We start from the raw sequence: 144,179 nt of genomic DNA on the forward strand, positions 1-144,179 counted from the left end.
GAGAGTGTTGTTCCTGTGGCCTTTATTGCCTTGGTGACTGTTTTTGTTCCGTTGCAGCTGTTGGGCACTTGTCAGCCTCTTGGATTGATGGTAGTTCTGTACACAGTACAGCTGATGAGATCCGTTCTCCCCAACTCCCCGATTGCTGTGAAGGAGCTGCTTCACTGGTTAAGCCTATGTGCCTGCAGTTGCGCCTGTATATCTGATTGACCTTTTTTGAACTCCCGCTTTGAGATGTCAACTATGGAGTTGTGGGTCATTCTTTCCTCCTGGTACCTTTCTGTCATAACTGAAATTTGTTTGGTCAGATCTTGCACAGCTTAGTTCATTGAAGACTTAAAATCTTCTAGTTTAGGTCTAGTGTATTCACTTTCTGTGAATAGATCTGTGCCATTTACCTTCAGCTTGTGAATTTCATTGCACTCACTTGTTCGGCAACCACCTTGCAGTTTACTTGAATATTGTCTCCCTTGCTCTGGAGCCTTTGTTTCATTCGCTCTGGGTCTTTGGTTGTCCTTTTTCTGTTAGCACATTCTGGGTTACCAGCCAAACTTTAGACTTGCTCCACCTGAGTGGCCATTCATGGCCTATGGTCTGGAAGTTGAGATCTTCCTTTTTACTATTGCATTGGCTGCCAGAATAATTTGGCCTCTTGGGATGAACCTTGTGCCATTTTTGAAAATTCATTTTTAAAGAGATTTTGGCTTCGCTGGCTAGGCCAGAATTTGTTGCCCATCCCTTATTGCCCTTGAGAAGCCCTAATTGCTCTTGAGAAGCCCAAATGGCCTCCTTGAACCGCTGCAATCCTTTTCCTTTGCTCTTTTCAGCAACCTTTTTGCAGATATTGAACCTTTCTATAATCCTGCATTCTCAGAAAAAAACATCCTTTTCCAGGGTTCAAAAGTTTATTTTTATCCACTTCTATACACCATGTTTCAAGTGTAAGGACTGCAGTATTCTTCAGTGTCTGTTTCTGTGAGAAGTTTTATTGGATAGATGTTAAGATGTCTCCAGAGATAGCCGCATGGCATAGTTACATGACTACAGAAACCAGAGGTATCAATCAGATCGGATACATTTCAAAACCCAAACAGAGAGTTTGGAGTTTGGATACAGGGGTGGGAGCTTCAAGGGAAGAACAGGGTTGGAAAGTCCCACATGAATGATTCAGACTTTGCCCATCACAACATAGTACGTATAAAATTATTTATTTACACTCTGCATTCTCAACACTCTGTTGCTCTGATCACTACTCCCTAATAACTCCATGCAGATCCATAGAGGCGCCATGCTGCACCCGAACACACACTAGCATCTCTCCCCAACCCTACGATTCCGGCACACACTCAGATGCCTCTCTTCGCAACACCTACTTTAAGATTACACAGAACCCCTTTCCACATGAGCCTGTCTCGAAGACCCCTGACCCCTCAGGCCTGCTTGCACCGTTCAACCCCTTGAGCCGGTCCAGACACCTCTTCCGCGGGTTTACCTGGACAGTCCTTCCACCTCGCGTCTGCCTGGACCCATTCCCCTCAGGCCTGGCTGGGCACCTCTCTCCCTCAGGCCTGCTCAGGGAGAGTGCTGGCTGAGTATGGGCTCGAGAATGCACTTGAGCACTGTGCTGGCTTTGGTCTGTGCATGTGCAGCAGCACAGTGTGCATGCCCAAGCCACAAAAGATTAGGAGTGACAAGCGGCTCTGGGCAGCCATCTCAGTTCGGTAACAACCCTGTATATAATCCGAGTCGAAAGTAAATGACTGTGGATGCTGGAATTTGAAACCATTGAGAAAATGCTGGAAAATCTCAGCAGGTCTGGCAGCATCTGTAGGGAGAGAAAAGAGCTAACGCTTCGAGTCCAGGTGACCCTTTGTCAAAGCTCCAGGATGGCCGGTCACCCTGCCCGCCTGTCAGCCATCTCAGAACCTATTGAATCAGAGTGGAAGCAAGTCATCCTCAACCCCACTTTTAGTGGTCACAGGGGTGTCCAAAACGAAGGTGTAAAGACACTTATTTTATTACAAAGGAAACTACATTCACAGTACACTTCAGGTCCCAGCCGGGGCTACTCATAATCGGCTCCCATCCGGGTCGACTTTTATGCTAGAGTCCATTTACTCCGCTGATGGGCCCCCGTCCCTCAGCGGGGAAGCTCGTATTCTCCGAGGCTAATGTGTCCGTCGCTGTCAGTCTCATGCTGGTCATAACACCGAGGGACTGTTTAAGAGGAGGCGGGACAGAGGAGAGAAAAATTCCAGGCAGAGAGTCTGCAAACATGCTTGAAGTTCCCTGTTCCAGAAAAGAGCCTGTCTGCTGGAGTAATATAGCTGTGAGAGAATTACCTTTACATTAATTTGGCTAAATATTGATTCCTTTACTACCACCCATCAATCAAAATGTTTCATTTTGTCTTTGGCTGTGACTTTTTGTTTTTTTTCTTTCCATTTATATTTTTAACATGTATTTCCTCACCAACCTCTTTTTTTTCTCCCTATTTTGAGTGGATCATTGAATTTAATTTGGGATGGTGCTCGCCCCAAAGCAGGAACTATTGATCTGGGGATTAGGGATTAATTCAATAACCCAGCAGTTGTTTGTAAAACGAAGACTGCTTTATTTAAATTACCCACAGAGAAAGGAGGAAGTTCTACGCTCAGTTTCCTGCCTGTTTAATCACAAGCCTCCCATGGGTGGAGGCAGCGAGTGACGTGGTGCCTGTTGAGGTAGCTTGCTTCAAAAAGAAAGTCGGCTGTGTTTTCGTTCTATTGATCCACAAATTGAAGCCTTTCGGAAACTCGGGAGGGCATGCACACTCGCTGTGAGGGGGAGCCCGCCTGAGGTTGGAAGGCTCCTCTTTGCTTGAGGTGTGGTGTTTTGAGGAGGAGGGAGGGTAAGGCTGCTTCTCGCTGGGACGTGTTCAGCTGCTGTGGAGCCTTTACCCCACAGCAGAGCCACCGAGAGAAAGCGGCAGCCACTGAAAAGTAGCCTTGTGTTCGTCTCTGCGTCTGGTGTCTCCAAGGTACACAGGTCGACTTGCGACCAGCAAGGTTGCACGTTAGCTTCAGCACGCAGACTCCAGAAGCTGGACCTCCGAGACCTTCAGAGGTATGTATGAAATGTGAAATTAAAATAAGTGTTCAACATTGATCTTTTTTTTGGGGGGGGTGGGGGGGATTCAAATCTTGTGCCGTATTTGCAAAAAAAAATAGCGGGTCCTCACCTCCTAAAACCTTTGGTTATTTTGTATGTTTATCCATTGTGTCACAGCATTTATGAACGGCAACATATTTATTTGGGAATCTTTTTTTTAAAATCCCTTATGGAAGTCTGCCGTCAACAGATCTTTTGATAACATTCAAATCACGATGCCTTCTCACGGAACCACAGCAAAACAGCTGACGTGATTTTCCACCCCCCCTCCTCTCAAATACCTCATTGTTTTATTGTCTGGTTGGGCTGGTCTGGTCATTTATTTTTTTGCTTGGCCAATACCTAACCGCACTCCTTACTGCTTTCCAAACCAAAGATATTTTGCGGGCGCGGGGTTTCATTGAGGACGATAGTGAGTTGCCGCCACACTCGATCAGAAACTCTCAACTCGTCCTGTCACCCCTTTTCTCTCCCCCCGCACCCCTTTTACGCGGTGTACTGATCTGTGCCTGGGATGAACCATCTCCTTGTGACAGCGGCTTTGCATGCTGTGCACTGAGACTTTACTGAGGTGCGTAGAGTCATTTTGCTCTGACATCTGTTGCTACCAGTACTTTCGGAGGGTCTATTGGTGTTATGTGCGTTGCGTGTGATCTGGGACACAACAGATTAGCCTCAAACTAGGGGCCTGAATCAAATGGAGTTCGTATGGATGATCTGGATAGTTTCCATTGCTGTGAATTTGCTATGGGGTTATCTCAGGCTTGTGAGTGGGGGGAGAAATAGACGGCGCGACCTAACAGAAAAGTTTCTAAGTGTCATTACAGGCGGGTTTGGCTGGGGGATTCTCCCCAGCTCTTGTCAGCGAGTTCCCCAGGCCTTACCACACTCCCCTTTCAGGGCCCCGCCCCCTATCCTTCATACCCCTCTCATCCCTCCTTTCATGGGCATGGCTGCCCTCAGGCTCTGCTGCCCTGGCACCACTCTTGTCACCAGAGCACCTTGGCAGTACCAGGGTGGCAGTGCCAACCTGGCAGTGCCTGGGTGTCAGGGGGAGAGTTGGAATGCCACCCTGCCCTGTCCCTGACCACCCGGGCCTCCAAATGGCCTTGGAGACCCCCCCAGGTGCTGTTCCGTGCAGTACTAATCGGCACTCGGCTGGGGTCTCCCTGGGAGGCTGGTAGGTGCCTGGAACAGGTTAGATACGGCAAACTCACTTAGCCGTGCAGTACTCGGTGAGACCCAGATTGTGACACCTCGCAAGACCTGGTCAGATCTCACGAGGTGTACCAACCATTGGGAAGCCCAAGGGTGGCCTCTCCCAGCATCTACTAGCCACGTTGCGCCCCCTTTTGAGTGGGATGCAGCCTGTGGATTACGCCATGGTCTTCTGGTTCTGCCACTGGTAGATGATGGCACACTGTGCTGGGATAATTTGACTCCCATCTACAAAATGTTACTCTCATGATGGTAAGCACTGTCTCTCAGCTGGCACAATGGTGGCTTGCTGGTGAAAGGCTATGACTGGGTCTCGGGGAAGGACATTCCTCTGTAAAAAAAAAAAAAAAAGGACAGGATGGTTGGAATACCGGGCCCCACTATTGTAAACGTGGCCTGATTTCAATTTTAAAGTCAGGAATAACTTGGCTAATGGCCACACGGGTGCAGTTTCTGGTACTTGAGCCACATCAGAGAAGAGCACAAACAGATCTGTTTAAATGCAATGCTCCGGAGATAACCGTCTTGCATCTGGTCATGTTGTCACAATAAGAGAACAGTTTGGTGAAGCAACAGCTTTACTCCTGTGCTCCTCTCAGCCAGCGCAAGGTTTAGTAGCTCCGCCACCCTGACCCTGTCAGACAGGGCCTTCTCTGTCCAGGATCCCTGGATAAATCTGCCACCAGCAACAAAAGAGGAAGAAAAAAACAGAATGCTGCATAAGATAACCGGAGAAAGACTTGATTTATATAATGCTTTACAACCAACTAAGTAGTTTTGAAATGTAGCTGTTTCTAATGTAAATGGGGAGATAAAGGGACATTTTTACACAGTTAATGGTGAGCTGGAATGTATTGCCTGAAAAAAGGGCGGTGGAAGCAGATTCAGTAAAAACTTCCAAAAGGGAATTGGATAATGCTTGAAAATGATAAGATTTGCAGGGCTGTGTGAAAAGAGCAGATGAGTGCGACTGATGGCGTAACTCTCTTTTTCTAATGGTGAGCCAAATGTTGTCCTTGTGCTGTATGATTCTATATTGCTGGACTAACCCCCCTGTCCATAATAATTCAGAAAATGGGGTATTAAATCGAAACAAAAATCCTAGCCAATGGATAGAAAGTATAGTGCTCTTATTCTCAAAGTGGAGGCCACCAAAATTTTCCATTGTCAGTTAGGTTCAGGGAAAAGTAATTTTATAATTAATTGCTTAAACTAATGTATTATCTCTACTATCAATGTAGAGATAGAGGGCGCAATCCAATAGCCGCGCTGCACCCGAAAGGCGGCGCAGTGTGGCCAAACTGGGAGACCCCGCACCCGGAATCTATCCAGCTTACAATTCCTCGCAAGATCTAACGCAATCTCGCGAGTCATTGCGATGTATATTACGCCCATCACTTTTGGTAAATCTGCATATTTGAGCTAGTCTCACTTTAATGTGCAGAATCCCAAGGTACCCGAGACTTTGGGCTTTATCCCCTTTGCCTCGGAGACATCGGACAAGCACTGTTTGGTACTGGCCGCCACAAATGGGAACCACAAACATGGCATTTGCGAGGGTCTCCCAGGGGATTGGAGGCCCCAGTTGCATGCCCTTTGGGCAGGATGGTGCCCTGGCATTGCTGGTGCCACCTGGGCACCTTGGCTGTACCACCTGGGTGCCAACCTGGCATTGTAAAGGTGCCCAGGTGGCACTGCCAGCTGGCATGGGCACTGCCAGGATGCCAGGTTGACATGGGCACTGCCAGGTTGGCAATGTCAAGGTGCCAAGCTGGCATTTTTTGCACGTGCACGATTGGGTTGCGGGTGCCTTGCGTGGGTGTTTGGGATGGGCGGGGAAGGGCAGGGACCTTCACATAGTGCATTCGGGCTGGGGGGGGGGGGGGGGGGTTGGGGAGGGGGGGTGTTGGGGTTGCTTCGGGAGCCTCCGATCTGGACGGCACACTGGGGAGTTCCGGCGAGCGGAGCTCCTTGGTGTAGTAAACAGGGCTATGTGTGACTTCGACCACGCATTCCCTGCTGAGGCCCCTTAAACAATGCGAGTTGTTTTGTATAAACATGTGTTTTTTGACGCTCGCTATGGGACTTTGTTCCAATTAGTTGAATCGCACCCAGCGAATAACTGAAAGTAGGATAGATTTTCCAGGAGCCAAGTTCAAGGTCTTCCTTCCTTTAATGTAAGACCAATCTGGAAAGGTTTCCGTGCGTTGCCCACAGTGGGTGCAGTATTCCTTTAAGATGGGCAAGGCTGGGTTTCTATTGGTAATATAGATGGTGAGGGTATTCAAACCTCCTTGTATAACCTAAAAGTGCAAAATAGGTAAGTGTCTGTTCACCTGAGAGATTTATCTGTAGATGGGATCAATTTGATTTTTGATGAGATAGAGAAGATGGGGGAAATGTAATTTGACTTGGATCCAGTTACCAAATTAACTCATTAGCTTGAATCTAGCTTTTATTTGACTATGTTGTCAATTGGTTATATCTCTGTCAGATAGAGAAAATTAGCTGGGACCCTAGTGATCCCCAGCTTCCTTTCCTTTGGCACATAAGTGCAATGACATTTTCGAAACCTTGCTGGTAATGATGCATAACCAGGAGTATGCTGGAAATGACGCCACACCCAGTTACTGTTGGTCAGCGAGGGGAAGAACCCATCTGATCTCCTTTTAATCCCTTCTCTTCTCTTGACTGGGATTGGGGCAGAGGTGACCAGCCATCAGCTATCTTCCACCATATAGTCATCCTTTTATATGTAAGCTTAATCAGTAAATGTGGGTGGCATATGTGGCTTTGGGATACCGTAAAGCCTTGCTTTGTCATGTCCTCATCTGAAGTCAAAACCAAGGTCTTCTCGTCAAGTGTGACTGGATCGTGATTAAGCAAGGGAATCCCTGCTGTTTTCGTGATGTCACTATCTTTGCTCCTTCTACTGACTGAACAATGAGTATGAATGACTTTGTTTATTCTTTCATGGGATGCAACATTGATTGCCCATCCCTAATTACCCTTGAGAAGGTGGTTGTGAGTTCCCTTCTTGAATCGCTGTTGTCCATGTGGTGTGGGTATAGGCACAGTGTTAGGTAGGGAGTTCGCAGTTCAGACCTAGTGAGAATATATAGTCATGGTATATTCATATTTGTGGCTTGCATGTTCAGTGTTACGTTTTGGGTTGGCTCAGTTGCTAGTATTCTTGCTAATGAGTCAGAAGGTTGTGATTTAAAGTTCTAGTGCAGATTCAAGCATGTAACCTAGGTTTACAGATCAGTGCAGTACTGAGAGAATGGTGCATTTTTTTTGAGATGTTATCTTTGACTAACCATAGCTGCATATGCCAGCTCAGCTAGATGTAAAAGATGAAAGATCTTCACAGTCTTCAAAGCAGTTCCAATTGGCATTTATTCCTCTACCAGCAAAGCCAAAAAAATTAAATTGGCCGACCATTCATTTGCTTCTTGTGGGATTGTGGTTTGCGCACATTAAATTTGGGGTTTACATACTGAACAATAATGTGAGAAGCAATGAACCAATGATGAATCAAAGTTCTTTATCTCTATGTTCATTCTTGCACAAAAACTCGGGCACGCCGGTTTCCTCCTACAAGTCCCAAAAGACTGCTGTTAGATAATTTGGACATTCTGAATTCTTCCTCGGTGTACCCAAACAGGCGCTGTGGTGTGGCGGCTAGGGGATTTTCACAGTAACTTCATTGCAGTGTTAATGTAAGCCTATTTGTGACAATAAAGATTATTATTATTATTAAATATCAATGGTGACACTGCAGTGCAGTACTGAGGGAGTCTTGCACTATCAGAGGTGCCGTCATTCGGATGAGATATTAAAACCAGGTGCCCTCTCAGTTGAACGCAGAAGAGTCCACTGCATTATTTTGAAGAAGAGCATGGTGTTGTTTCCCTGGTGTTCTGGTCAATATTTATCACTCACTCAACATCACATTGCTGTATGTGGGCACTTGCTGTGCATAAACTGGCTGTGCAGCTCCCACATTACAACAGCTTCAAATTATCTGTGTCTTTTCCCACTTTCCCTTCACCTTTTTAACTTCCTTTGATAAATATCATCCGTAACTGGGATTCCTGTTTGTGTACTATGAACAAATTTGATTATATCATGGTACATGAATAGTATAATTATATGAACAACATCAATTGGCATGTCTTATTAATACTGTACAAGTTGTTTAATGCTGATATGTGTTTTAGAACAGCAAATTAGAAACAAATATAGAAGGAAGCAACTGAGTTATTGGTAGAATAATGTATCTAGGTGGGGAGGTAATGTGTCTGGATCTGGATGGGAAACCTCAAGAGACTGAGGTACCGTTTTGTGTCTTTGCAGTGGAGGATGAATATCTGGATGTAAAATGTGGTGTTTGAGTAAAGTGAAATAACTGCGGATAAATTAGTTGCGTATGTTGCTGTCTAGGGGCAATTGTTGCCTGTAACAGGAGTTGAATGGTGTCTAATTGAAGTAATAACGGTTAGTGTTAAATCTTCATTGTTATGGAGGCCATGTACAGGATCTATACCAAGACCTGTTGCTACATGTTCAATATGTAAATTGGCCAGACACAGTGACTCTCCACACCCTTGTAGTTGAATGTATGTCACAAGTGCATGTGGTAAGAATCTGAGTCAGAAGAAATTTCAGTGCAGGAGGCCATTTGGCCCAACACCCTTTTTGCCTGTTCTTCAACTAGAACCGTCTTCAATGATCCAGTTTGTTTTGTTTTTCTCTATATCTTTGATATTCTTCCATTTCACATTTATCTAGTTCTAAATTACTTCATGGTATTCGCTTGAAAGCGATTTGTAGTAAATCACTGGGGTTCTCTTAACCCTTCTCTATAGGAAAAGAAAGCTTTTGACTCCTTCACTTGTCATTTGTCCCTTGGTGATGTTGAAACTTATGTCCTCCATGTTACTAATTCGCCCTCAAAATCTTTCATTATTATGGAAGTGTGGGAGCATTTATTGGATCCTTCCATTAAATGGATTCAAACCATTTGGTGACGTGTGACACTAGCCACAAATTATTTTCTTGATAGTAGGTTCATTCATACAATGCAACATTGCAGATCTCTGCCTCCTGTCTGCCAATCGAACCCACTGTCCCAGCAGTCGTTTTATTTTTAAGCCTACAGCACCTGGTATTCGCACGCAGTATCCCAGCCAAGTACTGAGTCTGTTTCTCTTCTGAGATAGCAGTTGTTTAAGTTGCTAGGTATGGTCCTAGGCTTATAAAGCTCAAGTGTTTCATTCAGTTGTCAATTGGTACCTGTCTTTGTTTAGATGGTTGGTTGTGGGATTTGAACTCTCCTCAGCTGAGAACATACCCAGACCTTTGTGAGCCCCAATATCATTACCACTATGCTATCATGTCCTGCCGCAGTCCCCACTTATGCTCTTTTGATAACCAATAAAAAAAAAACTAATTAACAAAAACAAGTTAACAGCACCTTAAAGGGTTACACAACTAAAAAACTAAATCTTCAATATAAACTTCAATCAAATTAATAATGTAATAGGGCTGATGATGCGCTCTAGCTCCTGCGGTGGTCACCAGTCGCAGAAGTGTCCTTTTTTATGTGCTGTTTTGAGAGAAAACAATAGTCTGTAAAATAAGTTAACAATGAAGAGGGATGACAACCTTTGATAGGGCACTGCAACAAACCAAAACTTCAAATTAAAATGTTACTCCTGGAGACTGATGGTGCATTCTAGCCCCTTTGTGGTGCCCACTTGTCATGGCAGATTCCCTTTTTATATGCTCTTTTTAAAACCGTAAATCACTGGAATAAACTAGCTAATTGAAAGGATCCCCTATTTAATAAAAAAACAAAATTGGTTTAATGTATTAATGAGAGGGGTGACAGTTCCTGGTGGGGCACTGGAAGAGAAATCAAAATGTCAAAGGAAACTAACTAAATCAAAATATCATTTCCGGGGCTGCTGATGCACCCCAACCCCTGTGGCGCCCACTGGTGGCGGAAAAGCGTACTGACAGTCACTGCATGCTCCTCCCCAGGACCACCTGATCATGAACGTAGCTGCTGTAAAGTGCAGACAGTTGGGAGTCTGCTTTTATGTGCGCTCAAAGACAGTCATTAAATTAATACCCTCCCATCTGTTTAACCTTACAGTGCAGAGGCCATTTGGCCCATCGGGTCTGCACCAACCCTTTGAAAGACCACTCTACCTAGGCCCAATCCCTCGCCCTATTCCCGTAACCCACCTAGGGGCAATTTAACATGCCCAATCCACCTAACCTGCACATCTTTGGACTGTGGGAGGAAACCAGAACACCCTGAGGAAGCCCACACAGACACGGGGAGACAGTGCAAACTCCAAACAGTCACCCAAGGTCGGAATCGAACCCGGATCCCTGTCACTGTGAGGCAGCAGTGCTAACCATTGTGCCGTCATGCTGCCCCACTGATCTTAATACAATTGAAATAACATTACGACTTTAAAAAATTTTGTCGATTCTTGAAAGTAGCCCTAGAATAACCCACAACTGAGGCAACATGGAAATAAAATGTCTTGGCTTATCATCTTCCCTTTTGTTTTCTGAACGTGGTTGTAACATTTGCCTCCTCCCACTTCTTGGGAATTAAATCCATTACCAAAGATTTGGTGAAAAACTTTTGACTAGCCTGTCTGCTTTATCGTATCCACCTCATTCTCATTTTGTGATGTATACCATCTGGATCTCCCCCAATGCATCTGCTGCATTGCTCATCCCTATCAGAGCTTAAAATACAGATCTAGTTGTGTCGTCCATCTATTAAATACTGCTACAAAGACTTTGGTAATCAAGTACCTTGTCTAAGCAGATCTAAACCATCAAGTATTTTGGGAACTAACTTTTTTATTTTGCATGTGCCAAATTTAGGCACTGCTAAATGTAAGTTAACAAGTACGAGATGAACCTGTTCAAATATTCCTCGGGAAATGATTATTTCACAGGTACTATTTCTGGGGAGCGGAAGGAAGGAGATGACATAACGGTGTTAGCTCAATCAGTGAGAACTCTCCTTTTTACTAATGTATGTATTTATTCCTGACACTTAAGAAAATTATTAATTTGCACATTAAAATATAAAGGTGGAGACTTGAGCCCAGGCTTCACTTGAGTGGCACGAGCACAGTTGATACTGGTGTAACAAAAACAGAAAATGTTGGACAATCTCAGCAGGCCTGACCGCATCTGTGGAGAGAGAAGGGAGCTAACGTTACGAGTCTGTTTTGGTTTCGGATTCCAGCATCTGCAGTAGTTTGCTTTTATCTTTGTGCTGGTGCAAGATGTTTTGAGGGGGGAAGGTTGTTTGCTTTCTCTTTCCTCCAGGGGAACGGATCAAAACTGAGATTTTTGCATTCAGAAGTCTTTAACAATTGCATTGAAATATATAAATTTAAACTCGTTGGTTAGGATGCAGCCTGGAATATTTGTGTCAAATTGGGGCACCACACCCTTTGGGGGATATTTAAAGCCTTGGAGAGGATGCAGAGGAGATTTACTGGAATACCAGGGATGAAGGACTTTTTTCAGTTATGTGGAGAGACTCGGTGATATTGGTCTCATTTGAACAGAGAAAGTTAATAGAGGTGTTTAAGATTATGAAGGGTTTTGATGAAATGGGAAGAAACTGTTTCCATTGGTAGGAGGGTTGAAGATCACAAATGTACACTAATTGGCATATAAACCAGGGAGCTAAGATCAGCTGTGCACTGCCTGAAGAGGGTGCTGGAAACAGATAGGAACATTTTATTTTATTTTTATTTTTAAAATGTCTTTATCAGAGTTACAAAGCCAGAGCTCAAGAGTGTGGACAGGGATAAATCCCTAATCCAGCTCCTTGCCTGCTCCAAAAACTAATTCAAATTGAATCCAATTCTTGGTCCCCACAAGAGAGACATACCAGATCTAGGCATTATACCTGACCTCATGCTCATCTTCTACTTGGGAAAGATATATTTGGGGGGGGGGGGACTAATTGGATAGTTCTGTTAACGATCCAACATAAACCAATGGCCAAGGAGCCTCCTATTGTCCTGGAAGATTCTTGATTTGATAAAGTCACTAGTTCACTGAAAAAACAATAGAATTTCAAGCCTATAGCGCATCTGTGAGGTGGTCCTGCGGTAAAGACCTATCTTTTTGGTGTACAATTCCAGGGAGCATGGTGGTTAGCACTGTTGCTTCACAGCACCAGGGTCCCAGGTTCGATTCCTGGCTTGGGTCGCTGTCTGTGTGGAATCTGCACGTTCTCCCTGTGTCTGCGTGGGTTTCTTCCCACAAGTCCCGAAAGATGTGCTTGTTAGGCGAATTGGACATTCTGAATTTTCCCTCGGTGTACCTGAACAGGTGTCGGAGTGTGGCGACTAGGGGCTTTTCACAGTAACGTAGGTAACTTACAGCATGATCTGGACAGGTTGGGCGAGTGGGCAAATCAATGGCAGATGCAGTATAATTTGGATAAGTGTGAGGTTATTCACTTTGGAAGCAAAAACAGGAAGGCAGATTATTATCTGAATGGTTATAAATTGGGAGAGGGGAGTGTGCAGCGGAACCTGGATGTCCTTATGCACCAGCCATTGAAGGTAAGCATGCAGGTGCAGCAGGTGGTAAAGAAGGCTAATGGTATGTTGGCCTTCATTGCGAGAGGTTTCGAGTATAGAAGCAGGCTGCAATTATGGAGGGCTTTGGTGAGGCCACACCTGGAGTATTGTGTGCAGTTTTGGTCTCCTTCTCGGAGGAAGGATAGCGAAGGTTTACCAGACTGATTCCAGGGATGGTGGGACTGTCAAATGAGGAGAGATTGACTAGGTTGGGATTGTTCTCGCCGGAGTTCAGAGGAATGAGGGGGGATCTCATATAGACTTTTAAAATTCTAACAGGACTAGACAGAGTAGATGCAGGGAAGATGTTACCAATGATGGGTGTGTCCAGAACCAGAGGTCACAGCCTGAGGATTCAGGGTAAACCATTTCGGACAGAGATGAGGAGATATTTCTTCACACTAGAGTGGTGAGCCTGGGGAATTCATTACCACAGGAAGTAGTTGATGCTAAAACTTTGAATATATTCAAGAGGCGGCTGGATGTAGCACTTGGGGAGAATGGGATCAAAGGTTATGGGGAGAAAGCAGGATTAGGCTGATTTATTGAGTTGGATGATCAGCCATGATCACGATGAATGGCGGAGCAGGCTCGAAGGGTCAAAAGGGCTCCTCCTGCTCCTATCTTCTATGTATCTATGTATGTAACTTCATTGCAGTGATAATGTAAATCTACTTGTGACAATAATGAGCATATACATTGATCAAAACATTATTCGACCTCTCTGTTCAGCAGTGGGATGAACACTGCTGAGTTCATCCTAATAACTTTTTATTTTTTATAAATAAATTTAGAGTACCCAATTCATTTTTCCAATTGAGGGGCAACTTAGCGTAGCCAATACACCCACCCTGCACATCTTTGGGTTGTGGGGGGCGAAACCCACACAGACACGGGGAGAATGTGCAAACGCCACACGGACAGTGACCCAGAGCCGGGATCGAACCTGGCACCTCAGCGCCAGGAGGCAGCAATGCTAACCACTGCGCCACCGTGCTGCGCTGAGTTCATCCTAATAACTAACTTTAAACAGGGAACAATCAAATTGGCAGTTTGTTACTTTTTTTCTTTTGCCTATATTTCTGTGAAAATGTCAGAGCAGGTCTAATCTTCAAAGTCAGGGCGGTGCTAATCCTGAATAATTACATCAGTCAGCCATTATTTATAACCTACCAAACTAGTTTAAAGCACAAGAGGGAGGCCATTTTGACGCTTTGTGTCTTTGTTGACCGCTTACTTGAGTAACACCGAATGAATCATCCATCCAGGCCCCCACCCTACTTGCTCTCTCCCCATGGCCCTGTATGTTTCTTTGCTTCAAATGTTCACCCCCTTCCTTATTTTAAATGAGGCAGTCGTTTAAGCACTCCTCATTAATGTCTGCTTTTTTTTTTGTTTGGTTAACATTGGAAAATAACTGATTTCTGCTCCTGAGTTGCGCATTGCCACTGTTGCCAACACGGAGACACAAACAAACATTTTCTGTTGACCAGTCTCGCCGTAAACTATTTCATGGTCTTGAAGACTGCATAGCCCAAAACAACCCTCTGCCAAAAATCTATTTTAAAAATATAGATTTTTATTGGCTTTTGCATTTGATTGTGACAACATTGCAAAAAGACAAAAAGAATAAAAATATTTACACAAAAAAATAAAACGACGAAAGGGAAAACCCAAATCAGGTATGAATACATAAGCTACAAGGCCTGCTACCATTGGACCCCCAGTAATTGGTTACCACAGCCGTATTCTTTGACGCTGCCAAAAATATGACCTGACCAGTAATTCCGTTGTGAAGAAAGTTGGCCGATGACAAATCTCTCGCTGGCCAATGAACTGATGTAAACAAGGTCCCTGTGACTTGTGCTTAATTCATTGGCAAAAACTCAACTAACAATCTGACTTGCATAAACCGACTTAAAAGGTTCTAGCCAAACAAGATGAAAGGATCATTGCAACCAGGTAAACAATATATGAGATGATTAAAATAACACAAGTTTGAATCACCAGTAGTCTAGCCTTAACAAGAGTTTCAAAATAAGGAAAGCAATAGAGGACATTCATTCACGGGATTTGGGTGTCACAGGCTGGGCTACATTTATTGCCGATCCCTAATTGCCTTTGAGGTGACATTTAAGAGTCAACCACATTGCTGTGGTTCTGGAGTGACATGTAGGCCTGACCAGGTAAGGACGACAGATTTTCTTCCCTAAAGACCATTCGTGAACCAGATGGGTTTTTACGACAATCGACAATGATTTCATGGTCACTATTAGACTTTTAATTCCAGATTTTTATTGAATTCATATTGCACCATCTGCAGTGGCGGGATTTGAACCGTCAGTCCCCAGAGCATTATTCTGGATCTCTGGTTTACTAGTCCAGTGACAATACCACTATGCTGCCGCCTCCATCCTGGCAGTGCCACCCAGGTGCAAGGCTGATGGTGCCAAGCTGGCATTCTGCCCTCGCCAAGGATGGGGCCCAGGAGGAGCCCTGCCAGTATGGGGTGGGGGGGGGGTCTGGGGAGTCTAGAGATTAGGATGTCATTTAAAAATGGCATCCCGATCTCTTCCTGTACTGAGGAGCTCTGCTCATCAGAGCTCCTGGGTGCAGGAAATGATGCTGAGTGCGGATTCGGGGAAGGCTGTGGCCCACAAAAGCAACAGACTGCCATTAGATAGCGGGGTCGTTCCCGGTGCTAGACGGGCTGGGACTGACCCCACCAATCCCACCCAAAACTGACTCTGATTGGTTTTTTGGTTAGATTGTGCCCATAGTTAAGTTGAGAATTATTTTTAAATATTCATAACAAAATGTTTGGAGCGTATTTTCTCATTAACCAACATCATGCAAATTGCTTCAATGTGTCACTTTTGCAACAACTAGTTCAGCAAAATAGCCCTGGGCGCTTCATGTTAGGAGTTGAAATGGAGCAGGTGTAAGAAGGGCGGGTGCAGAATGCACTGCTCGGAGATTTGCTTTAAACTTATTTTGATGGAAGGGGAGAGATATATCCAGGTGGAGGGATTTGAATAAGAATTCAGGTCAAATGGGATAACATGGCTGAAGACTGTCACTGGTAGAATTGAAGAAGTGAGGAACATGAGACAAACCAGAGAACATGAAGCAAACTGGAATTGCAGAAGCAGACTATATGAGCGGGACATGAATCTGAAAAAGGTTGCAAAAAATAAAGAGGTGAAGGTGACTCAACTGTGTTTAAAAGACTAGGAAATTCCAGCATGTGCATCAAATCTATCCATTTCTAGCATGGCGTATCATGCACATCATTATCCACGCTGGAAAGTTCTGGCAAATTTCTCCCTCCTCGCAGAAGTTAATCAAGCATGCCCCAATATCGCAGAGAGTGCTCGTGGAGGGTTTTGAAGATGTGGGCAATGATATTAAAACAAATGCAATGAAGGATTGCAAATGCAGGGGTTCCTTAGGGTGATGTCCTTGGCTCAACCATCTTGAACTGCTGCATTACAAGGGCAGAAGTGGGAATGTTTGCACAGTGTTCAGTAACAGATGTGCCTTCTCATGAAGCATTCCTGCTCAAATACAGCAAGATCTGGACAACGTATAGGTTTGGGCTAATAAGTGGCAAGCAACATTTGCACCACTCCAGTGCCAAACAGGACCATCTCCAGTAAGAGAGAATCTAACCGTATCCCCTTGATGCTCCCAGCATTATCCTCAATGAATTCCCCCTCCTCGAGATCATGGGTGTTACCATGAGTAGAAAGTTAACTGGAACAGACACACAAATATTGTGGAAGAGCCGGTCAGAAGCTGGGAATTCTGCAGAAAGTATCTTGCCTCTTGACTCAGACTATTGTAAGGGTCCTTCCTGTCCGTTCCCTTATTTCGCCTTTTTATTTGATTTTTGCTGTTGATTTTTGATCCATGGATGATTTATGGACAGGTGTTTGAAGCAGTGGCCTGTGCCTTTCATTCAAGCAGAGGATTTCAGCAGCAGGAGAGATCACTGTTAGTCCGTGCTGGTTCAGACCGGGGCTCTAGACTGTCCGACACCAATGGGAGCTGTAGACTGTCCGACACCAATGATAGCGATTGGCTAGGACTCTTTTGTTTTTGATTGATTTGGCTGGTGGCCAATGAATTGGCCCAAAAGGCTGTACTCTGCCCAATAACAGGTGGTGAGTGGATCTGATCCCACTGAGCTGTTTTTCAGAGTTCCAAGGTTCCAGCTTGATTTCCGTTTTGATTCTGACAACCTGATGGAGGGATCTAACTAACTCTCTCAAAAATACCCAATTAATTCTCTTCAGAAGGCTATTAGTGTGGGCTGACTCTCTCTCTCTCTCTCTCTCTCTCTCTCTCTCTCTCCAGCAAGTCTGGGTGCCGTTCTCTTGAGACTGCAGAGGCCTGAAATCAAATCACAAGCTGGAACCAAGGTTTGATGTGAACTAAAGTGTCTCTCCAAAATGTCTGCTGACTGAGTGCTGCATTTTCTCATGTGCGGGGAATGAATGACTCTGTAAAGGAGACTTTAATTAGCAAGCCTGCTGTGAGGAAAGCATGTTTTTAAATTAAAAAAAAAAAAAAATTTGAAGCAAAGACTCTTATCCTGGACCTTCATCCTTCATTATTTTTACCCCTTACCTCCTCCCCCCCCCACCCCCCCCCAAATGTATGTATGTGTGTGTATAGAGGGTGTGACAGTTCAAAGTGGGTTGTAAGTCATCTTGTTGTTATCCAGTTGTATTACTGCCTATTTCATGACAGTTCTTGGAAAAATAAACCGTAATCATGTTTAAATTTACAAACCTGGGGCGTCATTCTCCGACCCCCCGCCGGGTCGGAGAATGGCCGTTGGCCGCCGTGAATCCCGCCCCCGCCCCCGCCGAAGTCTCCGCTCCCGGAGATTGGGCGGGGGCGGGAATCCGGTTGGCGGGACCCCCCGCTGGATTCTCCGGCCCGGATGGGCCGAAGTCCCGCCCAGGAATTGCCTGTCCCGCCGGCGTAAATCAAACCTGGTATTTACCGGCGGGACCAGGCGGCGTGGGCGGGCTCCGGGGTCCTGGGGGGGGGGGGGCGCGGGGCGATCTGACCCCGGGGGGTGCCCCCACGGTGGCCTGGCCCGCGATCGGGGCCCACCGATCCACGGGCGGGCCTGTGCCGTGGGGGCACTCTTTCCCTTCCGCCTCTGCCACGGTCTCCACCATGGCGGAGGCGGAAGTGACTCTCCCCACTGCGCATGCGCGGGAATCTGACAGCGGCCGCTGACGCTCCCGCGCATGCGCTGGGAAACTGACAGCGGCCGCTGACGCTCCCGTGCATGCGCTGGGAAACTGACAGCGGCCGCTGACGCTCCCGCGCATGCGCCGCATTTCCGCGCCAGCTGGCGGGGCAACAAACGCCATTTCCGCCAGCTGGCGGGGCGGAAATCCCTCCGGCGTCGGCCTAGCCCCTCAATGTTGGGGCTAGGCCGCAAAAGATGCGGAGACTTCCGCACCTTTTTGTCGGCGCGATGCCCGTCTGATTTGCGCCGGCTTTGGCGCCAGTCGGCGGGCATCCCGCCGTTGGGGGAGAATTTCGCCCCTGGTGACTGTAATTATTGGGCAACCAAGGGCCAAAAACGTAGGGAATTTTTATAAGAATTATTGGTTAATTCACTTGTGTTGTGACTCTGGGATGAGTGGGACTGGAACTGACCGCACACTTACCCAGGGTGTTGTAAAACGATCTACAAGCTCCAATCAGGAGTGTGTACCATCTACAAGGTGCTCAGCAGCAACTCCCCAACCCTCCTTTGACTGCACTTTCCAAACCTGTGACCTTTTACAAGAGCAGCAGACTCCAGGGAACACCATCACACGCAAGTTCCCCTCCAAGCAACACGTCACTTTGCCTTGGAAGTAAATCGCCGTACCTTCACTGTCACTTGGTCAAAATCTGGAAGTCCCTTACTGTGTGTGTACCCTACACATCATGGACTGGAGCAGTTCATAAAGGCAGCTGACTACCACCTTTTTTTTTACAAAGGTAATTACACACTGGGCTAGGTGTGTCCACATCCTGTGAAAGAATAACAAAAATAATCACGGTCTGATCAGGATGATTTATTTTTTATTTTGAGCAGGGTTGGATGCAGATGACACATCTCCATACGTAACAAAACTCACCTGAATGTTTGCTACTTTTCCAGTTTCATGGTCATGTGAAAGCACATGTACCCTGGCCACAAGCAAGTATTTGCCAAAGACTGGCGTAACAATTCTCTCTCATTTACCATCATGTGACCGACCCAAATCTTGTCCAAATTGTTACCACAATCAGTTTGACATTGCACAACTTCAAAAGTAAACTTCTACTTCCCTGTTTGCAACTATATGGTTTTTAATATCCTTTTGTAATTTAATTCAATAGCTAACACGCTATACCTGTGTTCCTGGTTCCCTCCCAAATGTATCTTATGACACAGGTCTGTAAATAAGATTGTGCTGGGAAAAAAAACAGCATGTCTGGCAGCATCAGCTGAGAGGCAAACAGAGTTAATTTTTCAAATCCAACACAACTATGTACATATTTAGTGTATCCAATTATTTACACTGGCTGTAATTATGGAATTTTACAATATATAAGCAGGCCACTTTGTCTCATTTCCCTACAGCTCTTCTGCATGTTTCTTTATCAAATATTTGCTATTAAAAGCTTGTGTGGATTCTGCTTCCACTAGCGCAAGATTTCCATGAACTGATTATCCTCCACATGGAAAAAGAACACTCCATATCACATCTTGTTATTTTAACAAATTTATAGCCTTGCGTTGCCAAACAGAGAAATATGAAGTAAGGGAATTAATTTTTGAGAGGGGTTGGTGATAAACAATTGTGTCCATAACAAGAACTTCATCACGCCACCCTCACTATGTCACTAAGACTGGGGTGTGCAGACACCCAGGGGTTCATGAAGGCAGTGTGTGATGGGGTGTTTGGGTGTGTGTGCGCCATGTAGCTGGTGAATATATTTATGATTTTGTGCCTCTTCCTAATTCATAATATATGCATTGATATAGCTAGAAGCTAGTTTACATTTGATTTCTGTGTTCGCACCTGTTTTGCAGCAAAAAAAGGGTGTGGACATTGGGAGTGTTTGGGGGTTCCCGATGATCTTGGGAGGCCACTAGGCGTTTCGTGATTCAAAGATTTGAGAAACTCTGCACGGAGTGATCAGTGTTTCTGAAATTAGTGTTCTATGTTCCCTTTTCAGCTTTGCACACATACTCTTAAATAATTCTGTCGAAGGACATAATGAGAATTGTTATAAAGTGCTCTATTGCTACTTAATGTAATGTACTTAAGGTTATGTGAACCGTATTGCAACTTTTTTCAGAGTTGGAAAGCTTGCCACTATAGAGATTATATTTCAATCCAAAACTGAATATATTAAAGTATTAGAATCCACATCAGACAAAATTTGCCTGTGATTTAAAACAAAAAACAATGGGGGGAGGGGGAAACCAAGATACTGGGCGAAATTCTCCGTTATCGGCGGAAAGTCCGCCGATCGGTGCAAAAAACGGCGCAAATCCCACTTGCGTCACGTCATAAAAATGGGACGATAGTCTCCGGCCCGAAATGGGCTAGCAGCGACGTAACGGGATCCGCGCTTGCGCAGTGGTTCACGCCGTGCAGCGTCATACGCGCTGCACGGTGTGACGGCTCAGAAGGCCGCGCAGCCCCCCCCCCCCCCAACTGACCGGAACACCCGACCGGATGGCTGGCCGTCGCTCAGCCCCGAGGTTCGAGTCACGCGATGTGGAAGCGCTCCTGGACGCGGTGGAGCAGAGGAGGGACGCCCTGTATCCCGGGCACGGCCGCAGAGTTGCCCCACGCCACAGGCGGCGTCTGTGGAGGGAAGTGGCAGAGGCCGTCGCCGCTGTGGCCCTGACACCACGGACAGGCACCCAGTGCCACAAGAAGGTGAACGACCTCGTCAGAGCAGGCAGGGTGAGCCTCCCCATATCCCCCCCTCCCCCATATCCCCCCCTCCCCCATATCCCCCCCTCCCCCATATCCCCCCCTCCCCCATATCCCCCCCTCCCCCATATCCCCCCCTCCCCCATATCCCCCCCTCCCCCATATCCCCCCCTCCCCCATATCCCCCCCTCCCCCATATCCCCCCTCCCCCATATCCCCCCCTCCCCCATATCCCCCCCTCCCCCATATCCCCCCCTCCCCCATATCCCCCCCTCCCCCATATCCCCCCCTCCCCCATATCCCCCCCTCCCCCATATCCCCCCCTCCCCCATATCCCCCCCTCCCCCATATCCCCCCCTCCCCCATATCCCCCCCTCCCCCATATCCCCCCCTCCCCCATATCCCCCCCTCCCCCATATCCCCCCTCCCCCATATCCCCCCTCCCCATATCCCCCCTCCCCCATATCCCCCCTCCCCCATATCCCCCCCTCCCCCATATCCCCCCCCTCCCCCATATCTCCCCCCTCCCCCATCTCCCCCATCTCCCCCCTCCCCCATCTCCCCCCTCCCCCCTCCCCCATCTCCCCCCTCCCCCATCTCCCCCTCCCCCATCTCCCCCTCCCCCATCTCCCCCTCCCCCATCTCCCCCTCCCCCATCTCCCCCTCCCCCATCTCCCCCTCCCCATCTCCCCCTCCCCCATCTCCCCCCTCCCCCATCTCCCCCTCCCCCATCTCCCCCCTCCCCCATCTCCCCCCTCCCCCATCTCCCCCCTCCCCCATCTCCCCCTCCCCCATCTCCCCCTCCCCCATCTCCCCCTCCCCCATCTCCCCCTCCCCCATCTCCCCCTCCCCCATCTCCCCCTCCCCCATCTCCCCCTCCCCATCTCCCCCTCCCCCATCTCCCCCCTCCCCCATCTCCCCCCTCCCCCATCTCCCCCCTCCCCCATCTCCCCCCTCCCCCATCTCCCCCTCCCCCATCTCCCCCCCTCCCCCATATCCCCCCCTCCCCCATATCCCCCCCTCCCCCATATCCCCCCCTCCCCCATATCCCCCCCTCCCCCATATCCCCCCCTCCCCCATATCCCCCCCTCCCCCATATCCCCCCCTCCCCCATATCCCCCCTCCCCCATATCCCCCCTCCCCCATATCCCCCCTCCCCCATATCCCCCCTCCCCCATATCCCCCCTCCCCCATATCCCCCCTCCCCCATATCCCCCCTCCCCCATATCCCCCCCCTCCCCCATATCCTCCCCCCTCCCCCATATCCTCCCCCCTCCCCCATATGTCCCCCCCCTCCCCCATGTCCTCCCCCATGTCCCCCCCCCTCCCCCATGTCCCCTCCCCCATGTCCCCCCCCCCTCCCCCATGTCTCCCCCGTCTCCCCAGTCTCAGCAGGCCATCGCTGAGGGCATCGGCGCCAGTGGCCATGTGCGAGCCGGCGTCGCACTGTCACAGACAGGGTTTGACAACCCCCTGGGCTCCATGGCTGCAAACCTGCAGACCCCTGTCGATACCAGCACGGGCCTCCAGGACTGGCAGCGCCAGATGTCGGGGGGGCGTCGGATGGCCAGTCCGTTCGCATCCCCCACCCATGTAGAGGCCTGGGGGCCATCGGGCACCCCGAGGGAGGAGGAGGTGGTGTGGTCCGTCCCGGCTCCCTCTGTAGGGGAGGTCCCGGTACACCGCGGCACCTCGGACCCCCCCCCCCCACCCCCCTTCCATCCCAGGTGCATCGGGTGGGCAACGGGCAGGACAGGCTGGCAGCTCACCACCCCAGTCGCCCGGGCCGCAGCCTGGCCCATCTAGGCCAGGACGCCCCAGGAAACGGCCGCCAAAGGGATCCAGTGTCAGAGGGCAGGAATCACAGGAGTCCACCTCCAGTTCTGCTGTACCGTCTGGGGAACCACCTAGACGTAGTCAAAGGGCCCGTAAGGCCAAACAATTAGACACTGAGTAAGTTGGCACGGGTGCAGGGCACAGATGAGTTTTAGGGGCTAGGGCACGTGCATTAACTCCTTTGGTTATTAAAGTCAATGTTACACCTACCGAAGCTGCCTTTGTGCTCTGTCCAAAGTGTGCGGGCGTGTCATGTACGTTGAGCGCAAGTGTGTGTGTGAGGGGTGGTCTTACCTCAGCCCCAGGTGAGTCTGCCCCCTTCCCCCTGGGCCGCCATCAACATCCCCCGGGCAGAGGACGGGACCGTGCGCTGCAGTGTCACAGCCGCATGCAGGGATGGTCCGGGTGGATGGTGGTACTGTGGCCATGGGTCAGACATAGTCCAACGATGTAGAGCCAGGAGCTCATCGCAGGGCGGGTTGTCATCATCCTCCATGGCCTGCGATAGACACGCCTCCACCCGCAACTGGGTGAGCCCGGCCCGTTGTGCCGCCGGTGGATCGGCAATAGGGGGGGGGGAGGGGTCGTGTGCATGCGGGTGGGGTGTGTGGGGTTGGGGAGGGGGGTGAGGGTGGGTGGATGGGTGGGGGGTGTGGGTGGTCGGCTGTTGCCATGGTGTGCGGTCTGTGGCCATACTACCCGATTCCCACGCCCATCTAGTCAGTGAAGCGGGCGTCTATCAGTCTGTCCCGTGCCCGCTGGGCCAGCCGGTAACGGTGGACAGCCACCCGCCTGTGTCTACCCCGTCTGCCCTGACCATTGCCCCCATCCCCCTCATCTGGGGAGGACTGGGCCTCTTCCTGCTGCTCCTCCACTCCGCCCTCCTCTGCCTGCGGCACATCGCCCCTCTGCTGGGCTATGTTGTGCAGGACGCAGCACACCACAATGATGCGTCCGACCCTATCTGACCGATACTGGAGGGCGCCCCCAGAGAGGTCCAGGCACCTGAAACGCACCTTCAGCACGCCAAAGCACCTCTCGATCACTCCCCTTGTCGCTACATGGGCATCATTGTAGCGGTTCTCCGCCTCATTGCGTGGCCTCCGTATAGGCGTCATCAGCCACGATCGCAATGGGTAGCTCCAGTCGCCCAGCAACCAGCCCCTCAGCCGGGGATGGCGTCCCTCGTACATGCCGGGGATGGATGACCGCGACAACACGAATGAGTCGTGTACACTGCCTGGGTGACGGGCGCAGACGTGCAGGATCACCATGCGGTGGTTGCAGACCACCTGTACGTTCATCGAATAGGTCCCCTTCCTATTAGTGAACACGGCCCTGTTATCTGCAGGTGGCCGCACGGCGACGTGCATCCAATCGATCGCGCCCTGGACCATGGGGAACCCGGCAACGGCAGAGAAGCCCACGGCCCGGGCATCTTGGCTGGCTCGGTCCACGGGGAAGCGGATGTAGCGGTGCGCCATGGCATAAAGGGCATCTGTCACTGCCCGGATGCACCGATGCACCGATGTCTGCGATATGCCGGACAGGTCCCCACTCGGTGCCTGGAATGACCCCGTTGCATAAAAGTTCAGGGCCACCGTAACCTTGACGGACACGGGGAGAGGGTGTCCCCCGCCAGTGCCACGCGGTGACAGGTGTGCCAGCAGGTGGCAGATGTGTGCCACGGTTTCCCGGCTCATCCGGAGCCTCCTCCTGCATTCCCGGTCTGTGAGGTCCTGGTATGACTGCCGGGGCCGGTACACACGGGGCGCCCTCGGGTGCCTCCGTTGCCGTGGGGCCGCGACGTCCTCCTCCCCCTCCTCGTCCTGTCGGTCAGGTGTCCCTCCAGCCTGGGCGGCTGCCGCCTGCGCCGCCTCTCTGGCACGCTCCTCCTCCTCCTCCTCATCCAGGGCAACATAGACATGAGCGGCTGCCACCACGGCGGCCAACATCGCTGGATGGTCTGAAAACATGATGGCCTGGTGGGGGGGAGGGGAACGACGACATGTCATCATTGCCCATATCCCCTCCTTCCCCCAGCCAGGTGGCATGGACCGCATGGGTCCAACTGTTGGAGGCTGGCACCTGGCCAGGTGGACCAACTCATTTGCCCTCCCATCACCCTCGGCACGGACCCTCTCCCCAACCTCCACCCCAGCAGGGACCCCCTCCCCAACCTCCAACCCAGCACGGACCCCCTCCCCAACCTCCACCCCAGCACGGACCCCCTCCCCAACCTCCACCCCGGCACGGACCCCCTCCCCAACCTCCACCCCGGCACGGATCCCCCCCCAACCCCCAACCTCCACCCCGGCACGGACCCCCCCCCCAACCCCCAACCTCCACCCCGGCACGGACCCCCCCCCAACCTCCACCCCGGCACGGACCCTCTCCCCAACCTCCACCCCGGCACGGACCCCCTCCCCAACCTCCACCCCGGCACGGACCCCCTCCAACCCCCAACCTCCACCCCGGCACGGACCCCCTCCAACCCCCAACCTCCACCCCGGCACGGACCCCCTCCAACCCCCAACCTCCACCCCGGCACGGACCCCCTCCAACCCCCAACCTCCACCCCGGCACGGACCCCCTCCAACCCCCAACCTCCACCCCGGCACGGACCCCCTCCAACCCCCAACCTCCACCCCGGCACGGACCCCCTCCAACCCCCAACCTCCACCCCGGCACGGAACCCCTCCAACCCCCAACCTCCACCCCGGCACGGACCCCCTCCCGGCACTCCCCCGGAGCCCAGCCTACTCTAACCACCCCCCCCCCCCCACCCCGCCGCACACACACACACACAAGCCGAGACACACCTCTCCTCACGCAATCAGTCTGCGGCCACGCCATTGACGGCCTGGTGGGGGGGGAGGGGAACGACGACATGTCATCATTGCCCATATCCCCTCCTTCCCCCAGCCAGGTGGCATGGACCGCATGGGTCCAACTGTTGGAGGCTGGCACCTGGCCAGGTGGACCAACTCATTTGCCCTCCCATCACCCTCGGCACGGACCCTCTCCCCAACCTCCACCCCAGCACGGACCTCCACCCCAGCACGGACCCCCTCCCCAACCTCCACCCCAGCACGGACCCCCTCCCCAACCTCCACCCCAGCACGGACCCCCTCCCCAACCTCCACCCCGGCACGGACCCCCTCCCCAACCTCCACCCCGGCACGGACCCCCCCCAACCTCCACCCCGGCACGGACCCCCTCCCCAACCTCCACCCCGGCACGGACCCCCTCCCCAACCTCCACCCCGGCACGGACCCCCTTCCCAACCTCCACCCCGGCACGGACCCCCTCCCCAACCTCCACCCCGGCACGGACCCCCTCCCCAACCTCCACCCCGGCACGGACCCCCTCCCCAACCTCCACCCCGGCACGGACCCCCTCCCCAACCTCCACCCCGGCACGGACCCCCTCCCCAACCTCCACCCCGGCACGGACCCCCTCCAACCCCCAACCTCCACCCCGGCACGGACCCCCTCCAACCCCCAACCTCCACCCCGGCACGGACCCCCTCCAACCCCCAACCTCCACCCCGGCACGGACCCCCTCCAATCCCCAACCTCCACCCCGGCACGGACCCCCTCCAATCCCCAACCTCCACCCCGGCACGGACCCCCTCCCCAACCTCCACCCCAGCACGGACCCCCCCCCAACCCCCAACCTCCACCCCGGCATGGACCCCCTCCCCAACCTCCACCCCAGCACGGACCCCCTCCCCAACCTCCACCCCGGCACAGACCCCCTCCCCAACCTCCACCCCGGCACGGACCCCCTCCAACCCCCAACCTCCACCCCGGCACGGACCCCCTCCAACCCCCAACCTCCACCCCGGCACGGACCCCCTCCAACCCCCAACCTCCACCCCAGCACGGACCCCCTCCCGGCACTCCCCCGGAGCCCAGCCTACTCTAACCCCCCCCCCCCCCCCCCCCCCCCCCCCCGCCGCACACACACACACACAAGCCGAGACACACCTCTCCTCACGCAATCAGTCTGCGGCCACGCCATTTCCTGCCCAGAGCCTACCCCCCAGGCCGTCACTCACCTCCTCGCTGGTCGGCGTGAGCCTGGAGCACCGGGTCACGCCGATGAAAAGGAGGTTTGATTCACGTCGACGGGACTTCGGCCCATCCGGAAGGGAGAATATCGGCAGGCCGAAAATCGGCTGCCTTGCGCAGACCCGTGACATTCTCCGCGGCAGCGGCGCCATTAACGCCCCGCGACTTTTCTCCCTTCGGAGACTTCGGCGGGGGCGGGGGCGGGATTCACGGCGGCCAACGGCCATTCTCCGACCCGGCGGGGGGTCGGAGAATGACGCCCACTATCTTTCGAACATTTAACCCTAAACCCCATCCTCTCCGGTTGACATTAAATCCTATGGTACTATATTGAAGAAGGCAGAGCGATCCTACTGGTGGCCGGGCAACTATTTATCCTGCAAATATCACTAAAACCTAGGGCGCGATTCTCCACTCCTGTGCCGGTTGGGAGAATCGCCTGGGCCAAAAGTTCCCGGGACGCCGGTCCAACGCCCTCCCGCGATTCTCCCAAGCGGCGGGAACAGCCCCATCGAGTTCCGCAGGCCGGGGCGGTGGGGGGGGGGGGAGGGGGATCCTGCACCGGGGGGTACCTCAAATGTGGCATGGCCCACAATCGGTGCCCACTGATCATCGGGCCGTCCTCTCTGAAGGAGGACCTCCTTCCTTCCGCGGCCCCGCAAGATCCGTCCGCCATCTTCTTGTGGGGCGGACCCGGAGAGGACGGCAACCACGCATGTGCGGGTGACGCCAGTTATGCGGCGCCGGCCGCGTCATCTATGTGGCGCCGCCTTTACGCGGCGACAAGGCCTGGTGCGTGTAGATGACACGGCTCCAATCCTAGCCTATTGTCGGGGCCTGAATCTGTCGGGATCGGGGCCGTTTCGCGCCGTCGTGAACCTCGACGGCGTTCATGACGGCGTGGGCACTTCGGCGCGGGAGTGGAGAATCCCACCCCTAGTATCTGGCCTGTATCTCATTGTGTGTGGTGCTGTGTGCAAATCGGCTCTTTGCATTACAGCACTTCAAAAATACTGCATAACATTTATAGGACATCATAGGGTCTTGGAAAATGGTTTAACAAGAAATGATACTGTTTAATTCATCAACAGGAAAGGGTTGCATTCCACTAAATGTGATGATCATGTGGAGATGCACAAATAAGGATCCTCAGTGTAAATCCAAACAACCGGAAAAGTGCCAATGTCTCATTCGTCCTTGAAGGATGATGCTACAGCAGTGCATGACAACATGAGAGGGGATTACAGGATGGTAATTGGGCGATACAAGATACTCATTGAAGACATGGCTTATGACACCATTCCAGAGAACCAATAATGAAGCACAGGAACGATACAACCATGCACATGTAGCAATACTTCAGGTAGTGGGAGGACAATTGGCGTTTTCACATTACGTTTTCGATGCCTGGACAGGTCAGGTGGGAAGATTCCAGTCTGCACTGGAAACATCCTCCAGGTGCTCCAGTTTCTCCCACCAAAAGTCCCGAAAGACATGCTTGTTAAGTGACATTCTGAATTCTCCCTCTATGTACCCGAACAGGCGCCATGAGTGTGGCGACTAGGGGCTCCAACAGACCTGTTAATAGGCTGCCTTGTAAGATTGTGTAGGTGGGGTGGACCACATACCTTCGAGGTCAAAACACAGAAATGGTCCCTTCCCTCCAAGGTGGTCAGGTTCTTCCCCAAATGAGCCATTTCTCCTTCAGTACATTATCACATATAAATTCCCAATCTAGCACCATAAAGCTAGAGTTTCAAGCAACTATTGTGACTCAGAGGGTGTAATGTTTTATCATGACTAAATCAGGTACATGAATTCAATCCTTTACTCATTGAAAAAAGGTGTTCAAAGTAGGCATGGAATTGGAACCTGGGGGGGTTTAAACTAATGCAGCAGGGGCATGGGAACCTGGATTGTAGTTTTAGGGTAAGGGAGAATGAGAGTATAGAGGTCAGGAGCACAGATTTGACATCGCAGGAGGGGGCCAGCGTTCAGGTAGGTGGTTTGAAGTGTGTCTACTTCAATGCCAGGAGTATACGAAACAAGGTAGGGGAACTGGCAGCGTGGGTTGGTACCTGGGACTTCGATGTTGTGGCCATTTCGGAGACATGGATAGAGCAGGGACAGGAATGGATGTTGCAGGTTCCGGGGTTTAGGTGTTTTAGTAAGCTCAGAGAAGGAGGCAAAAGAGGGGGAGGTGTGGCGCTGCTAGTCAAGAGCAGTATTACGGTGGCGGAGAGGATGCTAGATGGGGACTCTTCCGAGGTAGTATTGGCTGAAGTTAGAAACAGGAAAGGAGAGGTCACCCTGTTGGGAGTTTTTTATAGGCCTCCTAATAGTTCTAGGGATGTAGAGGAAAGGATGGCGAAGATGATTCTGGATATGAGCGAAAGTAACAGGGTAGTTATTATGGGAGACTTTAACTTTCCAAATATTGACTGGAAAATATATAGTTCGAGTACAATAGATGGGTCGTTTTTTGTACAGTGTGTGCAGGAGGGTTTCCTGAAACAATATGTTGACAGGCCAACAAGAGGCGAGGCCACGTTGGATTTGGTTTTGGGTAATGAACCAGGCCAGGTGTTGGATTTGGAGGTAGGAGAGCACTTTGGGGACAGTGACCACAATTCGGTGACGTTTACGTTAATGATGGAAAGGGATAAGTATACACCGCAGGGCAAGAGTTATAGCTGGGGGAAGGGCAATTATGATGCCATTAGACGTGACTTGGGGGGGATAAGGTGGAGAAGTAGGCTGCAAGTGTTGGGCACACTGGATAAGTGGGGCTTGTTCAAGGATCAGCTACTGCGTGTTCTTGATAAGTATGTACCGGTCAGACAGGGAGGAAGGCGTCGAGCGAGGGAACCGTGGTTTACCAAGGAAGTGGAATCTCTTGTTAAGAGGAAGAAGAAGGCCTATGTGAAGATGAAGTGTGAAGTTTCGGTTGGGGCGATGGATAGTTACAAGGTAGCGAGGAAGGATCTAAAGAGAGAGCTAAGACGAGCAAGGAGGGGACATGAGAAGTATTTGGCAGGAAGGATCAAGGAAAACCCAAAAGCTTTCTATAGGTATGTCAGGAATAAGCGAATGACTAGGGAAAGAGTAGGACCAGTCAAGGACAGGGATGGGAAATTGTGTGTGGAGTCTGAAGAGATAGGCGAGATACTAAATGAATATTTTTCGTCAGTATTCACTCAGGAAAAAGATAATGTTGTGGAGGAGAATGCTGAGCCCCAGGCTAATAGAATAGATGGCATTGAGGTACGTAGGGAAGAGGTGTTGGCAATTCTGGACAGGCTGAAAATAGATAAGTCCCCGGGACCTGATGGGATTTATCCTAGGATTCTATGGGAGGCCAGGGAAGAGATTGCTGGACCTTTGGCTTTGATTTTTATATCATCATTGGCTACAGGAATAGTGCCAGAGGACTGGAGGACAGCAAATGTGGTCCCTTTGTTCAAAAAGGGGAGCAGAGACAACCCCGGCAACTATAGACCGGTGAGCCTCACGTCTGTAGTGGGTAAAGTCTTGGAGGGGATTATAAGGGACAAGATTTATAATCATCTAGATAGGAATAATATGATCAGGGATAGTCAGCATGGCTTTGTGAAGGGTAGGTCATGCCTCACAAACCTTATTGAGTTCTTTGAGAAGGTGACTGAACAGGTAGACGAGGGTAGAGCAGTTGATGTGGTGTATATGGATTTCAGCAAAGCGTTTGATAAGGTTCCCCACGGTAGGCTATTGCAAAAAATACGGAGGCTGGGGATTGAGGGTGATTTAGAGATGTGGATCAGAAATTGGCTAGCTGAAAGAAGACAGAGGGTGGTGGTTGATGGGATATGTTCAGAATGGAGTACAGTCACAAGCGGAGTACCACAAGGATCTGTTCTGGGGCCGTTGCTGTTTGTCATTTTTATCAATGACCTAGAGGAAGGCGCAGAAGGGTGGGTGAGTAAATTTGCAGACGATACTAAAGTCGGTGGTGTTGTCGATAGTGTGGAAGGATGTAGCAGGTTACAGAGGGATATAGATAAGCTGCAGAGCTGGGCTGAGAGGTGGCAAATGGAGTTTAATGTAGAGAAGTGTGAGGTGATTCACTTTGGAAGGAATAACAGGAATGCGGAATATTTGGCTAATGGTAAAGTTCTTGAAAGTGTGGATGAGCAGAGGGATCTAGGTGTCCATGTACATAGATCCCTGAAAGTTGCCACCCAGGTTGATAGGGTTGTGAAGAAGGCCTATGGAGTGTTGGCCTTTATTGGTAGAGGGATTGAGTTCCGGAGTCGGGAGGTCATGTTGCAGCTGTACAGAACTCTGGTACGGCCGCATTTGGAGTATTGCGTACAGTTCTGGTCACCGCATTATAGGAAGGACGTGGAGGCTTTGGAGCGGGTGCAGAGGAGATTTACCAGGATGTTGCCTGGTATGGAGGGAAAATCTTATGAGGAAAGGCTGACGGACTTGAGGTTGTTTTCGTTGGAGAGAAGAAGGTTAAGAGGAGACTTAATAGAGGCATACAAAATGATCAGGGGGTTGGATAGGGTGGACAGTGAGAGCCTTCTCCCGCGGATGGAAATGGCTGGCACGAGGGGACATAACTTTAAACTGAGGGGTAATAGATATAGGACAGAGGTCAGAGGTAGGTTCTTTACGCAAAGAGTAGTGAGGCCGTGGAATGCCCTACCTGCTACAGTAGTGAACTCGCCAACATTGAGGGCATTTAAAAGTTTATTGGATAAACATATGGATGATAATGGCATAGTGTAGGTTAGATGGCTTTTGTTTCGGTGCAACATCGTGGGCCGAAGGGCCTGTACTGCGCTGTATTGTTCTATGTTCTATGGAACCGTCTGATGTTGGATGGATTCCAGTAGCCAGATTTTCAATTTAGAATCGTTGTATTACCAGACCCAATCACCAACCTGTGGTGTTGGGTGCTCTGGTGCACAGATGAGCCAACACAGTTGTATGTGGTACAACTCTATTTTATTATAACTCTTATAATACAGTTCGTTCTGGATACTCTGCACGTGCTGTCTCCCTGAGTGTGTTTGGCAATAGATGTGTCCTGGTTCTCCTCTGCAGCTAATACTGACCACCGGGGGTCGTGTCTGTGCTTTTATATCTTTCTGTCATTGGTTGTGGTGTTGTGTGTTCTGATTTGTCTGTTGGTGTGTCTATCATGATGTGTGTGTTTGAATATCATGACATCCCCCCTTTTTACAAAGATATGTGCCTACGTGGTTATAAATATAATTGTGTCGTGAGTGCATCGAAGAGTGTGTGTGTGTGTTATGTACAGCGTGTGTATATGACGTAACTATTTACATGGGGCGATGTCGGGTGCGTCACACTAACAAGGTTGTACCATAACAAAACTTGGATGCGAGAAAAAAAAAACTTGAACATTGGTCTGGTCAGACGATATCTGGAACAATAAACAACAACAGGTTATAATACAGAAGTGTTTGACTTTTTGAACGTATGAACAGCGTTATAAGTCCAGTCTAATGGGTGACCGCCTCAAGAATGGGCTGGTCCTCAAGCCGGTTCAGCTGTGGAGATTTGGTTCTGGTGGCGATGGAAGGGGCATGATCCGTGGCATCTCCACGAAGTCATCCTTGGGAACCAGTGGAGGATCCGGCGTGTGCGTACGGTTCAGTTGCGAGCGTGGAAGGCGGCGCAAAGCTCGCTGATTGCGCCTACGCACCAATCCATCCGCCCTGCATGCCAGGAACAAGGTGGAGTCTTTTTCTTTTTATGTTTGTGGTGGACGGCATCTTGTAGCCGATGGGTCGTTGCCATCGAAGTAGCACCATCACTAATATCATGCAAGGCGATGACTGTGCCAGATGTGGAAGTTGGCCGAGACCGTGTACGCTGGTTCCGGCCACCTGCTGTGCCGGAAGGGCGACTCCGCAGAGAAACGTCGAAGCATGTCGCCTTGGAGAGAGAATTGTTGCTCGCATCAACGTCTGGCGATGGCGCGAATTGGTGTGTCCATCTTGGACCGCCGGTGCTGGTTGCCACTGCCGACCCAGTGGGACTGCCACGCGATCCATTCCCTGTCGCCGTGGCATCCGCCGTCACCCTGAGCGTGCCATCACCGAGGCCGCGACACCGCCCGTCCGGAGCAAGGTCTGGCGTGCGCGAATCAGAGTCGGCGCTTGGCTGCTCCCCATCTGGAGTCCGGTCTGCCTTCCGTCGATGCCCCCCGTCCGGAGTCCCAACAGGTTCACTGGAGGCAGCCGAGATTCCCTGAAGCTGCACTTCTGGAGTCGGAACATGCAGGAATGCACAAACCAGTGGAGAGGGTCGAGCCATCGAGGGTGGAAGCGGTGCGCTGCCACCGCAGTCGTCAGTGGTCCCACCGTGATCGTCGAGTGCCTCGGTACGCACTAGGCGAGGTCTGTCACCTTGCACCTTTTGCATGGGAAGTGGGATGCTGTCGTCACTCGTCTCACATCCCGTGGATAGATCCTCATTAGCAGCTTGCTGTTCACTAGGGTTGGGTAGATTGTCAGAGTTTTCATCTGGTGGTGCACACCATGTCGGTGGACTGTCATTGTCTTGCCGTTGTCCTTCATTTGGGCTTTTCTTCTTTGGAATTTTAAATCTTCCCCCAGACATTGCAGAACCTTGTTTATTACCCCCAAATTCTCCCATAGGTATGGTCTCGAATATAGGATCCAATGTTTCTATCGACATTGTACTATTTTCCAAAGAACATTCCGTTTCACTTTTCTTCTCAGGTGCCTCATGTGTATCTTTGTCTAATGTACATGCCTTCATGGTCTCTGGGTCTGATTTTGCTGGGACTGGCATGGTCACAGTCTCTCTTTTACTGTTCTCAATTGCCCACCTTATACTCCCCATACATAACTGCTTAATCACTGGGGTTAGTGTGGTACAATGGATAATCGGGTCGACCTTATCTGCATCTTCACCATTAGTGGAAAGCACACTTGGTTCACTTGACACTGCTGTGGGTTTTAAATTCGTTATCTGGCTACTCGATGTCGGTGTCCTCAGGATTCTTGCTCCAATGTTCTGCTCAATAATCAGTGGAGCGTGTATAGGTTCAATGCAATTAATGTTCCCCTCAAGGTTTGAAGAGTCATTACTGACTAACTGCTGGTCTCCGAAGTTGGGATTTTGCGGTGTTGTGTTGAAGGGAGACATTTGTCCCTGCTGTAGATATGATTCAGGTTGTGTTATTTCCATTACCTGAGGATCAATGTCTTGTCCATTTTTTCGATCCGTACTAAAACACTGGCAATTCTCAGTCTGCTCCTTGCAAGTTAAACATTCAATTAATTTCGTTAGCAAATCCTCAGCATCCTTCTGTGGCCGTGCAGCATTATTAATCTCTGTTCGGCTATAATGATCCTGAAGGTCAGCGCATAAACCTTTTTTCTTCGGGCTTGGACGAGGCGATTCCTTTGGCTTGTCTTCAGTTGGGCTTGAACAGTCTTCAGCGCTGTGCCCTTCATTGTAGCATGAGAGACCGTCATGTTCATGCTGCTGTGTAGTGGAGCATGGTAGGCTGTTATAGCCTTCTTGCTGATCACGTGAGCATGGCAGACTTGCATCGTCTGCCGCTGGTTGGTCAGGAGAGGTTGCTAGACCCTCATGGTCTTGTTCCTGCAAGGACTGCGCTCTGGAGTCTTGCGTTCCTTCCATCGTGGAGTCCGTCCACGAGCTCTCTGTGGAGGCTTGTGACACTGGAGTCACTTCTTGTTCGTGCAAGGACTGCGCTCTGGAGTCTTGCGTTGCTTCTATCGTGGAGGCTGTCCACGAGCTCTCTGTGGAGGCTTGTGACACTGGAGTCACTTCTTGTTCGTGCAAGGACTGCGCTCTGGAGTCTTGCGTTGCTTCTATCGTGGAGGCTGTCCACGAGCTCTCTGTGGAGGCTTGTGACACTGGAGTCACTTCTTGTTCGTGCAAGGACTGCGCTCTGGAGTCTTGCATTTCTGCAATTGTGGAGTCTGTCCACGAGCTTGCTGTGGAAGCTTGTGACACTGGAGTCACTTCTGGTTCATGCGAGGACTGCACTCTGGAGTCTTGCATGTCTTCTTTCATAGAGTCGGGAACGTTGAGCGGGACGTGGACCACGCTCTGTGTGGCAGCAGGGCACTCTCCGTGTGCTTGCACCGCTCCCTGTCTGTTAATGTCAGGCTGCAGCATCATCCGGTACTGATAAGTTGGAACGTCATATCTGCTGGATTGAAGATCCTCAAATCCGAAAAATGAATCCGCATCTGCGTCGGATTCAATGTGGGGGCCGCCAATGTGCAACACGAAAGGTTCGTCCGAGTCATAGTCATATAGGACCACGGAGCTATCATTGGGCTCGCGAGGTCCGGAAACACTGTAAAGATCGTCATCGAAGTATTCAAGGTCGGAATCATCGGCTTGTGCGTAGGTAACTGCTTGTCGGAGGGTTCTTCGGAGGTCAAATTCATCTCCTGGGTCAGTTTGCGGCACTGTGCTGTCATTCCAGGTGAGGGAAGGTTGTTTTACAGCTTTAACAGATTTTTGTTTTTTTGATTTGGGACGTTTCCCTTTTAAATTGGATTTGGGACATTTCCCTTTTAAATTGGTGCAGTCTGGGGCCTCTGACATCCTGACGCTCGGTATGTAGCACGTAGGAAGCGACTGCGCATGCTCAGATCGCTGTTCCTTTACCGATGGCCGTTTTCTTGACTGCGCATGCGCAGCATCTCGCGCATGCGCAAACGAAACTTCCGGTTCTGCGCACTTCTCGCGCAACTGTGCTAGCGTTATACCTTTAGCAAGATGGCCGCTGACCTCGACCCAGCCTTTTCTCAGGCCCGGGATTTCGGCCTCTGGGAATTCGGGCTCCGGGATCCCAGCCACGAGGTGAGTACTGCAGCTTTTCTTACCTTTATGTGCCGATTGGATTGCGTTTTCTTCACAGTACTTGGAGAATTTGCCCAGGACTGCCTGGTAATCGTACCTTTGCTGCCTCCTGAAGAACCTGAACCTTCTGAATATTTCTCTTGCCCTTGCACCGGCGATGGTGAGGAGAAATTCAATTTTTTCCCTATCATCCAGGTCTTTGAGTTCAGCTGCCACCAGGAACAATTCGAACATTTGCCGGAATCGCCGCCAGTTTTCGCGGAGGTCGCCGTGGCACTGGAGCGCCTGCGGAACCGGGAGCTCGTACATCATGCCTGGGCACTGCTGGTTGTCTGTGTACACTGAGGTATGCCGGCAGGTATCGATCCACTCCTGTACCATGTGGTGTTGGGTGCTCTGGTGCACAGATGAGCCAACACAGTTGTATGTGGTACAACTCTATTTTATTATAACTCTTATAATACAGTTCGTTCTGGATACTCTGCACGTGCTGTCTCCCTGAGTGTGTTTGGCAATAGATGTGTCCTGGTTCTCCTCTGCAGCTAATACTGACCACCGGGGGTCGTGTCTGTGCTTTTATATCTTTCTGTCATTGGTTGTGGTGTTGTGTGTTCTGATTTGTCTGTTGGTGTGTCTATCATGATGTGTGTGTTTGAATATCATGACACAACCCTATTATTAAGGGCATCTTAATACCTTCCAGCCTGCAGATTTAGAGTAATGGAATTGTAAAATTTGTAACTAAACAGCTTGCGCTACTGGGCATGCAATCAAGATCTAAGGATGGTGGATTGACTAATTTTAACTGTTGATCCGATTCCATCTAACATATAAATTACATGTGACAATGGTAAAGCTAATCTCCTTTAATGTTATTTCAAAAATGGAGTCCCTTATTGGATTTCAAAATTCCCAATCAATAAAGATCTTTTGCACGTCTAAATCTCTCTTATATTTGGTGGGAAAAAAGGTCAAAACTTGATTGCTTATGTGGCCATATTCAAGGCTTGATCATCTGTCACATGCAAAGATCTGAAAGCTAACTAAAGTAGTTTGTCGGAACTATACTGGTTAACAAACTTCAATAATTACTCAAGGCCTGTAATCATTGACAGAGGTAGATTTGATTTACTTCTTGACTGTACAAATCATAGAATCCCTACAGTGCAGAAGGAGGCCATTTGGCCCATCAAGTCTGCACCGACCCACTAAACTATTCCACGCAAAGCTCACTTCCCCGTCCTATCCCAATAACCCCTTAACCTAACCTGCACATGTTTTTTTGAACATTAAGGGCAATTTAGCATGGCCTATCCACCTAACCTGCGCATATTTGGACTGTGGGAGGAAACCGGAGCACCCGGGGGAAACCCACGCAGACACTGGGAGAAAATGCAAACTCCACACAGACAGTGACCTAAGCCGGGAATTGAACCTGGGATCCTGGTGCTGTGAAGCAACAGTGCTAACCACTGTGCCACCGTGCCGCTCCTCTTCAGCTCTCCAGTTTCTTTTGCAGCTCTGGGAACTGCCCTTTGCTTAACACAATTTCTTTTTCAAAAATAAATTTAGACTACCTAATTATTTTTTTTTTCCCAATTAAGAGGCAAGTCCACCTTGGGTTTTGGGGGTGAGACCCACGAGGCCACTGGGAGAATGTGCAAACTCCACACGGACAGTGACCCGGGGCCGGGATCGATCCCGGGTCCTCATTGCCATGAGGCAGCAGTGCTAACCACTTCCCCACTGTGCTGCCCTGCTTAACATAATTTCTAATATTCATGAATTAAGGGGAACAGCAAATAGCTTCAGAACTATTTTGGAAAACCCATTTTTGTTGAGGAGGAAGGGGGGTGGGGGCGGTGCGGGGGCGGGGCGGGGGGGGGGGGGTGGGAGTGAGAAAAGGCACAAGAACATTGTCATTTTTACCAAGTTGGCGTCATGAAGGTCAAGCACTTTTCCTGGTCTGAAAAAAACCATGAAATACAACTTCTACAAAAGCAGATCATTGTTCACATGAGGTCTGGAATGGCTTCCTCCAAATTATTATGCTGGTTGTTGGTCTAACACACGGCTGCCCAACTTGGAAAATTAAAATCACAAATAAAACAAAATCAAGGGTGCTTTTCTTGTGCTGGCCTCGGCATTACCCAACATGCTTTGGTGTTAATCATTGTACGATTGTAATGCCTCTTGTGCCATAATGTTGCTTTTCTTACTTTTATGCCAACTATGCTGAACTTTGATTAACAGATCCATTCCAGAAATTCGGTCCGACTGGATTAATGACACTTGGTTTCATCACTACTGGGAAACATAAATGATTTATGACATATTTCCGAAGCAATTGGCATCAGTACTGTCTAGTTTCTGTGAGATTCTGAGTTCATGCTGCAATGCTGCTTGATACGCACGCGTGCACTTTTAGTCAAGTTTTTACAGTATTGCACCCACAGAGGTTTGTGGAAAACAATGACAGAAAGGTCACAGCGGCGGGCACACCCTCGGGGAACTAGTGGCAACTCCGCTGCGGGAATGTCTTGGGGGCCTAATGGGATTAAGCCCCAGTCGGACACGTATTCCCTGCTGCCTTCGAAGGCGTTCCCCCACCCAGAAATCCTGCTGCAGCCCTGCCCCCTGAGTGGTGCTAGCCAATCAGAAGTTGACCGCTCTCCCTTACTGGCAGTGCCATCGGGACTGGTGGCCACCTGAGTGCAGCCTTCACCAGGGGACGATGATGAAGCCCCAGGAGATTTGTGAGGCAGATATGTGGGGACAGGCGGCGAAGCCCTGGTGAAAGGGTTATGGGTCGGGTATGTGGGCATCACTGGCATGACCAGCATTTGTTGCTCATCCCGAATTGAACCGATTGGCTTACTTGGCCATTTCGGATTGCAAGTAAGAGTCAACCATGTTGCTGTGGATTTGGAATCACATATAGACCAGACCAGTTAAGGACTTTTGATTTCCTTCCCTCAAGGGCATTAGCAAACCTGATGGGTTTTAACAACAATCGACATTGGTGCCATAGTCACCATTTCTGAGACTAGCTTTGAATTCTAGACTTTAATTAATTGAATTAAAATTAGCTGCCACGGTGAGCTTTGAACCCGTGTCGCCAGACTATTGTTGCTAACTTTTGGTTGGTTCAATTGGCTCTGTTTTATAACCTTTGCTCTAGAGTCGCCAGGTATCTTTATGATACCGCCACGAGGTTCAAGTAATGATCAATAACGCAACACACCAATTAGTAAGATTCAAATCAATGCACCTTTATTATATACAGTAAATCGCTACTCATGCATAAACTCTACTTTCTAGGCTATTTCTATAACTAACATGCCTATACTTAGCTTCGTACTGGCCCACCAGGTCAGGGGAACAAATGGCCTTTCGTTCAGGTCCAGAGTCTACGGGATTCAAAAGCTGGTATGGACTGGTAGCTAGGAGCGCCTATCTCGTAGCGAGCGTTGACTTGAGATTTACTTTCTTGGAGGCTGCCGGACAGTTCACTCTCGGGGTTGCTTCGCGTTGCTGAGTGACCCTGTCAAGAAGAACGATTTGAACTTGGGGGCTTTGCTTTATAGTCCCCAGGGGCTTCCCGCCCTTCGGGGCGGACCCCGTACCTGGTTTCAAGTGATTGGACTTCGTTCCAATCGCTTGGTTCGATTTCTCCAATACTGGAGCTGTTCCCTGATCGTTGGGCGGTCTTTAAGTGTCCGTTAACCTCTTTTGTGTTGGCTCTCGCTGGCGCCGAGGAGTCTGGCTTGGCTTTGTTTACCTTAAAATGTTTTGATTGTTCCCGGGGATCTCTCATTACTATGTAGATGGGTGCTACATTACTATGCAGATTGCTGCTTGTATTGATGCTGTCTGGGTTTCTGCAGCGTCTAATACACAGTAAACTTGCACCTGCTGGTTTTTGCCTGTGTCGGCTGAATTTCCCTTCAGCCTTTGCGGTTCTCCATTTTAAGTCGGGAAGTGGCCAACTCGGGTGGCTACACTACCTCCTTGTGATCCTAACGCGAAGCGTGAAGGATCACATAACTGCGTTGTCTTCATTCCCTGACCCGGTGAGAACTCTTCTATGGCCTCTACACTGACCATAACTATGCAAGAAAATTTTTTAACTGTTAATTCTAACTCCCGCTATGTCAAAAATCAGGGACATTCATTACAAAATAAGAAAAACGGTACCTCTAACTGTCCTTAATAAACTACACACATTCAATCATACTAACTTCCTTAATGATACAAACAAAATCATAGCAGCATTATTCACATTTTTCCTGGCTTGGCAGTCAAGCTAAGGATTGAACAATCGCTTATGAAACACATTTCTTTATTCACAAAAAGAACGCAAACGAATGTTCTTTATTATAGATCGTGGGGGTCGGGGGTCTTGTCATAACCGAAAATAGGGGATCTTATCCTATATACCGGGGTGCGAGCACGGTAGGCTCTCCTTCTCCATTTCCTCAGACGAGTAGTCTGCACGATGCAGCAGAGTATCGCCAATGCTAGTAGGGATTCTATTAAGTAGGACAGGGAGTACCAGGTTATAAACCTGTCACACCAAGATGGTGTGGTGTCACTTGTGACTGGGCTCTGGGTACTATGGGGAAGTGAATCATTAACGGCTGGGGGTGTTGGGGTCAGGGGGTTCGCGTGCAACCAAATGTTCATTAGGGTGATGAGCAACATGGAGGATGTCCTCATGGTTCTTTTTCTTTCTCTTCTCTTCTCTTCGCTGGAGCTTCTGGAGTTCTGTGGGATCAAGCATAGTGTCTGTTACTATCTTGGTTTAATATCTCGTCTGTTAGTATGTCCTTCAGTGCCAATTCTCCCTTTACAATTTGTTACCATGTGTGACTCCATCATTTTTTTTTTAATAAACCGAATATTCCGGGAAGACACACTTAAAAATACTGAAACAGTGCGAGCCGTCTCGCAGGTTGTGCGATTTACCATCCAACTGTTTGAGGATGTAAATAGCAGAGGGATGGTAACCTAAGGGTCACCTGAAAACAAAACAAAACTTTTTGAACCAAGAGTTCCGAAATGAGGTGCGTATGGGCCGCGACGAGTAAGAAGTGGATGGAATCCCCGGGTAGGACGGCGACCAATGCCGTGTGTGCTCTACCTGAGCGTAGCTGACCAGAGGGGGGGGTCCTCCGGCAGGGCGGAGACCAATGCCGTTTCCCCACTGCCTGAGCAACCGACGAGAATGGGCAAAAATGTAGTCACCGTGGGGGGTTGCCATAAAGGTTCTACCTTCGAACCAGAAGAGCAGTTATGAACAGGGGTCTGGCAAGCTCTCAGTGGTTTCTGCCAATGACTGTGCTGGCAAGTTCTCATAGGTTTCTGCCGACAAATAAGGTGTGGGGCCGTGGAAAAAAAATTCCGATCTTACAAACACATTTAACAGTACCATTACAAACAACATTAAACATGCTGCAGGTTCCATCAGAAAGGACACCGTTTTCTCCCAAGCGGTTCCTTTTTAAAACATCATCTGGACACCTCAGTTATCAGTTGCGAACAGGGTCGCAAAGGGGTTCTTGCTTTGGGAGTCAGACTCAAAGTCGTCATCTTCTCCCGGATGCCATATTCCCGAATGTATCCGGGCTGATAGGGCTGCATGGTGCGATTTGGGGTCCATCTCGTCGTTCCGGACGAGCCTGTATGAGTTTTCTCGGTGCCAAAAGGTGGTGTCTAGTTCTGTGGGGACGGAATCGGGGTCGTAGGGCGGTGGTCTTTGGTGGGGTTTATTGAGGAAAGTGATGAGGAAGGGATCACTCGAATCGTGGTCAGATTCGCTGGGTGTGGGTCCTGTTGCCTGGGGATAGTAGGGAGGCGTGCTGTGGCTGTTATCAGTGTCACAGTCGCTACTGCTGCAGTCTGTGGGCGTTCCGGGGCGGAGTCTGGAGGTCGGGGGTGGAGTCGGGGTTGAGTCCGTGGCTGGGCTGGACGTGTTGGGGGAGGGTAGGGTTACGTTGGCTGTGGGCGGGGCGAGGTCTGCTGCGTCGAGCATGACGTGATGTGCGTGGTTGGACTGTGGGCCATATGCCTTAAGCTGGTTGATATGGAACCACACAGTCTTTCCGTTGGGGTATTTGATTTTGTAGACGGAGGGGCTTACTTTGTCCGCAATGGAGTACGGACCCGAATACTTCGGTGACAAGAATGTGCTGGGGTTATAAATTGAGAGCATGACTTGCTGTCCTACCTCAAACTCAGTCGCATGCACTGTCTTATCGAAACAGACCTTGCTCTGTTTCTTTTGTGTGCCTAATCGTACTGCGGCTGCTAGATGAGCCGTTTTAACATTCTCTACCAGATGTTCTACTGCTGTCTCGTGTGTGAGGGTCGTCACTTCGGGGCTGGTCAAATCTAATCCCAATAAAAATGTTGTGCCTTTCATGGGACGTCCGGTCACGAGGGTGTGTGGGGTGTAACCTGTAGATGTTGTAACTGTATTTCGTAAAAACATCAGTGCAAAGGGGAGTACTGAGTCCCAAGTGGTGTTGTTTGCTGGACCATTTTTCTGAGGGTTGATTTTAGGGTCCGATTCATTCGCTCCACGATACCACTTGACTGGGGGTGGTATGCAATGTGGAATTTTTGGGTAATGCCAAATATCGTGAGGACGTTCTTCATGACACGTCCCGTAAAATGGGAACCTTGGTCGGATTCAATGCTGCGGGGGAGTCCCCATCTCGTAAAGATGTGGTGGGTTAAAATCTTGGCTGTGGTCTTTGCCGTGTTCGTTCTGGGTGGGAATGCCTCTACCCATTTTGTAAACGTGTCTATCACAACGAGTACATACTTATAACCATTCCTGCAAGGGGGCAATGGTCCTATAAAATCAATCTGGAGGTTAGTCCAGGGGCCATTAACGGGGCGGGTGTGACTAAGTTGAGCTTTCTTGGCGTATCTGTCCGGATTGTTCTGGGCACAGATAAGGCAATTCGCAACATAGTGCGTTACGCCTTCTTTTAAACTGGACCACCAACAGAGCTGCCTGAGGTGGGCTGTTGTGGGATCAATTCCCTGATGTCCTTGTCCGTCATGGAACAAACAAATGAGTTGATTCCTGTCCTGTTCAGGAACCACAAAAAGGGTGTCTTTTAACACCACCATCATATGTGGGTAGTGCATTTCTAAACCTATCATAGGGTGCTGGGAATCTTCCTTTTAAAATCTCCCTGAGATTGTTATCCTGCTTCTCGGCCTGCACTAAATCCTCAACATGAGTCTGCGAGACCTCAACTGCATTCACTGGTGCGCTCTCGGGGGGTGTCCAAAAATATCCGTGCCTGGAACCTGCTTTTGCCAGTGCGTCGGCTTTTACGTTTCCAGGGGGGGAGGAACGATGGTGACTACGAACTTTAACTAGTCCAAAAGTCCTGCCCTGTGCTTTTTCTAAAATGTGACGGAGCAATGGGGCTGAGGGGAGGGGTTTTCCGTCTGCGGAAACAAATCCTCTTGCTTTCCACAGGGGTAGGAATTCTGGAAGGCTGTTGCAGACATAAGAGGCTGTCCGAGTATATGTCTGCTGGGCTGGGGAAGGAATCTGGGTGATCTACAATGTACGCCACGGCTGCTAGTTCTGCCGTATGTGCGCTTAAGTGTCCTGGAAGTTTTATTGCGATTTCTTCTAGGGCGCGTCCCTGCGCGTCCTCGACATAAATGCCGCATCCTGTTATGCGCTTCCCTTCTAATATTGTGGAAGATCCATCCACATATATTCTTGTGGGTTCGCACGTGTCTGTGTGCTGGGGGCTCTGTGTTGGACTACCTATCTTTCTGGGGGGTGTCTTTGCAATAAAGGGGCCTGTGTTGTGGTGCGGTGAGATGATTTCACATTCGTGGGGGGTGCCTGGATACTGTAGGTTATCTGCTAAGAAAGTGTGGGTCTTGGTCCTTTTAACAGTGATGCCCCGTCCCTGCAAAAGAAGGGTCATTCTGGCTGCTCTTATTTGACTGACTGTACCATCCTTAAGTCGTCCGTCCAGTAAAAGTTAGGTGGGGGTGTGTTCCGTCAGGATTGTGATGGGGTTCAGTCGGGTTATGTATGAAAAATACTGTACTGCCCAAAAAACTGCGAGCAGGTGCCTTTCACAGGCTGAAAATCCCTGCTCCACAGCATCTAAAACTCTGGAGGCGTAAGCCACGGGCCTTAATTGTTCGTTCCGTTCCTGGAGGAGCATGGCCGAAAGGGTGCGGTCTGTGCTTGCTACCTCTATCGCATAGGGGAAAAGCGGGTCTGGAACTTATAGTGCAGGGGCTGCAATGAGTGCTCTTTTCAACGAGTCCACAGCATCCGTATGCTGCGGAAGCCATTCCCAGGGGGCTCCTTTCTTTAGGAGGTCTGAGAGAGGTGCTACCTTGCTGACAAAACCGTCAATATGGTTTCGGCAGTAGCCAACCAGTCCTAAAAACGAACGGAGGGCTGAAACGTTCTGGGGAAGGGGCAATTTGGCAATCGAGTCACTCCTTTTATGCTCGATCTCGCATTTACCATGTGTGATAATGGTACCCAAATATATCACCTTGTTTTCCAAAATCTGGGCCTTTTTGGGGTTAACTTTACAACCAATTAAGTGAAGGAGTTCCAGGAGTTCGGCCAGAAGCTCGATGTGCTCTGCCTTGGTGTCTGTCTGCAGTAATAGGTCGTCCACATACTGGACCAGACATTCGGGGTGAGAAAATTTGGCTAAACCATTTGCCAGCTGTCGGTGGAAAATGAAGGTGAGTTGTGGAATCCTTGTGGAAGGCATGTCCACGTGTACTGCTGATTTTTAAAAGTGAAGGCAAATTTGTATTGGCACGCTTTTGCCAATGGAATGGACTAGAATCCATTACTGACGTCCAATACCGTAAAGTATTGTGAGTTGAGTCCCTGTTTGAGCATAGTCTCGGGACTTGTGGCTACGGTGGGGGCTGCTGCGGGGGTGACTTTGTTGAGTTCTCGGTAATCGATGGTCAGTCGCCATGATCCATCGGGCTTTCTCACTGGCCAAATTGGGGCATTATTAATAGAGGCTACTGATCTAAGTATACCCTGCTCTAATAAGCTGTCGATAACTTTTGCGATTTCTCCCTCTGCCTCTTGGGGAAATCCATATTGCTTTTGGTGTCTAGGGTCAGGTCCTGTGATTTGAACGGAACCAGTCACCCGGCCACAGTCGTGTTTGTGGGTCGCGAATGCTGTCCTGTTCTTTTGTAAAACAGCCCCAACCTGCTTGCCCGTGCTAATCGTAGTTGGGTCAAACCAAAATTCGCCTGCTGCGCTAATTTTGTTTGCATATTCTCCTATGGTGAGCGTTGCGGGGGCTCTTGCGGATTTTGCCATTTTCCAGATACATTGGTTGACTGGATCAAAGGATAGGTTGTGGGGATTCATAAAATCTATGCCTAAAATGTGTTGTGCTGTGTGGGGTAGATCGACTAAAACTATGGGGTGCTTGGTGGTGATGTTGCCGATTTGAATGGGTACAGGGGCTGTGATGTGTCCCTGCTGTGAGTGGCCTGTAAAGCCGCTGAGGGTGATGGTGGCTGTAGTGGGCCACATGTCCTTTTGAAACATGGTGGAGGAATTGTTTGTGGTGCGGGACCCTCCTGTGTTCCAGAGAAACTCGATGGGCTGTCCCCGTATCTTTGCTGCAACTACTGGTCGGCCGGACCTATCCCAAAGGGGGTCGCAGACCCAACTGGGGGAGCCCGAACACCGTCAGTCCGTTCCGTTCAGTTCCGTCTGATCTGAACGGGTGCTAACGCTATGTATTGGCTTTGTCCTGTTCTTATTTAGAGTGCCTGTTTGCTGGGCTCTCTGTTGCTTTTGTGGGGCATTGCATTCTCTTGCAAATTGTCCCAACTGTCCACAGTTGTAACACTTCTGTGACTTTTGTGGGGGGCTGTTCTTGCCTTCATTTACCCATGCGGGGTTCTGGTGTGCCTTAACTGTGTCTTTGTCTGCTTATGTCTGCTTCTGCCTGCTGTTCTTCGGGATTTTTGTTCGTGGGTTTGTTTTGAACAGATTGCTCCCAGGGGCGGGACAGTCTTTTTACAACCCATTTCTCATTATGAGCCTTCTCTGAGGGATCATAATTGGCACAAGCCTTTTGTCCTGTTTCTGTGGCATGGGAGATAAGGTCCATTTGGCCATGTTGTCTGGGTACAAATGGGCGCGGTCTAAGTCTCCGAAAACTGATGTGAAATGGACCCACAAGCGTCCAGCAAACGCTGTGGGGTTCATAGATTATCATAGAATTTACAGTGCAGAAGGAGGCCATTCGGCCCATCGAGTGGTGCTCCGTTTTCTTTTGCCTGCACTTATTGAGTAAGACCTTCTACGGGGTCACCCCAGTTATACCCTATCGCGTCTAGGATCGCTGTATGCATTTCTGCAAGGGTGCCTCCTCCTACATTCTGTGGGTCGGGAAGGGCTGCTACGACCGAAGGGTCTAAACTCAAAACTGTGAGCTTCACGTGCTCTCGTTCATCCAGGCCGTACATGGTAGCCTGCTGTTTTACTCTGGCAAAGAAGTGGTGGGGGCCTGAGGTGGGGAGGAACGGTTTGATTTTATCGCACGCGTCCCGTAATTGGGTCACTGTTAAGGGGCTGGTGTACAGCAATTCCGTGTCGTCCGATGTGGCTGTGCGGTGGGTTCATTGGAGCCTGAACTATTTGCTCTGTGGGGGGTTGGGGCGCTTTTCTCTTTTGGGACTTTCCCTGCGCACATGTTCCCTGAACATATCTCTGCGCTGTCTCATTTAATTCTTCCCAATCAGGGCCGTCTTCCTCATCTAATTTTGCTCCAAAGGTTCCCTGGAATCCTTTTTGAACTGAAAGTAGAGATTGCAGCTCTGCAATCTGCTTGCGGCACTTTGCGTGTTCTAATGAGCTTTGTCTTTGCTCCGTGGTGGCAGCATGGAGTGCTCTTAACGCTGCCTTCAGGTCACTACACTGCCTCTGCAATGCCTCTACCTGCTTCTCGGTTTCCTCTCGTACCAGGACTGCACGTTGCGTGTCCTGATAGGCCTTTTTGTACTGGGATTGGAAGCTGCTTAAGTGCGCCAGACAAGACTGGTGTGCCCACTTGGCATCATCCACCTCTCCGTCCTTTGCTGCTAACTTCCTCCTTAATTCTACATTCTTTTTCTCTACCTCACTTACATCGACCTTGCTCATTCGATGTATGCCTTCTATCCCTTTTTGGAGCGTCCTAACGACCTCCTCTGTGCCTCGCAATTGTGCCAAACAGGACACGATTGACATCGGCTTGCGAGCTTTTCCTAAGCTCTTCTTGTGAATCTTGCTCAGGTTCTCCCACCAAGTATGTCCTATACTCCCGGGACCTGTTTCCTCATTTTCACAGAATTCGTTCCAAAGGGGCCATCCTTTCCCTTTGATGTACTTTCTCATTTCCTCTTCCCAAACGGGACACTGTCCTACTCTACTGCTGGTCACTGCGACCATGAATTCTTCGGGGTTCATGAGGCGTTGCATTGCCTGCATTGCCATCTTTCTTATCTGAATGCATCTCTTGAAATTTGGAACAAGGGGTATTAAGGCGGTGCTGTAATTACGGGTACGGCTTTCGCTATTTTCCAGAATACAAACTCCCGACAGTTTTGTTCCAACAAAAAATCTATCCGTATTACCTTATCGCCCTGTTAGTTACCCATGCATTAACACACTTCCGAATTATGAGGATTGATCAGAACTGCTTGAACACTTGTGGTTTTTCTGCTCCCAATTGGATTTCAAATTCAAATTTTGGGTTCTCCCGGAGTGGTTAAGCCACTTCTAGATCCCGTCCCGTCAGGATGTCGCCAGTAATATGTTGCTAACTTTTGGTTGGTTCAATTGGCTCTGTTTTATAACCTTTGCTCTAGAGTCGCCAGGTATCTTTATGATACCGCCACGAGGTTCAAGTTCAAGTAATGATCAATAACTCAACACACCAATTAGTAAGATTCAAATCAATGCACATTTATTATATACAGTAAATCACTACTCATGCATAAACTCTACTTTCTAGGCTATTTCTATAATTAACATGCTTATACTTAGTTTCGGACTGGCCCACCAGGTCAGGGGAACAAATGGCCTTTTGTTTAGGTCCTGAGTCTACGGGATTCAAAAGCTGGTATGGACTGGTAGCTAGGAGCGCCTATCTCGTAGCGAACGTTGACTTGAGACTTACTTTCTTGGAGGCTGCCGGACAGTTCACTCTCGGGGTTGCTTCGCGTTGCTGAGTGACCCTGTCAAGAAGAACGATTTGAACTTGGGGGCTTTGCTTTATAGTCCCCAGGGGCATCCCGCCCTTCGGGACAGACCCCGTACCTGGTTTCAAGTGATTGGACTTCGTTCCAATCGCTTGGTTCGATTTCTCCAATACTGGAGCGGTTCCCTGATCGTTGGGCGGTCTTTAAGTGTCCGTTAACCTCTTTTGTGTTGGCTCCTGCTGGCGCCGAGGAGTCTGGCTTGGCTTTGTTTACCTTAAAATGTTTTGATTGTTCCCGGGGATCGCTCATTACTATGTAGATGGCTGCTACATTACTATGCAGATGGCTGCTTGTATCAATGCTGTCTGGGTTTCTGCAGAGTCTAATACACAGTAAACTTGCACCTGCTGGTTTTTGCCTGTGTTGGCTGAATTTCCCTTCAGCCTTTGCGGTTCTCCATTTTAAGTCGGGAAGTGGCCAACTCAGGTGGCTACACTATTAATCTGTCTCTCTGGGTTACTAGATCAGTGACATTACCACTACACCACCATCTCCCTAGATACCAGTTAATAGGTACGGCCACTTAAAGGACACCAGTTGACCTCCGGGTGGGAAAACCTTCTTTGAGCCACCTAATCAGGGGGAGGTGGCAAAATCTCCATCAGCCCCTTCCCGCGCGTTCATTAACCCTCTCCCCACCCCCTTTTCCTAACATCTCTGAACCCGCCTCCGATGGGGAAAGTGGTAGTGATTGCAGTTCTCTTCAAAGCAGGTTTCTGTTCAGGTTAATTTTCCACAGATGTCACAGCAATTGTTACCATTTGGGCCTCATCTGAATTCCAGGGTGGGAAGAGGACTCCTAGTGGCCTTTGACAATGGAAGGACTTGCAGCTGTTGGCTGGCCACAAGATTTGAAATAAAACATTTGGAAGGAGTTTTGATGGGGTCATAGTGCGGGGAAGAGAGAGTGAGACCTCGGCAGGGACTGCCTCACTGTTGCATTCTTCCTCCTGGTTCCAAACACCGAAAGATCATCCATTTACCTGAGGGGTCTCCTTGTCCTTCCCACTGGTTTCTGACTTGCTGACATCATTGGACAATAATTGGTATTTATAATAGAGGCTCCCTCCTCTGTTATGTGAATATAAGTGTTGCCAATTGTCTGGAGTCTCCAGCAGTTAAAGATTAATCTCCAGGACAGTGATGTAAGCAGCTTGGGAGGAAATCATTGGGACAGTGAAAATAGTTGTATTTTTTATGTGTTTTACTAGTTACAAAAGTATTGGAGATGTGGGGCTGTGTGGGGAGACGAGTGGAAAAGGTTCTTTGCCCATACAGATCAATTGGGGTAGGAGGTCATGTGATTAAAATCTCCAGGGTTGTATCTAGTCACAATTGGCACCCTTGAATATGCAATCAGAAGCCAAAATCTCTGACCTTTGATTGGGATTGAGCTGGAAATGAAACTGCTCCATTTGGTTGCCCTGTTCCTCAGAGTGAGAGATAAAGTTCTGTTCAGACTGCATCAAACAATGGGGCTCTTATTACTGATGTACAGCTTTCCATTAAATTCAAATACTCAACACATTTGCTCCAAAGTGTACGTGCAGCATTAAGTTTTGGCCTTCCCATATCTTTTTTCCTTACCAAGCGTTGTGAATGCTGGAAAAATATGTTCCTTTCCAATTATGCAATATTGTGTGAAGCCCCACCCACTCAAGAACAGATGGAGAAATTGTGTTTGTATAAATTTTCCAACCCATTATTTGGAACATCATAGGCTGCATGTTGTTGGAATAAAGGGATCTTTTTCCGATTGGCAGGCAGTGACTAGTGGGGCACCACAGGGGTCTGTGCTAGGACCCAGCTGTTCATATTATATGTTAATGATTTGTTCAAGGGAACTAATATAGTATTTCCAAATTTGCAGAGGATACAAGTTGGGTTAGCGGGTGAACTGCGAGGAGAATGTAGAGATTCTTCAGCGGGATCTGGACTGGCTGAGGGAGTGAGCATATGCATGGAAGATGCAGTATAATGTGGTAGCAAAAATTGGAAGGCAGATCATTATTTGAATGGGTGTAAATTGAGAGAGGTGGATACTCAGAGAGCCCTTGTTGTCCTTGTGCGTCAGTCGCTGATAAGTGTGCAGGTATAGCAGGAGGTAAAGAAGGCAAATGGTATGTTGACCTTCATAGCGGGAGGATTTTGAGTATGGGAATAGGGATGTTTTACTACAATTGTATCGGGCATTGGTGAAGCCACACCTGGAGTATTGTGTGCAGTTTTTGGTGGCCTTATCTGAGGGAAGGATATTCTTGCTGTGGAGGGAGTGCAGCAAAGATTTACCAGGCTGATTCCTGGGATGGCAGGACTGTCCTATGAGGAGAGACTAAATCGATTGGATTATATTCATTGGAGTTTAGAAGAGTGAGGGGGGGGCACATAGGATTAGACAGGTTGAAATCAGAAAGAATGTTCCCGATGGTGGGGGAGTCCAAAACTTGGGTCATAGTTTGAGGATAAGGGGTACATCTTTCAAGACGGAGATGAGGAGAATTTCTTCACCCAGAGAGTGGTGAATCTGTGGAATTCACTACCACAAAAAGTAGTTGAGGTGAAATTTGTGTAATTTAAAGAAGGAATTAAATATAGCTCTTGGGGCGAAGAGATATGGGGGCGGGGGGAAGATGGGATCAGGGCATTGAACTCTTATGATCAGTCATTTTTTAAATATAAATTCAGAGTACCCAGTTATTTTTTTCCCATTAAGAGGCAATTTAGCGTGGCCAATCCACCAACCCTGCACATCTCTGGTTGTGGGGGTGAGACCCATGAGACACTGGGAGAATGTGTAAACTCCACACGGACAGTGACCCGGGGCCGGGATCGAACCCACATGCTCAACACCGTGAACCAGAAGTGCTAACCACTGTGCCGCCCCTGATCATATGGTGGAGCAGGTTAGAAGGGCTGAATGGCTTCCTGTTTTCTATGTCTTCCTAATTTGGATTTTGACGAGTGAGGCTCTGGCAGGGACTCAGCTTAGCAAATGTTTACCTATCCAGGTGAGCTTTCCACTGATTGGACGCATTCCCGAAACCTCGATATTCTGACACCCCTTTGTCATTTATTCCAAAAGGTTTTTTGAGAGGGGTCAGGCTTTTTGGGTGTGCGATGGTTACAATCTGTGAATCAAACCATATTTACAGATGTTCAAAACGTTGTAATGATTACAAGAGACCATTTAAAAAGGGAGCAAATGGTCTTCTCTGCCAGAGAGGATTTCTGAAGAAGTGTCCAAACATTTTATTTTTGAAAGGGCCTCAAATAGTGCCTTGGAAAAGAGGAATATTAAAGAATGCGGAGGAGAGTTATCAGTTGGTAGCTGCTGGAGCAAATCACCTGATTTGATCCATTGTTTTAAGATAGCCGTAAGAAATTCAGATTGAATTTCTCATAGGCATCCAATTTACTTTGCTCGATCTTCCCCTCACTTAGCTCCAGTCTCCCCTCACTTAGCTCCAGTCTCAAGTGCAGAGAAATGACTGTTTTCTTGGGCGAATCGTCTCTGTAAGCCAGTGTTTTTCAATCTTCTTTGCCAAGCGCCGCGACCCTCCAGAAACCAGCCTGCGATCCACCTCGGAGTTGCGACCCTGAATTTGAACACCCCAGCTCTAAGCTTCCAGCTCATGTTATGCTGCTGAAGAGTGCTAGTATAAAGGTATTTAGTGGCACTAGTGCCAAAGGTATTTAAATTCTAATGGCATGTCGCATTCTTTTTCTTGGTATATTGGTGACAGTGGTAGGCCAGTATTTAATGCCCATCCTTTGCTGAATTAAGGACAATAAGCGGAATCCACCATACGTGAGGTGAAGATTTTATGAAGGTCAGATCAAATAGAGTAGCAATTTCCATTCCATTGAAATCAATAGTGAAATCAGTTGGTATTTTATGGCAATCTAGATGCATCTATTGTCATTTTCTTCTGGTGTCAACCCATAAATTACTAGATTTATTTATCAATTTCACAATTCTAGACCTTTGTACCATGTCTCATTCAGTACCTTAATAATAGTGTTACCTATAGACAATTGCTGGCCCTCCTCTCTTTAAAAACCCTGTTGGAATCCATTATGAAGGGTATTGTAATTTCTAAGGATCCGCACGTGGGTCTATCCACTCACTGGAAGGCGCACCTATGCAGGTAAATATTTGCTAAACTGAATCTATGCCAGCGGCCCACCCATCAAAACCATGTCAGGCATTTTCACTCCAAACGGTGTTTACTTTCCTAATCTTTGGCCGATGCATTTTGTGTAACCTTAGCTCTTGATGTGAGTTCTATTAATGTGCTTCAAATTCCTTTCTTGCTTTTTGTTGTTGTTGCTGACTTCTTGGGCTGATTGGGAAAGTTGCAAATGGAAAGTCAAGAGAACGGAGTAATTAACACAGACAAAAACAGTGACATTATGAAGAAATAGATGTGGACAGCCATATCTGTTTGCTCAGTGAGAATCTTGCACTTTTAATGTCTGAGTGGTGCCAGTTGCTACCATGGAGGACAAGTAGCTCCAGTGCAGGCATGCGGTTCAGGCATCGCCGGTTTAAAACCTATCGAGTCTAAAATAATTGCTGTCAGACAGGGACCTCTTTCTCGGAAGCCCTACTGAGTGGAAAAATATCCACTGTAGAAAAAATGAGGTCCGACAGGATACCTGCTCTAAAGAGGAAGCACTTCAGACTTGATGGACCGTGAAGTACTATGAAAATAAGCAAAGCTAACCTGTCCTTTGAGTTAGCCTTCAAATGGCAATCTAATAGAGGCTTGTGCAAGTCAATGGGGTCACTGAACAGACTTTATGCATTTGAGTCCAGCTATTAATTACGGAGGTGAATCTAATTAATCTGAACTAATGCATAAAAAAAATGTGGAAGTCAATGTAAACAATCAAGTACAAAAGGATAAAAGTGGGCATACTGCAACAGTGAAACCACAGAGCCTACTGAAACTTCAAGGGGAGTGAAATGCTTCTCCAAGAGAGGAGCTGCAGAATTGGTCTGTCTTGAGAGGATTTTAGGTCAGACAGATTGTAGCTGCGCTGTGCTATGCCCTGTATGGGGAGTTGGAAATGAAAGAAAGCAGGCTTCAAAGTTTCACCGACCCAAAGCGATGCCCAATTTCCCCCCCCCCCCCCGCCTCCAATGGGGGGTGGGGAGCATACTCTGAGGCGGCTGCATTCGGCCTCAAAAATGAGATTAAAATGAATGTAATGATCAGGTTCTTGCCCTTTCTGGGTGAGATCCTGATCATCTCAGCTGGAGTAGGCCGGGAGCATTGGAAACTGTTTGGCGCCTGGCGCAAATCCTATTTCTGGCCTCTCCCAGAATTCTCCCGACATAGCTAGATTTGCAGCGGCCGCAATGCGGCCAGTTGATCGCCCCATCTCTGCCTATACTTGGCTATACTCACTGCCTGGATTATCACTGCTTAAATGTCTAGCAACACTGGGCTGGTATGCCAGCATGCTACACCACAGCATTGTTTACGTGGGTTCACTCCTATGGTTTTCTATGTAGTGAATTTTTGATCTTAATTAGAGCAAGTGTAAGGAAGAGGAACGGTTTCCCCCACACAAAGGAGAGTGAGGATGAAGCGATCTCTGGGTTCACCAGCAAGTCTCCTAGTGATGACTGGAGACTAGGTTTCCTACCCATCTGCTAAACCTGCCAATGGTGTATACTTTGGTGCGACCTCCGAGGAAGTAGAAAATAGCCTCCTAAAGTAAAGTTTATTTGAATTGAGTAAGTTTTAGTAAGCAGTGCGCTCACTAATAGAAGGAAAACCTTGCTTCTAACAGCATTGGTGGCATTCTCCATTCCTGAGACTATGGGTGGGATTCTCGGGACGCGCTCGCCTGGCAACTGGAGAATCACGCCCAAGGTCCATGAAGCTCTCCATTGTATGCGGCTCGCCCATGGCGTTGTTGCGGCGGGCGGAGTAGGGGAATCCAGCCCCAAGTCTTGACGCCGGGGCAGGATTTGAGGACTTCCACGACAGCAAAATTGGCGCTGCACCAGGACCGAGGACTGTGGAGGGGCTAGCACTGGCGCCACGTGGGACACAATCGATTCCAATGAGAAACCGTGCCGGATTCGCTGGAACAGTGATTGACATCGGGAGGCAGCCGCACATACACATTACAATCCCCCCACACACTCATCCCAGCCAACAAGATGGCACTGGTTGCGCTAGAGTGTGCCCATAGCATGCCCATCTCGTTGATGGGCCGGCTGGGGCCAGAGGGCACCTGGGGGATGCCCTGGGGATACCCATCTGACCCGTGGCCCTAAGTTTACAGTGGGCAGTCAGCAGTTGCGCACCCACATGGCAGCCTTGCAGGCTATGGCAATGGTTTTCTGTGCCTGTCCACCCTGGCCCTGGCAGAAGACTAGGCCAGTGGCACAATTGTCAGCAAACTATGGCGATATTCAACACTTTCGTACCCCCTCTCTCTCCCTCAGCAACCATGCCGCCTGTTTCACGATTTTTAAAAGCACAAGTGAACCTCGCCGTCGATAATTCTCTCCCGGTGGAGGCAGAAGATCATGGAGGTCACGAGAATACTGTATTGAGAATACGCTAATGATATGACGGGGGTATTTCCTACACTTGCGTTCTGGAACGCATTGATGCCGCTGTCGAGGCACTGGGGAATTGTAATTTGCTGTGCAAATGGTCCCGCCACGGCCTTGGAAACGATTTCTCTGCCCAATTGCGTTTCCCGATTCTGGTGCCAGCTGAGGGAGAATCCCGCCCCATATATCTTAAATTTGAGAAATATTTTGAAATGTGTCACACCAATTACTTCTCGAATGTGGTCACTGTCGGGCAAATACTGAGGAAACGTGTATATAGTAAGGCTGTACAATGGCATAACAAGTTTGTGTGACATTGATTGCATGACGAATGGTAGCACAGGATATTGGGTCACCTCCTTGCTCTTCTTGGCAAAATGTGAGTTGCCCGTTATTCTGAACATGGAGGTAGCAGATACAGTTTGAAGTACCTGTAAGAATATTGAGCTGAAGCTTGAGCCTTGAGTTTTATAAGCTTTGAGTGTAATTTGACCCAATAGCCATCTGACAAGCTGAGCCAGCAACGTAACCAAGCTGACGCCTTTCAATGTTGCACAGAATAAACAAGTTTAGGGAGTTAGGCTGGAAGTTAAAAGCCAGGACAGACAGAGTTGTCATCTCTGGTTTGTTGCTGGTGCCATGTGATAGTGAGGCTAGGAATAGGGAGAGAGTGCAGTTGAACACGTGGCTGCAGGAATGGTGTTGTTGATCTCCAAATTTCTTTCTCTGTCAGTCTGGCCTCAATAAAAGTTGAGACGGATTCGCACGTAAACAGAAGTTATTTATTTAGCTTGCAAGCTTAATCATCTTACAGAAATGTAAGAGACATCCAGCCTCTTTCATTCCAGAAAACGACTGAACTAACAGACAAAGGGATCTCTGCAAAATCAGTTCAAATGGTATCAAGTTTCACATACTCGACGGACATAGGTCAGCCTATGTCCCTCCTGACCTGTTCGATCTATTCTGATTGGCTCACTTCCAATCCCTTTCTCTGGCCCCTATCAATGAAGCATCACCCTCATAGACACACCTCTTCCTGCTTTTTCCATGCGGTCTCAAATTCCTTTGTCCCTAACTGCAAAAATCAAAGTGGCTTATTTCTACATTACATTAACTAGTAACTCTAAAGTAACTATTTTATATCACATTCGTCATTCCCTCCTTTTATCATTCCATGATAACCGAACTATCCAATCTATAGCTACGGTTCCTCATCTAAAAAGATTCGTCGCTGCATTTCCAATTCCTGTCTTAGCCCCCCTTCATCTGCTTCACCCTCATGGATTTTAACAGTTAAATTTTTTTCTCGGTGATTGGGGCGGTGATCTGATCCAGTGCACCCAGCATTCTACCCATCACACATTTAAGGATGGCCAGGCCCACAAAGATGCAGCCGATAGCTACCACTAGATACATGGCCATATTTATCAACCAGTCCTTCCATCCTCCAAATCCCCAGTTACCCCAAGAGTCAGGATCCTGCATCCCGTCCAAGTGATCCCGTATGCGATCCATAAATTTAGTAATGTTAGCAGTCAAGTCCTGAATCCCCATAATACACTTGCCCTGTACTATGGCGCATACCCCACCCTCACGGGCCAGAAGATAGTCAAGAGCATACCGGTTGCGTAAGGACCTCCCAGTAGCCCAGTTTATCCAATTTTGAAATGCCCATTCGGGCCGCCCAGCAATGCAGAAAGCCCTATTCCCAACAGTGATATGAGAGACATTCGCCCAGCCACAAAGGAGCTGGAGGCCAGCGTTCAATGGAACGCAAGTGGTGCTATAACAAACGCATTGGCCAGACGCCTGGGTGATATGGCACCTCCTGTCCGTACAGGTGGGAAACAGACATGTTATATTTGTGTCCACCTCTACCAGCAAACAGCCATATCCTTCACTGCTGAAGCAATTCTCGTACGACCGGGAATCCCTATTGGGAGTGAAGTGGCTAGGTATGTACGCCCTCCACCGTCGCAGCCTATCGTACTGTGAATGGGAATTATCCCGAGGGAGGGGAAGGCAAATGGCCGGTGGTGCTGAATCCGGATCGTAAGGAAGAGTGACTTGCTCGGGCAATGGCTCGGAACGCTGACAATGAACCACCGTTTGGGGAGTGCCCCAAAGCGGTGAAACAGAAAATAACCTAGACACCGCTGCGGGGTTTGGGTAGCAGACAACCCGTCCCTGGCCATACAGACGGTGGTAAATCTGGTAGAAGAGATTCATACTACCCGGGTTTTCCTCAGTTTGGCCTTTAATTAACTTAAGTGCATCTCCCGGTAACCTACGTTCTAGCTGTACTTCCCTTCTCACACGCCCCGTCCTCTCTCTAGTCCCTTTCTCTTTCTCATGGTCTCTTCCTACACTCTTCTGACAGCCTGATGTTACCTTTATTGTACCACTTTTAACACATCCAAAATCAAATTTACATGTATTCCAAAAACAAGGCAATGTCCATATAATGTTCCCTTCCCATCGCCGGGGCCGGTGCAGCTGCTTCATGACTCCCGCATTCTCCTTAACTTTGATGACCTTCCATGAGTCGATACCATGTCCTCGTATATGGGGGCAGTGAAGAACATCACCTGTGCATAGGTGATGTATCCTTGTAGATTGGTTGGGGCTACACAGATACATAATATTCCCCTTTTCCATGTCCATCGCCAATAACACGCCAAGCGAAGTGAGGCCAAATATCAGACAGACGATGCGTAGCCACTCCATCATGCTCCACACCTGTAAAATAGCACTGGAGAAGGGAGGCAGGTTAGTATCCGACCTTTTACAGTAGTGGAGATGGGCTCAATTTACAGTGATGTAGGTGGACCCAAGCACTTCGCCCCTCCACTTTAACTGCTGTGGGGGTGGTAAGGAGAACTTGGAAGGGCCCGTCCCATCGCGGCTCCGACCCCTTCCTAGTCCAATTTTTGACCATTACATAACTACCGGGCTGGACTGAAAGTGAGCTAGGTACTGGGCAATGGCTCGTGAGCCGCGCGGACTTGGCCATGGAGTTCCTTGAGCACTTGCGTAAGGGCTAGAACATAGGTGGTCATTTCCTCAGTCATCTGATGAAACTGAACCCGTCTGGGAACCTGCAGGCTCCAGGGAGTTCTAAGAGGCCTGCCATAGAGAATCTCGGCGGGAGAGAGCCGGGCCGGTCCCGCAGGTGTAACCCGCAGCTGGAAGAGGGCAACGGGGAGCAACTTAAGCCATGTCAGTCCCGTGTCTGCTCTTAATTTAGCCAATTTAGTTTTGAGGGTCTGATTGTGTCTTTCAACCACCCCGGCTGCCTGTGGTCTGTAAGCACAGTGTAACTGCTGGCGTATGCCCAACTGGGAGCAAAACTCCTTGTTAATTTGTCCAATAAAATGAGGCCCATTATCAGAACTTAACTGAGCTGGTATACCGTACCGGGGAATGATTTCCCTCATCAAGACTTTAACCACAGTAGCAGCTTTACTATAGATAGTCGGATACGCCTCAACCCATCTGCTGAACACATCCACAATGACCAAAACATATTTATAACATTGACACCTTTCCAACTCAATGTAATCCATTTGGAGCGTCTCAAAGGGACCACTGGGCAATGGGGTTTGCCCCTTCCCACAAGGGATACCTTTTCCGGTGTTATATTGCTGACAAATCAAACACCGATTACTGATACTTTGGGCCAACCCCTGCATTTTAGGGTGCCACCAAGTGTCCAGCAACAAATCACTAGTCCCCCGAGCCCCACAATGAGTTGCAAAGTGTACACATTCGATGACCCATAAAGCCAGTACATCAGACATACAAGTCTGATGTGCAGGCGTGGTCCATAAAGAGGAAACAGAATCATATGTACAACCTAACCGTTTCCACATTTGTTTATCACTCTCAGGAGCGTCCTCCTGTAACCTTATGACGTCTTGGATGGTTGGCATTGGCTTGTCAGAAGCAGACACATTCATAGTAGATCGTTTAGTCTGACTTAACATTTTAGGCACCATCACTTGCTGAATTTGTGCGGCTGTGCGCGCTGCACAATCTGCTCGTTCATTACCAACGTCAACTGGGGTTGTACCATTCGTGTGGCTGGCACATTTAATAACGGAAATCTGCGCTGGCAGAAGGAGGGCCTGCAGTAGGTCATTAACTAAACCCCGGTGGGATATTTGACCACACATAATCATGTCAGGTTGTTCTGACGAAATGTCACTCAAATCGCCCCTTATTGTGGTAGTTTCCTGAATCAAGGCTAAACAGTCGTGGCCAGGTGCGTCTTCATGGACAGGGGGACCACTAAGAAAACAGGCTGGATTGATAGTGGTACAGTATTTAAATGTCAGACGTGGATTGTTCAAAAGGTATATCTCATACCTATTCTGACGAGCTGCGGTAAGATGCTGACCATTCGCCTCATATCCCTGGCATGGTACTGGTCATGGACCTGACGTGTAATATGAGGGCTTACCGAAGCTGACTGTGGCCATAAATGTGGTGATATTGTAACAAAATCGGCTGTACCTTCTTTTCCCGTGACTGTGGCTGTAACCTTGACTGGCCATTCGGTCTCAAGTAATGGCCAGTATTTGTCCTCCAACTCCCTGTTTCGTCCAGTTCTGTCATAGGCCAGGGTAACGTGATGCAGTGATAGTGGCTGTTCAATGTCTAACGTCCACCACTGGGGGGTGATAGAAATATAGCACTGTTGTCTCATCCTCCTCTTCGCTGATCCACCCACCCAAAGTCACTATATTGGAGCTCCTGCTGGTAAACTACCATTTCTGCCGCTTGTTGGGATCGCAGATCATCCTTTTTCATTACATACTCAGTCTTAACCTTTGTAACTGAGCCTCCTTCTTGGCCTACACCCTCCTTCCAGTAAAATCTGACTGCCCTTGCCATCTGGGAAGGGTCGTTCTCTGTCCAATTCATGTTATTACATTTCACAGCAGTAACCACAGAAGGTGGTAGGCAATGCATTAACATAGCACAGTATTGAGGGGAATTCTGACCATTTTGATACAGCAAATCGCCTGACTGCCCACGGTAGATTTCATTAAAACGCCCCAGACATTCCTATGGCTCATCAATCTTCCTAGGTTTTAGGTCTAAGATAACAGAAAGATTTATGGGCCTTTGAAATGTGCTATTCAACGCATTCAAGATCTGTGTCCTTCTTTTCTCTATTTGCTCTCTTTTTTTTTAAAACTTAAAAATGTTTGAAAATTCAAATTGAATTACTGCAACTTGCAAGCTTAGCTCTGATCTCAACTCAGAACTAAATTTACAATTTGCTTAACACAAACTTGTATAACATTTACAACTTAATTATTTCTTTATCTTAACAATTTTTTCTTTTAACAAGTTTTTTTTTCTGTTACATACACATAAGTATTAGCAAAATCAACTATCATAAGTATTAGCAAAATCAATTATCATCTTCAGATTGACACTTTTTAAAATGGTGTCCATGATCTTCTTTAAGTTTCTATTAATCTCCAGATAAAATGAGATAAACCTTATTTCAAGTAAGTAAAATTTAAGATTCTGGCAATTTCAATCAATTGCTTTCGAAAATAATAACTTTTATCAAAGAGGTGGAGAAACCCACTGGTTTCCTTTAATTAATTCAAAACGTAACTTTGCTGGTGTTCACTGACTCAAAGGAAAGGTATCCGATTACACTGCAGACTGTTATCTCAAGGCCTGAGTGAGAAGCACTGTCTGTTTTCAACTCCGCCTGCTGCTGTTAACCCTTTGAGAGACTTCTGCTTCAACCTCACAATCTCAACTAGACCTCGGAACTTTACAGTCCAAGGAGACAATTTTAGCTTAATCAACTATATATTTAAAACACTCACACATAGAGTTGAACCATCTTCAGATTTAAAAACAGTTATACTGGACTGAACCCCCATCTATTGAAGTCCCATCAGCCCCTGAACCCATATAATAGACTGAACCTTTATTATTTAAAGTCCCATCAGCCTCTGAACCCTAATAATAGACTAAACCTTTATTATTTAAGTCACATCAGCCTCTGAACCCCGATAATAGACTGAACCTTTATTATTTAAAGCCACATCAGCCTCTGAACCCCGATAATAGACTGAACCTTTATTATTTAAAGTCCCATCAGCCCAAAACCCTAACCCAAGCCGAAACAACAATATGAAATCCCATCAATTAAAGTGCTAATCCCCAGACTGACCTGTGATTTCGTCGAGGCGGTCTTTCTGTGCCAACCGCGAGTGACCAGACTAATCAGACGATAAGAAGAGGGGAACAATCAATGCTGGTCGTTTTCCATTTCTACATTGAGGGCCCTTTGTTCCCGTCCTCCTGTTCATAATCAGTCTAATTCTGATTTCGCAGTTGGAACAGGATCGCCCAGAGAAATCCCGGTTTTCGGCACCAAATGTTGATCTCCAAATTTCTTTCTCTGTCAGTCTGGCCTCAATAAAAGTTGAGACGGATTCGCACGTAAACAGAAGTTATTTATTTAGCTTGCAAGCTTAATCATCTTACAGAAATGTAAGAGACATCCAGCCTCTTTCATTCCAGAAAACGACTGAACTAACAGACAAAGGGATCTCTGCAAAATCAGTTCAAATGGTATCAAGTGTCACATACTCGACGGACATAGGTCAGCCTATGTCCCTCCTGACCTGTTCGATCTATTCTGATTGGCTCACTTCCAATCCCTTTCTCTGGCCCCTATCAATGAAGCATCACCCTCATAGACACACCTCTTCCTGCTTTTTCCATGCGGTCTCAAATTCCTTTGTCCCTAACTGCAAAAATCAAAGTGGCTTATTTCTACATTACATTAACTAGTAACTCTAAAGTAACTATTTTATATCACATTCGTCAGTGTAGGAGGGAGGGCTTCAGGTATTTGGATAATTGGAGCGCATTCTGGGGAAGGTGGGACCTGTACAAGCAGGACGGGTTGCATCTGTACCAGAGGGGCACCAATATCCTGGGAGGAAGGTTTTCTAGTACTCTTCGGGAGGGTTTAAACTAATTTGGCAGGGGTATGGGAACCGGAGTTGTAGTCCAGTAACTAAGGTAGCCGATATTCAGGACACTAAAGCGTGTAGTGAGGCAGTAGGGCAGGGAACACTGACAAAGGAGAGTACTTGCAGGCACGGAGATGGGTTTAAATGTGTATACTGCGACGCAAGAAGCATCAGGAATAAGGTGGGTAAACTTAAGGCATGGATCGGTACTTGGGACTATGATGTGGTGGCCATCACGGAAACTTGGATAGAAGAGGGGCAGAAATGGTTGTTGGAGGTCCCTGGTTATAGATGTTTCAATAAGATTAGGGAGGGTGGTAAAAGAGGTGGTGGGTGGCATTGTTAATTAGAGATAGTATAACAGCTGCAGAAAGGCAGTTCGAGGAGTATCTGCCGACTGAGGTAGTATGTCAGAAATAGGAAAGGAGCAGTCACATTGTTGGGAGTTTTCTATAGGCCCCCCAATAGTAGCAGAGATGTGGAGGAACAGATTGGGAAACAGATTTTGGAAAGGTGCAGAAGTCACAGGGTAGTAGTCATGGGTGACTTCAACTTCCCAAACATTGAGTGGAAACTCTTTAGATCAAATAATTTGGATGGGGTGGTGTTTGTGCAGTGTGTCCAGGAAGCTTTTCTAACACAGTATGTAGATTGTCCGACCAGAGGGGAGGCCATATTGGATTTGGTACTTGGTAATGAACCAGGGCAAGTGATCGATTTGTTAGTGGGGGAGCATTTTGGAGATAGTGACCACAATTTTGTGACTTTCACTTTAGTAATGGAGAGGGATAGGTGCGTGCATCAGGGCAAGGTTTACAATTGGGGGAAGGGTAAATACAATGTTGTCAGACAAGAATTGAAGTGCATAAGTTGGGAACATAGGCTGTCAGGGAAGGACACAAGTGAAATGTGGAACTTGTTCAAGGAACAGGTACTACGTGTCCTTGATATGTCCCTGTCAGGCAGGGAAGAGATGGTTGAGTGAGGGAACCATGGCTGACAAGAGAGGTTGAATGTCTTGTTAAGAGGAAGAAGGAGACTTATGTAAGGCTGAGGAAACCAGGTTCAGACGGGGCGCTGGAGGGATACAAGATAGCCAGGAGGGAACTGAAGAAAGGGATTAGGAGAGCTAAGAGAGGGCATGAACAATCTTTGGCGGGTAGGATCAAGGAAAACCCCATATGTGAGAAATATGAGAATGACTAGAGCGAGGGTAGGTCCGATCAAGGACAGTAGCGGGAGATTGTGTATTGAGTCTGAAGAGATAGGAGAGCTCTTGAACGAGTACTTTTCTTCAGTATTTACAAATGAGGGGGGCCATATTGTTGGAGAGGACAGTGTGAAACAGACTGGTAAGCTCGAGGAAATACTTGTTAGGAAGGAAGATGTTCTCAAGAAAAACTTGAGGATAGACAAGTCCCCCGGACCTGACGGGATATATCCAAGGATTCTATGGGAAGCAAGAGATGAAATTGCAGAGCTGTTGGCAATGATCTTTTCGTCTTCACTGTCAACAGGTGTGGTACCAGGGGATTGGAGAATGGCGAATGTCGTGCCCCTGTACAAAAAAGGGACTAGGGATAACCCTGGGAATTACAGGCCAGTTAGTCTTACTTCGGTGGTAGGCAAAGTAATGGAAAGGGTACTGAAGGATAGGATTTCTGAGCATCTGGAAAGACGCTGCTTGATTAGGGATAGTCAGCACGGATTTGTGAGGGGTAGATCTTGCCTTACAAGACTTATTGAATTCTTTGAGGAGGTGACCAAGCATATGGATGAAGGTAAAGCAGTGGATGTAGTGTACATGGATTTTAGTAAGGCATTTGATAAGGTTCCCCATGGTAGGCTTATGCAGAAAGTAAGTAGGTATGGGATAGTGGGAAATTTGGCCAGTTGGATAACAAACTGGCTAACCGATAGAAGTCAGAGAGTGGTGGTGGATGGCAAATATTCAGCCTGGACCCCAGTTACCAGTGGCATACCGCAGGGATCAGTTCTGGGTCCTCTGCTGTTTGTGATTTTCATTAATGACTTGGATGAGGGAGTTGCAGGGTGGGTCAGTAAATTTGCAGACGATACGAAGATTGGTGGGGTTGTGGATAGTGAGGAGGGCTGTTGTTGGCTGCAAAGAGACATAGATAGGATGCAGAGCTGGGCTGAGAAGAGGCAGATGGAGTTTAACCCTGAAAAGTGTGAGGTCCATTTTGGAAGGACAAATATGAATGTGGAATACAGGGTTAACGGTAGGGTTCTTGGCAATGTGGAGGAGCAGAGAGATCATGGAGTCTATGTTCATACATCTTTGAAAGTTGCTACTCGAGTGGATAGAGCTGTGAAGAAGACCTATGGTGTGCTAGCGTTCATTAACAGAGGGATTGAATTTAAGAGCCGTGAGGTGATGATGCAGCTGTACAAAACCTTGGTAAGGCCACATTTGGAGTACTGTGTACAGTTCTGGTCGCCTCGTTTTAGGAAGGATGTGGAAGCTTTGGAAAAGGTGCAAAGAAGATTTACCAGGATGTTGCCTGGAATGGAGTGTAGGTCTTACGAGGAAAGGTTGAGGGTGCAAGGCCTTTTCTCATTAGAACGGAGAAGGATGAGGGGTGACTTGATCGAGGTTTATAAGATGATCAGGGGAATAGATAGAGTAGACAGTCAGAGACTTTTTCCCCGGGTGGAACAAACCTTTACAAGGGGACATAAATTTAAGGTGAATGGTGGAAGATATAGGGGGGATGGCAGAGGTAGGTTCTTTACGCAGAGAGTAGTGGGGGCATGGAATGCACTGCCTGTGGAAGTAGTTGAGTCGGAAACATTAGGGACCTTCAAGCAGCTATTGGATAGGTACATGGACCATGGTAGAATGATATAGTGCAGATTAATTTGTTCTTAAGGGCAGCACGGTAGCATTGTGGATAGCACAATTGCTTCACAGCTCCATGGTCCCAGGTTCGATTCCCGGCTTGGGTCACTGTCTGTGCGGAGTCTGCACATCCTCCCCGTGTGTGCGTGGGTTTTCTCCGGGTGCTCCAGTTTCCTCCCACAGTCCAAAGATGTGCAGATTGGGTGGATTGGCCATGATAAATTGCCCTTAGTGTCCAAAATTGTCCTTAGTGTTGGGTGGGGTTACTGGGTTATGGGGATACGGTGGAGGTGTTGACCTTGGGTAGGGTGCTCTTTCCAAGAGCCGGTGCAGACTCGATGGGCCGAATGGCCTCCTTCTGCACTGTGAATTCTATGATAATCTATGATTAATCTAGGACAAAGGTTCGGCACAACATCGTGGGCCGAAGGGCCTGTTCTGTGCTGTATTTCTCTATGTTCTAGAAAAAAATCACTCCAGGAGACCAGTGTTGCAATTGTATGGCTTGATATTGGTGAAGGAGAGAACCTGAGACCCCTTAAAACCAGATAGCTAGGATAACACTAGACTAGCTCTACATAAGTTAGTTTATTGAAGATTGAAACTAACCATCGAAACTATATCCAGTAATCATTATTCACTATTAAACATGTATTCTTAGACCAAAGCAGTAACAAGCATTTAAACTCTTGCTAATATTAGTGGCCGTAATGTATGATGAGATTTAAGCGAGCTAATTGACCACATTCCTAAGCAAGACAGAATCATACAGAAATAATGTGGTCAGCAGAACCACATCCAGAGGAAGCAGCTCTTGTCAGCAACCCCAGGCATCCTGTACTCGGACAATGGTACAGCGAGGAACCACACTACGATGAGAGGAAATGGGAGTGAGGGAGAGCAAAAGACAGTGGATGAGGGGGTCTTGAAAAACAATAGATGGCCAATGGACAGGGCATGACTACATCATGAGCTGATCACGCAGTTACCATGCGTGACCAGTTACCACTCAAATTCATTGGTCAAGGGATAATCTATAGCGGCAAGAATTGGACCAGGTCCAGCTGAGGCAGGGCTATTGATTTTTGGAAATTCTATAACTGTTGAACCTAAAGCAGAGTTGGTTTTGGCACTTATTCCAATCATTGTCCTTCCTACGATGACCAAGCTTGGAGAGTAAAGCCGTCTCAACCAGAGTTGCTGTCTCCGCGAGTCTTTGTGTTAGCTGAGCCGTAATTAAGAGGGGAGATCCCCCATGTAAAAGCCAGCTCAATACTCCAGTATCTGAAAATGCTCCTACAATCGATAACAAACAAGTTGGATTTAAATTGCTTTGCCTCTATTTCACCAAAGGTGATGACCTGAAATGGAGACAGTACTCTCATGCTTTTGTGCCACCTCTTTTGTTGCTGCAGAGTGAGTTAAATCCATAAAGGAAGAAACTTGTTATACAAGGTAGACAAGATAATAAAAGGTATGGATAAAGTAGACGTGGTGAGCATGTTTCCTCTTGTGGGGCATTCTGGAACGAGAGGTCATAGTCTTAGAATAAGGAGTAGTACATTTTAAATTGAAATGAGGAGAAACTACTTCTCCCAAAGGGTTGTGAATCTGTGGAATTTGCTACCCCAGAGTACGGTGAATGCTGGGACTGAGTAAATTTAAGGAGGAGTTGGACAGATTTTTAATTGGTAATGAGTTGAAGGGTTATGGGACAGTGGAGGTAAGGACAGGAGTTAAAAAATATAAAGTACCCAATTATTTCTTTTCCCATAAGAGGCAAATTAGTGTGGCCAATCCACCTACCCTGCACATCTTTTGTGTTGTGGGGGTGAGACCCACGTAGACACATAGAAAATGTGCAAACTCCACATGGACAGTGACCCGGGACCGGGATCGAACCCGGATCCTCGGCGCCGTAAGGCAGCTGTGCTAATCGGTGCACCCCCAGGCTGACCAGTTAAAGCCAGGATGAGATCAGCCATGATTGAATGGCGGAGCAGACTCGATTGGCTAAGTGGCCTGATTCTGCTCCTATATCTTCTATCTTATGAGCTTATGTTAGCAATTATGAACTGAATCATTGATATAAAATCCTTACTGTGCCGAAGGAGACCATTCAGCCCATCGAGTCTGCACTGAACCTCTGAAAGACAGCCCTATCCCCATAACCGCCCCCCCCCCCCCCCCCCAATGTCTTTGGACACTTGAGGGACAATTTTAGCATGACCAATCCACCTAATCTGCATATCTTTGGACTGTGGGAGGAAACCCATGCAGAAAGGGGGAAAATGTGCAAAGAACAAAGAAAACTACAGCACAGGAACAGGCCCTTCGGCCCTCCAAGCCAGCGCCGAACATGCTGCCCGTCGAAACTAAAATCTTCTACACATCCGGGGTCCGTATCCTTCTATTCCCATCCTATTCATATATTTGTCAAGACGCCCCTTAAACGTACCTATCGTCCCTGTTTCCACCACCTCCTCCGACAGCGAGTTCCAGGCACCCACTACCCTCTGTGTTTATTTAAAAAAAACTTGCCTCTACATCTCTAAACTTTGCCCCTCACACCGTAAACCTATGTCCCCTAGTAATTGACCCCTCTACCCTGGGAAAAAGCCTCTGACTATCCACTCAGAATTTTATACACCTCTTATCAGGTTGCCCCTCAATTTCGTTGTTCTAGTGATAACAAACCGAGTTTATTCAACCAACAAGTCGCCCATGGTTGGGATTGAACCTGGATCCCTGATGCTGTGAGGCAGCAGTGCTAACCACTGGGCTACCATGTTGCCCGCTTGTGGAGAAGAGTTGTTCCAGAGTCGGGAGAGATTTAAAAGAGAGTTACAAAAAATAAAATCCTTAGTTAACTTGTGATTTTAAGGAAGCCTATGTTGCATCTTTTTGAGTTGCCAAATAGATTGTCAATTAGCAACATGATGGCTGACTGAAAATCTGGAAACCACCCAATCGGGGAAATACAAGTGACTTGCTGCAAAGCCAAAAGGAACTGAAATGGGTGGATCACACATACAAACCTAAATGAATGCCCAACCCTTGGTGCTTTGCCAACACAGGTGTTTGAGGTTCTAGCTTATAGCTTGGCTTTCTGAGAGCATGAGAGAAATAATAAAATTGTGACTGAAGGAATTGTTGTGCTGTGGCATCTTCATCAATGCTTGTGATCACCGACAGGTACAAAGGGGACCCCGTGGCTTAATTCGGTAGAAGAATGGAGTCTTCCAATAAATCCCACCATCACCCAACGATTGCAACAGGTTTGTCCGTGCGTGGTGAGTTGGCTCTGGACCCACCGGTGTTGTGCAAGCTTTGCCTCTGTGAATACTCTCTCGATGGAATGACCACTCTGGAGCAATGCGACTGCTTTTTCTGTACCGTGGTGAGTGTGCCCAGCAGTGCATAAGAACAGGAGAAATTACCGAGGTTGAATGGTGTTAATGAGTTCACTCTCATTTTGATTGGTTTGGAAAGATGGAGTTTTCTTTCGGGTCGTAACTCCTTCATAATATCACATATCTACACCCCTACTGGAACCCTCGCCATACTCTACTATTTCAGTGCTCTCCAAGCTGATCTCCCTCTTCCAAAGTCCACACCTGAAACTTTGCTCAGATTCTAGCTCAAACCAAGACCTGTTCACCCATCGTTTCCATGCTTGCTGACCTACTTTTGCTCCTCATCCACTGAAGCCACAGTTTTTTAAAAAAAAAGTAAAGAAATAAAAATAAATTCTCAGCCTTCATTTTCCGTTCTGGAGCCTAAATGCTCCAGAATGGGAATGCTCTCCGCTGGCGCCAGGAGCCGTGCCCACGTGCAAATTGCTGTTCCCATTATATGCAAGGGGGAGAGCTCAGTATTGGGCTGTCATTTTCAGTGGGCAGCCTGATCCCAAGTTCCGGCAGCACCCCCCCCTCCCCCCCCCACCTCACCTCTGCTGACAAGGTGGGGCAGCCTCCTCCCAAACCACTGGAATAACAGGTTACCCCCACCACAGCATGCATGCAGGAGGGTGATCCAGCCCCTCACGTGCGCAGGAAGGTGATCCCCCCCCCCCCCCCCCCCCCCAATCGGAGACACAATCAGTCACCCATGCCTGAAAGCTGAAGAGCAGTCCAGGCAGTATAGTGAATGATAGCTGCATTTTCATTTACTCATCCCTAACATTTGCTGCTTCAGACAAGAGTGTTAAAAGCAGCAGCTGTTACAAGTGTTAGGCTTCCTCCAAAGCCAAGTACACTTGAATGTGCTTCAAATCCCCTGACTGCCTTTGAAATGCAAAACTCCCATTCACTTTCACACAGTAATACATTGCACCAGCCAATGATTGACTGTTTTATTAGTCCAGAGACAGTTGCTTGCTAGATTGTTTATTTATCTATCTTTCCCTTCACGCTTGAATGCATCTTAATGCTTTAACGCTAACCACAATGTTTATAAACACTCTTGCTATGATTGACAGCTCCTCACCACATCAAAAGGAGCTAAATGGTTTCACTTCCTCTTGTTCACAGCAGAAAGCACTTAGCTGCTTTTGATGTGGTGAATCTATTCACTGAGTCATGTGTATTATTGTGTGGCTGCATAGGTCACAAGATGACATTCATGGTAACAAACATTTTAATGTTGCATTCAGTAAGGATACTGTAGAAACAGAGGGAATCATGTACAGTATTTTTGAAGTATTGCATTAACTAATTTTTATTCTCTTAGAGTGTCATATCAAATGATAAGAGAAATGAAACCCAGGATCCACTGATGAAACAAATATGCTGATTATGTCACACTGAATAACTGATGTACTTTCTATTTTCTATTATGTTTTGACTGGTCAGTGCTTAATGCGGTATGTAGAACTGATGATCAGAGAAGGTTGTGGATCTCCTATCACGTGCCCAGAGCTTGGATGTCCTAAAAATGGGGTCTTGCAGGATGCAGAGGTAAAAATGTTTGGCGTGTTATAATGTTTAATAGGCTCCACTCTTCCTAACCATCTCATGCTTGATACTTGTGGATTTTGCTGATTATTTTTTAATGTTGCAATATTTATAGTTTTATGAACTTTCATGTTTGAAATCTACGATCTTAAATGTCCATATAACACACACGATCCATGGTGTTCCACCCAATCAATCTATTACAATTTATTTTCTTTCAATTTGTCAATAATTCTCTCTCTCACCTCCTAACTGGGTCATTCACCACTCCCTAACTAGGTGCTGGTGCACCCTTCCCATTTCTTAGCTTTTTTTTTTTAGCAACAGTGCCCCGTCACTGCCAGCAAGGAAAGAAACTTGCAGGAGTGATTCCAGAGGGAAAATAGAACCAGGCACCCATTTGAAGCCTTGCCCTCCTCTTCGAGATCTGGGGCTGGATTTCGCCATTGGAGACAGGAAGCAGGAGGCAGGTCACAACCCCCCCCCCCCCCCCCGATGCCAGTGTGCTGTGAAACATGATTCGGACGGGGTCAATGTATTATTGACCCTCGATATGAATTTGTCAATTAGTGGCTGTAGGGCGAGACTGGAGGCAGGACACCCAGGAAGTGAGCCATATTCGGGTGCAAATCAGCACTATTGCTGTGGCTGGCTATGTATGTGGTGGTTATCTTTTTTTAAAGAGGAAAGGATCTTTATGTTTAAAGTGGCCGGGGCAAATGGAGAACTGGGACCTGGGATAGGATAGAGAAAGGTTAGTTAGTAAAAGTTTATTCCCTCTGTCTTTTTTCTCTGACCTAACTTACACACTTGTTGAACTGATCCACTACCACTGTTTCTATTCCCACTTAGCTGCTTTTGGCCATCTTCAGGGCCCTCTAATGGCCATCCGCCCTCCTGCATATGGTCAGAAAGTGAGCTCTTGATAAGCTCCCTGGTCAGAAAGTGGCTCTTAATAAGCTCCCTGATTACTTTGAACCGCCCGGTTAATTTTTGCAAGTGCAACCTACTCTTCACACCACCCCAATTGGTAAGTTGGCAAACAGATTGCCGATTTCATTTTTTTGTCACTCGGCCTCCTGTCCTGTCTTCGCTTTGCAACACAGAGCTATTCTTTATCAAAAAGTAATTGATTTCGAAAGATCAAGACAAAAATTGAAATGCTAAGTGATCTCCTTCGGAAGTGGATTTGACTGTTGAAAGACCCACGTACTGAGTACTGAGTGTCGCCAGGTGGCAATGCTTCATCTATACCACAGTGTTGTGAGATGAATCCTTACCCACTTTTGCCAACTTATGTTTTCCAGTTGCAAACATGATATCAAAGTGAGTGGAGGCGAGTGATATTATTTTCATACATGGGAAGGGAATTTGGCGACCAAATCCTTTGGACCCAATCTTGTGCTTCCTACAGGCGTGCTATTGGCTGATTTTTGCAAGCTGTCTGGAATCTGGTTACTTTCCAGACAGTAGGGTGATAAGAAATCAAAAAGAAAAGACTTGAAAGTTGACATGGGAGGGGGGAGGATTTTGCACGCCCCACGTTTCATGGCGGCGGGATGTGGCCCGCTGTTGGTGGGTGGTGGGATCTTCTGGTCCCACTGCTGTCAATGAGATTTCTTCTTGAATCCACCACCACCCACCACCAGGAGACCCATGTTTGCTGTCGGCAGGACCAGACGATCCCACTGGCGAGAACGGACGGTGCCTCCCTCCCCTCCCAAAATCATAGGGTTGTTTTCAGTGCTCCATCGAACAGTGAAGCATTTGTTACTTGACTCTGAAAAGAAGTGCCTGTAAACTCCATATTACACATGAACCTCTGTTCATGGATTGAGACAGGAGTCTTGAGACATAGACTGGAATATGTTCCATATTAGAAAGTGCCTGCAGGGTATTTGGTTATTGCCATATGACCTGCAAACCATTTCCTTTCTGCCTGCTGAAGTACCTGATTTAAATAGTTTCAACCAGGGCTGCTGCTGTGCGCTGTCTGTCTGGCTTTTAGGTAGCCACTAACCCGGTTATTTTCATTTCTTTGATTGTTTTGATGCCCAACCTTTTTGCTTTATGTCATAGAGCAATGCCTGTATCAAAATCAAATTAAAATTGACTAATGGCAATCGGTCTTGTGCCTGCAACTGAAGTAACACCAAATTTGCTTTGTATTGAAGTGCCGGGGGCATTTATGCAATGCTCGGCTGGCCGGGGGCAATCTTGCAATGCTAGGCTGGCTGTTTGGCAACTTCCGTTGGTTACCCCTTGAATCTTCATTTCCTGTCTAAAGAAAAAGATCTGTTTTGGTTTTTGCGTTTCGCAAAGTGAAGAATTTCAATGTCCAATCAAAGCAATTGCACTGTTGATTGATGAGCACCTGAAAATTCGACCATTTGTCAGCCAATCAGAGCTTTGAGGCATAGTTATGCTGGATCATGAATTTTCCTACACTGTCGAGCATTAAGTATTCCCAGTGTCATGGCACCCTGGGCGAGCGCGACACCCTGGGCGAGCGCAATCCGTTTCAGCCCCCCTCGACCCAGGGCTGCAACATAAGTGAATTGACAAATAATTCTTATTAACTTATCGGGATTTTGGCCTAGACTGCTGCAATGAGATGCGGACACCAGATTTTTTTCAGAAAATATTTTATTGAAGCATTTGTAATGTTCACAGTTTAACAAATTAACATCCTAAACAGCCTAGCGGCCCGACACGCGCAACAATATTACAATAACATAACCAACTACACCCCCCCCGCCCTAGCACCTAACTACCCGTATATTAGATTCCCCGTCTCTTATTTTATGCTGCCATGCCTCTCATTTTTCTCCCCCCACTCTCTTTCTGCTGACGTTCAGTTTTCCTTAAAAAAATCAATGAACGGCTGAAACACTAGATTTCCAAGTAAAAACGTTAATAAACTATTTATTAATAACAAGAAGAAAATATGAATATATGAAGTAATAACGGAACAATGGTCTAACAATCTACCTAATCCTAAAGCCCACCCTCCACCCGGACAGACAGACATGGCAGGAATGGGGGAGGGGGGGGGGGGGGGGGGGGGAGATTTAAACTGAAAAAGGGGTTAATAGATATGAGAATGTTCTTTGCATCCGACATAGCTCTTTGTAGCCACCGATAGCCCAATCATGTATCCAATCAGAAACTGTAGGTTGTAGAAAGCTCTCTAAATCAACAGGTAGAGCGAAGATTTTAAAGCTGCTTCGTGCCTGGAACTCTTCACAGCACATAAACAAAATGGCACTCTTCATAAGATCTGCCTTCCTTCTGGAACTTTCTGCCTGGCCCCACCAACCACAATTGTACATTTTCGATTCTGCTTGCCAAGTCTATCAAATCTTCATTTGACAGTTCCAACGTGCCCCAGCAAAAAAACACACCAAGCTCTTCAGAAGACAAACACAGGACACAACCGACAGAGTACCCTTCGTCGTCCAGTACTTCCCTGGAGCAGAGAAACTCCGTCTTCTTCGCAGCCTTCAACACGTCATTGATGAAGACGAACATCTTGCCAAGGCCATCCCCACACCCCCGCTACTTGCCTTCAAACAACCCAGCCTTCAGGAGGACAGTGACCACAACACCACACAACCCTGCCATGGCAACCTCTGCAAGGCGTGCCAGATCGTTGATATGGGGACCACCATTACACGTGAGAACACCACCCACCAGGTACGCAGTACATACTCGTGCGACTCGGCCAACGTTATCTACCTCGTACGCTGTAGGAAAGGATGTCCCGAGGCGTGGTACATTGGCGCGACCATGCAGACATTGCGACAACGGATTAATGGACATCATGCGTCAATCGCCAGGCAGGAATGTTCCCTTCCATTCGGGGAACACTTCAGCAGTCAAGGGCATTCAGACTCTGATCTTCGGGTAAGCATTCTCCAAGGTCGCCTTCAGGACGTGCGACAACGCAGAATCGCCGAGCAGAAACTGAGTCAAGTTCCGCATGTACGGCCTCAACCGGGACCTTGGATTAATTTCTCATTACATTCAACCACCCGACCATCTGGTCTGGGCCTGTGAAATCCTACCAGCTGTCCTGGCTTGAGACAATTCACGCCTCTTTAACCTGTGATTATCCCTATCTCCAGTCGCTCTGTCTGGACCTGGAAAGACTTAATTACTAGCAAAGACTTTCATTCAAAGTCTTGCATCATTGATAAAAAGGAAAACACAGGACAGCCAAAAAGGGTTTAACAACAGAATCTTAACACTAGTTTAGGTATAACAGATGTATAGTGTAAAGTTTCCTCCTACCCTGCCGCAACAGTATGATGTAATCCGAAACTCTGATCAGCATCTCACCCTGAACCAGTGTAATATTATTCATTGTTACAAAGGCTGGATTGAGGGCTGGATGCTCCAATTTTGAGACTGAAGTGCTGATGCCGGTATGGGATCGGTGGTGTTTTACGACTGAAAAAACTATGCAAAACAGCCACCGATGCTCCGTCTGGTAGGGGCTAGTAAGCTCCCGGCTCCAGCTGCGGATACGGCCAGAGAATTGCTGGGTCCGTGGCCGCGCATGCGCACGGCGGCGGCCTACAGCGGCTGCGCCGTGCAACATGGTGCTGGCCGCTTGCGGACCCGGCGTGCCGAATACTGCGCACATTTGGCCCGGCACACCACCCCCGGACCACCCCCCGCCTGTGGATTGCCCCCCCACCACCGTGGCGGCGCTGGTCTCCGTCTGCAGCCGCCACGGCGAGTTCCCGGAAAATAATATAGAGTGAGTGACCCACGCCGTCGGGAACTCGGCCCATCGGGGGGACGGCCTTGGGTAACATCCTGAAGCCGTCCCAACGGCACGTGGCGTACTCTGTGAGTAAGCTGTGTTGGAGTGGCCAGAGCATCGCAAAAGCTGCCCCTGATTTGGCGCCAACGTGGATTCTCCGGCCGATCGCCGAACGCGATTTCGGCCTTGGAGACCGGAGAATCCCGCCCTGTGTCTTTGTAGGAGCAAGTTACCTGGTCCCACTCCCTGCCTTTTCCTCAGAACCTGCAAATTCTCCTTTTTCAGATAGCAATCCACTTCTCGAGCAAGGGGTCACGAAAAGACATTGGCAAATAGGGTTCAGGAAAATCCCAAGGCTTTTTACACGGACATAAAAAGCAAGAGGGTAGCCAGGGAAAGGGTTGGCCCACTGAAGGATAGGCAAGGGAATCTATGTGTGGAGCCAGAGGAAATGGGCGAGGTACTAAATGAATACTTTGCATCAGTATTCACCAAAGAGAAGGAATTGGTAGATGTTGAGTCTGGAGAAGGGTGTGGAGATAGCCTGGGTCACATTGAGATCCAAAAAGACGAGGTGTTGGGCGGCTTAAAAAATATTAAGGTAGATAAGTCCCCAGGGCCTGATGGGATCTACCCCAGAATACTGAAGGTGGCAGAATTTATTGGGTGGCAGGTTTTGCCGCTCCAGCACCAGGAATGGCATTGCTGCTAATATTGGCTGTCTTGCTGCTGGGAACAAGCCAATTTCCAATTTGATTTGCTGACAGCTCAGTAGTCTCAGTCAGAATGTACGTTCTGGAGCTAGGATAGAGCTCAATGTGGGACAGTCATGACGGGGACAGGAAAGCGAAGTCCGTGATGGAGGATGGGAGGTTTTGATGGACAGGGGATGAGGGACAGCTCTCTGGGTGGGACAGATCTTGGGTGGATGCTCAAATATGGAAACGTGGCCTATGAGGGAGGTGGCCCCTCCACCACCCCAATCCCTTTCCCAGCCAAGGACTAAGCAGGATGACCTGTGGACTTCTACCCCCACATAATTACTGCCTCAAAATTAGACTGGGTAGGAGATGGCTGTTCCTGACACCCAAATATACAAGTCAGGGTGGACGGAAGGCTGATGGTCTAGCCACAAAGGGAATTGAACAGGCCCCCCCCCCCCCCCCCAACACACACCTGCACACCCATCAGCAGGGAGCTGCCCCTGAAAGTACAGTTAATATTTTTGATCTCATTACCTAAGGAAGGATACACATGTCTTACCGTGAGCACAATGAGCTTTCACCACTCATACTGGGATGAGGGGATTGTCCTATCTTGGTGGTACGGTGCACAGTGGGTTAGCACTGCTGCCTCAGAGCGCCAGGGGCTAGGGTTCAATTCTGGCCTTTGGTGACACTTTTTGTGGACTTTGCATGTTCCTCCTGTGTCAGCGTGGGTTTCCTCCAGGTGCTCCCGTTTCCTCCCACAGTCCAAAGATGTGCAAGTTAGGTGGATTTGGCCATGATCAATGCGTGGGGTTACTGGAATAGTGCAGGGGAGTGGACACAGATAGTGTGTGTGACTCTGGCGTGAATCTCCAGCCGCGTTGGGCTCTTGCTTGAGCGCAACGCGGCCGGGGAATGCCAGGAAAGGGCTCCAGCAAGCTCCCCGACAGGATCGTGCCTCCTGGGAATTCCGAAGTCCCGCAAGACGTTAGAGTCAGGACCCTTCCCAAAATGGGCGGGGCCAAATGACGCTGGCTGAAGTAGGTCGTAAACCTACTTACAACCCACATGCACGAGATCCAGCAGCCTCCCTCGATTCTTCGGCCTCCTCGGGGAGGCTGCAGCCGGGCGCCAATCAGTGCTGGTTCACACAAACGTGGATCAGGTGGAACGGCACCCGTGGAGGGGAGGGTCTCCTGGGCTACCGGAGACCCCAGGGTGGTCAGGGTAAGTGTAGGGTGGCTCCGTGGCCCTTCCCCTGGAATGTGGCCACCATGGCACTGCCAAGCCAGCAGGAACACTGCCTGGGTGCCAGTGCAAGGGTGGCCAAGTGCAAGGGTAGCATTGCCAGGGGACAAGGGGGGGTCATGCCCATAAAATAAGAACATAAGAACTAGGAACAGGAGTAGGCCATCTGGCCCCTCGAGCCTGCTCCGCCATTCAATGAGATCATAGCTGATCTTTGTGGACTCAGCTCCACTCTCCGGCCCGTACTCCATATCCCCGAATCCCTTTATTCTTCAGAAAGGTATCTATCTTTTTCTGAAAAACGTTTAAAGAAGGAGCCTCAACTGCTTCACTGGGCAAGGAATTCCAGAGATTCACAACCCTTTGGGTGAAGAAGTTCCTCCTAAACTCGGTCCTAAATCTACTTCCCCTTATTTTGAGGCTATGCCCCCTAGTTCTGCTTACCCCGACCAGTGGAAACAATCTGCCCGCATCTATCCTATCTATTCCCTTCATAATTTTATATGTTTCAATAAGATCCCCCCCGCATCCTTCTAAACTCCAATGAGTACAGTCCCAGTCTACTCAACCTCTCATCATAATCTAATCCCCTCAACTCTGGGATCAACCTAGTGAATCTCCTCTGCACTCCCTCCAGTGCCAATATGTCCTTTTCTCAGGTAATGAGACCAAACTGAACACAATACTCCAGATGTGGCCTCATCAACACCTTATACAATTGCAGCATAACCTCCCTAGTCTTGAACTCCATCCCTCTAGCAATGAAAGACAAAACTCGATTAGCCTTCTTAATCACCTGTTGCACCTGCACACCAACTTTTTGCGACTCATGCACCAGCACACCCAGGTCCCTCTGCACAGCAGCATGTTTTAACATCTTACCGTTTAAATAATAATCCATTCTGCTGTTATTCCTCCCAAAATGGATAGCCTCACACTTGGCAGCATTAAATTCCATCTGCCAGACCCTAGCCCATTCACCTAACCTATCCAAATCCTTCTGCAGACTTCCGGTATCCTCTGCACTTTTTGCTTTACCACTCATCTTAGTATCGTCTGTAAACTTTGCCACATTGCACTTGGTCCCCAACTCCAAATCATCTATGTAAATTGTGAACAACTGCGGGCCCAACACTGATCCTTGAGGGACCCCACTAGTTACAGGTTGCCAACCAGAGAAACACCCATTTATCCCCACTCTCTGCTTTCTGTTAGTTAACCAATCCTCTACCCATGCTACCACTTTACCCTCAATGCCATGCATCTTTAGTTTATGCAGCAACCTTTTGTGTGGCACCTTGTCAAAAGCTTTCTGGAAATCCAGATATACCACATCCATTGGCTCCCTGTTACCTACTGCACTGATAACGTCCTCAAAGAATTCTACCAAATTAGTCAGACATGACCTACCCTTTATGAACCCATGCTGCGTCTGCCCAATGGGACAATTTCCCTCCAGGTGCCCCGCTATTTCCTCCTTAATGATAGATTCCAGCATTTTCCCTACAACCGAAGTTAAGCTTACCGGCCTATAATTACCCGCTTTCTGCCGACCTTTTTTAAACAGTGGTGTCACGTTTACTACTTTCCAATCCTCTGGGACCACCCCAGAGTCTAGTGAATTTTGATAAATTATCACTAGTGCGTTTACAATTTCCCTAGCCATTTCTTTTAACACTCTGGGATGCATCCCATCAGGGCCAGGAGACTTATCTAACTTTAGCCCCATTACCTTGCCCAATACTGCCTCCTTAGTGATTACAATCATCTCAAGGTCCTCACCTATCATATCTTTATTTCCATCAGTCACTGGCATGTTATTTGTGTCTTCCACTGTGAAGACTGACCCAAAAATCCTGTTCAGCTCCTCAGCCATTTCCCCGTCTCCTATTATTAAATCTCCCTTCTCGTCTTCCAAAGGACCAATATTTACCTTAGCCACTCTTTTTTGTCTTATATATTTGTAGAAGCTTTTACTATCTGCTTTTATGTTCTGATCCAGTTTACTTTCATAGTCTACCTTACTCTTCTTTATAGCTTTTTTAGTAGCTTTCTGTTGTCCCCTAAAGACTTCCCAGTCCTCTAGTCTCCCAGTAATTTTTGCCACTTTGTATGTTTTTTCCTTCAATTTGATACTCTCCCTCACCTCCTTAGATATCCACGGTCGATTTTTCCCCTTTCTACCGTCTTTTTTGTTGGTATGAACCTTTCCTGAACACTGTGAAAGATCGCTCGGAAGGTTCTCCAGTGTTCCTCAACTGCTTCACCGTGAAGTCTTTGCTCCCAGTTTACCTTAGCTAGTTCTTCTCTCATCCCATTGTAATCGCCTTTGTTTAAGCACAAAACACTAGTGTTTGATTTTACCTTGTCATCCTCCAACTATATTTTAAATTCCACCATATTGTGGTCGCTCCTTCCAAGAGGATCCCGAACTATGAGATCATTAATCAATCCTGCCTCATTACACAGGACCAGATCTAGGACCGCTTGTTCCCTTGTAGGTTCCATTACATACTGTTCCAGGAAATTATCCCGGACACGTTCTATAAACTCCTCCTCAAGGCTGCCTTTACCAACCTGGTTAAACTAATCGACATGCAGATTAAAATCTCCCGTGATAACCGCTGTACCATTTCTACATGCATCCGTTATTTCTTTGCTTATTGCCTGCCCTACCATCCTGTTACTATTTGGTGGCCTATAGACTACTCCTATCAGTGACCTTTTCGCCTTACTATTCCTGATTTCCACCCAAATTGATTCAACCTTGTCCTCCATAGCACCAATATCATCCCTTACTATTGCCCGGATGCCATCCTTAAACAACAAAGCTACACCACCGCCCTTGCCGTCCATTCTATTCTTTCGTATAGTCTGATACCCTTGGATATTTAACTCCCAGTCGTGACCATCTTTTAACCATGTTTCAGTAATGGCCACTAAATCATAGTCATTCAAGATGATTTGCGCCATCAACTCATTCACCTGATTCCGTATAATACGAGCATTCAGGTAAAGTACACTTATGCTGTTTTTTATGTCTTTGTTATGAATCCTAACACCTTGATCAGTAACTTTTCGCAAATTATTGTTCCTCTTACCCTTCCTTCTAATTTTCCTTGTCTTTGAACCCATATCTCTACATAATAACCTGTCACGTAACCTGCTGCCTTGCTCTCCATTAACCATTATACTGTCCATAGCTTTACCCTTCCCTTCCCCCCCCAACTTGCTAGTTTAAAGTCCTTGTGACCAACCTATTTATCCTATTCGCTAGAACACTGGTCCCAGAATGGTTCAGGTGAAGACTGTCCCAACGGTACAGGTCCATCCTGCCCCAGTTATGATGCCAATGCCCCATGAAATGGAATCCCTCTTTCCCGCACCACTCCTTTGGCCACGTGTTAACTTCTCTAATTTTCTCAATCCTATGCCAATTGGCACGTGGCTCGGGTAGTAATCCAGAGATTATAACCCTGGAGGACCTGCTCTTTAATTTAGTCTCTAGTGTTTGATAATCCCCAAACAGGTCCTCTTTCCTAGTCTTACCTATGTTGTTAGTCCCAATGTGGACCACAACAACTGGATCCTCCCCCTCCCTCTCCAAAATCCATTCAAGCCGATCAGAGATGTCCCTCACCCTGGCACCGGGCAGGCAACATACCATGTGGGACTCACGATCTGGCTTACAAAGGATGCCATCAATCTCCCTAATTATAGAATCCCCTACAACTACCACTTGTCTTTTTGCTCCCCCCTCTTGAATGGCTTCCTGTACCACGGTGCAGTGGTCAGTCAACGCATCCTCCCTACAGCCCTCTTCCTCATCCACACAGGGAGCAAGTACCTCATACCTGTTGCAGAAGGTCTAGGGCTGAGGCTCCTCAACTCCTAAACTCAGGATCCCCCTACCTGCCTCCCTTGCAGTCACACCACTCTGTCCCTGACCACTGGCCGAATTAACAGTACTTATTCTACCGGGTGTGACTGCCTCCTGAAACAAAGCGTCCAGGTAATTTCCCCCCTCCCTGATGTGCCGCAGTGTGTGCAGCTCGGTCTCCAGCTCATCAATTCTGAGCCGAAGTTCCTCGAGCAGCCAACACTTGCTGCAGATGTGGTCACTGACGGTCTCAATGGGATCCACCAGTTCCATCATCATACAGCAACAGCACATCACCTGTTCAGCCATATTCAACTAGTTAATTAATTTAAATAATTTTTTTTATAGAACCTCAAGAATAAACCCGAACACCAACAAAAACACAGCCCTCTCTCGCCACTCACCCGAACTCAGTCACTCACCTAAACTCAGATGCACTCTGTTCCAATCAGCACTCAGTCACTCACCTAAACTCAGATGCACTCTGTTCCAATCAGCACTCAGTCACTCACCTAAACTCAGATGCACTCTGTTCCAATCAGCACTCAGTCACTCACCTAAACTCAGATGCACTCTGTTCCAATCAGCACTCCGTGTCTAATGGCACTCCTGCCACACCTTTTGTACCCTGCCTGATTTCCAGTGAGCCAATAGGCCCGCTCCAGGAACTGGAGTCTCCAACTGCCACTCAACCTGTAAACTATGCACTTTTAAATATGCACTCACCTCTCCCAGCAACCCTGCAGCATGTGGCCTGCTCCAGGAACTGAAGTCTCTTTTAAATATGCACTCACCTCTCCCAGCAGGAGAGGGTGGAGGGAGGGTTTGAAGGGTGGGGGAGTGCAGGGCAGGTGGTTGGGTGGATGATGGGTGGGAGTCCTAGAAGGAAGTAGGTGCTGAAAGGTGCTTGGGGGGGGGGGGGGGGCTGAAGAGGGGGGGTGGGGGGCTGAATGAAGAGGGGGGACCCCCAGGGACCCAATTACGGGGTGTCCTCACCTGGGGGTGGGGTGGGGTAGTGTCCATGTGTATCGGGGGTGACATTACCCATGGTTGGGGGGGGTGGGGGACCCACAAGCTCACTTAGACATTGGGGCACCCTTTCAAAATGGCGGCCCAATCCGAGTGCAGCTCCCCAGTGCTAACAAAAATTCCAAGTGTGGACTAAACCGGTGAGAAACTCCACAGAGCCCAAAAAAGTGACTTAAGTGTTCTCGTACCGGCCTGCCCGAACAGGCGCCGGAATGTGGCGACTAGGGGCTTTTCACAGTAATTTATTTGAAGCCTACTTGTGACAAGCTATTTTTATTATTGAATAGCGGTGGGGAACTCACTGATAGTGACGGCGGGAAACACCCTGGAAAAACCCGCCACAAATTAACTTTGAAACTTTTGGGAGAATCGGGCTCACTAAGTGCTGAATGGCCTCCTTCTGCACTGTAGGGATTCTATGGAAAGATTGAGTAAACTGGGCCTACGCACCCTGGGGCTCAGAAGATTTTGTAGGGGCCTGAGAGGGTAGATGTGGGAAGAGGTTTCCACTGGCTGAAGAATCTAGAACTAGGGTGTCACAGCATCCAAATAAGAGCGTGACTTTTAAGGCTGAGATGAGGAGAAAATTCTTCACTCGAAGGATTGTGAGCCTTTGGAATTTTGTTCCGTTTTTGAGTATGCGATTGATAGATTTTTGTACACTTAGAGAATCGAGGGTTATGGGAATAGTGAAGGAAGGTGTGGCTGAGGTAGAACATCAGCCATTATCTTATTTAAAGGTGAAACAAGCTCATGGGGGGAAATTACTTTCTCCTGCTCCAATTTCTTTGGTAGCACACAGGAATGGCTAATACATAGCAGGCTTCTGTCAGGGCCACTGTTGGCAATTGGCTGCTGGGAAATGAACCAGAGTGACTTAACTCCCTCTAATTTGCAACTTAAAAGCTCTTTGTAGGCCAGCAAAGAGAGGGAATTCAGCAGATAAGTAAGTTAGTGATCCACTGGCCGCGGTGTGCGTGAAAGGCGGCCGGTAGATCCCTCTTCTGGGATCTAGCCGACTTGCCACGCCTCTCGTGATGTTGCGATCTGAATCACTATCTGGCAAATTTGCATATTAGAGCGAGACAACTCGTCTCCTAATACGCACTTGCCTGATCTACTGAGTCCCTGGGATCTAACCCCTTCGCCTCGGAGACCTCAGGCGAGCGACGTTCAATGCTGCTCCCCACAAATGGGGACCAGATGGAACAGCACTTGAGAGGGTTTCCCCAGGGGCTTGGAGGCCACCAGGCGGTTGCCCCTTGGGCAGGGTAGTGCCTGGCACTGCCAAGGTGCCCAGGTGGGTAGCGCTAGTGTGCCAGGCTGGCATTTGTCCTGCACCGGGCATCGGGCCTGGGGGTGCCTTGCGCATGTGGGGGGGGGGGGGGGACTGCTCCCGAGGTGAGCTGCGTATTTTGGGGGGTTCGGTGGTTGAGATCAGGTCGCCATTTAAAGATTGCATCCCGATCTCTTCCTGCAGTGAGGAGTTCCCCGCTGAGGCCCCAAATTGCAACAGCACCCAGATGGACAGCATGGTGTTTCTCAGCGCTGCGAGCACCAGGAAACACCCGGCTAAACGCGCCCAAAGTCTCCACCATAGTCCCAGGGACCATAGGCTGCTTTCCCCATTGTGAGGGGGAGAGTTGACTGGTGGTGATTTAACCTGAGGATCGCACACCTCAGGCGAAGGACAAGGTTGAAAAGGCGGGGCCTTTATGAATAACCTTAGCTGGCACGGCAATTGAACCCACGCTGTTGGCCTCGCTCTATCACAAACAAGCTGTCCAGCCAACTGAGCTAAACCGGCCCACTCAACAGCCAAGAAGCACAAAGAGAATCTTTTTTTTAATCAGTCGGTGGCTCAGCCTGTCAGTACACCACAATGAGTGACACTTTCGCATCTTCCTTTTGAATCATATGATTTCCTATGAAATTCGAGTGGCAGTTTTTATATGTAGGAATGTGTTGTATGGATGATCTTTTTGGACAGTATTTGGACAACACAATTCATCAAAACCATTTATTAAAAAAATTGCAGGTGGCATAACCATCAAGTAAGCACACATTGGCTTGCCTAGTTTCTGAACACAGGCGGCAGCACTAGAGATGCTGGGCTAGATTGTCCGTCCCCCAGTGCCAGGTTTCTGGTTCAGCAGGCCGCCGGCATGCTCCGTTTCGCCGGCTGGTCAATGGGGTTTCCCATTGTGGGGCAGCCCCATGCCGTCGGAAAGCCCTTGGACTGTCGGCAAAACGGAGCATCCCGACAGCGGAGAATCCATCCCGCTGTCTCTCATAGTGTGGCTAGAGATTCAACAGTGTTGTAAAATTGACTATCCCATAATATGAAGTTGAAGGAATTCTGACATGTTATATTTGTTTTCACAACCAGCTGCTTGTTCAGTGAACAGAAACCCTTCCTGTTGACCTGCACTATTGCCCATGCAAAGGTATGCATGTGCAGTCATTAGTGCACTACACCTCCGAGGAGCTTGCAATTCTGATGCCGCCTTGTCATGCTGCTTTATTGCCTCCAAAGGGGAGAGGATGAAGTAATTGACTCTGATAAAGAGCCTATCTGTCACGGGCTTGAGACAGGCATGCGGAGCCGATTGTCTAATGTTGCAAATGCCAACTGCTGTGATGTAGATTCATTCTTGGCGTCAAATTCACGGTGATTGTCTGCAAGGTGAAGGATGAGTAGTTTATTGTAGAGCTGATCAGTGGCATAATGGAGATGTTGAAAATGGCATTTTTTGTTTAGATCATAGAATTTACAATGCAGAAAGATGCCATTCGGCCCATCGAGTCTACACCGGCCCTTGGATAGAGCACCCTACTTAAGCCCATGCCTCCACCCTATCCACACAACCCCACCTAACCTTTTGGACACTAAGGGGCAATTTAGCATGGCCAAACCACCTAACCTGCACGTCTTTGGACTGCGGGAGGAAACCGGAGCACCCGGAGGAAATCCACGCAGACGCGGGGAGAAAGTGCAAACACCACACAGACAGTCACCCGAGGTTGGAATTGAACCTGGGACCCTGGAGCTGTGAGGCAGCAGTGCTAAACACTGTGCCACCGTGCTGCCCTAAGTCCTGAAAAAAGGTGCAGGACCTTCATTTGACAAAAATTAAATAAGCACCTGATGATTTTGGACAGGCATGCTGGGTACCAACTGGTCTGGCTCAAAACAGGACTGGGCGCACTTGGTGCAGAACACTGGGGCGAGATGGTGATTTAATTTTCTGGGTTCTAGTTGTATTTTAATTTTAAAGCATAAGTGTGCCCATTGAAAACCACATGCTACTGTGAGTTGAATCCTGTTTCTGATTCCTATATATCCTAAAGTATAAGAAAAATGCAATATTGGAAATCTTTTAACTCTCAATAGTCTCACCTGAAATGCAGTGCACAAATGCTCACTTCCTCAATACTTGATCAAACATTATTGGAGATAGGAACAGAAAATAACTGGAAATACTCAGCAGGTCAAGCAGAACCTCCTGAGAGAAATGGATGCTCCTGAGTGTTTCCGGCATTTTATGCTGTTTATTTTGGATTTCCAGCATCTGCAATGTTTTGCTTTTGTATTACTGGAGATAGTATGACTCAGTGGTGCCATAGCGTTTTGCAAAGTTGTGTAATGTGTGTAATGCATCAGACCCACCCTGCTTTTCTGTTCCCATGCTCTTCAGTCAACTAGGAAACAGACCTAAACAAATATGGGATGAATTCCTTAAAACGGTGGAAAATGTAATGACTCAGATGTTTTTGGTTTTTAATTGTTAAAGGGTCACTGCTGTATGTAGATGAACTCGCAAGATGTGCAAAGCTTCGGAATATGGGTTAGCTTGGAAACAGACTGTTGAGGAGGACGTTTAAAGTGAAAGGTCAATTTATGTTGGGTAGCAGTGAGGCAGCGGCCAATAAAGAAAAGCTGCATTTGCTGCAAATATTTTACTTCTCTGAAATCAGCAACTTTCTTTTATCTTCAATATTTATTGATAATCGTACTCTGATTTTCAACCAGTCAGGAACATCAGATAACAACAGTGCATTTACTTTAGGATCAGGCAATGGTATAGCACAGCTGAAGGCCATTTGGCCCATCGAGTGTCCACTGGCTCTTTCCAAGAGCAGTCCAGTTAGTCCCATTGCCTTCTACTTTCACCACATTTCTGTCATTATTTTCTCCTTCAGGTGTTAAAAGCCACTTGATTGACAGGTCCAGGCAGCTGCTGCTGCTGCCCCCCCCCCCCCCCCCCCCCCCGCTGCTCTCTCTCGGAAGCACTTGAGAACAATGAGGGATCCTCTTAAAAAAAACGACAGCACTTAGAAAGAACAGCTGCTCAAAATTCGACGTACCTGAGAGTTAATGGACCCCTGTAGAACAATATAAATAAATCCTTCCTTTGACAGTTCCAGGCAGGTTCAATCAAGAGGCTAAAATAAAAACAAATTACTGCGGAGGCTGGGATTTGAAACAAAAACAGAAAATGCTGGACAATCTCAGCAAGGCCGACAGCACCTGTGGAGAGAGAAGGGAGCTAATGTCTGGATGACTCTTTGTCAAAGCGAGAGAGGAACTGCAAATGGGGTCAGATTTATACTGTAGTGGGGAGGGGGTTGCTGTGACATGCCTAATCGAAATGTTCCAGTGAAGTCCAGCGCAAATTGGAGGAACATCACCTCATTTTCCGATTTAGGCATGTTACAGCCTTCTGGACTTAACATTTGAGATTAACAACTTCAGACTGTGAACTCTCTCCTCCACCTTCACCCCATTTTTATTTCTATCAATTTACTTTGATTTCTTCCATTGATCTGTTTTCCCCACCCCACTTGGACCAATTGTTCCTAGTTACCCTTGAACAAACTTCTTACCTTTTTTCTGCCATTCACACATTCTAATCTCTTTATGTGCCACTCTCAGCACCCTTCTTAGCCTTAATCGCCCTATTTATATTCCTTTTGTCTTTTTGTTCTTGACACCTTTAGCAATCACCACCTACTGCTGGCCCCCTATCCAGACCCACTCCTCCACAGCCCCCCCCCCAACAGTATAAATCTTGACCCCCATTTCCAGTCTCTCTAGCTTTGACAAAGAGTCATCCAGACTTGACATGTTAGCTCCCTTCTCTCTCCACAGATGCTGTCAGACTTCTTGCAATTGTCCAGTATTTTCTGTTTCAATCAAGAGGCTATTAAAAGCTATGCAATTGAATGTGATCAATGCAGTTCAAAGCTTTTAGGCCTCTAAGCTTGCAGGGGGTCTTCAATAAGTTAAAGGGCAATGAAATTCACTTCAGAAAAATATCACTTCAAAAGGTTTCCATGCATTAAAAGGAATACTTCAACCTTCATCTCGCACATCTTTGAACTTAAAATGTTGACATACAGTTTAAAGGAGTCAAGGCTGCAGATGGGATGACTTCAACTCTCTTAGAATCTTTAATATTGACATGCTGACAGTTTCAAGGCTGCAGATGGAAAGCCCAACCCAAGCCCCCCGGACCCCCATCGACACCCTAGAGACAAGTGTAGCAAGGCTGTTCCACCCCTTTTTCCCACCCCCTTCCAATTGCAAGGTGCCTGGTTGGCACTGTCGAAGGGTGGGGCCTGAGGAAACTGGCGAGGACTGAAGGGGAGGAATTGTGAGGAGGTGGTGCTGGGGGACACCCATGGGCTGAAGGAGTGGGCTACAACAGGATTTTGAGTTCAGGATGTCGTTTAACAATGGCGCTTTAACCTCTTGAGGAGTGGGACCTCTGAGATTAGGCTCCGCCCCCTTGTATCCAGTGATAACCCCAATGTGCCATTGAATAGCAAGGAAACCCCGGTCCTGGTTAAAAAAAATTCTAAGTGTGTTTGAATGGCAAGTCATCTACGTTCCCAGCTCCAGCTGGAAACACTTGAGTACTCCCACCAGCAGGAAGTCTTCAAACGGGAGAATCGCAGCCTCTAAATAACTTCCTGGCTTTTGAGTGCTATATTTTAGGATAAATATCAGGGGCGAAATTCTCCGTTATCGGCGGAAAGTCCGCCGATCGGCGCAAAAAACGGCGCAAATCCGACTTGCGTCACGTCGGAAAAATGGGTCGATAGTCTCCGGCCCAAAATGGGCTAGCAGCGACGTAACGGGATCCGCGCTTGCGCAGTGGTTCACGCCGTGCAGCGTCATACGCGCTGCACGGCGTGACGGCTCATAAGGCCGCGATGCTCCCCCCCACCCGACCAGAACACCCGACCGCAACACCCGACTGGATGGCTGGCCGTCGCTCAGCCCCGAGGTTCGAGTCACGCCATGTGGAGGCGCTCCTGGACGCGGTGGAGCAGAGGAGGGATGCCCTGTATCCCGGGCACGGCCGCAGAGTTGCCCCACGCCACGGCCGGCGTCTGTGGAGGGAAGTGGCAGAGGCCGTCACCGCTGTGGCCCTGACACCACGAACAGGCACCCAGTGCCACAAGAAGGTGAACGACCTCGTCAGAGCAGGCAGGGTGAGCCTCCCCCATATCCCCCCTCCCCCATATCCCCCATATCCCCCTCCCCCATATCCCCCATATCCCCCCTCCCCCATATCCCCCCTCCCCCATATCCCCCCTCCCCCATATCCCCCCTCCCCCATATCCCCCCTCCCCCATATCCCCCCTCCCCCATATCCCCCCTCCCCCATATCCCCCCTCCCCCATATCCCCCCTCCCCCATATCCCCCCTCCCCCATATCCCCCCTCCCCCATATCCCCCCTCCCCCATATCCCCCCTCCCCCATATCCCCCCTCCCCCATATCCCCCCCTCCCCCATATCCCCCCTCCCCCATATCCCCCCTCCCCCATATCCCCCCTCCCCCATATCCCCCCTCCCCCATATCCCCCCTCCCCCATATCCCCCCTCCCCCATATCCCCCCTCCCCCATATCCCCCCTCCCCCATATCCCCCCTCCCCCATATCCCCCCTCCCCCATATCCCCCCTCCCCCATATCCCCCCTCCCCCATATCCCCCCTCCCCCATATCCCCCCTCCCCCATATCCCCCCTCCCCCATATCCCCCCTCCCCCATATCCCCCCTCCCCCATATCCCCCCTCCCCCATATCCCCCCTCCCCCATATCCCCCCTCCCCCATATCCCCCCTCCCCCATATCCCCCCTCCCCCATATCCCCCCCTCCCCCATATCCCCCCTCCCCCATATCCCCCCTCCCCCATATCCCCCCTCCCCCATATCCCCCCTCCCCCATATCCCCCCTCCCCCATATCCCCCCTCCCCCATATCCCCCCTCCCCCATATCCCCCCTCCCCCATATCCCCCCTCCCCCATATCCCCCCTCCCCCATATCCCCCCTCCCCCATATCCCCCCTCCCCCATATCCCCCCTCCCCCATATCCCCCCTCCCCCATATCCCCCCTCCCCCATATCCCCCCTCCCCCATATCCCCCCTCCCCCATATCCCCCCTCCCCCATATCCCCCCTCCCCCATATCCCCCCTCCCCCATATCCCCCTCCCCCATATCCCCCCTCCCCCATATCCCCCTCCCCCATATCCCCCTCCCCCATATCCCCCCTCCCCCATATCCCCCCTCCCCCATATCCCCCCTCCCCCATATTCATCCTCCCCCATATCCATCCTCCCCCATATCCATCCTCCCCCATATCCATCCTCCCCCCAAGTGAATCCAGCCCTAACCTTAACCTCTGCAATGCACGCGCAACCGATGGCGTGCATTCATATACCTGCCTAACACTGTTGCCTTTTACCCCTGCCCCCCCCCCCCCACAGGAGAAGCGCGCACACAACAATAGGGAGCATGTGAGGACTGGAGGAGGGCCCGCTGATGAGAGGCCACTGACCGTACATGAGGAAAGGGCCCTGGAACTGGCTGGCGGACCTGAGGACCGGGAGGTTGCTGATGCAGAGGTCGGGGGCGTACTAGCGAGTGAGCCACCGACAGCCCGTCCCCATATCCCCCCTCCCCTATATCTCCCTCCCCCGTATCACCTGATCACTGCCTGATGTCTAACCATGCATGCTTCATTGTGTATCGCAGGACCAAACGTCCAGGCACCCATCCCCGCAGATGCAGACCGCCCGCAGGATGCCCCTCGGAGACCACAGGAGACGGAGAGACCCGCACCCTCCAGCATGCGACGCCCGCAGGATGCCCCTCTGAGACCACAGGAGACAGAGAGACCCGCACCCTCCAGCATGCGACGCCCGCAGGATGCCCCTCGGAGACCACGGGAGACGGAGAGACCTGCACCCTCCAGCATGCGACGTCCGCAGGATGCCCCTCGGAGACCACGGGAGACGGAGAGACCCGGACCCTCCAGCATGCGACGCCCGCAGGATGCCCCTCGGAGACCACGGGAGACGGAGAGACCCGGACCCTCCAGCATGCGACGCCCGCAGGATGCCCCTCGGAGACCACGGGAGACGGAGAGACCCGGACCCTCCAGCATGCGACGCCCGCAGGATGCCCCTCGCACACCACGGGAGACGGAGAGACCTGGAGCAACAGGGAGACGACACCCCCGTCACGTGCGGGAGCGACCACCCAGCGACGAGGGGGGCAGCCACAGGCCCCCGTCACATCCGAGCCAGGACACCGCTACCCAGGACACCCCTACCCGGGACAGCACTACCCAGGAAGACGAAATACCGGACAGTGACTCAGAGTGGATGGGTGGAGACGAACCCCCACCCCAAAGTGCCATGGACTCAGAGTGGGACGAAGAGCACGACACAACGCCACTGCTGTCACCAACACCCTCCACCATCGCAGAAACACTCACCACGGTTGGGCACTTTAGTGATGAGGCGTCTGGTACACTCACTGGTGCGCACAACACAGCCGTCCTGGTACAGCAGGTGGAGGTAGGAGCAGCAGAGGGACCGGGCGGTCGGAGGGCAGCCCAGCCCAAGCGAACATCTGCCGCCCAGATGGATCCCGGGTTCCTGCAGTTACCACACCCACACATAGATCCGATGCAACCACCGACCCGGAGACGAGCGAAGAGGGTGACGGGCGGCTTGCGGCGGCTGCGGTCGCAGGTGGAGGAGTCCACCCGCGTCCAGGAGCTGGGAGTGGTGCCGGTCATGCGTGCACCCAGGCTGACACCGCAAGGGTGGCGTCCGCGGTGGAGGCAATGGGTGCGACGGTGTCAGACATGGGCAACGGTTTGCGAGGCCTGGGGCCTGCCATGCAGGCGGCGTCTGTGGCCCAGGACATGGCTGCCCTCTCACAGGAGGCCATGAGCCAGTGCCAGCGCCAGATGGCAGAGGCGCGCAACGCCATAGCCCAGTCTCTGCAGGCCATGGCCCAGTCTCTGCAGGCCATCGCTGAGGGCATCGGCGCCAGTGGCCATGTGCGAGCCGGCGTCGCACTGTCACAGACAGGGTTTGACAACCCCCTGGGCTCCATGGCTGCAAACCTGCAGACCCCTGTCGATACCAGCACGGGCCTCCAGGACTGGCAGCGCCAGATGTCGGGGGGGCGTCGGATGGCCAGTCAGTTCGCATCCCCCACCCATGTAGAGGCCTGGGGGCCATCGGGCACCCCGAGGGAGGAGGAGGTGGTGTGTTCCGTCCCGGCTCCCTCTGTAGGGGAGGTCCCGGTACACCGCGACACCTCGGACTCCCCCCCCCTTCCGTCCCAGGTGCATCGGGTGGGCAACGGGCAGGACAGGCTGGCAGCTCGCCATCCCAGTCGCCCGGGCCGCAGCCTGGCCCATCTAGGCCAGGACGCCCCAGGAAACGGCCGCTAAAGGGATCCAGTGTCAGAGGGCAGGAATCACAGGAGTCCACCTGCAGTTCTGCTGTACCGTCTGGGGAATAACGTAGACGTAGTCAAAGGGCCCGTAAGGCCAAACAATTAGACACTGAGTAAGTTGGCACGGGTGCAGGGCACAGATGAGTTTTAGGGGCTAGGGCACGTGCATGAACTCCTTTGGTTATTAAAGTCAATGTTACACCTACCGAAGCTGCCTTTGTGCTCTGTCCAAAGTGTGCGGGGGTGTCATGTACGTTGAGCGCAAGTGTGTGTGTGAGGGGTGGTCTTACCTCAGCCCCAGGTGAGTCTGCCCCCTTCCCCCTGGGCCGCCACCAACATCCCCCGGGCAGAGGACGGGACCGTGCGCTGCAGTGTCACAGCCGCATGCAGGGATGGTCCGGATGGATGGTGGTACTGTGGCCATGGGTCAGACATAGTCCAACGATGTAGAGCCAGGAGCTCATCGCAGGGCGGGTTGTCATCATCCTCCATGGCCTGCGATAGACACGCGTCCACCCGCAACTGTGTGAGCCCGGCCCGTTGTGCCGCAGGTGGATCGGCAATGGGGGGGGGGGGGGTGGTGTGCATGCGGGTGGGGTGGGTGGGGTTGGGGAGGGGGGTGAGGGTGCTGGGTGGGTGGATGTGTGGGGGGTGTGGGTGGTCGGCTGTTGTCATGGTGTGCGGTCTGTGGCTATACTACCCGATTCCCACGCCCATCTAGTCAGTGAAGCGGGCGTCTATCAGTCTGTCCCGTGCCCGCTGGGCCAGCCGGTAACGGTGGACAGCCACCCGCCTGTGTCTACCCCGTCTGCCCTGACCATTGCCCCCATCCCCCTCATCTGGGGAGGACTGTGCCTCTTCCTGCTGCTCCTCCACTCCGCCCTCCTCTGCCTGCAGCACATCGCCCCTCTGCTGGGCTATGTTGTGCAGGACGCAGCACACCACAATGATGCGGCCGACCCTATCTGACCGATACTGGAGGACGCCCCCAGAGAGGTCCAGGCACCTGAAACGCATCTTCAGCACACCAAAGCACCTCTCGATCACTCCCCTTGTCGCTACATGGGCATCATTGTAGCGGTTCTCCGCCTCATTGTGTGGCCTCCGTATAGGCGTCATCAGCCATTATCGCAATGGGTAGCCCCTGTCGCCCAGCAACCAGCCCCTCAGCCGGGGATGGCGTCCCTCGTACATGCCGGGGATGGATGACCGCGACAACACGAATGAGTCGTGTACACTGCCTGGGTGACGGGCGCAGACGTGCAGGATCATCATGCGGTGGTCGCAGACCACCTGTACGTTCATCGAATAGGTCCCCTTCCTATTAGTGAACACGGCCCTGTTATCTGCAGGTGGCCGCACGGCGACGTGCATCCCATCGATCGCGCCCTGGACCATGGGGAACCCGGCAACGGCAGAGAAGCCCACGGCCCGGGCATCTTGGCTGGCCCGGTCCACGGGGAAGCGGATGTAGCGGTGCGCCATGGCATATAGGGCATCTGTCACTGCCCGGATGCACCGGTGCACCGATGTCTGCGATATGCCGGACAGGTCCCCACTCGGTGCCTGGAATGACCCCGTTGCATAAAAGTTCAGGGCCACCGTAACCTTGACGGACACTGGGAGAGGGTGTCCCCCCGCCAGTGCCACGCGGTGACAGGTGTGCCAGCAGGTGGCAGAAGTGTGCCACGGTTTCCCGGCTCATCCGGAGTCTCCTCCTGCATTCCCGATCCGTGAGGTCCTGGTATGACTGCCGGGGCCGGTACACACGGGGCGCCCTCGGGTGCCTCCGTTGCCGTGGGGCCGCGACGTCCTCCTCCCCCTCCTCGTCCTGTCGGTCAGGTGTCCCTCCAGCCTGGGCGGCTGCCACCTGCCCCTCTGCGGCAGCCTGCGCCGCCTCTCTGGCACGCTCCTCCTCCTCCTCCTCTCCTCCTCATCCAGGGCAACATAGACATGAGCGGCTGCCACCACGGCGGCCAACATCGCTGGATGATCTGAAAACATGACGGTCTGGTGGGGGGGAGGGGAACGATGACATGTCATCATTCCCCATATCGCCTCCTCCCCCCAGCCAGGTGGCATGGACCGCATGGGTCCAACTGTTGGAGGCTGGCACCTGGCCAGGTGGACCAACTCACTTGCTCCCCCAACCTCCACCCCAGCACGGACCCCCCCCCAACCTCCACCCCAGCACGGACCCCCCCCCCCCAACCTCCACCCCAGCACGGACCGCCCCCCAACCTCCACCCCAGCATGGACCCCCCCCACCAACCTCCACCCCAGCACGGACCCCCCCACCAACCTCCACCCCAGCACGGACCCCCCCCAACCTCCACCCCAGCACGGACCCCCCCCCCCCAACCTCCACCCCAGCACGGACCCCCCCCCCCAACCTCCACCCCAGCACGGACCCCCCCAACCCTCACCCCGGCACGGCACGGACCCCCCCCCCAACCTCCACCCCAGCACGGACCCCCCCCCAAACCTCCATCCCAGCACGGACCCCCCCCCAACCCCCAACTTCCACCCCGGCACGGCACGGACCCCCCCCCCCCCCCCGCAACCTCCACCCCAGCACGGACCCCCCCCCCAACCTCCACCCCAGCACGGACCCCTCCCCAACCCCCAACCTCCACCCCAGCACGGACCCCCCCCCCAACCTCCACCCCGGCACGGACCCCCCCCCCCCCAACCTCCACACCGGCACGGACCCCACCCCAACCTCCACCCCGGCACGGACCCCCCCCCCAACCTCCACCCCGGCACGGCACGGACCCCCCCCAACCTCCACCCCAGCACGGACCCCCCCCCCCCACAACCTCCACCCCAGCACGGAACCCCCCAACCCCCAACCTCCACCCCGGCATGGCACGGACCCCCCCCCCCCCCCCCAACCTCCACCCCAGCACGGACTCTTCCCCCCCCCCCCCCCCCCCCAACCCCCAACCTCCTCCCCAGCACGGACCCACCCCCACCAACCTCCACCCCGGCACGGACCCCCCCCAACCCCCAACCTCCACCCCGGCACGGGCCCCCCCCCCCAACCTCCACCCCGGCACGGACCCCTCCACCCCAGCACGGACCCCCCCCAACCTCCACCCCGGCACTGACCCCCCCCCCCCCAACCTCCGGCACGGCACGGACCCCCCCCCAACCTCCACCCCAGCACGGACCCCCCCCCCCCAACCTCCACCCCAGCACGGACCCCCCCCCCCAACCCCCAACCTCCACCCCAGCATGGACCCCCCAACCCCCAACCTCCACCCCGGCACGGACCCCCCCCCCAACCTCCACCCCGGCACGGACCCCCTCTCGGCACTCCCCCGGAGCCCAGTCTACTCTAACCACCGCCCCCCCCGCCGCGCACACACACACGCACACACACAAGCCGAGACACACCTCTCCTCACGCAATCAGACTGCGGCCACGCCATTGCCTGCCCAGAGCCAACCCCCCAGGCCGTCACTCACCTCCACGCTGGTCGGCGTGAGCCTGGAGCACCGGGTCACGCCGATGAAAAGGAGGTTTGATTCACGTCGACGTGAACGGTCATCACGTCGATGGGACTTCGGCCCATCCGGAAGGGAGAATATCGGCAGGCCGAAAATCGGCTGCCTTGCGCAGACCCGTGACACTCTCCGCGGCAGCGGCGCCATTAACGCCCCGCCGACTTTTCTCCCTTCGGAGACTTCGGCAACCGGCGGGGGCGGGATTCACGGCGGCCAACGGCCATTCTCCGACCCTCTGGGGGGTCGGAGAATGACGCCCCTGGACTCCATATTTTTTGTTAACTTGTCCTGTCACCTTCAAAGATTTGTTCACAAATCACCCCCTGCCTCTCTCTGCTATCCCCATTAAAATCAGCATGTATTGCCTTCCTCCACCTATACGTTTCTGTTTTGCATTTCATCTGCCATGTGTCCACCCAATCCACCAACCAGTATATATCCAACTGAAGGTCGATTACCATCTTCCTCACTGTTTTATCATGGGTGGAATATTGTGCCATCCGTCGTGGCAAGCTTGGTGGCAGGGGGGCTTCTAGTTGGTTGCGAGGGTAGCAGGTGCCCTGCTCCCTTCCCATCTCTGCTTGATTCGTCTGTGGGGGTAAGGCCTGTGGATGGCTTTTCTGCCCTGCTGCCAATTGAGGCCCTTGAGTAGGCATTAATTGCAGACTTAAGGTCTCATCCCACCACTGCTGGTATTAATCTCTACGACCTTGAAGGACAAGGTCAGCTGGTGCATGGGTTCACCGCCACCTGCAAGTTCCCTTCCATGCTATGCTGACCTGGAAGCGTATTGCAGTTTCTTCACTGTCACTGGGCCAAAAAACCCTCCCTAACAGCACTGTGGGTGGACCTACACTACATGGTCTGCAGTGGTTCAAGAAGGCGTCTCACCACCACCTTCTCCAGGGCAATTGGTGATGGGCAATAAAACTGCTGGCCCAGGCAACAACACCCATATCCCGTGAAAGAATATGCAGGAAGTGCGACAAGTAAGCTCTGGCAGGTTAGGAATGTAATATGCTGGAGGAGGGTGGAAAAAGGCTAAAAGGGGAAGGTGTGTGGTAGGGCGGGTTGAAGATAGAGGAGAATTTAAATGACAAAAAGAGTGCGAAATGGAGTGATAATGTGACAAGTAAAGACAGAGATGTGTCCAGAGAAGGGTAGAGTCTGAAATCAAGAAATTATGTGCTGTTCCCTGAGCTTGCACTGAACCCTGCAGCAGGAAGAAGACGAGTGGCAGGAGAATCCCCGGGGGGGGGGCCGTGCGAATCCCGCTCAGCCGCCCCGACGCCGGTTCCCATATTCTCCGGATCCGTTTTTCGGGTGGAACCTGCGCCACGCTGGTCGGGGGCCGTTGGCAGCGGCCCCCCTGGCAATTCCCCTGGCCCTGATGGGCCGAGCGGCCGTCTGTTTTTGACCAGTCCTGCTGGCGTGGGTTACACATGGTCCCACACGGCGGGACCTGGCAGTTAAGTAGGCAGGGGTGATACTCCAGGGTGCGTGGGGGGATCTGACCCAGCGGGGGGCCCCCACGGTGTCCTGGCCTGCGATCGGGGCCCACCGATCTGCAGGTGGGCCTGTTCCGTGGGGGCACTTCTTCCTTCCGCGCCGGCCCCTGTAGGGCTTCGCCATGGCCGGCGCAGAGCAGAGAACCTCCCCGCGCATGTGCCAAAATACGACGGCGGGTCTGCGCATGCGCCGAATCACGCCGGCGGTTCCGTGCCTGCGCGAGATCGCAACGGCCGTTCTGCGCATGCCCGAACTCGCGCAGTCCATTTGGTGCTGGCTGGAGCGGCGCCAACGACTCCGGCATCCACCTAGCCCCTGAGACAGGTGAGAATTTCTCACCTTGGGGGCCTGTTGACGCCGGAGTCGTTGGCGCCGGTTTTCCTGCCGGTGTGGGGACTTAGTCCCCGGAAGGCAGAATTCCGCCAAGATGTCAGTGTGAGAGAATGATGGAGAATTAAAATGGAGGACCAGCGGAAGCTCAGGGTTAATGTTCACATTCTCAATGGAGGTGCTTTGCAAAGCAGTTATCCCCAATCACTCCCCAGTGTAGAGGAGAACGCATTGTGAGCAGTGAATACAGTATGCAGGAGGTTTCTGATGAGGTAACAGAGGGTTGACAAGGGTAAGTTAGTTGATCTGGTGTTCATGGATTTCCGAAAGGCCTACTATAAAGTGCCACATTAACAGGGTCTGGACAGAGTAGATGGAGTGCAACTGTTCCCTTTGACAGAAGGATTGAGAAACACAGGCCCGCCAACCGTCGTGGTGCGATTCCCGCCCCCGCCGAATCTCAGGTGCCGGAGACTTCGGCAACCGGCGGGGGCGGGATTCACGCCAGCCCCCGGCGATTCTCCGACCCGGCGGGGGGTCGGAGAATGTCGCCCTATATCTCCAACTCCCTTTTGAAAGTTTATTTTGATTCTGCTTCCCACCAACCTTTCAGGCAGTGCATTTAGATCATAATATTTTTAAAAAAGGTTTCCTCATCATTCTCCTCCCCCCCCCCCCCCCCCCCCCCCAAGGTTCTTTTCTAATTATCTTAAATCTGTGTCCTCTGGTTACAAACTCTCCTGCCAATTAAGACCATTTCTCCCCACCCACTTCATCTAAAGCTTTCCTGGTTGTTACACTCAATTGTAGCCAATGCAGGGTTTTTTCTTTTAAATTAACTTTTCCCCGCTGCTCCTCCTCTGACCTCCCTTCCTTGCCTGAAGGAGTTGAACCTGTTGGGATATGGTACCGAGAGCATCCTTCAGTGCTCCACTCAGCGCTCCACTCAGCAAGCTGACATAAGCTAGTGCTTTGTTAGCTTCATTAATGGACTGAATATCCCAAAAGTATTTCACATGGAGGAAGTGGACACTGAACAGAAGTTGGAAGGACTTGATTTGATTTTATTATTGTCACATGCATTAGTATGCAGTGAAAAGTATTGTTTCTTGCATGCTGTACAGACCACGCATTCCGTACATAGGGAAGGAAGGAGAGACTGCAGAATGTAAAGTTAGAATGAAGTTTTAAAGCATAGAACGAGAGTAAAAGATAGAATTAGAGGATATGCTGGGCAAAGCTTGCAAGAAGTCACTTCGCTCCGGCGCCATCTTGGAATTTGTTTTTTTTGTGGTGGTAGGTATGGTTGCAAAGGCACGTTTTGAGGAGGTGATGGAAAGTGAAGAGTTTCGAGTGGGACGGTGCCTCGTGAGAAGATGAGTTGGGATATAGGGTTGAAGGAAGTTGACGAGGTTTTTTTTGGAACAAGGCCTTGGAAGACCTGCTTTTTTAAATCCGTTCGTGGGATTTGAATGTCACTGGCAAGCCAGAATTATTGTCCATCCCAAACTGCCCTTGAAGGTGGCGATGAGCAAGGTTTTGAATTGAGGGCCAGGCAGCCAGCAGTTGTCTGTAAAGACAGTGATGGTGGATCACTGGAGGAGTTGAAATTTGTGTAGGGTGGGTTTGGGAGACTGGAAAGGTGTACATTGGCGATGTAGAGGGTGATGGTAACAAAGGTGGAGGCGAGCGCTTTTGGGAGTGGTAGGGATGAAGTAGTCCGAGCAACAGGGAACAGAGTTTTCTTGGTGTTCGTTCTTCACCTATGAATTTAGGCAGTGAATGTGGAAGTGAGTGACACACACAGACAGGTACACACCGGGAGTCACTGAGTTCAAGTAGGAATCTGAGAAGTTTGTTTTGTCTCCTCCTTCCTAGGTAATGCTACAATTAGGAAGTTTACAGTCATCCTTGTAACTGTGGATTCAGTACCATGGTAACTTGGCAGCCACTTGTGTGATGATGTTATATTGGTTCATAACCAACCCATTCATATGTGATGTCTCACGTTGATGGTGCATCCACTTCAAACAAGGGGGAGCTCCTATTTGTCTATTCATGCCCTATCTCAAAAGAAAAATCCACCGTTTGGAGCCACTGGCATAATATATTGGTTATTAAAAGTAAATCCCTTTTAACGAGCTTATAGTCTTCTTGTGCAGTCACTGGTGCAAGAATCAGCTTTTACAAGTGAAGCACCACTTTTGTAGATATAAATGCGATGTCTAGAATGCTTTCTACAGCTTCCACGTGTTTCAAAGCAGTTCACGGTCAATGAAGCACTGTTTGATGTGTCGTCCCTAGGAGAGGAGGTAGCTACTTTTGGGAAATGGGGCTGCTGATTTGCACACCGGGAGATCCCATGGTCAGAGTTATATTCAGGGGCGAAATTCTCCTACCCGCCCCGCCCCATTTCTGCGCCGACCGGCCGGCGGGAGTCTCCGTAACACCGGCCGGTCAATGGGGTTTCCCATTGTGGGGCAGCCCCACGCCGTCGGGAAACCCCCAGGCGCCGGCAGAACGGAGACTCCCGCCGGCGGAGAATGACGCCCAAGATGTTTTACCCCCTCATGACCTGGACTTTTGGTGATTGAGGGCTGCGACCATGGGTTACCACTCCACAAGCTCCATCCAGTTCTGCAACACCTTGCGGCGGTGCCAGCTCTTCATGATGGACACTGGAAAGTGAAGCCAGTGAAGGCTTCTTGCCTTCCTTACTTTCTATCTACAGATCCACACTTTTTGTCTGGGAGAAAGGAATCTCAATTCTCTGGGGGAACTTTAGTTTCCTGCTCTTAGCCCAAGGATACTGAGGCCAATGTTACCACCACACCTGCTACTTGATGAGGTCAGCGAACTCTGTAGAAGCCGACAATTAAACCCGAGGTTTCTTGTTTTGCATGACTTTGCACACCAGCTGTTCTGTTCTGGCGACTTCCTATAGCTGTTTCCATATCGGTGAAAAATTGCCAGTAGTTTTTTTTTTTGATGATGTGCATTTGTCCTCTTATTAGTTTTTTTCCCCCTTTATTTAAAAATGCTCAGCAGTGGGATTTGTAGTTAATCAGCCACGTGTCTTCAAGTCAGTTCCCAGCATTGTTAAGTAACTCCTCCGCCTGTCTGTCTTTAGTTAATTGCTGGTTTAGAATACCACTCTTGGGAGGGTATAAACATGCTAAACTCTTATCTGATGGCTGGTGGCAAAAAACAAACTCAGGCATATATTTCATATACTCGATCCTTGCAAACATGTTAAGCATTTTATTTAAAGGAATATGCAAGTCTGCTGTCGATTTAAAAAAAAAAAAAATCTTTGTCAGGATGTGGTTGTCACTGGCAAAGCCAGCATTTATTGCCCAACCCTGATTACCCCCTCAAGGTGACAGTAAGCCACCTTTTTGAGCTGCTGTAGTCAGAATGGCGAAGGTTCGAGAGTTCCACAACTTTGAATGACAACTTAACTCCCAAGTTAGGTAGTGTATAACAGAGAGAAACTAATCTTTCCCTGGATTTGCTCCCTTGTCTTCCTGGGTGGTGAAGGTATACAAAATTATGAGGGGCATAGACAGAGTGGATAGTCAGAGGCTTTTCCCCAGGGTAGAGGGGTCAATTACGAGGGGGCATAGGTTTAAGGTGAGAGGGGCAAAGTTTAGAGTAGATGTACGAGGCAAGTTTTTTACGCAGAGGGTAGTGGGTGCCTGGAACTCACTACCGGAGGAGGTAGTGGAAGCAGGGACGATAGGGACATTTAAGGGGCATCTTGACAAATATATGAATAGGATGGGAATAGAAGGATACGGACCCAGGAAGTGTAGAAGATTGTAGTTTAGTCGGGCAGTATGGTCGGCACGGGCTTGGAGGGCCGAAGGGCCTGTTCCTGTGCTGTACATTTCTTTGTTCTTTGTTTATATCTGGGAGTATTAATTTAATGGAAGTGAACACAACGTGTGCAGGTTTTTAAAACAAAAGCCTTATGATTATTAAATTGATTTACTCATTTATTTTAATTGGGATGTAATATAGTAATTTTTAACTGACATGATTTCCTCGATTAATGGAGGATGATTCAGAGCATACATTGTGCAATTTTTCCTTTGTGGGAGGAGGTGGGATTACAGATACGAGCCAAAAGGCAGGTTTTCCCATTAATGGAAGTGTGCACATCATGGGTTTGTGCCAAACTGTCTCAGTTCCAGCAGCCACAGTTGTATCTGTCGAGCAGCAGGGATATTACAAAGCTGCAGCATGTGGCATTGTCATCCGTGAGATTAGTTTAATAAACTATTTTAATGGGTGTAAAATACAAACATTTATGTACTCTGCCCAGTTACGGTACCCTTCTGAATGCTCAAAGCTGAGTCACAATTGTGGCCCATAGAGTTATTTATAATGATGTTGAAGTTTCTAGCTGGCTGTAACTTTGCCAGTGCAAACGCAAATCAAATACAACAAAATAGCTGCACTGTTAGCTCAGCTAGGTAATTCAGTAAGTAGCCAGGTCGCAACACCGGAGTAATCCCTGGGTTTTGCCCAGCTGACTGGTCTCAGCCAGTGTGATGATAGGGATATTAGTCTGGATTTGGAATACATTGTTAGCACATGGATGCTGTTGTTCACCACCTCTTCTCTCCGCACACATCGAACAGTCCATTGTGGCTCACTTTCATGGTTCACACACAAATATTTGGTAAGTGGATGAGGTATAACTGAGCAACCAGCACCTGCAACTGTACCTCAGCAACAGTGCAGATGAGAAATGCAGATCATCAAGAAAGTCCTTCTACTGACCATTTAACAATGTGCTGATCTGATCCCCTTCTCGGAGACTCAGTGGTATCTTCCTACTGCTGGTACTCGGAGGTGCCAACAACAGCTTCACGAGCAGGTAGTGGCCCTACTTGCTGCTGGTAGAAAGAAGAGCGTTTATGGCATATTTGGAGTTGCATGTGTGTCTAATTATATTTTTTGTTCACAAAAAACATATTTCAGGTCTTGTTTAACTTGTTTTATTTTATATTTGTTTCAGATTGCATGTTTGGTTCCAGCTGATGTGCTTCAGCTGTACCAGCAACTGAAATTTGAACGAGGTGTGCAACCTTTTGATATGCAATAGCACAATGTTGGGTTTATGCACTGGGGATGTTATTGCTTCTGACTCTCGACTATTGCAAAGCAACACTCGCCTAATCAGTGTGTCGGCTGGGGCTGTCAATGGGCTTTTTTTTTTTTATACCTTGTTACAGATACAAACCTTTCACATCCTTAATATCCTCGATAACTAGTTGAGATGGCTTGTTTGTGCTTTGCCTGTCTCGCACTCAAATTTTGCTTTTACTTTTCTCCAATTCTTCAGCCATTTTCCTGCATTTAGCTTCTCAAGTACACTGTAAACTGTTCAATGTGATATGTCAGACAAGTGGTCCCTCTTCAGACTCAGATGCAAGGTAAAATGTGGGCCTGCTACTTGTGCATTAAGTCATGATTTCAGTGCGGTGAGACTGGCCAAAAATAAAAACCATTAAATTCTTGGAAAGCTTCTACTTTGATTTCAAATTGAAAGAAAACCTAGAATGACAAAAGACCAAGGTTGCCAATCCAGCTCACTTCTTCCACAGTCTTACGTACAGCTGCTCCTGTCAACTAGCCCACTTACTTAATCTCCTCCTACAATCCATGTGTAAATGGTCCTATAGTGGAGTCTATCCTGACTACTTAATCTTTCTCAGTCTATTAACAACCAACCATCATAGGCTTTGTGCCAACTATTTAATCTGCTGACGGAAAGTTCTACACAATTGATCCCAGGCCACAAAACGATAATCAAATGAAACTACAACATATATCCATCCATTCATCCCCCACATTCTCACCATTCAACAATGGTTGTTTGCATTCAATATAATCTATCCAAGAAGCTATTATCGAGATTGTCGGCGGGGAATCGCCGTGGGGGCCTCTTTCAATGGTCCCCAACTGCGCGCGTGACTGGTGGCGATTCTCCGATCCGCGGAGAATCACGGGAAGGCGTCGGACTCCATCGCGGGTCTGACGCCCCATTCTCCGCCCCTGCGCCGAGCGCGACTTCGGCGCAGAGGCTCTGAGAAACCCAACCCTCTGTACCTTGGAATCATCCTTTGTGTTCCTTTGAGCCTTTAACCACTACTGTTTATACAGCTTCCTATGACCTACAATCCCATTCTTGATCAGGGGGAGTTAAGCCACAAGCTGACTCTGACCATACAATCATAAGGTGTAGAAGCGGAAGGAAGCCATTCAGCCCATTGAGTTTGCTCCACCATTCAATGAGATCATGATTGGCAGAGCAAGGGCAGCACGGTGGCTCAGTGGTAGCACTGCAGCCTCATGACGCCGAGGTCCCAGGTTCGATCCTGGCTCTGGGTCACTGTCCGTGTGGAGTTGTCACATTCGCCCCGTGTTTGCGTGGGTTTCGCCCCCACAACCCAAACGATGTGCAGGCTAGGTGGATTGGCCACGATAAAACTGCCCCTTAATTGGAAAAAATGAATTGGGTACTCTAAATTTAGAAAAAAAAAAAGATTGGCAGAGCAGACTTGGGCCAAATGACCTGCTTCAGCTCCTATATCTTCTGGTTAGAGTCCGCTTGTGGTTAAGCTGCCATTACTCTGCGAGGGGATAAAAATGTCGTGGAAGTCTCTTCTGACTTCTGGCAATTCCGACCTGTCTGTGGTAAATGAGTTAAATATGGTGGCATGGTGGCACAGTGCCAGGGACCTGAGTGCAATTCCAGTCTGGGGTGACCGATGTCTGTGTGGAGACATTCTCCCTTTGTCTGAGTGCGTTTCGCCCGGGTGCTCCGGTTTCTTCCCACAGTCCAAAGATGTGCAGGTTGGGTGGATTGACCTGCTAAATTGCCCCTCAGTGGCCAAGAGGTTAGGTGGGATTACAGGGAAAGGACAGGGAGTGGGCCTAGGTAGGGTGCTGTTTCAGAGGTCGGTGCAGACCCAATGGGCCGAATGGCCTCCTTTTCCACTCTGGGGACTCTAATGAATGATTGTATTACATAAATTAGGTAGAGTAAAATCTGATTGAAAACCTCCAATGAGTAGTTTAGTTTCCTTTACAGCCAAACCATTTAGGCTAGGGAGTAGATTGCTGCCAGCTGAGAAAATTAGCCACCTTTGGTCCCAGAACAGTATTAAATTCACCTGGAATGCTGGTACTGGTCCTCCGCTTAGCCTCAGGGTCCTTGCAATATAGAGAGAGAAAACCAGTCAGGTTCTTGCTCCTGTTCAATATCCAGCAATGCTGCTGGAGGTTTGTACAAGATTGGTGGGTGAGGGCAGATTGGGTTCACTATGTGCTGTCTATTCCTACATTTGAATTGTTGTTAATTCAGTATGACACCATATCCAGTGTGGGCGGTCTGTGCTTTCAGTAAACCAACCATTTTGGGAGGGGAGGGGTGTCAGTACTTTCAATAGTCCACTCTGAGGGAGTGGTGTCAGGGGAGGGAGTAGTGTTGTGCATCAGTGCTCCTAAAGTCCAGCGAGGGGAGGGGTTTACTGCTTTCAGTAGTCCAGTGACAAAGAGATTGATTCATTGCTTTCGATATCCCAATGAGAGTTGGGGGATCACTACTTTAAGTAGTCCAGTGAAGGGTGGTGAGTGCTTCCAATATATCAGTGAGGAGGCCTGGTCGCTGCTTTCAGTAGGGGGAATATAAGAGTGGCATAATGGATGCAGGAGGAGGTATAGACTCTCTCTGGAAATAGAGAAGCGATAAGCTACCTTTCATTGAATACAATTGTCCTTTTTGTTGCAGCATTGTAATAGATAATGCACCTTATCTACTCCCATGAGTTTTTCTTTTTAATATTATTTTTCCAATTAAGGGGCAATTTAGTGTGGCCAATCCACCTATCCTGCGCATCTTTTGGGTTGTGGGGGTGAGGCCCATGCAGACATGGGAAAAATGTGCAAATTCCACACGGTCAGTGACCCAGGGCCGGGATTCGAACCCGGGTCCTCGGTGCCATGAGGCAGCAGTGCTAATCACTGCGCCACTATGCTGCCCTTCCCATGAGTTTTTTTGACGCTGTTAGTAAGCATCAACTATTACACTCAAACTCCTCTGGGCAATTTTTCTCAACCTCTGACCTCCATCAAATAGTCCTGAGGCATCTTTGAGAAAAATTACTGGCAGAACAGAATTCTCTCACGTTGATTGTCACAATGCTCGCTCTAAATTGATTCACTGGATCTGAAGCGAATGCTCCTTTTCAATGGATTAAACATTTCTTATGTTATTTCCCTCCAATCCGTTGTTGCTTGTGATACCATAAACTGCAAAGTTTCCATCCCATTATTACTCCCATCAGTGTAGGCATCATCACACACCGATGATGTGGAACATACTGGTCGTTACTATCACCTGCTATTCTCGAAAGAAAGCAAAGGCCCAAAATAACCAAGGGAGGAAACCTCTAAAATGTTGGTAATGTCTTGCATATAGCATTCATTTCCTGTAAGTGTCACATTCTCTGTTACACTCCCCTTTAACCCTTTCTGGAGAGATGACATGTATCGTGATTGGAAAAAGCTTATATTATGTGAACAATAGAACAAGTTAATTACCCTTCATATATCCCCATCATTCTTTTTACACCTGGGAGGAACAGTAGATTCTCTTTCGATGCCCGAGCTTCTGATGATTATATAAACCACTCCAACTTCATTTTTTGTTATAATTGCCTCTAATTGAATTACGGTACAGCTGTAAAATACCCTCCCTAGGTATTGCGGGTTAGGGCATTGCGGGTTAGGGCAGCACGGTGACGCAGTGGGTTAGCCCTGTTGCCTCACGACGCCGGGGTCCTAGGTTCGATCCCGGCTCTGGGTCACTGTCCGTGTGGAGTTTGCACATTCTCCCCGTGTTTGCGTGGGTTTTGCCCCCACAACCCAAAGATGTGCAGGCTAGGTGGATTGGCCATGCTAAAATTGCCCCTTAATTGGAAAAAATGAATTGGGCACTCTAAATTTTTTTTAAAAAGGTAAATTTTTTTTAAAAAGGTATTGCGGGTTATTTGCATTGATGTTTTCCACACTGCGTGCATTCACTACCCTCAAAATACTATACCTTCCAGAGAAACTGGGAATCCAGGGAAGTCCTGTTAGCATTTTGGAAACACAAATAATAATTTGGAAAATTCTCCCACAGTCCAAAGATGTGCAGGGTAGGTGGATTGGCCATGCTAAATTGCCCCTTAGTGTCCCGGTTAGGTGGGGTTCTGACAATAGGGCAGAGGAGTGGGCCTAGATAGGTTTCTCTTTCAGAAGGGCTGTGCAAACTCGATGGGCCGTATGGCCTCCTTCTGCACTGCAGGGATTCTTATGATTCTAACTGGCCGAAAACGTATAATAAATTCCAGGAACATACAACATAGAAAAAGGCATTTGGACCATCTAGTGCATGTTGGTGTTTATGATTCATGTGAAGAGATGGTTCTAATCCACTGCCCAACCTGTTTCCTTATCCCTTTATTCCCTTTTCCAAAACCACTTTCCTAAACCTAAATGTTGACACTTTAATGATCTGTCATGCTGATATCTGCTCTATATCTCAAGAATGGAAAATATTTTAATTGAATCTGGATATTCTACTCCGATTTATCACTTGCGGAGTGTAAGGGCACTTTTTTTTTTTTAACAATCCAAAGACATCAGGGAGTGCAAATCAGGATTCTAGCAGTGAAAGAAAATTCTGTTAGGACCCACCGATCTCTCCAACCGAATCCCTGATGAGCACTCAAGTTAGTGAAGGTTATCCTGTAATACTGGACACATTAATTGAGTTTTGCTATCGATGAATCCTCTCATCGCACAAAATGACTTCTCTGCAAGGTTGGCCCAGTGAAAGTTCATGGGTTGCGTTTGAACAGAAGGCCCTTGTCTGTTGTCCTTTTTTGAGTGTGTTGCTTCCTCTATTGTATATGGGCAGTTTTTTCCTTTCAAGGTTGCTTGTGTCCTTTAGTCAGATCTGCTATTCTGTTCTCCTCTGGTTAAACATGGGATGTCAAAATATACAGTGTACCCCTGTTGGTTGAGTGTGTTCTCAGTGTCGCAATGATGGGTCAGTTCTCGGGGAATCCCCATTAACTTGAATGGAATGTTACAGGAGCATGGATGGCTAACATCTTGCCAGCGAGAGATTAAGGGGGATGACCAGGAAAGGCCAAAAATCGAACTGAACAAAATAGAGCTCTTTTCTCTCAACAATGACCCAATAGAGCTCTTTAAAATTATGATAATAATGGGGTTTAATAGGGTAGGCATAGAGAAGATGCTTATACTTGTGCGGAGTCCAAAATTAGGGACCGCTAATACATGATGGTCATTAATAAATAAGGAACTTGGGAGAAACCAATTTACCTGGAAATTAGTTACAATGCGCTAGAATGGGGTGGGGGTGGGGGGGTGGGGGGTGGGGGTGGGGGGGGGGGGGGCGGGGTAATGGCATGGATGCATTTAACAGAAGCTAGATAAGTGAGGAAGAAATGCCTAGAAGGATTGGTTAATAAGATTAGATGAAGTAGAGTGGGAGAAGGCTTGTATTGAGCATAATGTTTATGTAATTTCGATTAATTGGTCTCTCTTTCAGCAACAATTCTATTTTCAAGGAAAGCCACAAATAAATGACCATATCTAACTTTTTCCCTAACTGCTGGAGAGTGTTTAGAAGTGAATGCACTCCCACTTCAGTTTTGCTTGCCCCCTTAAGTCATTGGCACATCAGAAGATTGCCAAACAAGCTGGCCCACAGGGGCACGGAGATCGTGAAATAGGAGATGCAGAAAAGAAGCAGCTCAAGTACTTACTGAAAGATCAGTGGTACGTTTAATTTTTTTGCAGATATAGAGGGTAGATTTTTCTGGCTCCCCACCAATGTGCCGGAATCTCTTTAGCACAGCAGGTACTGAAAATCATGCAGACTTCTTCACAGAAACCCTTCTCATGATTTTCTGTTTATCTAGGGAACAGAACCAGGAAATCACTACCAATAAAATGCACAGCAGTTGATTTAAAACAAACATTTTGCAAGTTGCTTCACCTGAGTTGACCGTTAATGTTCAGCTTGGGGAGAGGGATACCCGTTCCACAACAGCTAAAATAAAATTTAAAAATCCACAACATCCCTAGGTGAGGGAGAAAAACTGAAGTGACTATTCATGAAATCTAATTTTTCAAATATCCGAGGTTAGGATTGAAAACATTTGGTGCTCAATTAACCATTGGTATTGAGAATTTGCATGACATCTCCCCTGTTTTGTTTTTTTAGAAGTCCATCTGGACCCCTCCAGGACGTGGTGCCCCAGAGTTCAATGTCAAGCTGTGTGCCAGATTGATGCGGCTGATTCTCATCAGGCTGTACCAGTACAATGCCCCTCCTGCCACGTGCAGTTTTGCTCCATTTGCAAGGCCAACTGGCATTCAGGGCAAGCATGTCAAGAGAGCCAGCCCTTTATGTCCTCGAAAGCAGACGGTGCTGGGTAAGAATTATGAAGCGGGAAACGGTAGCCTTTCTGTTCTCTGGGTCGGCAACACTTTGGGCGGGGAATCCCACCGAAACGATGCATATTTCCGGCGGTGGAGGTGGCTCGCTATTGGATGCCACCAATAGCGGAGTTCCCATGAGCCAGAAAATCCAGCATCATGAAGGAAAATGGGTGTTGTTCCTTTTCCAGTGCTCTGGCCCCCCCGCTGGAGTCTGGATCAGCGTTCACGCCCCGCATCATCAGGAGGATGCGAATGGGCCATTAAGACCCATTTTCATCCACTTAGGCCAGGCACCATATTCTCCGGGCTTGTGTGATTCTCTGGCCTTCTGGGCTGGGAATCTTGTGGGCGAGAATCACTATTGGTTCTGGCAAGCGTGGCCCTGATGGTGGTGGACCTTACGGTGCAGACTCCGCACCGACAGTGACCCAGCCGGGAATCAAACCTGGGACCCTGGAGCTGTGAAGCAACTGTGCTAACCACTATGCTACCGTGCTGCCCTTTATGTTGAAGGTCTTTGTTAGGGGGCAAACTAGCATGGTCGCCAACTGTGTGTATGCCTGGTTTCTTTGTTACTACATTAAATACGTTTCATTAAAAACCACAACAGCAACCTGCTGCTATAGCACCTTTTCTGTGGTAAATCGTCCCAAGGCACATCAGAGAGTGTTATCAAACAAAACTTAACATCGAACAGCCACCATAAAGGAGATATTAGGAAGGACGGTCAAAAGCTTGGTCAAAGAGGCAGTTTTTAAGAAGCACCATGAAGTGGGAGAGAGATAAAGAGAGGCGGAGAGGTTGAGAGGGGGAATACAAGAGCTTAAGGGTAAGTCAATTGAAAATACAGCCACCAATAGTGAAATGATTAAAATTGGTGTTGTGCAAGTGCTTTTTGATGTGGAAGTGTTCTGAATTGGATGAGCGCAGGTATCAGTGTGGAGCAAATTACAGAGATGGGGAAGTCCAAGACCATGGAAGGATTTAAAAGGAAGATGGGAATTTAAAAATTAAAGTGTTGATGCCCAGCAGTACATCAATGAGTACTGTTTTGGGTTGAAGATTGGAAGCTGGTTAAGAGTGCACTGGGAATGGTTAGGTTTAGCGGTAACAAAGCCATGAATGAGGGTTTCAGCAGCAGTTGAGTTGAGGCAGGAATGGAGACGGTGATGATACAGAAGTGGAAGCAGGCGGTTTTCATGTTGATATATGATCACCTTCAAGTCCGATATGACAAGATGATTGTGCACAGCCTGGTTCAATCCCCGCTGTCAGGGAGAAGGGTGATGTTAACTGGTGAGTGGAGTTTGTTGCAGTATTGAAGGCTGTGGTCGCGGTTATCCAACATTTTGTTGGAGGAAATTTCTGCCCATCAAGTACTGGATGTCTGACAAGTAGTTTAGACTTCAGCCTATATGTGGTGATTATTTAAGAACTGGTACTGGCTCTGAAAAGTTGCATTATCATAGAATTTACAGTGCAGAAGGAGGCCATCGAGCCTGCACCAGCTCTTGGAAAGAGCACCCTACGCAAGCCCACACCCCCACCCTATCCCAGTAACCCCATCCAACACTTAAGGGCAATTTTGGACACTAAGGGCAATTTAGCATGGCCAATCCACCTAACCTGCACATCTTTGGACTGTGTGAAGAAACCGGAGCACCCGGAGAAAACCCACGCAGACACAGGGAGAAAGTGCAGATTCCACACAGACAGTGACCCAAGCCGGGAATCGAACCTGGGACCCTGGAGCTGTGAAGCAATTGTGCTTACCACCATGCTACCGTGCTGCCCTACCATTGTTGTAATAAATTTGCTTTTGATTAATTTCTGTGTGATCAACAGTTCACTGAGTTGTGCAAAGGATTCATCACTCTTTAAAAAAGCAGACGTGGGTTGGTTCTTTCCTGGAAGTGGAGGTTAGGCAGCCATGGGTGTGGCTGAGAGTCGAATTCTGGATAAAAGGCACTCTATTCTCTGGGACTTCGTCCCAGTTCTAAGTGACATTTCAGGCCCTTGACAAAGTTACTAATTTCATTTCTGGCAGTGGCACCACATACCAAGAAAGTCCTTCAAAAACATTTTGAAATTATTATTTTTAATCATTGCCCACCATGGGCAGCGGTGCAACACAATTCCTCCTAATGCAATTGTAAATGGGCTAAAGTGACAACGTTCACCACAGAAAGTCACCCCCTCACCCCTCCACTCTCCATGACCGCTTCTATCCTTCATGCTAACTCACCCGGTATGCAAAATGGGCAGACCTCAGGAGCCATGTTGAAATGAAATCTAAAAATCTAATACACCGTACACTATCTTCAGATAAAAAGACCCTTCTTGAAAGCCCATTCAACTTTTAACTCAAGTTTTTAATCGCAGAAAAACAAACCATGTGTGTTCATACCACATCAAAAGCAGCTGAACCATTAATAGGTTCCTAAACTGTCAATCTAACTGTGTATTCAGAACACCTGGTGAGATTATTACAGCTGTTGGAAGTCAGCCAAGCATTCATAAACAGCTCCTGGGGAAATGTGAACAAAACATTTTTGAAACTGCTCGGACAGATGTTATACCATGTCTAGATGATTTTTTTTTTTTTAAACTCTCATTGACAACTGCAGCAAGGGTTTTAAAGCTTAAGAGCACAGGATGATGAAGACAGTTGGAGAGACCTTATCCACCCTTCAAGAGCCTATGGGTGGGATTTTTCAACCCCCCCCCCCCCCCCCCCGCACAGTGTATTTTCTGGTGGCAACCACAGCTTGCCATTGGCTGACGGTGGGATCTTCTGGTCCCGCCTACATCTATGGTGTTTTGCATAGTTTGCCCGGACACGCCTGCTGACAGACACTCCACCATGAGGGGTTACCTCTGGCAGGAACGGAAGATCTTGCAGGCGAGAAGAGGTGGAAAAATCTACCCTATATGTCCACCCCATAAATTTGTAACTGCTACACTGCAGGTTAAGTCCCTTGCAGTAGCCAAATGGGGTCTGTGTGTACTCAGCACTGAGAGTTCTCTTGTCTATGATTCACCTCCGTCTCCTTCCCCCATCAGCAAAAACTGGATCTATCAGAAATTGGAGCGGGACTTCCACATCCGGGTCCTGTCTGCCATTTTGGAAGCCCCAATCCAGGGCATGGAGTCCATAGATAAGAATCAGTCAACAATTAATCAGATTTCACGTGGGTCAGAATATAAATTTTGATATTTCTGTGTATTTTAAAATGAGACAATATTCAGAGATTGATTTTTTTTATGGCTACTATTTTGTTTATTTCCTGGGTGGTGATTATGAAATCATCTGGTTATATGTAGAACAGTGGTTAGCACTGCTCCAGGGGCTCCAATTCGATTCTGACCTCTGGTGACTGTGTGGAGTTTGCCCATTCCCTCTGTGAGTTTCTCCAGGTGCTCCAGTTTCCTCCCACAGTTCAAAGATGTGCAGGTTAGGTGGATTGTCCCTAGTGTCCAAAGGTTTGGTGATCGGGCAGGGGATTGGGCCTATGTCGGTTGCTCTTTTGAAGGGTCAGTGCAGACTCAATGGTCCGAATGGCCACCGTTGCACTGTAGGGATTCCACGATTCTATATTGTATAATAATCATGATGACCTCTAGTGTGTGTTGGGATTGGAGATCGGCCTTTGTCTGTTCATTTTTTCAAAGTTGCAAGGTTGAAGGTACATTTTAATGAATTTAAACTAATCTTCTTTGTCCTTGCCTCTTTCTGTAGTGTTTCCTCCAATCAGGACACTGATGATCCCATCAAACAGTGTCCAGTGTGTCATATTTTCATAGAACGAAATGAAGGTTGCGCCCAAATGATGTGTAAAAACTGCAAGCACACCTTTTGCTGGTACTGTCTTCATAATCTGGATGTAAGTGTCTCCCTCAAAGCTGTTACTCACACAGGGGTTACTTCAGTCTTATTCTTCTAATTTGTTGGAAGGTTATCTAGGCTGGGGTGTTCACCTGTAAAGGGACTGATCTTGTGTATCAATCATTGTGCATTTGCCCACCCCCACTCTGGACCCCACCATTGGCAATTGTGCCTTTAACTGTCCAGTATGATATAATCGCACTGCATGGAAGGAGGCCATTTAACCAAGGGTGCGATTTAAGTCATGTTTAATAGTGGGGTCATTCTCTGTACTGCAGGCACTGAAAATCACCCCGCTATTAAATGGGACTCAGCTTTTTCGGGCCTCACCGCCAAGACAGCAGATAGCTTCATTTTTAAATGCTGCCCCAATTCGCCATGATAATAAACCTTACAAGTTGCTCAGCAGATTGTGGTGTCAGGTAGCTCAGTTGCCTAGCTGGCTAGGTTTCTCTTGCTAATTATCTTTAATCTGTCCTCTATAGATACTGGCTCTCCTGTTAGTGGAATAGCTTTTGTGTATTTACTCTCTTAAAATTCCTCCTAATTTCAAATCTCTTTTAAATTAGTCTATAATTTGCCCCACCCAGCAACATAAAACTCAACTATTTAACCAAGCCGTGGGTCACTCTTTCTAGTGCGTTCTTTGAGATTCTTTCTTTTGATTAATGCTCTTGCGAAGCATTTGCGGATATTTTCTATGTTAAACGTGCTATGCAAATTCAAGTTGTTGCTGCTACAGTAGCAAATGTAATTCTAAGAGTACTGCAAATGTCATTTGAGTTAATATTTGTAAAACAGAACAATACACCATTGCATGCGAATCTTCACACTTAGCATTATTGATGGCAAGCTGGTATTGAACGAGCACATTGTTGATGACACTCGGTATAATATGGTTTGTTCAGATGCAGGCAATTTATATCTTTCAGAATGACATTTTCTTGAGACATTATGACAAAGGTCCATGCCGCAATAAACTTGGCCACTCCAGGGCCTCGGTTATTTGGAACAGAACCCAGGTGAGTGGCCCAACAGGGAAGGTGGAACCACTTAAATTCTGCATTGATGTGTTATGAGGAGATAATGGTCTAGAAATGCAAGTGTGAAGTACTCTGAAGGATATCTGGTCGCTAGTGCAGACTGAATCAAACTGCTTGAATTATTCCCTGTCTTTTAACACTCCTTCATCTGGAGATGAAGGTAGTCCTTGACCCCATGTGTGCAACACCACTAGCAAATTGACACATGAGTGAATATGTGTGTGTGTATGTTTGTGTACATTAACGAGAGAACCTATAGTTGGCATGGAATATGATGCTCCAAGTGATTAAAGGTATATAAATCAAAGTTCTTTAAGCTATACAAAAATAAAATTACTGGTGTTCCTTTCTGGTGCAAACTTTTAGGTTCAATTTAAATGTTTAATCTTTTTTTTTTAAAGTGAATTGGGCCGGTAGTGGAGAAGGTAACAAGTGGGCTCGCAATCCTCCATTGGGAGGTATGCGGAGGTTCTTTTTGCTAAAATATTATTTAGTTAGAAATTTCTAGCGACTATATACCTATAACGATTGCAGGAGAAAGCACTTGTGATAGAACTGGGAGTCTTGATATCTGTGCAGCTCGATTTGCTGATCCTGTGCATTATGGAAACACTAAGCCGCATGTCTTTTCTTCTTTGCAGGTTGTCGGGATCCTCTTTGGACTGGGTCTTATTGTACTAGTCACATCTCCGCTTCTCCTCCTGGCCTCCCCATGCATCATCTGCTGTGCCTGTAAGTCCTTCAGGAGTAAGAGGAAACACCATGGCCCGCCATCTACTTAAACTGAGGAAAAACCCCGATCCAATGTCCTTCTGGTGCCAAGACTTCTTCACTCACCTGATCATTCTTTCAGGTGAAGTGCCTATTGGATCAGTGCTTTGGAAGCACCAATAATATAGATTATGTGGTGGGAGGGAAGTTGGGTGTAGCTTAGATTTTGGATACATCACTGTTGTAACTGAAGGGAACATGTCACACCAAAGTGAAGTTGGTGGATACTTTTTGACATTGCCCAACTATCTATATAATGCAAGCCGCTGCACTCCACATTTCTTAATATCTGACGATAACTATATGCCTTCAAGTTGTTCTCCGCCCTCTCCTTCCCTCTTTCCCCGTCTCTGCCACCATCTCCTCTTTCTCCTCCCCCGCCCCCAGATCCATTGATTTGTTTTGGCCTCTGGTCAGGGTAAGATTCTTAATTCCAACTTTCTCCAACTCCTGGTCAATTAAATGCCCACCGTAAAAGTGCTATATTCCGTAACGTGTATAGAAACAGTGGCATTTACATGGAAGGGGAAACTTGAGGCTGGAACTCAAAGCCATCTGTCCTGTTGGATGAGAAACCGTATTGCCTTACCACTAGGCCTACACTCAATGTTTGGACTATGGTTGTTGTTTCGTTAATGCATTGCTCGACTTTACTTTTCCCACCAAACACTAACTTATTTGCTAATACAAGCTATACAAGCTATGTGTGTTACGCACAAAAGCACCAATTGTGCAACTGAGTGACAAACCTCCCATCTAATACCATTTACTGCTCATGATAGCCTTCTTGGGGTCTATAATGAGTGGAACGAGGGGTAAAACAGTTAATATAGACATGATAAGGAAATTACATGCCTGTAGTGAACAGTACATGCACACATTTACATATGCCGTTGGCACTAAATTGGGCCAACTGAGTACTGTATGCAGATCTTGCTATGGATTGGGAATAGCAGTTTCAGAGAAAGCAGATTATTTTTGTTGGCTGAAGTTACAGCCCGAAAATTCCGTTCAAAGGGCTGAATTGTCCTGCTCCTGTGGAGGCAGGGTCAGGAGCAAACTGCCTGATGTGTTCCAACCTCCAATAGATCTTGGGGGTCAGTGTAGCAGTTATGGGCCCGGTAGCTTTGGGTAGCTAACTGGGCCAATTGAGGGAATGCTGATGGTGCTGTTCAAATCTTCACATTGGCGGACAGGCCCCTTCGCTAAGGCCGGTGTTCAGCGAGCAACTGGAGATGGCCTGCTCAAGACAGACTGGGGGCTACGGATGTGTGCATTCAATCACCTTAGCATGAAGCCGCTGGGATGCGATGGTCACAGTTGCAGCTGCAAGTCTCTCTGTAGAAGTATCCTCTCTCTACAGTGGTGGCATAATAGTTGTGGCCATGTGTGTGTGTGTGTGTGGACGTCAGTGGGCTGTGTAGGATTTGGGGACTATTATGCCCATCTGTGCCTAAGTAGCTTCTGTTAGGAATTCAAATCTATCAAACTACATCTGTAGTGTTTAATGGTTCTAATACTGCAAGTACTGATGCCAATAAATCCATTAAAAAAAAACATAAGGGAAATGGTCCCTTTTGTCATCTGTCTGACATCTTACTTTTAAAGTAGTGGATGGGTAATCTTCCCTCTGAATTTGCCTCCCTTTTCAAGTGTATGGGATAGTCCTGTGGGCTCTTCTGAATCATCCGTTTAGCATCTCAAAATGAAATGGGGCTTATCCAACAGCACAGCGCTCTCTCTTGGGGTGGCACGGTGGCACACTGGTTAGCACTGTTGCCTCACAACTCCAGGGTCCCTGTCATTTCCTTCATCATGTCAAAGTGGAGTTTTCACTTTTTCCCCGTGTCTGCATGGGTTTCCTCTAGGTGCTCTGGTTTCTTACCACAGTCCAAAGATGTGCAGGTTTGGTGGATTGGCCATGCTAAATTGCCCCTTAGTGTCCAAAAGGTTAGGTGGCATTTTGGGTGGGGTTACTGGGTTACGAAGACAAGGTGGAGGCATGGGCTTAAGTAGGGTGCTCTTTTCAAGGGCTACTGCAGACTCGATGGGCTGAATGGCCTCCTTCTCCACTGTAAATTCGATGATTCTCTAGTCACCAGGGGGTAAAGGTCCGTGGGGCAAAGTTTAGAGGAGATGTGCGAGGCAGGTTTTTTACACAAAGTGGTGAGTGCCTGGAACGTGTTGCCAGGGGAGGTAGTGGCAGCAGATACATTAATGGCATTCAAAAGGCATCTCAACAAATACATGTGAAGGATGGGGATAGAGGGGTATGACATTAGGAAGTGCTGAGGGTTTTGGTCAAGGTTGGTATCATGACCGGTACAGGCTTGGAGGGCCGAAGGGCCTGTTCCTGTGTTGTTTTGTTCTTTGTTCTCTCAGGGCCTGCATTGTGTGTCAACGTAGATTATGTTCTCGAGTCTGAGGTGGTGATGAACACACGACCTTCGGTAGAAGTGGTACCACTGAGGGCAGCACGGTGGTGCTGTGAGTTAGCCCTGCTGCCTCACGGCGCCGAGGTCCAGGTTTGATCCCAGCTCTGGGTCACTGTCCGTGTGGAGTTTGCACATTCTCCCCATGTTTGCGTGGGTTTCACCCCCACAACTTAAAGATGTGCAAGGTAGGTGGATTGAACATGCTAAATTGCCCCTTAATTGGAAAAAATTAATTGGGTACTCTAAATTTATTTTTAAAAAGTGGTACCATTGAACCACAGCTGAAGGTGTTCTGCCCTTCCATCTACACCCTGACCCCTTGACTTGGCTAAAGTTGTGAAAGTAGCAGTACAGGGGCCCCCAAGTCATATTTACTTGGCAGATGATCGATTTGGATGTCGAAAAGACTAGAACCCCCTTTGAAAAGTAAATATATTCCTCGAGAATGACACAAAAGAGAGATTTTACAAATGAGCACATTTAATGGGAGCAGGCTTATGATTTCCTGTTTTTGCTCTGAGCAAGCTTGAGATTGGTCCTGTAATCAGACTTTGCAGAGTTCTGACAGCCCAAATTTCCTTCCTTACTGAGCCTGTGTTCTCCCTGGTTGGGAGGTTGTCCTCCAGTAAAAATGACCGAGAAAGGATACAATTGGCAGGCAGCATTGTCAAATAGTGTTGCTGCTGGGAGCCAGCTGAAGTTCAGATTCTACACAAATTATCTGCATGAAGGCTTCTCCTGATCGGCAGTTTTATCACTCTGAACGCCAGAAAGGAGAGGTTTGTGAAACATTTTTGTAAGTGGCAAGGGAGTCGTGGATTATGAGGAGCACACTGGAAAGTGGAGTTGAGACAACGATCTGATCAGCCATGATGGGAGTAGGCTTAAGGGGCCGAATGGCTTACTCCTCTTAATTCTTGTGCTCTTGTGTAGAGAGAGAGCTCTGTTCATAAGATCTTAGATGATTTGCTTTGTGTGTAAGATTTTGCGCTTTCAGCAAAGAACAGAATAGTTCTGTCTCTGAGCTTCCAGTGAACTCTCTTTTAAGTACTGGTACCACAATATCACAAGCACTGACAATCAGGAAGGAGGTCAGCATCTAGGCTTTGTTCTGATTCTTCCAGGTGAGGTTTTAATGTTGTTTTAGTTGGACTTGGTGAAAATGCACATTTCTTTTTTTGCTTCATGTGCTGAGTTGCCTTGGTGACATTTTGCATAGTTTTATGTTAAACTCTTGCATATCAGCTGTTTTTCTTTGCAAGATTATTTAACATTTAGAGTATTTTTACCAAATTTAGAAGTGGCCCCAGGAATGGCTCACTGTGCTTGTGTCCCTTGTGTTGTGTCATTAATCGTAGAGAGATATTTGGCGAAAATAGACAAGATTTGGATCCATAGTTGCAAGCTGTCAGTGGAATATGGCCACCTGCAGGGATGTTCCTGACTTATTGTAACATGAAACAATAAAGATGATTATCAACTTTCCCAGAACACGACAGTATAATTCCCACAATAGTGTCCTTTGTCCCTTAATCGATGGGAGAGCCCGATGGCAGCTTAGCCGAGAAATGGTCTGAAATCCTGGCCCAAAGCAACTTGCTAATTTCAACTATATTGAAATGAATGAAAATCGCTTATTGTCACAAGTAGGCTTCAATTAAGTTACTGTGAAAAGCCCCTAGTCACCATATTCCGGCGCCTGTTCGGGGAGGCTGTTACGGGAATTGAACCGTGCTGCTGGCCTGCCTTGGTCTGCTTTCAAAGCCAGCGATTTAGCCCTGTGCTAAACAGCCCCTTGTTGGGGCAGCAACTTGAGGATCATGCTCTCAGCAGGGGTGGGGGGAACTTGGGACAGAGGAAAGTATATGTATCTTTGTAGAGGTTTATTTCTTTAGGGTTTTGGCCAAGGGTGGTATCATGACCGGTACAGGCCTGGAGGGCCGAAGAGCCTGTTCCTGTGCTATATTGTTCTTTGTTCTTTATTTGTCATGAACAGGTTGCAAGGAAGATTGTCTGAAGCCAGGGTGCTGGATTAATTTAACAAATGCCTAGATTCTGGAAAGGGGAAAGGATGTGACTCATGTTCTGAAAAGATGAGATCAAATGGACCAAAGACCAGCTGAACTGCATGATACAATATTGGGTAACATTGAGTGCGGTACCAGACCATATTATAGGCTTCAGGTGTAATCCCAAACTTTGGCCTTTTCGCTAAAATCAAATGTAGGGTGGGATTTATCGGCTGTTCATGCCAGTGGGAAATTCTCACGGGTTTCCCGGCGACAAGAGGTGCTGTCAACTGGACAGCGGGGCATCTCTGCCGCCGGAAAATACACGGCGGGGTGGTCTGTAAATCCCGCCCATAGTATCGGTTCTTGTCAGCTTGAATCTCATATGTCATATGTCTCTCTTGTGGGGACCAGGAAGTGGATTCAATTGATCTTGAATTGGCTTTTGGAACAAGCAAGGAGATGGATTAGGGGCTTACTCTGTCCACTTTGCGCTTTTGGCTTTGTAACTCTTGAGAAAGGAATAAAGCGTAAGTATTTTATCAGCATCATCTGAACTTCAAGTTGTGTCTGTTCTTTAAACACACTCCAATCTGCATTACTGTGTGAGATGTAAGGTTGTTGTTCCGGGGTTTCCAGTCTCTCAGCAGCAAGTATTGTGGCGCACAGCCAACTGCTGAATTAATTGAACTGAATTCATCATGGTGTCATTGTGTGATAGAAAGGGAATCATAGAATTTTACAGTAAGAAGTCTTACAACACCAGGTTAAAAGTCCAACAGGTTTGTTTCAAATCACTAGCAGTGATGGGTCAATGAAAAAACTACTGGTGATTGAGACTGGCCACAGGCCCTTTCATGTCGGACAGGTTCAGACTGCTGGTGGCAGCTCTTTATTGGAGACGTCTAACCTCTGACCTGTATTGGAATTTAGAAAGTGTGCATTGGGAAATGGTAATTACATAAAACCATCTGTCTGAAAATTAACATCTCCTCCCTTAAATTAAAGAAATTTGATTAGGTTTTTATTTTATTATTGTTGCCGGGAGTATCTGGTCAAAGTTTTAACCTCCAGGAGCAGGTGTAATTTGGGCTGCCATACATCCCTGTTGTTACTGTTGCTGATAACGGGTGGGGAGTCTCTGGCATGTTGATTTCCTATGAAGTTATGGTGCTAGGAATCTAGAGTTGTGAAGTAGGCCTTAAGACCGTTCATGTGAAGCCGAGCATCACACCCACCACATGGTTCTCTCTCCCATGAAGTAGAGTATCAGACAACTTTAAACAATTGGTTTTCAAGTGGCTGTGTGCTTTCTCCACCACTTTGCACATGTCTCGATCAACAAAGTTTGAATGGGTAGAATTAAATTCAGGACAGCTTCATTCCTGGGATATAGGCATCATTGTCAAGCTCATCCTTGCATACCCTCGAGAACATTACGGTGATCTGCCATCTTGATTTGCCGCATCAGTATGTTAGGGATGGAGTTTCAGAATTTTGAAGGAAAGGTGATGAATGGCAAAAGCCACGATGATGTATGGCTTGCTCGGGAAATTGATTCCATAGAAGGAAGCCATTCGGCCCGTCGAGTCTGCACCGGCTCTCCCAAAGAGCACTCTACCTGGGCCCACTCCCCCGCCCTTTCCCCATGCCCCCCTCGTTGGTCATGACAAATCCACCAAACCGGCACGTCTTTGGACTGTGGGAGGGAACTGGAGAACCCGGAGGAAACCCACGCAGACATGAGGACAATGTGCAAACTCCACATAGACAGTTACCCGAGGCTGGAATTGAACTCGGGTCCCTGGTGCTGTGAGGCAGCAGTGCTAACCACTGTGCCACCAGTCTTCCCACCTTAGATCTTGTTCTTCTCGGTGTGGCAGATCTTGGGTCAGGCTATTAATCGATTATGACTGAGTGTCAAAATTCTTAAAAGTTGGTGTGGATTTCAAGGAGCTTTTATGCATCTATATGTTTTTGTTTTGCTGGCCAGGGATAGGAAGCTTTATATATTAGTCTTTCCCTCCCCCTTTCTTTCTGTTCCCCTCACCGCATCCCTCTACCATGATTTATACTGCACTTTGCCTTTTACAACACCCCCCGCCCGCCCCCACACATTGGACACCGCTGTGGGAGATGGTGGGGAGTCGGGGGTGGTCTGGAAGAATGTCTGAGTTTGAAACATCTGAAGTACTTTGTGAATCATGGGACACCCTTGTGTAGGTACATGGGGAAACAGTTCCACAGCCTGGAGGGTGTAACGATGCATTCAGGTTTAGACATCCTTTTGGGGGGGATCTGTGGGAAGCCCTTATTAAATACTTTGATTAATTTATTAAATATCTTTAATTTCTTTCCTGAGGTAAGTGGGAACTTGTAAATTATTCTGACAAATGTGGCTCTGCCTCCTCATCCCTGCCCCCTTCTGAAACTGGCAGACTTCACTCCAGAAGGGTCAGTGGGCACACTACACTGATGGATGCAGCTGGCATCTTAAGCACATTGCAACTGTAAATAGAGTTGCCAACTCTAGTTGGAGGTCTGGTTTCATCAAACGACCTCCTGCTTTCAATGGGCTAGTCAAGTCTTCTTTATCTCCCATATTCCAGAACTTAATAAAAAAAACAATGTTATAGAAAATGGGGTGGGGAACACACACCATGCACAGCACAACGTTTCATTGCCATAAAATGATGGGAACAACATTGTAAATTCATGCACTTTATATCTGTGTACATATACATAAGTCTCCATATAACTGTGCCATATTGCTAAATAATGTTCAAGGTTTGTAAGAAAATAATAGTTTGGAAGGTTATGTATATTTTTGTTTTGATATTAAAATAAATCCAATTACTTATCCTTGTATAGTGTTTTTGTATTGACATTGGCCGTTATCCTCTGCACATCATCATACCACTGGAAGAGCTGACTGTGATAATTCCTTCAGTCTCAGTGATGTTTATGGCATTGATATTTCTAGTGTGGCCGAGGGTTTATTGCAGGCTACCTTCCCCTGACCTGAGACTTGTCATTCTTTTCTGGGCCACGGTTAAAACACTGGGAGATTCGGACCTCTCTCTCTTCTTTTGCCTGCAAGGAAACAAAGGGAACGCTTGTTGGAAGTGAGGGCTACTCCATTTGCCGTAAAGCACAATCCCACCTTGTGTACACATTAAGGATTTACCTTGAGACAATTGCCAGCAGGGGGATGATCGAACCCATGGGGCCAGTGTGTGGGGTTTGGCCAGAGAGGTGATGGCTCAAATCATTCCATGTTGTGGCCCTCTATCAAGATTGCTTGCAAATGGAGATGCCCAGCAAGTGAGTTGAGGGATATTGGAAGAAGCACGGCTGTCGTTCGTTGAATTTAGTAGATGGAAAACCAGGTGATGCTTGTTTCTGATTTCCTGCCGAACCCTGGAATCCCCCTTTCCCATTGGACTGGAGTGCGCGACTTTCCAAAACAGTGATGTGATCACTTGGCTAACCTGTCGGTCATTAACCAACAAGAACTTGAAAATGGTGGAGTGCAGTCGGGAAAGGCACAAGCCCTGTTGTGCCATGTATGTTCAGTGATGACCATTAAAGCTGAGAATTTACCCTAAGATCCTACTATCCTTGAGGAAAAATAAATCCAATAACCTTCCATTGCTTTTTTTTTTTTGGTTTGGTTAACTTTTTGCTGCTATCACATGGAGGAAAAAGAAAGTGCTTTCTCTATCTGCTCATCCACATGATTGACTGTTAGTAATCCCAAAAAGTTGCTCAATTGCAACAATAATTGTTGTGTTATGCTGCTTCGGATAACACAGGGCTGCTACTTGATGCAGCCTTAACTAAAGAATGCTCCAGACTCTGAAATGAGTTCAACGTGTTCATTGAACTATTAACACCGTTCTCAAATGAGTTTGAGTCTCTGCTAATCTAACTGTAGTAACTCAGTCTAACTGTACCAGCTTGCTCTAAGCCACATGCTGGGGTGTGATGCTGCTGATCAACCCTGTCTAACTCTCTAGATGTCTGTCTGTGGAAAGAGGCAGGGTGTGAGTGTCTCATCCCTTTTATAGTGTTCATGTCATGCTCCTTGTGGTGATGCCACCTCTTGAGTGTCCTGACTGCCCATTGGTTGTGTCCTATTCTGAGTGTTCATTGGTTGCATGTTTGCATATCATGACAATCACCGTCATCTACAGCAGTGGTGGACAACTTGCAGCCTGGGGGCAACATGTGGCCCATCTGGGTTCTGAGTGCTGCTCACGAAACATTTTGTTGACTGTTGCCCATTGCCATGGTTACCATTATCCGCTGATTTCCGTCTGCCTATTTTTTTTCCCCTACCGCTATGACTGAAGTGATGCACAGAAAGCAAGGGCAAGTGAAGCCTGCTGATTGCACACAACATTTGACTGTGAGCCGTGCACTCCCTCTGCATCTAAGTGTAAATATTTATTTTGTTTTTACCACTTGAAGTTGTTGATGGTTCTATTTATACATAGATGATTAAGCATTTCCTATAACTTGTTATGAAATATTAGGTGTGCATTAGATGTATTCCATAGAATCCCTACAGTGCAAACGGCGGCCATTTGGCCCATTCAGTCTGCACTGACCCTCTGAAAGAGCGTCCTTCCTAGGCCCACTCCTCCTGTATTTCTGTATCCCACCTAATCTGCACAGTTTTGGATTGTTGGAGGAAACCAGAGCAACTGGTGGAAACTAACGTAGACACTGGGCGAATGTGCAAACTCCACACAGTCACCCAAGGCCAGAATCAAACCCTGGCGTTTTGAGGCAGCAATGCTAACCACTGTGCCATCCCTTATCTTATTCATGGGGCCAGTTAGTGAACAAGCTTGATTGCAGTCTTGCGGCCCACTGATGTGAAGGATGTGCCAGGGGGCCACCCTGCCCAGAGGGCAAGCACCTGGGGACATTCAATCCCCTGGGAGACGACCCCCCCCCCCCCCCCCCCCCCCCGAGTGCCATTCCATCTGGTCCCCGTTTGTGGAGACCAATACAGAATGGCGCTCGCCCGTGGTCTCCGATGCAAAGGGATAGATCCTAGCGCCTTGGGAAACTGCATATTCGAGCGAGACTAGCTGTTTTGCTCTTGTATGCAGATTTGCTAAAAAGTGATCCCACCCACAATAGGTGGAATTCACATCGCAACGACTCATGAGATCGCGCTAGATCTCGCGAGGTGTTGCATGGCAAGTAGATCCCGAAGTAGATCCCTGGCTTCTATTGGCCACATTGCGCCACGGCATGCTGCTTTTTGGCCACAGCGTGGCCGATCGCGTCCGTTATTTTATGCTGTGGTCTATACTCTGGACTCGAAGTAAGAAAAATGCATAAGAGGAATTTGGAAATGACTGGCTCCCCACAAAGACTCTCTTAATCCATTGGACCACTCCTAGAGTCCTAAAACCGAATGCACAGCTCATTTCCCAAATCTTCAATGAGTTTTCTGGCCAAATGCCTGTCCCACCTGTGCTTAAAACGATCAATGTCACAAGCTTTAATCGAGTAGTCCATTCCAAATCCACCACCTCTCTGTGAAGCCATTATTCATAGAACAGAATCCCTATAGTACAAAAGGAGGCTACTTGACCCATTGAGGCTGCACCAACCCTCTGAAAGATAATCCCTCCCAGGACTAATCCCCACTCCTATCCCCGCAACCCCACCTAACCGGCACATCTTTGGATTGTGGGAGGAAACTGGAGCACCCGGAGGAAACCCACGCAGGCACTGGGAGAATGTGCAAATTCCACTCAAACAGTTGTCCATTGAACATATGTCCATGATGCTGAGACAGCAGTGCTAGCTACCTTGCTGCCCGAATTTGCTCCGTCCGTTCAGTTTCCCTCCCTTGACCCGGATTTCAAATTCGCAGGTCTTCAGAGTTTCAATATGTTGATGGTCTTGAGGATCTTGTCTAACTAGAATCCTCTCTCTGATCTCCAGTGCAAGTAAGTTTAGTGTCTCTAGTCTTAGAATAGAATTCCTACAGTGCAGAAGGAGGCCATTTGACTCCTCGAGTCTGCATCAACCCTCTGAGAGGGCACCCCACCTAGGTCCACTCCATCTCTGGACACCGAGGAGCAATTTAGCATGGCCAATCCACCTAACCTACACTTGTTTGGACCGTGGAAGGAAACCGGAGGAAATCCAAGAGAAAGTTCACACTCCACACAATAACCCAAGACCGGAATTGGACCTGGGTCTCTGGCACAGTGAGGCAGCAGTGCTAACCACTGTGCTGCCCCTGTAGCTTAAGTTATTGTTCAGGTAACCCTTTGCTGGGTATATAACCCAACTGTGCCAGCCACTCACTGGTGACATAGAGAATAACACTGTTTAAAAAGAATTAAGAAATACATTTTTGGCCTTGAACAGGAGTAGGCCACTGAGCCATATGAACCTGTCCTCCTATTCAGTTAGACCGTTACTGAGCTGTAGCTCAACCAAATTTGATCACCATTTCTGCAGGTTACATGGTGCAATAGCCCAACAAAAATCTATCAGCTTGTCTTGAAAGATCTAACTCTCCCACAGGGTTGAATTTTCTCATTTTTGCAGAGTGCTGGCTGAAGCGGGAAGCCCAGTGTGCGGCTCTCTCGCTGGACTCTGAAAAAAACAACAACAACCTGTTGTAAACCTTGCCTACAATGGAGGGGATATCCCAATGTGGGTGGGGGGGGGGGGGGGGGGGGGGTCACGATATGGTGGGGAAGCACTTTAACGACTTTACAGTTTATTTAAATAAGGTTGCTGACATTTCTGGGTGGGAACCTTGTTATGTCACCAACGCGGGGGGGGGGGGGGGGAATTCTGAAAACGAGATCTCACCAGCAAGATTCCCGTTTTCATACACTCGTGCGATTGTACCCATGTCGCTGTTTGTGCTGGCAGTGAACGCGGGTGCAGAATCCTAGGCACAGTCATTTTGGGGATGCGAGGTCCACATTTCTACTCAACTTGTTTTGTGAAGCAGCATTCCTTCAGTTTGTTGCTGAATATTTAAGGTTCAAATTTCAATAACACCTCCTCGCCTGGTATGCACCATCTATAATTGAAAGGATCTGTCAAATATTCCTCTCTCTCTAGATGCTTGTGCCAAGGATCCAGGTTAGTTGTCTGACACCGTATGCTGCCAGAAAAGCCTTAGTCCCCGATCCTTGTTGGTCTAATGCTTCCCATGGCACACTGAGGGCAAGAACTCAAAAACTGCCACTCCTTTGGCATTAACCCACTTTGACATCCTCTCAAATAAATGGGCTTCTAAAAACTGCACCCGGTTTTCCATAGTGACGCTTTGGATCCATCTACTGACATCAACACATTTTCAAGGTTTTTTTGTTGTCTGTACCAATTGAACAACTGCTCCAACAGCACCGATTTGTGCTCGTGTTTAGCTATAATACTGATAGAGGCACCATTCTTAGTCAATATCACCACCACTTACATTCCCTTTGTCCTTTTGTCCACATCATCCTTGTCAATCTCCACTTATCACTGGCCCTTTATCCAGCCCCAATGCTCCACGCCCCTTGCCGGCACCCTCCGCGCCACACTCCCCCACCCACAACAGTGTAGCTCTCATCCTATTTTCAATTCTCTACCGCTTTGACGAAGAGTCATCCAGACTCGAAACGTTAGCTCCCTTCTCTCTCCACAGATGCTTTCAGACCTGCTGAGATTGTCCAGTATTCTCTGTTTCTGTTTCAGATTCCAGCATCTGCAGCAATTTGTTTTATAAAAAGATTTGAGGTTTCCGTGATGAGGTGTTATTTGACACGAATCTTTCTTTTGTATTTGTTTTTCTCATCTGAAAATCTCATGATCTGAGTAGCACAAAGTACCTCAATGTTTTCTGAATCATTGCATTGTCAGCTTCCAAGAAACTACCCACAGGCATCGCTAAACCCCCCAGGGAGGGGTATTTTACCAAGAACTAAAGTTACTGAAGGGCCCGTGCACATGATTTAAGGAATGGAAGAAATAGGAGCAAGAGTAGGTTTTACAAACCTTATCAGACTCTTACCTATCAGTAAGATCATGGCTGAATTCCTCTGTCAATCCACTTTCTTGCCTTATCCTATTGATTCCATCAAGGCCCAAGAATTTATCGATCTCTGCCTTCAATGTACTCATTGACTGAGTACATAGCCCTCGAGGGTAGGGTAAGTTCACAACCCTCTGTGTAAAGGAATTTCTCCTCGTCTCAATCCTAACAGGCTAGCACCTTACCCTGAGACTATGACCCTTAGTTCTAAAGTCACCAGCCTATCTCTCAACATCTACCTTTTCAATGAGACCACCTCTCATTCTTCTGAACTCCACAGAAAATGACAACCCTTTTAATGTTAACTGAACTTAAAACCACAAAACTTAAATCTATTTCAAACCCATTTATTTATCCATTAATTCTTGACGACGCAAACTGGACAAACAACCTATGAAGAGGTTTCATGTACTTTCCTCCACATCAGTAACACATGACACTAAGTGGTCACAGTCTGTGGTTAGACATTCTCTGATTAGCTAATGATTGGGCACCAAACATTGGAAACCACTTGTGCCTGTCTCCACGTCTAAGAGTCCTTTAGCAACAGATCACTCATTATTTCTTCAATTAGAGAGCTCTCAAATCTTGGGGATGTTCTTCATGTAGAATTTCCTTACAATTGTTTTTTTTTAAAAAAGCATCAAGGAATGAGGTTTGGGATTTGTAATGTTCTTGTCGATTTCATGGTTCAAGTGTCAAATGCATAGCAGACTCGTCTGTGCTGCTTGAACTTTTGGGTCAATTTGTTGATTGTATACTTTCTGTGCCAGTCACCCCACTCACCCACAGGAAGAGCAAAACAGGAAATCATGTGCAATCCATGAAAGTCATGTGCTATGCGTATGAAATTTCCCACTGGAGAACGCAGTCATTGGGAACGGCACCTTAACAGAGGGATTGAATTTCACTTGTATTTTAGGTTGATTGGTTACTAATGCCAGTGAATAAAAGAGCGATGTCTCAGGATTTGTAGACTGAGGGACTATTGACTTATCAACGAGATTCCACTGCGGGACACGGTGTTGTTGAGGTATGGCAACTGCTCAGTCCAAGATCGCAAGAAACTACAGACTGTGGTGAACTCAGCCCAATGCATCACACAAACCTGCCACCTTCACATCTGTATACACCTCTCGCTGCCTCAGAAAGGCAGATGGCATTATCAGAGACCCCTCCAACCCAGGCATTGCCTTCTTCCGGACCCTTCCATCAGGTAGAAGGTACAGAAGTCTGATGACTCGCACATCCAGACATAGGAACAGCTTCTTCCCCACAGCTACATGACTCCTCAACAACTCCCCCCTCGGACTGATCTGTTCCCTGTAAGAACACTGGGTGGGATTCTCCCCTACCCGGCGGGGCGGGGGGTCCCGGCGGGACGGAGTGGCGTGAACCACTCCGGCATCAGGCCGCCCCAAATGTGCAGAATCCTCCGCACCTTCAGGGGCTAGGCACGCCCCGGAGTGGTTTGCGCTCTGCCGGCCAGCGGAAAAGGGGCTTGGCGCCATGCCAACCGGCGCCGAAGGGCCTCCGCCGGCCGGCGCGAGTTGGCGCATGCACGGGAGTGCCAGCGCGTGCTGGCGTCATCCCTGCGCATGCGCAGAGGGCTTCGCTTCCGCACCGTGAATGGCGGACCGGTACAGCCTCCAGTGCGGAAGGATAGAGTGCCCCCACGGCACAGGCCCGCCCGCGGATCAGTGGGCCCCAATCGTGGGCCAGACCACCGTGGGGTCACCTCCCGGGTCCAGATCCCCCCGCGCCCCCCCCCCCCCCCAAGAGCCCCGGAGGCCGCTCGCGCTGCCAGGTCCCGCCGGTAAGGGACCTACTCCAATTTGGACCGGCAAAAGATGGGCGGGACTTCGGCCCATCGCGGGCCGGAGAACTCGGGCAGCCCCGGGGCCCATTGAGTCGCGCCGGACCTCGCCATTCTCCGAGGTGGGCGGCGCGACTCATGCCGGGCCAATTTTTGGGGGCCTGGAGAATTTGGAGGACGGCGGGGGCGGGATTCACGCCGACCCCCGGCGATTCTCCGACCAGGCAGGGGGGTCGGAAAATCCCGCCCACTATTCACGACACCCTATGCTGCTCTTGCTCATGTATTTGCTTTGTTTGACCCCTTGTTCCACACTGTAACCAATGTAACGTTTTGTCGATGTACCATTTGTCACTGTTCCCTGTTGATTATTCTTGTGTCTACTATGTACGTACTGTATACGTTCTTCGGCCGCAGAAAAATACTTTTCACTGCACTTCGGTACATGTGACAATAAATCAAATCAAATCATTCAGCTCAGAAAAGATAGATCACTCATTCCTATTGTGCCTTCAGCATGTCCCAAAGCACTTTGCAGCTATTGAAGGGCTTTCAAAGTGTAGTCAAATGCAGGAAGGAACTTCATTTTAATAAGCAAAACAAAGGGACGCACACAAGCCTAGGAATAGCAATGGCTGCTAATAGGGTGCGCACACTTTATGGGACAACTGCAGCTGCTGTTTTAGAAGTGGTGCTATCGTCTATTTTTAACGCGTTAATGCCACCATTAAAATAGAAGTTGAAAGTCACTTTGGAAAAATGCGCTAAGTGTATGGATTTCATTTTGAATAGAACCTGACTTCAGTTTTCTTTGAAACATCTGTTTATTGGAGTTTTTCAATTTTTACACAAAATCACACATAAGAAGCAAAAAGACCCCTCCGGTGTCAATGTGTAACACGTACAGCCCCAAACAACAGTCATCACGGCGTGAGGAACAAGAAGACCGGATGAATCAGGGACAAAATCCCCAACAGGCCCCCCCCCCCAATGGATAAGTGACCTGTCTGCACACAAGGACATAAGCAAAAACAGAATGACCGAAGAACAAAGAACAAAGAAAAGTATAGCACAGGAACAGGCCCTTCGGCCCTCCAAGCCTGTGCAGACCATGCTGTCTGACTAAACTAAAATCTTCTACACTTCCGGGGTCCGTATCCCTCTATTCCCATCCTATTCATGTATTTGTCAAGATGCCGCTTGAACGTCACTATCGTCCCTGCTTCCACCACCTTCTCCGGCAGCGAGTTCCAGGCACCCACTACTATCCTCTGTGTAAACATCTTGCCTCGTACATTTCCTCTAAACCTTGCCCCTCGCACCTTAAACCTATGCCCCCTAGTAATTGACCCCGCTACCCTGGGAAAAAGCCTCTGACTATCCACTCTGTCTATGCCTCTCCTAATTTTGTAGATTTCTATCAGGTCTCCCCTCAACCTCCTTCGTTCCAGTGAGAACAAACCAAGTTTATTCAACCTCCTCATAGCCAATGCCCTCCATACCAGGCAACATCCTGGTAAATCTCTTCTGCACCCTCTCTAAAGCCTCCACATCCTTCTGGTAGTGTGGCGACCAGAATTGAACACTATACCAAGTGTGGCCTAACTAAGATTCTATACAGCTGCAACATGACTTGCCAATTTTTATGCTCAATGCCCCAGCCAATGAAGGCAAGCATGCCGTTTGCCTTCTTGACTACCTTCTCCACCTGTGTTGCCCCTTTCAGTGACCTGTGGACCTGTACACCGAGATCTCTCTGACTGTCAATACTCTTGAGGGTTCTACCATTCACTGTATATTCCCTACCTGCATTAGACCTTCCAAAATTACCTAATTTGTCCGGATTAAATTCCATCTGCCACCTCGCCGTCCAAGTCTCCAAACAATCTAAATCCTGCTGTATCCTCTGAAAGTCCTCATCGCTATCCGCAATTCCACCAACCTTTGTGTCGTCTGCAAACTTACTAATGAGACCAGTTACATTTTCCTCCAAATCATTTATATATACTACGAACAACAAAGGTCCCAGCACTGATCCCTGCAGAACACCACTAGTCACAGCCCTTCAATCAGAAAAGCACTCTTCCATTGCTACTCTGCCTTCTATGACCTAGCCAGTTCTGTATCCATCTTGCCAGCTCACCTCTGATCCCGTGTGACTTCACCTTTTGTACCAGTCTGCCATGAGGGACCTTGTCAAAGGCCTTACTGAAGTCCATATAGACAACATCCACTGCCCTACCTGCATCAATCATCTTTGTGACCTCCTCGAAAAACTATCAAGGTAGTGAGACACGACCTCCCCTTCACAAAACCGTGCTGCCTCTCGCTAATACGTCCATTTGCTTCCAAATGGGAGTAGTTCCTGTCTCGAAAAATTCTCTCCAGTAATTTCCCTACCACTGATGCAAGGCTCACCAACTGTAGTTCCCTGGATTATCCTTGCTTCCGTTCTCAAACAAAGGAACAACAGTGGCTATTCTCCAGTCCTCCGGGACATCACCTGAAGACAGTGAGGATCCAAAGATTTATGTCAAGGCCTCAGCAATTTGCTCTCTAGCCTCCTTCAGTATTCTGGGGTAGATCCCATCAGGCCCTGGAGACTTATCTACCTTAATATTTTTCAAGACGCCCAACACCTCGTCTTTTTGGATCTCCATGTGACCCAGGCTATCTACTCACCCTTCTCCAGACTCAACATCCACCAATTCTTTCTCTTTGGTGAATACTGATGCAAAGTATTCATTTAGTACCTTGCCCATTTCCTCAGGCTCCACACATAGATTCACTCGCCTGTCCTTCAGTGGGCCAACCCTTTCCCTGGCTACCCTCTTGCTTTGTATGTACGTGCAAAAAGCCTTGGGATTTTCCTTAACCTTATTTGCCAATGACTTTTCATGACCCCTTTTAGCCCTCCTGACTCCTTGCTTAAGTTCCTTCCTACTTTCCTTATAGTCCACACAGGCTTCATCTGTTCCCAGCCTTCTCGCCCTGACAAATGCCTCCTTTTTCTTTTTGACGAGGCCTACAATATCTCTCGTTATCCAAGGTTCCTGAAATTTGCCGTATTTATCCTTCTTCCACACAGGAACATGCCGGTCCTGAATTCCTTTCAACTGACATTTGAAAGCCTCCCATATGTTAGATGTTGATTTACCCTCAAACATCCACCCCCACTCTAGGTTCTTCACTTCCTGCCTAATATTGTTATAATTAGCCTTCCCCAATTTAGCACATTCACCATAGGACCACTCTTATCCTTGTCCACCAGCATTTTAAGACTTACTTATTTGTGGTTATTGTTTCCGAAATGCTCCCCTAATGAAACTTCTACCACCTGGCTGGGCTTATTGAGTTATTGAGTTGTCCTCCCCGCAGTACAGCTGTGATATTCTCCCTCACCAGTAGCGCAACTCCTCTACATCCCCCTCTATCCTGCCTGAAACATCTAAATCCTGGAACGTTTAGCTGCCAATCCTGTCCTTCCCTCAACCAGGTCTTTGTAATGGCAACAACATTATAGTTCCAAGTACTAAAAGTTCATCTGCCTTACCTGTCATACTTCTTGCATTAAAAGATATGCACTTCAGGCCACCAGTCCCGCTGTTTTCAGCAACATCTCACTGTCTGCGCTTCCTCAGAGCCATACTGGCTCTATTCCCTAGTTCTCCCTCAATTTTTTCACCTTCTGACCTATTGCTCCACCCAACCCCAGCCATACTAGTTTAAACCCTCCCGTGTGACACTAGCAAACCTCGTGGTCAGGATATTTATGCCTCTCCAGTTTAGATGCAACCCTTCCTTCTTATACAGGTCACACCTGCCCCGGAAGAGCTCCCAATGGTCCAGATAACAGAAACCCTCCCTCCTAAACCAGTTGTTTAGCCATGTGTTTAGCTGCTCTATCTTCCTATTTCTTGCCTCGCTGGCACGTGGCACAGGGAGTAATCCCGAGATTACAACCCTAGAGGTCCTGTCTTTTAACTTTCTGCCTAGCTCACTATACTCCTGCTGCAGGACCTCATGCCCCTTCCTGCCTATGTCATTAGTACCAATATGTACAACGACCTCTGCCTGTTTGCCCTTCCCCTTCAGGATGCCTGCTACCTGTTTGGAGACATCCTGGACCCTGGCACCAGGGAGGCAACATACCATCCTGGAGTCTCTTTCATGTCCACAGAAGCGCCTTTCTGTGCCCCTGACTATAAGAGTCCCCTATGACTATTGCTCTTCTGCGCTTTGACCCTCCCTGCTGAACATCAGAGCCAATCGTGGTGCCACTGCTCTGGCTGCTGTTGTTTTCCCCTGATAGGCTATTCCCCCCAACAGTATCCAAAGCGATATACCTGTTTGAGAGGGGGACAACCACAGGGGATTCCTGCACTGGCTGCCTGCCCCTTCTGGTGGTCACCCATCACTCTGCCTGCATCTTGGGTGTGACTACATCTCTATAACTCCTATCTATGACGCTTTCCGCCACCTGCATGCTCCTAAGTGCATCCAATTGCTGCTCCAACCGAACCACGCGGTCAGTGAGGAGCTGCCATTGGTTACACTTGCTGCAGATGTAGTCGACCGGAACGCTGGAAGTGTCACAGATCTGCCACACCTCACAGCTGGAGCACTGCACCCTGCTGAGTGACATTTAAGCACTAATTAATATATTTAAAATAAATACTTTAATTATTGTTAGATTGAGTTACAATTAACTATATGGCCCTGACGCTAGATGATTTTTACTGTAAAATTAAATGCTAAATACCGATCTCTGCCCTCAGGTTTAGTTACTCCTCTATCTAGTTAATCAATTAGATTTTTTTTGCAATTTTTTTTTCAAATTTAACAGATTCCAATCAATCAGGTCACAGCTTTACTGTGATGTCACTTACAGACCTCCCCCCCCACCCCCAACCACAATTTGAAAAGGTAGTAAAAATAAAAATCACTTACCTTCCCAGGATGCTCTCTGGTTCTCTCCCTGCAGATTAACAGTTACAGAAAGAGAACAAAACGGTAGGGAAAAAGCACCTACTCCCATTCTGCACCGAATTACCTCACTACACCAAATTACCAAGTTCCAATTCCCACGCTGGATGTGTCTCACTCACTCAGGGTGTGTCTCCCATCACCTGCGCAAAGCTTACTGAGTGCGCTTTCTATCTGTCTTCTTTCCTGATTACCTCACTGCACCAAATTACCAAGTTCTAATTCCCACTCTGGATGTGTCTCACTCATTCAGGATGTGTCTCCTTCACCTGCGCAAAGAAGAAAATAATACCCCCAAGCCCCAGTCTGAAGGGGAATTCGGCTAACTCTTGTGCGGTCAATTCCAGCCCCACTTGGCCCGGAGTCGCAACACAATTGAAATGAACAAATAATTCTTACAAAATACCCGAAGTCTATGGCCTATGACTGCCCAATAATTACAGTCACCAGGTTTGTAAATTTAAAAACAATTAACTTTTATTAATAATAATAACTATAATTAAATATGCAGCAAAAACAACTGGTAATTCCTACCCCCCCCCCTCTTTAACTTGTGCCTCTGTATACGCACACACCAGACAGACAAACACAGAGGGAAAGAGGGATGTAAAAATAAATTTGAAGGTAAAAGTATAAGAGTCTTTGTTTCAGATAGTTGTCTCCTGGTACACCTTTATTCTGTCTAAGCTTTCAGTTCAAAGTTTATTGCTATCAGACTGTAATGGTTTTCACTCTAGATTCATCCAGGCTTCAAGAACTTCTCTGCAGGTTCACAAATCAGCAGTAGTCGGTATCTCTGGAGAAAGAAGAGAGATACATACAGCTGCTCCTCTCAGCAACCAGGATCCTACTATCACTTCCTACGTCCCCCGGAAACCATCCCACTCGGATAGGGTCCAATCACCACCTGTTGCCGGGCAGAATACAGCCTTTGACCAATTCATTGGCCATCATCGAGCCAATTGAACTGAATCCCTCCGATCTCTTGGGTGCCAATATGTCTGAGGGCGCGATTCATCTAAAAGGGAACAAAGTCCCATAACGAGCACATTTAGCTATGTGTTTCCCGGTGCTCGCAGCACCGTTATGGCATTCACGTTAAATAAGGGGCCTCAGCGGGGAATGCCCGGGCGAGGCTGCATATGCCCCACTTTCTACACCGAGGAGCTCCGCTCGCTGGAACTCCTCAGTATAGTGAGTGGCCCCTGACACACTATGGGATGGTCCCCAGCCCACGGCACCTCCCGCAACCCTCCAACACCTGCGCTGGGCTGTTTGAGGGTCACCAGCACACATAATATGCCAACCTGGCACCCTGGAAATGCCCCATGCCAGCACCACTTGGGCAGCTTGGCAGTGCCAGGCTGGCACATAGGTGGCACTGTCAGGGTACATGGGTGCACACAGACAGTGACCGGGGCCGGGATCGAAACCGGTGCCGTGAGGCATCAGTGCTAACTGTGCGCCACCGTGCCGCCCACACCCTGAGTTTTTTCTGTTTCGAAGCTAAATCTCCATAACACAGTGTACTATTTTGCAATTTTTGAGTTCCTCACTTCTTCTGCTTGACTTAAAGACATATGTCCATTACATATCCATGGATCAAAATGAAAACCACAAAATAAGAGAAATGGGAAATAAGGAAATCAACAGGAGGGGAGACAACACAATTTGGACTCTTCTCCAGACCTAGACTGGAACAGGCAGCCACCCTCACATTCGAGATGGCAAAACACAAAGACAAATTCAAGGTGAGGACGGGGCACAACCAGGTCCATGTTAACACCCAGGGTCTCACATAGAGAAAGTAAAAAGATAGCAAGAACAAGAGCTAAGAATTGAACCCTCACAAGCCCATTTCCCAGCCCCCATGACCCAGGACAAAACAGATCATCGAACCAGCAGCACCAATACTGCCTAAGAGGGCAAAAGGGAACCTTGGGGTCAAGACCCAAGACTCCGGAGGAAAATAGCATGGTCCTAGTCAGAGAGATCAGGGCGAACCCATACCAGGATGGGAGGGCCATCAGAGCATCAAAACAAGGAAAGGATTCGGCCACCCAAAAAAATCCAAAAATGTAAATCTGTTTGTCCATGCCACCAAGGTCCACCTTCCAAAGCTACACCATTAGCCCACAAGGGCATCAAAACTAAGAAGGATAAAAGTAACGTTCTAAACGCCTCGCCAGGTCTGAACAAAAATGGAAAAGAAGGATTAGAACGAACCCCTTGGATCCACCATATTGCAACAAAACAAAGTAGGCCAACCAATCACCACATGGGTCCGCCGAACTCTCAGGAGGAGATAACCAAGCACAAGGACTGGGTCCGACCTACCCAGTCTCTATGTCTCTCTGAATGTGGATCACCCCCAAAGAGGCGCCATCAGTCGAGGATAAACAGGATATTGACCGGAATACTGGGGCTGGCCGAGCCCAGCGCTGCCACAAGAATAGAGATAAGAAAGAATTAGCCCCTGAGACTACCATGACAACCCCCCCCCCCCCCCTTCCACCCAATACCTCCACAAGGCTAGACCTGGCCGGTCCCATGCGAAATACAGCACCTAAAGAAACCTTCCCAAGAGGGACCACCCCACCAGACACAAGGCCTCACAAAATTTCGGATATAAGAAGTCAAAGAAGGAGACCCAATACAGAATAACTGACCTATTCCTCCCTAAAGGAAAGCTCGACATGTCCCAACCGCAACAGGATCAAACACAGTCCGACTGGGCCCAAAGAAGAATAAGAACAGGATCAGATCTGACTCCTCGAAGATTGCTTGGACAATACTAACCTTACACCCTCCACACCTCACCCCGCTCTCTATTGCTTCACGGCGCCAGAGTTCCGGGTTAAATTCCAGCTTGGGTCACTCTCTGTGCAGAGTCTGCATGTTCTCCCCATGTCTGCATGGGTTTCCTCCGGGCGCTCCGGTTTCCTCCCACAAATCCCGCATGTTAGGTGGATTGGACATTCTGAATTCTCCCTCTGTGTACCCGAACAGGAGCCGGAATGTGGTGACTAGGGGCTTTTCACAGTAACTTCACCGCAGTGTTAATGTAAGCCTACTTGTGACAATGATAAAGATTACTATTATTGTCTCCCCCCCCCCCCCACCCCCAAGGATGCAAAAGTTTAGGAAACTGCACAAATCCCACATACAATATCCAGCTTGACATGATACAACCTTATTAATGTAGGATAATTGAAGGTGCAAGACATCACCCCCAAAAAATTCACTTCCCTGCAAGCAGGTAAAATAGCAACATTACCAGACAAAATCATGATTATCAGGGCGTATAGTCCAGGATCACAACTGGGAAGCGAGGTAGTCCAGGATAAATGATCATTCCACTGGCACACAAAGAAAGTAGGCATCAAAAATAAAGCAGGATCGATAACAGAGATCATCCTTCAGCATCTTCCTTGGATTTCACTGATTGGAACACGAGCTTCAATACTTCCAGCCTGCTGGAATGACCGGGCCCAGGCGGTCAACAATCTTCGCTGCCGCAGGGAAGGATAGCTCAGCTGGCTCAGGCAGTCCTTACTCCTCTCAGCCAACACCTGGAACAGGCCCACACGGAACCAGAGGTTGGAAAGCCACCCTAACCCCAGGATTCAGAGACAGAATTAATGATGCTCCATCGAACCTGAGCAGCCAGATCGAGATTCCAGAAACATGGCAGCCAGTTCTCGAACCCGGCTGGGAACCTCTCCACTGTCTCACCAGGGCCACCAGGCTCAGCAGGGCCACTCACCGGCTCCCCCTCGTCCTTGTCTGCACCCCTCAGGACGGACGATAGGCCATGCAACAGGACCCTAACAGTGAGGAGGCCGGATCCCAGCCGGGACAATGCTTTCTCCATCGGAAGAACCTCTTCATACGCCATCATGGCCCCCATAAAGACACCTCGCAACCTCTGAAACTGGGTCTTGATATCCCTCATCGTGGAGTCAAGCCATTCAGATGGATTAACATCATCCGCCAGTGTACACTCAGGATGGGTATCCTCCCTCCCAAAGGAAGTTGGGTCACCATAGACAGTGCCCCACATCAATTCCTTCCAGCTGTCATGAAGCGACAAGGATTAAAGCCTTTCAATTCGATTCAGTAAAGCTGAGACACTAACCAACAACTCCTGGTGCATCACACTAACCATGTCGAACCAACAAAGACAGCTGAAGTCCTGTTCATTCACCTGAGGAAGGAGCTGTGCTCCAAAAGCTAGTGGTTTAAGGTCATAGAACATACAGTGCAGAAGGAGGTCATTCGGCCCATCGAGTCTTCACCGACCCACTTAAACCCTCACTTCCACCTTATCCCCATAACCCAATAACCCCTCCTAACCTTTTTGGTCACTCAGGGCAATTTATCATGGCCAATCCACCTAACCTGCACGTCTTTGGACTGTGGGAGGAAACCGGAGCACCCGGAGGAAACCCACGCAGACACGGGGAGAACGTGCAGACTCCGCACAGACAGTGACCCAGCGGGGAATCAAACCTGGGACCCTGGCGCTGAGAAGCCACAGTGCTATCCACTGGTGCTACCATGCTGCCTCGAGACAAACCTTGTGGACTTTAACCTGGTGTTGTAAGACTTCTTACTGTGCTCACCCCAGTCCAACGCCGACATCTCCACATCATGGCAACAAAGATGTGGCCAAGAATAAAATAAAAATTGAAAGATGAGCAGGGCTGGAGCTCGTGAAAAGCTAACCGTGCTGACATCACGTGATACCCCCATGAATTCAGTTTTTAAAATTTGGAAATAAAAAGCTGGTAAAGCTGGTGACCATGAAGTTATTGTTTATTTATTTTTATTCCTTTATCAGAGTTACAAAGCCAGAGTTCAGAGTGTGGACGGGGCAAACCCCTAATCCAGCTCCTTGCCTGCTCCAAAAAACAATTCAAATTCAATCCAATTCATGGTCCCCACAAGAGACATACCAGATCCAGGCATTAGACCTGACCTCACACTCATCTTAGCCAAAAGGCCATGAAGCGATCGACCATGAAGTTATTGGATTATTGCAAAACCTCCTGCCCTTTAGGAAAGGAAACCTTTCCCCCTTCCCTGCTCTGGGTCTACATGGGACTCCAGTCCCACACCAACTGTCCCTTGATATGGTTTAGCAAAGCCACTCAGCTGTGCTGGGGTTAGGCAAGCAAAGTTGCTCTTGCCAGCAATTCCCACATCCTGAGAATGAGTGAAGAAAACATCCTGATTTTTTCGATGAGCAAGGCACACACTGCTTATCGAAAACCTGTTATAATACCCTTGATATTTTTTTTCTCCCCCCCTTTTTATGTGTCAACATAACTAACTTTAAAAAAAAAAAATTTTGAATACCCAATTATTTTTTTCCAATTAAGGGGCAATTTAGCGTGGCCAATCCACCTAGCCTGCACATCTTTAGGTTGTGGGGGCAAAACCCACGCAAACATGGGGAGGATATGCAAACTCCACACGGACAGTGACCCAGAGCCGGAATCGAACCTGGGACCTCAGCGCCATGAGGCAGCAATGCTAACCACTGCCACCGTGCTGCCCAACATAACTAACTTGACTTGAATCTTTCAGTTCTAATTAGAAGCTCTGTACCCAAATGTGCCTTCACAGTCGATGGTCCTGATGGATGTTTCCTGCACTTCAAAATTGGTGATCCCTTTGTGATCTTAAGTGTTGATTTTCTAATACTAGTTCCGAACATGTGACATGATTTGTGTGATACCACCCACTTCACAAATTTACTTTTGATCTATAAATGGATACTGTGCACCATCTAGTGGTTCATCAATAGACTTCAGCCAAACAAAATGGTTTGCTGCAAACCCGTGTTCCTGAGTTTACAAAAACAATATTTAGGAATTTTTTAGATCCTTTTAAAAATATCAAAACTTTTAATTACATCATTTTAGGACGTGATGCATTAAGCATTCAGCAGAATTATTCCAGAATGTAAAATGATTTACCTTGTTGAGGTGTTACAACCTGGTGTTGTAAGACTTCTGATTGTTGTGGTTAGAAAGTGGAGAGATGATTTAAAATAATTATAATACATAAACCATTTCCCCTGGTGGTGGAACCAAGGACAAGGGGGCACAATCTTAAAATTTGAGATTGGTAGTACGGGAGTAAATCAGGAAGCACTTCTTCACACAAGGGTGGGAAGCTCTCTTCTCATTAAAAGCTATGGGTTCAGGATCAATTCAAATTTTGAAGACTTAGATTGATCAATTTTCATTAGGTAAAGTTGTCAAGGGGTGTTGGAGAAAAGACAAGTAAACGAAGTTGAGGTACAGATTGTCCGTGACCTAACTGATTGGTGTAACGGGCGCGAGGGGCTGAATGCCCACTCGTGTTCTTGGATCCTTTGAAGTAGAGAACGTCATTTCTGTGCCACCTGGGGCAGAAAACATGACATTTTCCTACTTACCATGAATTGCGTTCATATCACTGTCAATGCAGAGTGTCTTTGATACCATCTCTAATCAACAGTAATTATAAGGAGAACCTGCTTTCAGGAACTTCTCGTTTATTATTAACATGCAGACATACAACGAACAAGCAGAAAAATAGCCAGGTAGCCAAGAATCAGGGGAAAGTAGCCGAGGCAGGAGAGGGAGGGATTGACCGGGGCGGGGGGGGGGTAACAGCAAACCTAAGAGAAAAGAAAGGCGAACCACAGGAGAAGGGGAGGTGGGAGGGAAGGGGGCGAAGGGGGAGTAGGGGGGGAAGAGGGAGGAGACAGGGAACAATAGAGGGGACCCAGAGAGGTGGGGGGTAGGCAAGGGAATGACAGCCGGAAGGAGGGCACGGGAAACGATAACAAACTTGGCATCTACAGGAGCAGAGAACAAGGAAAATCTGGGCGAAAGACGGGACGAACGGCTGAACTGAGGTGAACGCGAGACGACAACGGCAGCGAAAACCGTCCGGGAGAAGCAAGAGACAACACCAACACCAGACCCATTCGCGTATTGCCCTCTGTAATTGTTCTGTAATTGTTTCTCCGGCACCCAAATGTATATGTACCCCCCCCCCCCCCAGTTCCCCCCCCCCCCCCCCCTTACAAACAGATGCCCACTTATGTGTTAAAAATAATATTGCCAATTGTACAGAGTTGCTGTTGTTGAGCTAGTGCATAATACCCCACCAGTTACTTTATTTTAAATTTTTTTCTCACTGGAACGAAGGAGGTTGAGGGGCGACCTGATAGAGGTATACAAAATTATGAGGGGCATAGACAGAGTGGATAGTCAGAGGCTTTTCCCCAGGGTAGAGGGGTCAATTACTAGGGGGCATAGGTTTAAGGTGAGAGGGGCAAAGTTTAGAGTAGATGTACGAGGCAAGTTTTTTACGCAGAGGGTAGTGGGTGCCTGGAACTCACTACCGGAGGAGGTAGTGGAGGCAGGGACGATAGGGACATTTAAGGGGCATCTTGACAAATATATGAATAGGATGGGAATAGAAGGATACGGACCCAGGAAGTGTAGAAGATTGTAGTTTAGTCGGGCAGTCTGGTCGGCACGGGCTTGGAGGGCCGAAGGGCCTGTTCCTGTGCTGTACATTTCTTTGTTCTTTGTTTGTTCTTTGTGTGTGTTCCCTTCTCTTGTAGATATGTATATATATTTTATTCTGTGTACATAACGGTTAATATACTTTGTTCAAAAAACTAATAAAAAACATTTATTAAAAAAAACCATACAGACATTCAAATTGGGAGCAGCAGTAGCCCACTTGGCCCTTTGAGCCTGCTCTGTCATTCAATAAGATTGTGCCTGATCTGATAGTAACCTCAACTCCACATTTCCTACCTCCGCCTACCCCCAATAACCTTTCGCCCCCTTGCTCATCAAGAATCTACCTAGCTCTGCCTTAAAAATATTCAAAGACTGCTTCCATCACCTTTTGAGGAAGAGAGTTCCAAACACTCACGACGCTCTGGGAGAAAAATATTCTCCTCATCTCTGTCTCAAATTTGCTGTCCCTTATTTTTAAGCAGTGGCCCTTAGATTCTCCCACAAGAGAAAACATCCGCTCCACATCCACCCTGCCAAGACCCCTCAGGATCTTATATGATTCAATCAAGTCACCTCTTACTCTTCCAATCTCTAGTGGATACGGACCTCACCTGTCCAATATTTCCTCATAAGGCAACCCGCCCAATCCAGGCATTTGTCTGGCAAACCTGCTTTGAACTGTTTGTAACACATTTATATCCTTCTTTAAATAAGGAGACCTGCCCTGTACAACTGAGGCACAACCTCCCTACTTTTGTATTCAATTCCTCATGCAATAAACATTAATGTTCTATTAGCTTTCCTAATTACTTGCTGTACCTGTATATTAACCGTTTGTGATTCGTGCACTAGGACACCTAGACCACCCCCCCCCCCCACCCCCCGCCCCCCCCCACCAATCTCACGGCTCTGCAGTCTCTCACCATTTAGATAATATGCTTCTTTTTCATTTTTCCTGCCCAAATGGACAATTGCATATTTCCCCACATTGTACTCCATTTTCCAGATCTTTGCCCACTCGCTTAACCTATCTATATCCCTATGTGGTCACCGAGTGTCTGCTTCGCACCTTACTTGCCTTCACAATTTACTTTCTGATCTGCCTTTTTGTGTCATCAGCAAATTTAGCAACCATACCTTCAGTCCCTTCATCCAAATCATTTATATGAATTGTAAAATGTTGAGGCCCCAGCACTGATCCATATGGCACATCACTCGTTACATTTTGACACCCAGAAAAGACCCTTTATACTTACTCTCTGTTTCCTGTTAGCTGTCCACTCTTCTATTCATGCCAGTATGTTGCACACTATACCATAAGCTTATATTTTCCACAATAGCTTTTGATGTGGCATCTTAGCAAGTGCCTTCTGGAAATCTAAGTACAGTACATCCACCAGTTCCCCTTTATCTACCGCATATGTTACTTCTTCAAAGAACTCAACTCAGGGCAGCACAGTAGCATAGTGGTTAGCACTGTGGCTTCACAGTGCCAGGGTCCCATGTTCGATTCCCTGCTGGATCATTGTCTGTGCGGTGTCTGCACGGTCTCCCTGTGTCTGCGTGGGTTTCCTCCAGGTGCTCCGTTTTCCTCCCACAGTCCAAAGATGTGCAGGTTAAGTGGATTGGCCATGATAAATTGCCCTTAGTGTCCATAAATGTTAGGAGGGGTTATTGGTTGACGGGGATAAGGTGGAAGTGAGGGCTTAAGTGGGTTGGTGCAGACTCGATGGGCTAAATGGCCTCCTTCTGCACTATGTTCTAACTCCAATAATTTGGTTAAACATGATTACCCTATTACAAAACCACATTGACTTTGCCTGATCACCCTAATTTATTCCAAGTGCCTTGCTATGATGCCTTTAACAATAGCTTCTAACATTATTCCCTATTATCGATATTAAGCTATAGTTTCTTGTGTTCTGTCTCCCTTTTTGAATAAAGGAGTTACAATCATTATTTTCCAATCTAATGGGACCTACCCCCAATCTAGGGAATTTTGGAAAATTCAAGCCAATGCATTAAATATTTCACCAGCTATTTCTTTAAGACCCTCATGTTACAGACAGGAGGGGGATTCATTTAACCATCCCTGATTTCCCCTCTCACTACCAATCCATAAAGGGAAGGGTGTTTTGATATCCCCCTTTATAAGTGGTGATGTATTTTCCCCAAACCCTTCAGTCCGACATGATCCAATCATGATCCAAACATGGAAAGCATCCTATCAGGCTGCATCACAGCCTGATATGGCAACTGCTGGGCCCAAGACCGCAAGAAACTTCAGAGAGTTGTGAACACCGCCGAGTCCAAGACATGAACCCGCATCCCATCCATTGACTCCATCTACATCTCCCGCTGCCTGGGGAAAGCAGGCAGCATAATCAAAGACCCCTCCCACCCGGCTTACTCTTCCAACTTCTTCCATTGGACAGGAGATGCAAAAGTCTGAGAACACGCACGAACAGACTCAATAACAGCTTCTTCCCCGCTGTTACCAGACTCCTAAACGACCCTCTTATGGACTGAACTCATTAACACTACACCCTAATGCCGGTGTTATGTAGTTACATTGTGTACCTTGTGTTGCCCTATTATGTATTTTCTTTTATTTTATTTTCATGTACTTAATGATCCGTTGTGCTACTTGCAGAAAAATACTTTTCACTGTACCTCAGTACACCTGACAATAAACAAAATCCAAATCCAATCCTCGATGATTAACCCCACAGCAAACTCATGATAACGTAAAATAAGAGGTTTGGTTTATTTTACACACAAACAAAATGTAGGAATGTGTTTTGCAATGTCTTTCCCTTTTTGCACTCATACAATAAAAGAGGGATAAGGGAAAGAAAGGGGTATAGGGCAAAACCAAAATAAAAATGAGAGTCATGGTTTCATGCAAGTCCAGAGTCTAGCATCAGAAGTCCAATGACATATTTCTTCACAGGGTAACAGGCTGAAAGGTGATCCATCTTTCCAGAAATGAGAACTTCCATGATGGGAAAAGGCAGGTAGAGATGAATTAGTCTTATAGGCACCGAGACAGGAGCTCCAATGTTCCAGTAGTACACACTGTAAATGAGGGTCAGGCAATTATAAACCTGGACAAAGCTCTCTCTGCTGCTCCCTGTTTGATGGTAAATGGTGGACTGCTTGCCTGAAGTCTCGTCTGAGGTCAAACAATAACTAAAGATAACATCCAAAAGTTGTATAATTAAAGGAGTTCAGACAGCTCAAGTCTTAGTCATGTGACAGGATGGTTTCAGGTTGAGCTAATGAGGCCTGAAACACATTGGGTGGGATTCTCCACTCCCACGCCGAAGTGGCCGCGCCGTCGTGAACGCCGTTGAGGTTCACGACGGCTCAGAACGGCCCCGGTCCCGACCGATTCAGGCCCTGACAATGGGCCAGGATCGGGGCCGCGTCATCTACACGCGCCAGGCCTTGTCGCCCGCGTAAAAGCGGCGCCGCATAGATGACGCGGCCGGCGCCGCATAACGGGCGTCATCCGCGCATACGCGGGTTGGCCGGCGCCAACCCGCGCATGCGTGGTTGCCGTCCTCTCTCAGTCCGCCCCGCAAGAAGATGATGGACGGATCTTGCGGGGCCGCGGAAGGAAGGAGGTCCTCCTTCAGAGAGGACGGCCCGACGATCGGTGGGCACCGATCGCGGGCCACCCCACATTCCAGGTAAAGCCCGGTGCAGGATCCCCCCGCGCCCCCCCACAGGCCGCCCCCCCCAGCGTTCACGCACCGCTCACGACTGCAGCGACCAGGTGTGGACGGCGCCGGGGGGAACCCGCCGTTTTGGCCTGGCCGCTCGGCTCATCCGGGCCTCAGAATAACGGGGGTGCCGGA

The 144,179-nt window shown here is 48.5% G+C and overlaps 1 protein-coding gene across 2 annotated transcripts; it reads left to right on the forward strand.

Annotated features, from left to right (window-relative positions):
* Nucleotides 1-2,687: 2,687 nt before the first annotated feature.
* LOC140425427 (E3 ubiquitin-protein ligase RNF144B-like) lies at nt 2,688-120,014 on the forward strand. 2 transcript variants are annotated; one of them, XM_072509697.1, is made up of 9 exons: nt 2,688-3,105; nt 17,370-17,434; nt 67,718-67,922; nt 69,376-69,480; nt 101,256-101,316; nt 107,547-107,757; nt 111,504-111,648; nt 112,583-112,672; nt 113,335-120,014. In XM_072509697.1, the coding sequence occupies exons 3-9, from the start codon at nt 67,755-67,757 to the stop codon at nt 113,473-113,475; spliced, it is 921 nt and encodes a 306-aa protein (XP_072365798.1). In that variant the 5' UTR covers nt 2,688-3,105; nt 17,370-17,434; nt 67,718-67,754; the 3' UTR covers nt 113,476-120,014. The 2 variants fall into 2 exon arrangements, with proteins under 2 accessions (XP_072365798.1, XP_072365797.1); XM_072509696.1 differs by lacking the exon at nt 17,370-17,434.
* Nucleotides 120,015-144,179: the final 24,165 nt, after the last annotated feature.

The sequence above is a fragment of the Scyliorhinus torazame genome, chromosome 6, assembly GCF_047496885.1.
Source record: "Scyliorhinus torazame isolate Kashiwa2021f chromosome 6, sScyTor2.1, whole genome shotgun sequence".
NCBI lineage: Eukaryota > Metazoa > Chordata > Chondrichthyes > Carcharhiniformes > Scyliorhinidae > Scyliorhinus > Scyliorhinus torazame.

Coding starts and splice junctions, on each gene's coding strand:
- LOC140425427 (XM_072509697.1), top strand. CDS start 67,755: ATGGAGTCTTCCAATAAATCCCACCATCACCCAACGATTGCAACAGGT. Junction 67,923..69,375: donor ACTGCTTTTTCTGTACCGTG/GTGAGTGTGCCC, acceptor TTGACTGGTCAG/TGCTTAATGCGGTATGTAGA. Junction 111,649..112,582: donor ACTGTCTTCATAATCTGGAT/GTAAGTGTCTCC, acceptor TATATCTTTCAG/AATGACATTTTCTTGAGACA.